The 144,179-nt window shown below is 38.0% G+C and overlaps 5 protein-coding genes across 8 annotated transcripts; 4 read left to right on the top strand and 1 right to left on the bottom strand.

Annotated features, from left to right (window-relative positions):
- Positions 1-946: 946 nt before the first annotated feature.
- LOC308406054 (uncharacterized protein) lies at positions 947-23,984 on the bottom strand. The gene is made up of 17 exons (XM_080896856.1): positions 23,858-23,984; positions 22,187-22,310; positions 19,805-19,927; positions 18,289-18,441; positions 15,424-15,642; positions 14,305-14,470; positions 13,883-13,991; positions 13,597-13,692; positions 13,066-13,114; positions 8,988-9,048; positions 7,267-7,382; positions 7,019-7,141; positions 5,106-5,258; positions 3,446-3,670; positions 2,100-2,265; positions 1,811-1,913; positions 947-1,157 (listed from the first exon to the last, which is right to left on the bottom strand). Exons 2-17 carry the CDS (start codon positions 22,307-22,309, stop codon positions 1,058-1,060), a joined length of 2,085 nt encoding a protein of 694 aa, XP_080752982.1. The 5' UTR covers position 22,310; positions 23,858-23,984; the 3' UTR covers positions 947-1,057.
- Positions 23,985-38,251: 14,267 nt separating this feature from the next.
- Positions 38,252-55,816, top strand: lingo4b (leucine rich repeat and Ig domain containing 4b). 3 transcript variants are annotated; one of them, XM_080896543.1, is made up of 3 exons: positions 38,252-38,398; positions 53,729-53,834; positions 53,988-55,816. In XM_080896543.1, the coding sequence occupies exon 3, from the start codon at positions 54,000-54,002 to the stop codon at positions 55,812-55,814; it is 1,815 nt and encodes a 604-aa protein (XP_080752669.1). In that variant the 5' UTR covers positions 38,252-38,398; positions 53,729-53,834; positions 53,988-53,999; the 3' UTR covers positions 55,815-55,816. The 3 variants fall into 3 exon arrangements, with proteins under 3 accessions (XP_080752669.1, XP_080752668.1, XP_080752667.1); XM_080896542.1 differs by lacking the exon at positions 38,252-38,398 and adding an exon at positions 52,457-52,562; XM_080896541.1 differs by lacking the exon at positions 38,252-38,398 and adding an exon at positions 52,497-52,735.
- An 8,575-nt stretch (positions 55,817-64,391) lies between these two features.
- LOC308406377 (semaphorin-7A) lies at positions 64,392-105,450 on the top strand. Its single transcript, XM_080897358.1, has 14 exons — positions 64,392-64,645; positions 74,711-74,850; positions 77,490-77,552; positions 81,009-81,104; positions 81,449-81,554; positions 85,473-85,580; positions 85,838-85,977; positions 86,717-86,895; positions 91,039-91,147; positions 91,329-91,539; positions 97,375-97,490; positions 99,161-99,333; positions 99,765-99,820; positions 101,187-105,450. The coding sequence occupies exons 1-14, from the start codon at positions 64,567-64,569 to the stop codon at positions 101,531-101,533; spliced, it is 1,923 nt and encodes a 640-aa protein (XP_080753484.1). The 5' UTR covers positions 64,392-64,566; the 3' UTR covers positions 101,534-105,450.
- A 16,072-nt stretch (positions 105,451-121,522) lies between these two features.
- Positions 121,523-139,638, top strand: tlr18 (toll-like receptor 18). 2 transcript variants are annotated; one of them, XM_080896719.1, is made up of 5 exons: positions 121,526-121,621; positions 126,651-126,729; positions 133,772-134,767; positions 135,799-136,981; positions 137,517-139,638. In XM_080896719.1, the coding sequence occupies exons 2-5, from the start codon at positions 126,689-126,691 to the stop codon at positions 137,961-137,963; spliced, it is 2,667 nt and encodes an 888-aa protein (XP_080752845.1). In that variant the 5' UTR covers positions 121,526-121,621; positions 126,651-126,688; the 3' UTR covers positions 137,964-139,638. The 2 variants fall into 2 exon arrangements, with proteins under 2 accessions (XP_080752844.1, XP_080752845.1); XM_080896718.1 differs by lacking the exon at positions 126,651-126,729 and having other exon boundaries at positions 121,523-121,621.
- Positions 139,639-140,591: 953 nt separating this feature from the next.
- s100a1 (S100 calcium binding protein A1) lies at positions 140,592-142,753 on the top strand. Its single transcript, XM_080896336.1, has 3 exons — positions 140,592-140,677; positions 141,947-142,096; positions 142,439-142,753. Exons 2-3 carry the CDS (start codon positions 141,956-141,958, stop codon positions 142,583-142,585), a joined length of 288 nt encoding a protein of 95 aa, XP_080752462.1. The 5' UTR covers positions 140,592-140,677; positions 141,947-141,955; the 3' UTR covers positions 142,586-142,753.
- The last annotated feature ends 1,426 nt before the right edge of the window (positions 142,754-144,179 follow it).

Raw genomic sequence — 144,179 nt, 5'->3', positions numbered from 1 at the left:
TGTGAGCGCGAGGAGGGAGAAAAAGAGGTGAAAAGTACGAGATTCACCGACCAGAAACGGGAGCTGGAAGCATCTAAATATAATAATAACCATTGCAGCCAAAAAGAATGCCTGAGGAGCCCATTTGTAAGTACGCTATTAAGACTCGACTGTACACTGTGTTTGTGTTTTCCTCCGAAACAGTAAGTTCCATTGGAGCAGCCTTTCAACGCCTCTCTCTGTCTCTCGCTAGCAAAGTTGACCCAGACAACAAAGTAAAGCTAGTTTTCAGCTATGAGCCGACACGGAACCCACCGTATTAGCCAGAGGACCCTTTTTTACGGTTCGGAGCCACAGAGCTGTTTTATATACGCGCAGAATTGTTTTCTATACGACATACATGTCCATCCTACTGATACTCATTTTATATTAAAATGTAAAAATCCTGTTGGTTTTGGTATGGTGAATAACCTTCAGTAATAGTAATAAATCACTAGCAATAGTACATTCATGTAGTTGTAAAAAGCATGATAATATATTAAGTAATCCAAAGTATTCAAAATACGTTACTCTCATTGAGTAACGTAAAAGAATACGTTACAAAATACATTTTCATGTATTCTGTAATTCGTAGTGGAATACATTTTAAAAGTAACCTTCCCAACACTGGATAACCACAGTAAACATTGGGGATAAATATTTCTCACTAACTTATAAAAATGAAATCTTTTAATGAAATTGCTGAATCTTGACTTTTAAGGAGACTTTTTCGGAAAGCAGCTTGAGCTTTGAGAAGAGGGTCAGAAGAAAAAAAACATACAAAAAAGACTCTTAAACAAGCACTCACACACAGAGATAGAAACATTAGCATTTCCACAATGTCACAAGCCAAAGAAAATATAATGCTTCCTCCTCAAGATATCATTTCTCAAGAGAAGTACCAAAAGGCATTAGTTTGAAGCTGTAGTTTTTGAAGATAAAAAAAACTACAGCTTCGAGGTGATCATATAAAAAAGGGTCATCATATATGAATTTTTTATTTTTTTTTGCAAGAATTTAATTTCAGTGCACACTGTAGTTACATGACGGGGTAGCAGGGATACAAAGCGATGCCACACTGGTTGCCTGTGTTGCGTGCCATCCGGATGTATCCCTGATCTCCGAAGGTTGTTCCCCAGCTGGAGAGTAAAAAAAAAAAAAAAAAAAAATCATTATGAAATAATAGCTCATCGGTGAAATTGAACTGTTTTTAAAACTCCACATGTCATTCAGCAGCTGGTTGCTTTGTTTTAATCTATGAATAAACATTAACAAAGCTGTCTTTCTTCTTCTTCTTCTTCTTCTTTACATTTAACTAGGTGCAGTGCATGGTTAATTATTAATACGGATAGGAAACTTATATACATGGGTATGTTCAAACTTTTGATTGGCTGTATTCTTTTGAAGTCTTGATGTTTCCATGGAATAACTAATGTTTGATTAAACTTTAATTTAATGATGGAGGCCAACTGGTATATCGCAGCCCAACAGTCTGGAGAGTTATTGCTTAAGTTTAAAAATATATATAATTTAAAGAAATCCACTTTAGTCCTGTCAGCAAAAACTGAAAGTCTGAACAGAATGTAACAATCAGTCTTTGCATGTTAATGATATGTACTTTCCTAAAAAGCGCTGACTTCTCTCTTTCATTTCCTGTTTGTCTTGTAGAGTCCTCCCAGAATGCACCACATAAGTGAACAGATAGTGGAAGACAATAGAAGCCCTGTCTATAAAATCACTTTGTATATATAACCCAGATTCCAAAGAAATCAGTGGAGTGAAAATGTCTCACCTGTTCTTTACGAGCCAGTAGTCTTGTCCATTCAGAGTACCGTAGCCCACTGCCAACACACCGTGATTCACCTCTTGTGTGCATGATGGGTCATTATACACTCCTGAAATGATAAGAAGAATTACCAATCTCATTGTAACATTCCAAAAAGCTAAAAACAATAATTTCCAAGAAAGTTTTATTAATTCAAGCTTTTCTCGAAACATCTTCATTCCTCCAAACTTCTCAAAACTATTTTTCCATATTAATAGACAAGAGTACACTTGACACCTGACGAAGTGTATCTTACCACTTCTATAGAAACTAAATCTGGGCCGCCTAGCATCAATTGCCACTGAAATGGGTCCAATGGTAGCAAGACCCTGCTTCAGAGCGTTCTCGTCCCCTTCAGGCAGAAACTGGTAACTGGAGCAGTTGGCAGCACGGGTTGCTGGGTTGTAGTGGCACTGATCATCCTGAAGTTAAAGGACAAAATGTTAAAGGATCTGATGCAGTCAGGAAAAAAAATTAAAAAATAAAAATCTTAAATTATTCTTGTTTATTAAAAACATACAAGGCAGGCCTTAGACAGAACTGAACAAACTGGGAGATGGGACCTCATACCACTAGAAGTGACACCAACCATCAGAGCAGTCCTTGAGCTTGCTCTACTTGCCCATTCTAATGTGACATTTTACATATGAATGATACTTTGGCAAAGTTGTGGATTATTTTGGATTATGAGCTGCAGTTTTTTTTTTTAAACCACCCCTTTAGTCACCAGACACTGGAAAACAGGCTCTCCCTTGACTGAACTGCACCTCACTCATAAAAGAGAAAGTCAGTGGTTTCATAATTTGTACTTCAGGACAAAACTAAACCTAAAGATTTTTTCAAAATACACACATATTGTCATGTCCATATTGAATATTTTTGGTCACTATGCTTATAGAATATTTAACATCAAAAAGTTGCTTTTTCAAATATCTTTTTCTAAAATTAAAAACATCGCCACCCCCGTGAGGCTGGAACAGTCTGCTGAATCGTCTCAGAACTGGCCTCCTCCACACAAACAACAGCGAACTACATAAAGCCTGGAGGACAAACATGTTGTCCGCTCCGATTAATTTATTGTTGCTCCAAAGAGACGTTAACAGCTGACCACAGTGTGAGTGTTGCTGTCTACAGCCTGAAGGATCAGACTCAACTTCTTGCTGGTTTTTATACACCCACCTAGGTGTCTCATACAGGGTTTTGTAAAGCTTGTGTTAGAGTCCTGTGTTTATTATTTTTTTTGCAAAACTTTGTTCACATTGTATGAACAACAAAAATAAAACAGAATATGATGACTGAAAATCATTTAAACACAATATTTAAATTGAAAATTGAAAATTAGACAAAGACAACATAAACTAACATTATATAAACATATTAAAAAATAGTAACATTTCTTAGATTAAATAAAAAATAAAGTAGCTTTGCTCCTGTCTACTCAATTTTTACTGTAAATAATGGAGTCAGATGTTTTGGTTTTACCTTATGAACATTCACCTATCACTAATATTATAGCTGAAAACATCAGTTAAGTACGTAGGTATGTTCTTTTAGCACAAAAGTGTGCTTATAGGGCCACAAAAAGGTTGTGTGTTTACTTACACGTCCTGTATATGGGTATGAAGCATCAGAGTCGATTCCGTGGTTGTCGATGACATACTGGAAAGCTCGGGTCATGAAGCCTCCGTTGCAGCCGTGGTTGCCATATTTGCCGGAACAATCCACCAGGTTTTGAGGACTGAGATCCACCAGCTTTCCTGTACTCTTGGCTAACTGGCCTTCCAGGGCCCCTGCAGCACTGAAGGCCCAGCAAGACCCACAAGCACCCTAAGATAAAAAAAAACAAACCCATAGGATCTAAAATACAAATATGCTTATATTCTCAGTATTCCTCTAAATGTCCATCTTAATAGCACTGATGCACTTTTTTACAATACCAACTACAAAAAAAAAGTCCTGCAGTGATTTGCAAATCCCATAAATGTTGAAACTGAGACACTTTACAATTTCATGACAAATATGAATTCAATTTTGAATTTCATGGCAGCAAAAGATGTCTCAAAAATGTTGGGATGGAGGCAACGAAAATTTTGAAAATAATTAGACTAACTAGCAAAAGGTATTTTACACAGCATCCCAACACCCTTGGAATTATGGTTGTAAAACTTTGATCCCAAATTACACATCTGACTGCACTTGTAGCTGTGACAAAATAAACAAGCTGAAACACACTGGTCTGGCAACAAAGGTGTTCTTTATATTAGTTCTGTTGCTTGAGTTTTCCTTTCTGGTCTCTTTCCACACTTCTTAGAAATCCATAAAGAAATCCATCTTGATTTTGATTTAATATATACATTCATTGATATAATAATAAATAAAGACAGAGTGAAAAATCCCCCTTCAACAATGTTCCTGTAGCTTGTCACTACATCAGACAGAAATAGAATAAATTCCTTGTGCATCATTTCACACATTTCTGTGTTTGGCAGCTCAACAGGCGTTTGTAGAGGTGTTGGTGAAGCAAGGGTCCAGCAGGGTGTAGGAGGTTAAAGAACTCAAGTGATTAAATGAGAATGTTTTTTGGTCAGTTACATTTACCCTGTTGCACAGAACAGAAGCAATGCCAAAATCAATATGTGTGTGTCTCTGGTTAAATGATATTCATCTGCACAACACAAGTTAATAATAAATTGGGCATCAAAATCTGTTTCTTTCTTTTAAAATTATTATTTTTATCTTTATGATTTTTCCCCTTAGACTCCACGCAAAGCAATTTCAGCACAGAAAGTCATATGGATTTAAAATACCCTAAAGTAATGCATATTTTAGCACTAAACGTTTCTAGAGACAAATAAAGTGAAGCTTTGGAATGGACTATTTACATACAGAAAGAAAAGGCAGAACATTAAGACATATATTTCCTTATTTCACCTTAATTTTTGTATATTAATCATCCAAAAACTAAGATAACGAGACAGTTTTGAAAGTATCTAGGTTAAAAAAAAACCCTGTAAGACCGTGCTACCCACCTTCTTTGCACCAAGACAAATGGATGTGACCAAATAATTGCTAAACTAGCAACTGTGGTAATGACATCCTGTGTAAACATGAACCTTTTCAAAGAATAAGGAACAGGATGAATGGGGGATATGTTGACACTACTGCCTGTGTGGCTATGAGACATCAAATGTTTTTGCTCTTCTCAGCAGCACTAATACATATACATTGATTTAAATGCCCTCTTCTTTTTTTTTTTTTTTACCTGCATCTTGACTTTGGTGACACAACCCTTCTCTCTCCAGTCCATGGTGTCTGGTATGCCAGAACCTGATGCCCCTGCAAAGGGAGACGGCGCCCTCTGGATGTCAGTGGGAGGAGTGAGACTGGCAAAAAACTGCATGATCTCTTCTTCTGTCTATGAGAAAGAAAATGGCAATGATGAAATAAGAAACAAAAGCCAGTCACAGCTGGCAGACAGTTATCAAAGTTTTCAACTTCAATGTGCTTTATAAACTTTCTAAAAGCTTTAATTTTTCATATAAATCTCCCCTATGCAATATTTATATGTTATAATCTCCCTGACTTCATTAGAGCCATTTTAATGTTTAATTTCATAATCAAACTTTGCATCTAATCCAACTACTAACCAAGCTGCAGGCAACTGGAGCTGTAAAAACATTGTGGTGCATCAAGTGCCGCTCCAAGCACTAACAGGATGTGTCAACAGGAAGACCAAACATGTTGCAAGACAACAAAAGGCCATGGTGGCTGTCTTTTTGATTTAAGCTACACTGTAAGAACAAGTCCTAATATAAAAGTATTTTACTTGTATTTTACAGTTTCGTTCTGTTCTTCTAGAATATCATTAAATTTACATAAAAAGACTGTGATTTCACATTTCAAATGTAAATTAACGTAAAATCACTGTAATGTAATAAAACAGAACTTTCTTGTTTTTTGTCTGTACAATCTAAATATGATTGTTAAAATACATTCACAAATGTATCATGATTGCACAGATATTTGTCCGTTATTTGAAGGATTGAACTGTTGAATTCAAATGTAATGCTATGGCAAAATATATAACATGATTCCTATAAACGTTGTTTACATAAAATAATTATTACTATTATTGCTACTTAGGGCCATCGTGGCTCAAGCGTTGGCAGTTCGCCTTGTAATCACAAGGTTGCTGGTTCAAGCCCCGGCTCGGACACTCTTGGTCATTGTGTCCTTGGTCAAGACTCTTCACCTACTGGTGATGGCCAGATGGTGCGATATGGCAGCCTCGCCTCTCTCAGTCTGTCCCAGGGTATGCAATCCATTATTATTTAAACCAACTGTTAACAGTATGTTTCTGTACATTTAAGTATTATTATTCATATTGCCACATTCATTGACCTTGTTTATAGGTAATTTCATTGTTTGATCACATTAAAATGTTCCTAATTTAATGTTTAAAAGCACTTGAGAAAGGCAAAATCCCATGTAAAATTAGGGCAACAAACTGTATTATCATTACTGAAAATAACTGTATTTTTATGAGAAAGTTATTTTCTGTTATTGTATGTTATTACTTTGGCGCCCCAGCTGCAGGAATATTACTGTTTTTCTAGGATTTTTTTTTTTTTTTAACAGTGTAGACTTTTCACCTCAAGAATAATTTTCCAGAGCTCCATCTCACCAGACTTAATTTTTGGGTCATAAAGCTCGAGATATTTCTTGATGTAAACTTCTAGTTTCTCATTCATTAGCTTAAACATGAGAGAAGGCAACAAGGGAAGAAAGGGTGCTTCTACAGAAGCTAAAAATGTGAGCTGCAGAAGTGTAGATGTAAACGCAGGAAGTGAAAAAAAGTATTTTGAGGGGCAGGTGGAAACTGATCATATAACTGTGGCATGAGGTTTTGAGCCAGCATCACTGTGGAGGTTTTATGTGGAAAATGATGGTCAAGTGTTTTGACATAACTCTGTTGGGCCTGAACACAAAGACTTTTGAGCCACTTGTAGCCTCAGTTTTCTGCCAGTAATCTATCATCCATCACACACCCAGCTACTCTTCAATACGGATCAGCTTTGATCCTGTTGACCTTTTCAACATCATTAATACAATCACCATTATTGAATAAAAAATATCATAAGTCAAAAACATTAATGAAGCAAGAGAGTGTCTCACCAGGTCTCCCATGTGATTCATGCCCAGTTCATAGGTGTGAAGTCCCATTGAGGCCTCCAGGTTGTGCACGGTAATCATCTTCAGGTTATTCTCCCACAGCTCCCGGCGGTGAGCATTCTCCACCTCACATAAAGAAAGAGCAGATGAGGTGAAAATGCCATATAAGTTAATTATAAGCCTTGTGCAGAGTTTGTCCATACAAATATAACACTTTAAAAAAATATTTATTACTACTTTTTGTCACATACATCATTTTTGTAGCTCTTCCCATGTGTCTTCTTCCACAGCTCCCAGTGTGCGTCCAGTGTGGATTCAAACATGGCTGCTGCCCCGGCACACAGGGAGATGAGCAGCAACAGCAGGCCTGCAAACACACAAACATAGACGATGACACGAGAAGACAGGATGTCACCTGACCTTTGATGAGACTGATGCTCACTAACACACTGAGAAAACAACCTGCCTGGCAAAGAGCTCAAGTTTCCAGTCAGAAACAGACCTTAGTTTCATAAAAACCACACATAGAGACTCTGGCACGACACAGGCCAAAATATTTTCAGAGTTGTGTTACATGTTGACAAAAAGAAAACAACAAAAAGATGGAAATCAAAACAAAGAATAGGCGTTTAGTGAAATATGAGCACAACTGAACTTGTTTATGAGAGCCCCTGATATTTAATTCTTCTTATTAAAATCCAACATTTACTCTAAAAGGTTAACAGAAGCCACAACTATTTTCCTAGATTCATACATGGTAATTTTTCCCAAATTAAAAGGCCTTTTTTTCACAATTTCACTGTCTTGATCTGCTTCTCAGTCAGAACGCGGAAAAACATGATTGTAAATATTGGTTTACGTCACTTGTTATCAGAAGGGCTGGCAACAAGCTGAAAAAGGCATACAAGAATCAACAAACAGGCCTCAAAATACAAAAAGGGAGAGTGTTTGCTCAGTTTTCTTACAATGACTAAGAGCAAATATACAAAACTAAAGACAGTGAAGTGATTCCACTGAACACTTCTGTTTGAACTGAGTGTTCAAGCATGTTACCAGATTATAATTGGTGCTGATGTTGTCTCCAGGGGTTTTATACTGAGGTGGCTCATTGGCCTTATCTACATAGCAAAAGTCACTTTTTAAAAAACAGCTTTTTGCACTGACCACTGTGTCTTTAGTCTCTGAGTGTTAAGAGAAGTCTCAAGTATAACTTCCACATATTTAAGGCTGTGCAAAATTTTCAAAATGACGCCACAGTCACAAGGCCTGAAGTGAAACTTATGAACAAGCAAGAAGTACATCCATGAATATGAAGCTCCACCTGGTACAGTTCCCAGCTGGGGAAAGGACCCTCTTCAAACAACACACACAATACCCTCAGTGTAGAACCTAAATGTAATATGATATATATAATATTTTTTAACCAGAATTTATAACTCATCAGGCTTCTCATACTAATGTATGCGATTTAAGTAAGCCATCTATTCAATTTTTACTTGGACTTTTACCCCAAAAGCACTTTGACTGGCTCTTTTTTCCGCTTCGCTTTGTTGTCAGTTTCATAAATACAAATACAAAAACGAAGAATTCCGGTTTTATATTACTTTCAAATTGTTTTACTAAACAAATGCTACAGCGTAGTTGTACAGCACAGCCTTCCTGTCAATGGTGTAATTACATAAGGATATACTAAAAATACACCGAGTGTGTTTGGACGATTTCTTTTTCTGCAATTATTTAACATTATAGAAACACTTTACTTCACTGTGATGACATTATAACAAGGTTACAATGTACTTCTATCGTTGAACACACCTGCGGCCTGAACAAAGAAAAGTCTTTGAAAGCTACATAAACGAAAGTAAACTAAATTATGAAGCTTTTTATGGGGCGATGTCCGCCTTTTTGTTTTACCAGCGATTAATATTTCTACTAAAGCTGTTAAAGTATTACTGGAAAGTGTTTCACTTGCCTTGATTAGTCGGACTCATCTTTGCTGCGCGGAAATTCAGTCTGACTGCGTTTCCTTGTTGCTATTATTTAAGAACGAAGTGTCACATGTTCTCTCGCAGTTCTTCCTCTTTCGAAAGTAAAAGCTACACCGTTTTCCTCACAGTGCAGGAAAGGAATAGTTGAACGCAAAAGACATAAAACAGAAGGTAAACAAAAACCACTTATTCAGAGGTTTTCCCAAAAACTTGAACCACACAATTGCACATTTTCGGAAAGTATGACAAGTACACACACTCAGCAAGTGTCTTACTTCCCACATTTAGCATTTTCATTACACTTTATGAGCAATCAAGTTTTTTAGTTTTAATTTATTAAGTTATTTATCTTTAGTTCAGTGTAGTTGGGTTTATTTCCAGATTGGGGTTTCCTCGTTATTATTTTATGTTTTAGTTTAGCTTCTTATTAGACTGAGAGTTGTGTTTCTGTTTTATATTAGTATGGCAGAGGCAAGATTAAAGTTCAGAATAAACACAACAGAAGCACATCGTTTTGTCAAAGAAGGTATCTCACAGTCATGTTTCATATGCCAGAATTCCTTTCTTGAAATTACAAATTCGACCAAGCTGACAAAGTTATTTCCAACAATATTTCCTTTGAGTTTTCATTTGATCTCAGTGACTAATATTCTAATATTCTATTCTATTCTATTGCCTCAGAATGGCATAAAATCATAATTTTAGCTGTAGCTACCCATATTAACCTTACTATAAGACTATCCTGTGTGCAAATGACAGTTTTCTCTGATGGTTAGAAATATGGAAATGGAAACTTGGAGAATGGAAAATGATATTATGGCAATCCACTTATTAGAATTTTATATTTAATTCATTGAAACTAATCAGAAAGGTCAGGAAGGTCATTAAAAATCTTGGAAGTTAATTCTGCAGTTACAGGAATAAGTGGTTCTGGAAAGAAGTGAAGGTCAAAATAAATATTCGACCTGTCAGCTCAGTACGTTGTCTGCTGTTGGATGAACACAGAAAACTGAAAGAGGAACAAACCAAATCATGCATTTCAGTCATGAACATATAAGTTCAAGCAATGGTTTCATGGCACTACATGCTTTTATAGAGTAATTCAGCACCATATAAATAATAATCATTAATGCAAACTCCTTGTGGTGCCAACTATGGCCGAAAAAATACAAACGTCACTCATTTTCCTACATGAAAACAGTCATGGGGGTTAATGTTGGGGTGATGGTGTTCCTTACTTCAAAAAATATAGAAATATTGCACATTTAGTAGAATAATTAAATTATAAATATAAACACAACAGCCACTTTATATACCTGTTAAACCACTCATTAAAACAATGACTGATTATCAACCAGTGCCATGGCAGCCACTCACTGCATTTAGGCACATAGACAGGTCAAGATAACCTGCTGTTCAAAATTTGAAAATATCCATTGATATTATAGGAAGGAAAAGTAACTCAAAAAAATCAGTAATTATAACCAAGGTGTGTGGAAAAGTCTTCCAAATCTTTGGATGCACAACATGTCAAACCTTGACGCAGCTGTTATGGCCTGTCTAGGGGTGGCCAGACCACAACGTAAGGGTGAGCCATCTTCATCAGAGCCAAGCAGCCACATCACGCAATTGGTAAAGTTTGATAATGATTTATTTACAATATATTGATTCGTTAGGTTATTTGACACAAACGAGGAGCTGATTATAGCTTTGGGGTGGACCTAAACAACAACAAAACAAAACAACAAACCAAAGGAGCCTATCTCGAGTATTCACCAAACTTACCTAATCAAACCAAATGACAGCAACTTGCCTCCCTAACTACGAAAAACAGGAGAAAACTATCATCAAACAAAAAATATTGTTCGGTGTGATGGATCTCACACTGTAAGAAAAAAATCCAAAAAAACAGTGATATTCCAGCAGCTGGGGTGCCAAAATAATACCATACAATAACAGAAAATAACTTTCTCATAAAAATACGGTTATTTTCATTAATGACAATGCAGTTTGTTGCCCTAATTTTATATGGGATTTTGCCTTTTTCAAGTGCTTTTAAACATAAATTAGGAACATTTTAACGTGATCAAACAATGAAATTACCTATAAACAAGGTCAATGGATGCGGCAATATGAATAATACTTAAATGTACAGAAATATACTGTTAACAGTTGGTTTAAATAATAATGGATTGCATTTATATAGCGCTTTTCGAGACCCTCAAAGCGCTTTACAATTTCACTATCCATTCACTCTCACACACTGGTGGAGGCAAGATACAGTTGTAGCCACAGCTGCCCTGGGACATACTGACAGAAGGGAGGCTGCCATATCGCACCATCGGCCCCTCTGGCCATCACCAGTAGGTGCAGGTGAAGTGTCTTGCTCAAGGACACAACAACCGAGACTGTCCGAGCTGGGACTCGAACCGGCAACCTTCTGATTACAAGACAAACTGCCAACTCTTGAGCCACGATCGCCCTAAATAACATTATTTGATGCAAAAAAAGTTTATAAGAATCATTTTATATATTTTTCCATAGCATTACATTTGAATTTAAGAGTTCAATCTTTCAAATAACGGACAAATATTTGTGAAATTATGATACATTTGTGAATGTATTTTAACAATCTAAATATGCATATGTACAGACAAATATATTTGAAAAACAAGAAAATTATGTTTTATTACATTTACAGTGATGTCATGTTATTTTACATTTGACATGTAAAATCGCAGTCTATTTATGTAAATTTAATGATATTCTTGGAAAACAGTACAAAACTGTAAAATACACAGTGAAATACTTTTATATTACAATTTTTTTTACAGTGCAGTTTCTGCTGCCGCATTCAGATGGTTGGGTCAGAATTTGATCTAAACAACATGAAATAATGGATTCAATCTGCCTTCTATCAACGCTTCAGCCTAGTGGTGTTGTAATTACAACTCTTTCTCCAATCGATCTTTCTGAGTTAACTTCAATAATTACTTCCTCCAAACCGTCAACGTGTCTTTTAGACCCCATTCCTGCCATTAATTAATGCTTCAATCTTAAATATGATCAACCTATCTCTAATAATCGGCTATGTACCACAAGCCTTCAAGCTGGCTGTAGTTAAACCTTTACTTAAAAAGCCATCCCTAGACCCAGCTGCTGTCTTAGCTAATTATAGGCCAATCTCCAACTTTCCTTTCATATCAAAAATTCTTGAAAGAGTAGTTGTCAAACAGCTAACAGATCATCTGCAGAGGAATGGCTTATTTGAAGAGTTTCAGTCAGGTTTCAGAGATCATCACAGCACAGAAACAGCTTTACTGAAGGTTACAAATGATCTTCTTATTAGAATATTAGCGCCAAATCACAACAACAGTCGCCTTAAGGTGCTTTATATTGTAAGGTAGACCCTACAATAATACATACAGAGAAAAAACCAACAATCACATGACCCCCTATGAGCAAGTATGTTTGCGACAGTGGGAAGGAAAAAACTCCCTTTTAACAGGAAGAAACCTCCAGCAGAACCAGGCTCAGGGAGGGGCGCCCATCTGCTTCAACCGGTTGGGGTGATAGAAGCAAAGGACATGATTTCAGTGTAAGCTGCCAGTATTATCCAACATGATCTGACAGCAACTCATTTACAGTTTTATGGAATGTGAGGCTGTTTAGAAAATCTGTAAATGTAACACACAGAGTTTGCGCATATCATATGATTATAGTTTATGATGTTGTGGTGTATCATTGAATTATTGTACAGTTAAATCCTTTCATCTGACTTACTTAAGTGCCCACATGGAGTAGAACCATTGGAAAGTATTTTTGAGTGCATATCCTGATCCTTACATAACTTATTCCCATATTTGTTTGTGTTTTTGTAAAAATTCCATAAAATGTTTTTTACAAAAACATAAAAAAATTCCAAATGAGGCATTCAAAGTCAAAATGAACCCTTTATTCAATTTCATAGAAAACATCTGTTTACAATGTAATCATTGGAAAAGTGCAGAACAGAACGACAAGTCCTTGTGATCACAAGAGAAAATAGTTATAGGAACTCACACTACCAGCAGGAAAGGAGTAGCTCCCATTGCACAGCAATGTTTCCTGTCTTTTTTCACACAGAAAGCAAGTAAAAGTAGGGACTGAAACTATCACTGACTACCAGTCAAATACCGTAAAAAGAAAAAGTATGTTGTGCCATGTAGATATGTAGATTTAACTTGCGACTTCAGCATAAAACAAGCCTGTGTTCTGGCTTAGGTTTATTCAACAGCATGCTCTGAAGTTACAATAAACTGTATGTGTTTCTTTATTAACCAGAGCACAGCAGAGGTCTGCAGGCATGAGATAACTCATGGTTTAAAAGTGTTTTTTGGAATCCAAGACTCAGAAACATTTAATGCCTGTTTTCAGTGAACCTGTTCGTTATCTCCAAATTCCATTTCCTGTTAGAAAAGACTGTAAACAAACATATTGTACTGTAGTGGTTGCGGATGTGTTGAAATGAACATTTACTCTGAACATTTCCAAGTGTATATTCGTCTTATAGTAGTCTAAGCAAAGCCCGTTCATTTTCCCTAATCTCTTCACAAGATGGGGTAGCTAGCGAGGTTGGTGATGCCGCAGAGGTTGCCACGGTTACGTGCCATCAGGATGTATCCCTTGTTGCCCCATTCCTCACCCCAGCTGTGAAGAAAAGCCAAAAGACAGAGTTAAGATGGAACGATGGAGAAAATGAAATATCGCCAGGAGTCAAACAGCATTTCAGCTTATCATTTTGACAGATGACATGAAAACAAATCAACAACCAACCAACACTTAATTTTAGTGGACATTTGAGCCACCTGATGCCATTCAGACAAGTGACATGTCCCACCTGTTCTTGACAATCCAGTACTTCTTCCCCTTGGTGTTCACTCCATAGCCTACTGCCAGTACGGCATGATTGACGTCATCTTTGTTACAGTTGGGATCGTAGTAAACACCTAGGTTCACAACAGAGAGAGAGAGAAAAAAAGAGTGAGCTGCATTAGTGAACAGTGCATAAACGATGTACCTCGCACACTTTTTAATGTTGAATATAACCAGAAAGCTGTTGATGTGTTATGTTTAATTGTTTTACTAGTTTTACTAGGTGTGAACTCCATGTTTAGTTTATTTAATTCATATTTAATGAAGAAATCCTGACTAAACAGGCCCTTAAATTCTAGGATTTTATTCCACACACTTTCCTTCCCTTATATGAAGTAGGTGCAGATAATAATTTCATCTGACCAGACATATGAGAAGTTCACTGACCATGCTTGTAGAACTGGAAGCTGCTCTGTTGTGCATCGATGCCCACAGACACTGGACCAACTTTGTAGAGTGCAACAGCCAGTGCGCGCTCATTACCCACTGGGATCTCCTTGTAGCCTTTGCACTGGGCTGCCATGCCTGATGCATTGTAGCGGCAGGTCTGATCCTGCAGGCAAGACAAAGGAGGAGAAAATGCTAAAAGCGTTTGTTGCCGATTTTAAAAGTGTCAATTCTTGATATTTAAGATGCTACTTTTCATGTCCTTACCTCACAGTATAATCATATTTAGGTAGAATATCGAATTTTAATCCAATGGTTATTACTGATTAACCGACAATAAAAGAAAGTTAATAATTGCTGTATAAAATCAATAGTCAAAATACTTGCTATGCAAGGTTTTAGTACCTTGTGACTCTTCTGTCACATGTTATATCACATGATGTGTTTGGTGCAATTCCAACTAGCCAAACAATAGAGAGACGGCAGATTTTTATCATTACCGAGCAGATGTACTTCCTTCTCATATTACCAAATGACTAAAGAGGAAACTATGCTCACTCTGTGGGAGAGTTTCCACTTCATCATTTCTGCTGAATTACCTCCCTCTGGTAACATGTTTGCAGCTACTTTACTGTCAAAATGAAATATTTTCTTCCTCGTTGCATGTTGTTGGTGAAGCGTGTGAAGGGGACAAACGTGACACCCTCACAGCCAAGTGAGAACCTCTTCACCATCTATGCATCTGCAGCTAACAGCTGATTACTGGGTATTATTTATAACAACTAGGTTAAAAGACTTTTTGTGCAAAGCTTCTTTGTAAGAGTGCCTTACCAGAACAACTTCGAGCTTATCTTAAGTACTGGAAGAGGTGGGGCAATCACTCATTTAAAAAACAACAAACACCAACTAAATTATACTTGTTTATTACTTTAAAAACCCCCGCTTGACTGCTTTGGACCATCTTGCTTTTATGTGTTCAAGCACCCAGTGATATTAAAATATAAGTGCTTAGTTTATAGAGGATGTGGCACTCACTACATGAAACGAACTGAAGTGAAAGGCTCAGATTAATAAGCTACTTCAAGTTTAGTTGTGTGTTTGGCAGAGTGGGTTGCTCACCTGTCCAACATATGGGTAGGCCGCTTCAGAGTCAATACCTCCATTTTCATTCACATACTGGAAGGCATTGGTCATGTAGCCTCCTCCACAGCCGTCGTTCTCTGTAACACAGTCCACCAGGTTCTGAGGACTGAGGTCAACGAGCTGCCCGGTCTGCTTGGCCAACTGCCCCTCAAGGGCCCCGGCAGAGCTAAAGGCCCAGCAGGAGCCACAGGAGCCCTGTCAGGGGTCAAAGAAAGACTGGTGAGTAAGAGGTTTAGTTTGATATGTACATACCACTGTGACTGGACTGTTGCTGACAACAGTAAGAGGAAACTAAGCCGACATGGAAGCTATAATCAGCAGAAATGTAAGAAACCCAGACCAGACCAGAGTTGGTAGGAAACAGGAATAAATGTGCACATTGTAAGGAAATATAAACCCAGCTGTTCTGATAGGCATTATTTGTTAAGCAAACCATTTGCAGAGAGCCTGTTTTTTTTTCCTATAAAATAATCAGTCATCAAGGAATAACAGCATATTTAAACCATATTTATCATATTAAAGAGAATCATTTAAACAGATTAAATCAACATCACAGCAAATGCTGTGTCTTCTCCTGTCTGTCCACCGGGAGGCAGACTGTGACCACATTGACAATGAAAGAAAGCCATTTCTGTTTGCTGATCGAAATTCTGTAACTGCTGTGAATTTGGGTTGTAAATAGAATCAGCTGCTGGGCAGTTTGTGGTGTTCAGTAATGTTGAAACAGTGTTAATGACACACGGTGAGAAATGGTCTTTTTTACAGGTCTGGACTGACACATCCAGCGCTAATGAATCACTGACACCGCCATCGTGTTTGGCTTTCACCCAGGAAACAGGGACTTGCTGTAATATAGATGAACGTTTATGTTGAATTTAAATGAAAAGGTTATTCTTGTTAACATGTGTTGGGTGTAACTAATGCTTCTGTGCCTGAAAAGGAACAGATCCCTTTCCCTGCATGTTATGAACAACCTCCCTGGAGGAGTGCATGATGTAATAACACTAGGTTAATGCTTACAGCTCTGAAACGCTTACATGTCCACATACATTTGGCTTTAAAGTGCGTCTAGAAGTAGAAGGACCCATTTCAATCTTATTCCCTATTCAGACGAACAAATAATAGCTTATTATTTTCTTTTTTTGGCCTTCATTTTGAAATATCTGAGTCTTCACACCTCTAATGCTCCACCTCACTCTGCTGCTTAGAGATGCCCCAATTAAAAACGTTGTAAATCTGAAATCAGATCGCTGAATGTTGTTTGTGGCTTTGAGCTCAGCGATAACAGAAATTTGCCTGAAATGAAGAAAACATCAGAAACAGAATTCAGTCATCATAAAAGGAGCTCAGGATGAAGCAGCAGAACTGTTAGTATGCAGAGACTGCAACCAGTCTGCTGCATAATTCATGAACCACAAGCACCAAAGCAAGAGCTAAAAAAAAAAAAAAAAATCCTGTTTATGGCTGTGTGTTCAAATACATCCGCCAGGGGGAGACAACGTAACACACAAGCCCTCAAATTTATGTTTTACTAATTTATATTATCTATCACAGTTACCTATTTTTGACACTCATATAACAATGATTTCTATCATAATTTGTTATCACAATAAAGAAACTGTTGAACATTGTAAAACATTTCCTACAAGTATATTCACCAATTCCACCAGATGAATGTTGTTTACATAAATGGTTGTTTAATTTGCTCTTAACGACCAATTACATCTAATAATGAAGGCCTTTGTTACCAAGTCAATTAACCATGAGAACAGCCTGTTACTTTTAGTGTTGATCTGAGCATTAAGTGGGACTGGTTACGTCTTTAAATGTTTAAATAAACGCTGCAAATATTTTTCTGAATCCTTTTTCTTTTTTCGAGGTTACAGTAAAAAAAAAAAAATCTTCACAAATTGTGAATTACATTCAATTTTTTCAAGGCAACAGGCTGCTGAATGTTTTCATTTATACTAGAGATGAATATAAAGGTGTTCACCTACACTTACATAAAACTTTTTAAAACTATTCATTTCTGATTTCAGATGGTTTCATAAACATGTACTTTGACTTTGTGTAAAACAATGTCAGATATTGCCACTGAACACAACATAAAATGTGTAACTGAAATCCCAGTTGATGTCATTATTCTTGCCTCTGCCTTCAACAGTAACAGTTCCCCACAGAAATCACAGAGGTTTTGAGTTTCACTCTTAAAACTTTTCCTGAAAATAGCCCTAGGAACTTTTTCTTAGTTCTCCACAAACTTTTAGACAAACAATCATATGCCAGAGCCCACAGGAATCCTAACTGTAGATTACTCTGCTAAAATCTACAAAAACTTCCTCCAGTAAGAAACCTGCTGTTTCAGATTTGATTTCCAAGAACTGTGACAGAGCAGATTGTCTCTGTCCTCTGTCCTGTTTGGTCTGCCCCGTGTTGCGATATGCTACACTGTACTTGATCACGTTAAATGTTTCCATTACACAAGCTGTGCCCTTGTGCTGCTATCAATTGTGTGTTGACTGACACATTTCATTTGAATGCTATCTCTAAAACACTTGCACTGAATCTATTTATTCACACATTTCTGATTCATGCTTTTTTTTTGTTAAGTGCCTATTTCTTTCTTTATTAAAAGCAGCAGCCACACATGTTTTTTTATGCTCACTTGGTCAGTGAATTGTGGTTGTGAAAAAAAAAAAGAAGTTAAAGCCGCACTTTGACAGTTAAAGAGCTGCTTTCTGAAAACCAACACATGCAGCTAATGATACCAAACAACAACATTTCAGCTGATGATATTAATCCACACTGACAGAAACTAGTCAAATATTATTCAGTTCTCACCTGGTTCTTAACTGAAGTCACCATGCCCTTCTTGCGGTAGTCAACAGATTTGGGAATTTTGGAGGGCATGTCATCCATAGCCAGTGTGAAACTGCGCTCCTGGTTCACTGGGATTTGCAGGCCAGTCATCTTCTCAACCACCTCCTCTGAGGTCTGCATGAACAGAAACACAGTTAAGGTATTTTAAATTGTGTTTCACATCGTAGGGATGTTACTGAATGAACATTTGAACAAAGTTGTAGTCGGGGTCATAGGTCATAACATCCAGGCAATGGGATTTTTGAATAATTGAATGAGAGAAAGTGTTCTTGAAAAAGAACCAGAGTGCCGGGGGGAGCTGGAATACAAAAAGATTTTCAAATGTGCATATGACAAACTGCAGACTTCAAGAAACTGCAGGCAAAGGAGTAAAGGAGAGAGGGATATAAAGAGGTCAAAGGGAATTCAAATTTGTGATACATTTGTACTTTTTACTGGCTGCCACAATGGAACTTTTTGCTAAATAAAATAAAAAAAATCCCCACTTTGTTATTGTCTGGATTCCCTGGGGCTTTTATTACAGCTGAGTCTAAAAGTAGAAAGATCATTAATGGAAGAAATACAGGCCATCTGTTAATTTTGTTTATTTAATTTAAGTGCTTTCAATCAAAATGGAAAAGCATCCTTCATTTCCCACTACCTGTTATTTCATAAACATGAAATTGGCCATTTGTCAAGAATTCAGATGCGCATACTTGTTCTATCACTAATAAATGAGCTTGAGCCCTGCCATGTTGTGCTTCATTTCTGGAGCAGCCTTTTAAAGCCTCTCCGTGTTGATGAAAAAAAGCCACCATCAGTCACAACCCATGCTGGCATGTCACTGACACCGGCTGATTTAAGGACACCAAACCCAGTTTCACATCAAGGGGCTGCAGCATGCATTAGTGAATAAAAAAAGCAGAGATGACAAACCGACTGCAGCTGCAAAAAGCCAAAACTGCTGAAGAAAACATGAATGTGACATGCAGGAGCTATTTTTTACTGTCAAAATTACCCAGATCTTACTCAAACAAGCAAAATATTTGCTGTTCCAGTTTCTCAAAAAGGTGGATTTGATTGTGTCTAGCGTCATACATGAAAGATGTACCAGAAGAAACAAAATATTTTGTACTTTAGTATATTCAAATCTATGTTGGTGTGTTACACACTGCAAGTGACATGTATAAAAAATAGGGACAGATGGTCTTATAGAGATGTAATGTGCTGGGATGTCAAAAACAAGATGTAAAAAAAGTGAACATGGAGTCGTGATTAGGACAGAGATGTGCCAGACTGCATGACGATCCACAACCAATAAGAGCGTCTGGTTTTTCAGAAACAGGCTTCTGGGACGAGCAGTGTGAGCTATGGTATGTCCACTGACTCTTCTTTTTGTCAGGTTTTAGACAAAGTCTAAACCAGTGTCCTTACCGTAATTATGATGCACTTCATGGAATAAAAAGTTTTATCTGGTATTTGACAAGATTGAACTCACCATGTCTCCCAGATGGTTCATCCCCATCTCAAAGGAGTGAATGCCCAGCGCGGCCTCCTCGTTGTGAGCCTCAATCATGCGCATATTCTTCTCCCAAATGGCCCTGCGGATCCCCTCCTCACCCTGAGGGGAACAAAAGTACACGTCACTGTACTTAAGTTAAAAAAGAGCTCCCTGGCTTACACTTACAAAACAATCCACATTTTTAGAAGCTTTAAAAGTATCACAAATAAATATTATAGCAGATGTTATAAAGAAGTCATTATCATTTCGTTGCTTCCATTATTATTAGAAACAACGGTGACCCTCCTAATATGAACAACAAGAGGACTTTTACTTTCTAGGATGATGATGCAGCCTCACTTTTGAACTGGTGTGAATGGTTTTCTTATAAAAAAATCTTTATAAAAAATAAAAGAAACACTTTTTCCAGTCTTAAAGTTTGCTTTCCTTGTTTCTACACTCATGCACGAACACCTGACAGCTGAAAAAAACTAATCTAGGCAAACAGGACAAATTTGCATTATAATTAGCAGATTAAAAAAAAGCTTGTCTGTGTTACAGCCCCATTTCATTAATTAGGTCAATTAAACCAGTGCACATTCACACAACAATCTTCCCTACAGATTATACATATGTGGGTTAAAACATTAGTTTGCCTTTATTCAAATTCCACCACTATGTGTCATCCACGAAAGAGTAATATTATAATATGGAAGTGAGATAGAGCCAAGTGTTTGGTATTGAGAAAATCAAATATGCTCTACTTAGTAGTCTAGGTAATCTCACCAATGATTAGCATAACTATAAGCATTATTTCCATCTTGATATTCATTCCAGTAATGGAAAATGTAAATATGGTAAGGGGACTTTGATTATATTAGATCAGTGATGCCAATTCAAAGAAGGTTGAAAAGCTCTCCTGTGCATAAATACTGATTAAAATCACCATGAGGGGGAGAGAGAGATGTCTTTTCTGCACACTACAGAAACACATGTTATAAAAACTATATACGCACATTCAGTTCATGAATCAAAGCACATGTAACTATACACACTCATGAAAACTAGACATAAACACACACACACATGCCCCAGCTGTGGAGTGCTGACCTCTAGCTTGAGGTGAAGAGCAGAGGGATAACAGATGCTCAGTGAGCATTCATGGAGTAAATCACAGTCCGCTATGGTTTAAGAGCAAACTGCAAACAACCCCTTCTTCACAGCCAGGAAGAGAAACAGAGTATAGGGATTTTTTTGCCGCAGAGAAACCGAGAAAGAGGAGTGGAGGACTTTCCTCTGTTAGAAATTTCTGGCTCTGGTGATATGACACATAAAAAGCTAATGATAAAACTAAATTACAAAATATGCTAGGATTTTTTTCTCCTCTTGTTTCATAATATCATTAAATAATGATTTAAATACCCATAGTTGTTGAATTAGTCTTTTAAACTGAAAAGTGTTGAATTATACTAAACAAAAAAACAAAAATTTAAAGTTTAAAGGAGGATCCAAACATCTACTGGTTATGGATGAGAAAGTTGGACTGACAGAAAATTGCATGTCCTGCTTCAGGTAAGCTTCTGTCTGTTTAATTTTCAGCCAAAACAAAGAAGAAGATCAACCAGTGCTGCCATCAAGTAAGGAGGTAAAATTATCAACAGTTTAAACATAACTGATTCGATCATATAAAACAAAATGTGACTGGGGAAGCATATTTGTTCCCTGTTAATGTTGCTGATGCTTCCTTCTGTGACTCTCTGGCTTTACCTGATCTGCTGTTAGCGTTTCTGCCAAAATAACTGAAACTGGTGGAGCTTCCTTAAAAAGGGCAGCTTAGCCTGCAGACTTACAGAAGCCTGTCTTGGGCTAAGATGTGGAACATGCTGTGTATAAATAAAATATGAGTCTTTGCCACATGTGTATGCAAATGTATTAAACCATGTAAATTATAAATAACTACATGTTGCTGAGACTGGATGAGGTTTTTTTTAAGTCAAACATAGCATTGTGCAGTCATGTCTATTCCTTTTCAAGGAGCAAGTTGCATCAGATAAGGAAAACCAATGATGTTTTGAAACTGTGATATGCACATTTGATGGGAAAGCACATAATGTGCATATTTTTTTATTTCATTATTTCATTTTAGAATTAATGTATTCACCAAAGGCTTCACCAATACTGCTCTCAGTTTTGTTTTCAGGTTTAGTGTTTTATTTGTAGAAGTCCTCTTTCAGGAAAATCAGATTTAAAAAGAAGCATCTGCTTTTTAAAAACAAAATCTTTATATTTCCTACCTTATATTTAAGTTTTCTTTGTGCTATTTATATCTCTTAATTTTATCATTATTTTAACTCTAAAACAATAGTAACACACACTCACCAAGCCATTGTATTCTTTCCTATGTGTGCTCTTCCACTCTTCCCACTGGGCATCCAAAGAGTATTCATCAAAACGGCCCAGCGCAGAGGTAGCCAGCAACAGCACACACACAAGTGGCAACATCCTAAAAGAACAAAAAACACCTTCATGTTTTTATTTATACCAAACCCAAAAGTTTTTTTTATTAACAAAGTTTTATTTTTTACAATAGAGTTTTCATATTTCAAAAGTGTCACAACATTATAATTAGGGTATGTGTACGCATATAAAATATCTCAGTGTTATCTTATGGGTGTCCAGAAACAGAAACAGAAACAGTTTACCATATGAACTTGCTGGAGAAGCTTAGGTTTGAATCAGATCACTTCTTCATTTATAACCTTCCTGTCTGCACTCGACTGTCATAAGGATAAAAGCTAATATATATATCTATCGATATCTATATATGCTTTCCTATAATCCAGTGAGAGCATTGTGTTTCTGCAGGGGTTTACTCTCATGTGGTTGGTTTCATTATCTCAATCATGCCACAGTGACAAAAACAAAATGCTAAGTTGCACTTCTTGGGAAACAAACCTCTATTCCATGTTTTGGTTTGAGACAGGAAACTCTCAGGATAATTCTTATATGATTTTCAACGAATTTCACTTTCGTTTTCAGGGTCAGACCGGACAATGCTGGATATAGTTTGACAGCAAACGTGAATGACAGCTACAGGATGAAGTCTCAAACACAACTGAACTCCACTGAGAAAATGTTTTCACTCTCGCTCTCATCAGTGATTCAAACATTTTAACTGTGGGTTTTTTAAGTCCAGGCAGTGTGAAATTTTTTCTCTGCCTTTGTTTCTTGGGCTTTCTGAGTCCATCTTATATTTTAATACATTGTGCTTCTAATCTGCATTTGTGGGCTTTGTTTCCAGTAAAGGTCGCTGACCTTGGAGTTTCTCTTAACTAAGAGCAGAAAACAATATTTCCTTTTGTTTTGTTTTCTTTTTCTTTTTGATTCCTGCTTCCTACACTCATGGATTATACACAGCATGGCTTCACCTTTGGGTGAAAATCTATGTTTTAAATAGAGCAATCCCATGATACATGCCAGTAATTCAGCATATGTGCACAATGCTGAGTATGAGTCACAAGACTTCTCCCTGTGGTAGCTTATGTTTTGAAAATAAATTTATATTTTGCATAAAACATTAGCATTCATGACTTTTTTCACATTCCCAGATGTGTGGTTTTTTTTTTTTTTTTTTTGCATTGGTATGTCAAACTTTCCAGAACTCAAACTGGCTGCCAGTAAATGTTACGTCTCCCTGCCCCCCTCTTCCAAGAATGACTCTATTAATGTGCAGTTGGGTCAAAATTGTTCTGTAATCTTTTTTAAGGCTGATTACTTTCTTAGCTGCAGAAAAGCTATGCATATATTTGAACCAACATTTATGGAAAAATCTCTTTCAAGGTCTTGAAAATCAGTTCATGTAATTAAGTAAGAGCCATGTCTAAGTTCAGTTCAGCTGAGTTGTTTTTACTTAAATACTAAAATATCAGAAAGCAGCAGTTCTTTCAAACTGATTTAAAGTTTAAAACAATAAAGTTACAACACGCACAAAAGAGCAAAAAAGATTTTGTGTGTTAGGAGTGTTAGGAGATCAGCAGTAAACAAACTTACCTGAAGTCCAAAAGTCAAAAAGCTCAGGGAATTCTTCCGAGTTTGACTTGGTCTTCCTCTGCTGCTGAAGTAGGTCAGTGGGCGAGTTTATATCGGCTGAATTTTGAGGAAGTACAATGGGAGCTCCAGGCCTGGGGAGGAGTTTTCTTCTAACATGGAGGGAAATTACATCTGGTTTCACTGAATAAACCGGATGATGTCAGGTGTCAGGTTACAGAGACATGTCTGAAAACTCCACAGAGGATGTGGCACTGCTGCAGTCTGGGTTAGTGCTTGAAGAACAACAAAGGTGCTTTGGAAAAAAAAAAGACCTGGAACTTGGCCTTTCTTTACAAGTCTAACACTGATTATCTTTCATAGCAGAACATTGATTTATATACATGATCATGCTTTGTATTTTGTTCAAGAATCAAAGTGACCTTTTAGTCTGCTTTCAAGTTTACTCTAAATCATGAAGAAGAAGAATAATGCTAGGTTAACATAGATGAATGGATGGGTCTCTGAGTGATTAATTATTGAGCAAAGATATTTTTATTCCAAAAGGAAGGAAGGAAGGAAGGAAGGAAGGATGCAGCAAAAAAGGCACATGGAAAAAAACAGTATGGTACAAGTGTGTACAATGTAATAGTTGTCAGCCAATAAACTGGGTTACTCAGTTTGCACTAAAAATAATTTGACGGTGGGCACCAGCAGCGGCTGTTACAAGAAAACATGTCATCTCCTGCACTGCAAATTTAGTACTGCTATTATTTATTTAGCATTTAGTGTGGTCATTATGAGTATCACTGGAACCAAACCAACACGATAAGTCAAAATATTTGCAAAGTTTTTTTTCAGGCCTGTCGGCTGAAGATTTCCAGAGACTCTTCCAGCGCAATTTCTTTTGTCTCTTGTTATGCTGAAATTTTTCTCAGCAGAACATTTTCTCAGAACGTTCTGACACTTGGTGTGGAAAGGCTATTAAGGCTACTATATGTATTTTTTTATGTTCATTGTGTGTAACTGGAAAACAATTTCTCTACTTGAAGAATAAAAACCAAACGTGCTTATTTTAGATTTTAGATTAATTATACAAGAACACAGCATGTGAAACTTGATCATGAGTGGCAGTTTGATAAAAAAAACATTCCCACGGCAGAATCCAAATAGGTCTTTGCCATATTTGTATTTGCTCCAATTTCTGTCTGTTTGGTGGTACTTCCTCTTGCTGTTAGTCATGTGTGTATATACATGAATGTGTCTTATGACTCCTATACTCATACTGTTGTCTAGCACATATCTAGACAGTGAATTAAATATAGGAGCATCCCGTGCAGCTGAGATGTCCAGTGATACATGTCCATGTTGCTACAAGTTAATCAGACGTATAATCATGTCTCCATGAACAATAACACATTGTTCAATGGAGAGGCCTTGCTAACACAAGTGCTTGCACTACCATTATCACAACTGCTATTACAAGATTATTCATGCATATCATTACATATCAGTCTATCATGTGTTTGTGATCTGGACAAATATATATTTATGCCACCTTGAACTTGAAACATACCAAGGTTTTGCAGGCAATGAAACTTTAAGATGCTAACATGACATTTTGGTGCACAGCTATGAACAATAAATGACAGGACTATACCTTGTCTTGTATTTATGTAAATTTAAATCTTTATTGGCTCCTTAATTCCCTAATCAGTAGTGGCTATTTTATGCATGTCCTTGCTCAATACAAAACATTGATCCAGCACAACATGAAGTTTCAGCAATTTGAAGTAAATCAGACAAGCATGTATTATGCTTTCCTGCAGCACTGCAAGGAAACAAAGGAAATTAAGATACCAGTTTGAGTTGTTTAAGTCAGACTCCTGTTGTCTCATGTTAGCTTGAGCTTGATGTGTTGCTGAAAAGAGACAATTTGTATGTAGAACCACGAGTGTGGATTTTGCTCCCCATAATTTATCTTGCCATTGCATTACTGAGGGATATCTTCAGGTGCTAAAAAAACTACGAGTGGCCATGAATCCATTTATAAGATGGACAATGACAATGATTTTTCCATCAATATCTAACTAAAACACCTTTTTAAACTCAATAGTATTAAAATCTAATCTAAACTCATTGAATACTGGAAGTAAATGAAGTTCTCTGTAATTCCGATTGCCACTCTGAGATGAAAACATCAAACTTGATGGCGAGTTAGGCCTGTAGAACTAATTTTATTGATAGCGGTAGATGAAGCCACAATTAAGCCACTACAAATACACAAAAATATACTAAATGGCAAAACAAGGTGGGACAATTAAAAAAATAGACATGAATTACCTTGTTATTACTATTGTTATTACTCTTGTTAAAGTTACATGTCATTGTTAGATATCTAGCTAAAAGCTGCTGATAGTGGATTGCAAGTCCACAGTGCACATTTTTTTTTACATTATTTGGCCTGATGGTGATATACTTTTATATTTTAATCTTTCTTGATAGATTTAAAATATGACTTTTGGTTTAAATAAATGAATTCTCCAAGATTTTTGTAAATTTCTGCGATGTTTAGCATATTTTTTTCATGAGTAGGTTCAGAGCTGTATTCTGTTTTGTTTGAATTAATTATCAAGTGATATTATTCTAACCACTTATGAAAATAGGTCATTGCAAAAGCAAGTTTTGAATACATGACACCAGCATGTATTAGACAAAAAGAAAATGATCCAGAATCCTGCCTTGTGGGACTCCTAAGGTTTAAAAAAGATATTACATGACTGATTTTACCCACTGGGACAGTTTAGTTAGAGGAAAACCATGAATATCAAAAGGCAAAAATTTAAATGAGCAGAGTTTGTTCAGCAGAATCCGACGATTTACAATTTCAAAGGTTTTATGAAAAAATCAATATGCAATCGGAGACGGTATCATACAGTGCACAAATGCAGCTGTCGCTCTCTCCTTTGCTGCTTCAGTTCTCCTCAAGGTCAAGAACAATCTTGGGTGCTGTGCTAAGATTCCTGTTGTGTTAAGATCTCTAGTGTGTTAAGTGCAGTGCAGGCAAGCAGCTCAAGGCAATGGCTTTCATCACTGACAGCTCACTATCTAACTGATCGATATTTTAACTGATGAAACATCTGCTCACTGGATTTCACCAGGCTGGAGAGTGCATCTTAAGCCTTTGTAAGACTCTTCCTTCCTCTTTGGCACTTTAGATAATGAGATTCATGAACGGGCGGTATTTTGATTGATCCACCATGCAGCACTCAACCCCAATCTTAGCATCAGGGAGCATACCATCTTGCAGCAGGTCATAACCTGTGTGTAAATGTATGTATTTGAGCAGATTGATTTATACAGGTATTCCTTACTAAAATGGTTACCTAGCAGTCCGTATAGCTCTGTTTTTTCTTCTTGAGTGCTAAAACAATCTATTAATATCTCCACATGGGGCTGATGCTGAGAATGCTTTTCTGCATTTATGACTTTTTCTCATGTGACCACTTGGCAGCCATTTTTTGTTCTTGTCTGACTCTTTGTTTTGAACAGTGAAAAGTACTCTGAGGCCCAGCTCAGCAGTAAATTCCTCTTGTCTTCCGTTTTTTCTCCTCCTATTAGGTCACATCTGTTTCCCATCTCAGCACATACTCACAACCCACCGCAAAACTGGAAACAGCTTACCTCCCAGAATCCTCTGCAAGTCATATGATCCTGACTCACCCCATCACGGGATAGGGTTGGGTTTTATCATTACAAAAACTGAACTGGCTCTGTAATAGCAAGAAATAGCCTTACATCACAGCGTTTAGGTACTGCAGAGTAAGCTGAGTGACATCTCATTTTCTATATGCATGTATATGGCTCTCAGAGGACAGATTATATGCCCCGAATGCTGTAACTTGTTGAAATCCATTGCATTTGAGCACCATAGAAAATCAGGCTTCATTCAGATTCTTTTCCCCTGGCAATCTAGTGAGAAAGCCCAAGAGGCTTTAAATTCTCATCTGAACTGTGTGCACTTTTCATTGACCAGTTCAGAGATTAGTGCCGCAGACACCAAAGAGGTTTTAAAGGCTTGTTTTGATTCCAACAGATTAGACAGTGTTGTCTTTTTTCATTCCAAGCTCAAATTGTTTATAGCAGGGGGAAAAAACCCATTACGTGTATACTGAGTTGTTGTTGTCTGAGCCATGCATGTCCTGCTTTCTCTATGAAAACACGAGTGTCTGTGTTTTACATTAAAAATGAAGAGGAGATGTTTGTCATGCCCTAAAAGCTGCCATTCAGTTTTGCTGTATAATTCTGTCTAGAAATAAGAGTAGTGGCCTGAAGCCAGGTGCATCTTTGTGTTACTGATGCTATTCTTCTAGAATTGTCAAATTTGTCTAAGGTATTTCTGAAAATTTGTTTCTGATGGATTTTCAGTACCTAGAGTGAAGACAAGACTTCAGGAAGTTACTGCTTCTGGTCACACAAAAAAATCTTTTCATACTTACATTTTTAGAATTCCTCAATTAGTAAATTAGCAAATATTAAAGCTGTTTCACTACTTGTGACTGTATGAAAGCTTCCTGCTATAATAATCCCCATTTCTGTTTCTGAATTTGATCCATTTTATTATGTAAATAAGGCTTTTTATGTCACCAAGAACAGAGGTGAGTGTGATTCTTCTGATCAGAAGAGTCACATACTGGCGTCTATAATAATAATAGGAATAATTTTCCAAGAGCGTTAAATCAAATTTCCCATATTACATGTTGCAAATGAAAGTAGCCAATATGTTTCAGTACAATCTGTATAGCTCATGCAACACACTGAAAGATAATAGCAAAGTAATAGTGGGAACAAATTAGTGCCACCTGGTGGCTTCTTGCGCCTCCTGTCAGAATTTACAGTAAATTTAACATCGTAAAGTGGTCATATAATCATATATACCAAAATGATAAATTTCATATTTTTTCAAGCTCCATTTCTTTTATCATGGTTTATGTCCAATTCAGGCAAAGCTGACACACTGGCACAGCTGATGTGTATCTGAGAGCGTGTCATGAGAGACATTTTCCATTGAATGTCAATTCAGTGTTCAAACAAAGTAAATTCATAAGGTACTTCCAAAAGCAGCACTGAGAGGGATGTGTGCAGCAATGAGCGACACATACAGTATGTGCAATAAAGCAGCCAGGAGCCACTGGGGCTTTGTGCTAATACCATATTACTCCTGAGGATATAATATCCACGATGACCTTCAGTTTCATTTGTACATTTCAGTAACTTGTCTTCATGGGAAAGCAATTATTTTTTACTGTTGAGTAGCTTTTACTATTGTTATTTGTCACTATTTCTTCTAGGATAATCCTTTTTGTTAGTATCAACATTCAAGATGGATATTTGGCAAATTTAGAAACAAAATGACCAATAAATCAAAAAACAAAAAATCTCACAGTTTATAAAACAGAGCTCACACTCGGCCAGCAGTGATGCTGGTTCACTGATGACTGAGTTTAGCACATTTATCTGATCATTTCTGATCTGAACTCTGTTACGCCCTCTCGTCAGCTCATTTGACTGAGTTCATTTCAGAGTATAAAATAAATATTCTCTTCCATGAAATAAATCAGATCAAATTTCAACTTTTTGATTTCAGCTCAGATCGTATGCCAGAATCATTATTTAATATCTATTCTGGTAGAAAATGTTGCTCTTGTTTGCTGCAGTGTTCTAAGAAACTCTAAAATGGTTTTTGGACCTGTTTTTGTAGCTTCGTAATTATATCAAGATAAACTCAGCACTGTTGTCAGAAGAATCAACATGCAATCAGCACAGAATTTGAATAAACTACTGCCTCTGCTGTTCAAATACAAATATGTAGTAACAACCTGTATCATCAGCAAGGTTAAAAAGGTCCCCAAAGAACTTGTGTAGAATGCAAAATGAGGTTGAGCTGACCAACATGTATTCAGTAGGTTAATTAGATGAATTGCCCTAGAGGAGCTCTAGGGGTTGTTTTGGCAGCAAAGTCAGTGTGGAAAAGAAAACAGAACAAGCAACAGAAAACAGACAAAAACACACAGTAGAACTACACGATTCACTGAATCACGGATAGATTCCCCGGGGGTGGTTTTTGGCCATGTCTTAAAAAAAATGGTCTTCATAAAACTGTTGTGAAGTTACTGTGGCTGAGGTAGAATTGTATAAACTGATGAAATCCACAACTTTGTTTCATGACAGGTGAATGGATTTAGCCAACTTTGCTCGCCTGATATTGGTTAGAAAGTCACTACCACTGTCCACATGGTGCATTTCACACACACAAAAACAAACAAATTCTGCTAATACAAGAGTTTTAGTCACTACCCACTTACTGGATGCACACAAAATACATATTAATAGTTAACTATTGCAGTAAAGATGCAAGAACAAGAGCACTTTAATTGGGTCAGTGATTCCAATTAATGTGACAAGCAGGTAGCTAGCAGCTGTAGCTACCAGTTACTCAAAGCAACCAGGCAAACAGTTTATTGTGTAAGGCTTAATTTGTGCTCTAGAGTTAGGCACTTTGAGATTAGAGTCTATGGGGAAGGGCTACATTGCACTTCCCCATTGCCTTGAAATAAGAAATTGCAGTTTTGCACTTCTAGACTAATTTTTCATGTTAATGGTTGGCATTTTAAAGCATCATCAATAAGCACAACTCAGTAAAGACTGCAAATCATGGGGCAATGTGGTGATAGGTTTGATAAATAATGGCAGCTTTATACCTGTATGGACCATTAACCCAAAAACAAAGAACAAAAGATCATGGATTTATTTCCTAATGCCATCATTTGAGCTTATAAACAACACTAAGTGGTGAAAGAGCCAATTATAATAAGAAATGTCAAGGATAACAGCTAAATTTAAGGGAAGTTACATTTTGCCAAAAACTTGTAATAAAATATAAACAAAAAGATTTCATCTTATGTCAACTTCTAGAAAACTTTGACTGTCTTAATTTATTCATTCCCCTTTTACAAATTTGAAATCCATATAAAATTCAATAAAAAAAATTAATAAAATAAATTGCAGAACAGTGTTTGCTTTATTTTTAAAGCATCACCTCGCTTTGAAGCTTTCCTTTCTGCATCTTCATCATATACCCATGAGTAAATTATCAACGAATCTCACCATAAGCTGGCAGAAAAACAAAGTCATTCACGATTCCTGGCATCTAATCTCTTTACATGGCCTGGTTGCTGTGCATCTGTGCAGTCCGTTGATGCACACATGTGCTCTGATGTTTAAAGGATTAGTATTTATTCTAAGCAGAGAAACCCCCCCATATCACACACACGGAATTGAAAGCCCATTTCACAAACAACCTGCCAGCACACATTCATAATTTTTCCAATGGTTGATCTGTCACGTGCCAATCCATCTCCAAGTTCGCTCTTCAGGGATTAGCAGCCCACACGAGGCTTTAAAGTGCTGCAGTGGCTTACACTTCTGTCCTTTAATTTATATTTTTAGGGTAGGGTTAGGCAAAAATTGCTAATGTGCAGAAATTAAATGTGCTCAAAGCGTCTAGCTTAAGTGACACCCTCTTTATAGTAGTGCCAATATGTTAACCCTGAAGAATGTTTGAGCACTCAGCATTAGTCGGACTCTCAGCTGATGCCTCAACATGGATTAAAATACTAAAAGATCTATTTGTGCTTGTTTACTTTGGTCTGTGAAACAGCATAAGTGTCACCTTTGAAATCAGTTGCTAGTTCATCACAGCTTTAATTTAAAGACAGATTTAAATGAAAGGTTTAGAGAGGTTAATGAAAAAAAAGCATCAAGACTTCAAAAAGATGCATTTTTGAAAAGGTTTCATTGAATATCAGAAAAAGGGGATTTAAAACTCCATTTAAAACGCCACCCTTTGTCAGAGACCGTCTGGAAAAATAAACAGTTTGCTTGTTGAAGGTTTTGAATGTAGATCGTGAACATGTGTAAGGGTAGTGATAAGAAATACGCTGCATTTGCCTTAGCCTTTTTCAAAAAAAGACCCATTTATTATAAAGATGACCCATTAAGGAATAAATAAATGATCCTCACATAGTATCCATGGTTATAAGATGAGACGCAGTCTGTGGATGGCAGCAGGGAGACCAGATGTCGCTGGCAGCCATTATAAAAAGGATAATCACTTGAGAAGCCTTGCTTCCTCTTCAACAACCTGATAGAGGTTCCTGTTGGCTAACTGTGCTGAGGCATTTAATTAAGCATCATATCAGCCAGTCAGCACTGTGGATGAAGCTTTAATAAGCACATGGGTCACCCTCCTAAGGATTTTTAATGTTATTAGTTACTTCATTGATCTTCCAATCCAGTGTGTACCAACAAATCAAACTGAGATGACTGCTCTCATACACAAACAAGCTCGCAACAGAAAGGAAAACAGAGAAGGGCAATCAGGGGTAACCAGCCCTACAAATTATTCTCCTCACATGCAAATGGACACGATGGACGTCAGCTATTTGTTTTTGTCTGGTAAACCACATGCTGTTGAGAATCTGGCCACGTTTCTGCTTAATCATCCAGAACCTGCTCTTGACAAATTACCCTAATATAGAGGACTAGGGGTGAGAGCAAATTGGGTTTATAGGTACAATTCGGCGCCAAGGAACTGATGTACAATTTTCTGTTGATATTTATAATAACGTGCATTTAGAATTGACTGTCTAAAGAGGAATGTGTGTATCTATTGAACAGTCACATGCCTTTCTTTATCAGTGTTGCTGTTATTTGCAGGATTTCCACAGAAGTTTGCCCCGAGGGGCCAAAGGTCAGGCTTCATGATTCCTCTCTCCTAATTAGCTCTACTTTCCATTGCTCATCTCATCTGATGTTGAGCCTTCTTGGGGGTTTTATTCAAATTAAACCCCGGTGAACAGAATACCACCGCCATTCGAAAACACAGATGGATGTGTCTTCATTTGTAGAATGCGAGTTCACCTTCAGGCAACACTGTCCCTTCAATATACCATTATTGATGAGCTGTCTTCTTGGATTACGGCGTCCAAAACAATCTCTAGAATAATAGTTAGCTGAGTGCTCCGGCAATGATGCTCTCATTGTTTTGTCCACATCCTCTCTAGATTGCTTGCGTCTACAAGCTCCCTTCGATTATTTCAACAGCACATATCAAACATTCCTGTATGCTGAGTGTTGTAAGACTTCTCTTAAACCTACCTGGATATGAACTGCTGACTTGTCCATCAAGAGCAGCCACCTGTCTGGCAGATGGTCTGTCTTCTGCTGCAGGGAACTGAGGAAGGATGCCCTGCTCTAATCACTGAGCCGGAGGCCAATGGATGAGGATTAATTAAAATGGAAAGTGAGGTTAAGCCCCAGTCAGACTCCTTTTGGGAGCTAAAACTGAGATCTTCAAGCTTCCTGAAAATCTGCTTACTGTCTGAAAAAACAATTTTAGTGCTTCGAGGAAACTAAAGCACAGACTTTATTCAAAACTTTGATACAGCTGTTCTATTGCTAACAATCTGCTACATAAATTGGTCAGATTATTTCTTGATATGTCTTAATCAGTATGATAAAGTGTCTACACAATGACACCAAGTATACCTTAAAAGTTAAAGGCATCTGTTTCTGTATTTTTGTTTTTTTATGCTTACATAAAAGCAACGTTTATGGCACTAAATTAAAAGCCCAAAGACTATTAAATCAAACTTCAGCTGTTTGTCTTGTGTTCTTTACTGTCAACAAATGAAAGTCTACTGTTATAAATAAGAAAAAGTGTAAAATGTACAGTTTATAGTGGCCTTTAAATGACTTTATAATGAAAAATCAAATAAAAGTTATATTGAGTTCATAAAGTATATGAGCTAACTGTATTTTTTTATTTAGGTACACACACACACACACACACACACACACACACACACACACACACACACACACACACACACACACACACACACACACACACAAGAGTGATTAGTTGCAGAATTACTACATTTACTACATTTCACACAAAAGTTTAACTGCCCAGATGACCTTATGGTTGCATATCATATCAGTGAAAATTAGCTCCCCACTCCCAGTTTCATTCCTGGTCAGTCTTCTCCTGGCAATGTTTACTTTAGAAAAATCGAGTGTTTCAAAGCGAAACTTTTTAAAAATGAAATCTTTTATAAATTCTGTCCATTTCTGAAGACAGTCTCAGCTCTCTTGGTCTCTCTTGGATTCCATTTGCTTTTAGTGGGTTTCCTCGTCTGTTTCTATTGCTCCCGAAGGGAGCTCTGACAGGCACACATGGTAAAATCCAGAGGGAAGGTCTCTTTGGATGGGTGACTTTCCATTTCAGCCTGGGATGCATTAACTGTGAAAATTTTTCTGCACCTGTTTGCAACAGCTGAATGCTTGAATAGTTTAGCAACGGCCTTTGAGAAATGTTTGCTCCCATTTGATGGGTGCTTTGAGACTGAAAACCACTGCAGCTGCGACAAACACCCAAAGAATCAGTCATGTTTGAAAACACAGTGTACCAAATGAAAATGAAACATTTAAACAGTTTTATTGAAAATTGATTTAAATGTTCAATTATTATCTTCTTCTTTTTTTTCTTTTTTTTGCAAGAGGGCAAACACAAGTGTATCTATTCTGTAGAAACCACTTCAGTCTGTCAAAGTTTATGTCACACTTACAAAATCACTGAAATGTTTCCATATTTGAGCTTGACTTGGAGTTGGTACTTTAGCATTATGAAAGAATAAAGAATAAAAAGAATTTAAAAAAATGCCTTCTGGCTATGGTTGAGCCAAAAAAATTCTCAAACACAGCATTAGATCTTTCATGTCTATCATCTGACAATGCTGTTATTTGAATAGTAAACTACACGGAGACTATGATGGACTGTAGTCATAGACTAAGAAGTTGAAATAGCCACTGCAATATCACCCACTGCTTTTTATCTCCTTTTTGAAGCCTCAGTGTTAACATTTTGTTTTCTTTCCTTTTTTTTGGAACCAGAGGAGACCACATCTGTTGATCTGGTCTCATGGCAGTTTGTGATACAGTCATGATCTGAGTTCATGAACTGCCATGAGTCTGGCTTAGAGTTTAGTGTGCACCTGGCACAATTACACAGTGGAATAAAGCACTATGTGAGGGTGAGGATGTAGCATTAAAGGCCAAAACAGCTTCATGTCACAAACAAAAACTCAGGCGTAAGGCTGTTAAACAGAATCTGCAATCCAGTGATGTTCAAGTGCTGTTCACCTGCTATATGATTTTTTTAGGAACTCTTAAAACTGTGCGAAAGGATGCTACAGCTTGAAACCATCAGCCCCTGACTAGGTGCTCATGGTCAGTCTGCAACACAGCGGAGAGGTTGTTCCATGAAATACACATTTAGAATGAATGAATTTTTCATTAAATCTTAAAGAAGTTTAATTAGCTTTTCACTGTTCATTGGTAACTCGATAGTTAAACCCAGATCTGTCCTTTTATCTTTAGCATTTCATGTGCTATTCTTCCGTTCATCAGTTCTGATCCTGGTAACATCTGGTCACATCTTTATTTAATGCTTTCTTGTTCCTGTTGTATATAGATCCTTGCAAATAAATCCATTTAGAAGAAGCTCTCAGTCCTGCATGTTCCTTTTATGCAAAGTATCACAGATACTGAAGTGACCAAAACCGTACCCCTGAGTACTCACTATAAGGGGGTGGCATATTAAGTTATCATCTAAGATTAGCAAGCTTGATTATAAAGATGTATCCATGAATTGTAGAGATATATGTGCACTGCACTGTTGCAGATACCTGCTTATGAGTACTGAGTAACATCAAAGTAAAAAACTAGAATTTCGCTGCACATTTTATCGTGGCAGTCTTTGGAACTGGTTTGTATTTGAAGGTTGGCCACTTGAGAAAATTCTCATCTTCATTTTTCAGCACCAAATTTCTTAATAATTATTAGGTAATTTATAGACGAAACTTAATTGAAGATGTATTTTGATAAGATTTCCAACCTACCGCGTTATTATTGTGTGTTTCTCTATATCTTACAATTGAAAAAATAATTCTTGGCTTTTAATTTGACGTTTGTTTCCCAGTGGGAAATTTGTTACACATGGGAAATATGTGTGTATGTGTATGCATATGTGTGCATTTGTGGGGAGTGGGGAATCCATTAACTTTATTTTGTACAGTCCTTTTATGTTGTATCTCTTTATGACAGAAGGCTTCAATTAAGAACAGCTATAAATACTTGCTCCTTGAATTGGTTGCATACCACCAGGTCTCACAGTAAGTATAAGTGTGTGTGAGTGCATGATGTGTGTGTATGTGTTTAGAATGTGAGGTCCCTATTAAACAGGTTTTTAGCCTGCGGTATGGAGCATCTCTGTTCTGAACGGAGAGGGAAGGTCAGTCTGCCTCATGCTAATAAACAAGAACTGCACACAGTCAGTCCACTGACTTCTCTGTGTGAGCTTGAAAAATACATCTGTATAATTATGATAATCTAGGTTTTGAAAGATTATGACCTCACAGGAAAACTGAACCGAGGTGAACTGAAGTGAGAAGTTAAAAGGATGTCATTAAGGCCATTAAAACCTTTTTTTTTTCTCAGATTACACTTGAAAACATCATTAATAAGTGTTTATGGTGGCTGTCATGTATACTGGTGTTTGTGGGAGAGACAGTAGGAGCTTTCCTTGTCTTTAATATCCAGCTGTTTCTTTAATCTGAAGATTTAGCTGTCCCATACATATCTGCACATTTCTCCCTACAAGCTTTGATAGTAATGTACTGTCCTGGAAGCGTGCCAGGCCTCACTCAGAGTAGAGGATAAAAAAAAGGAAAAAAAAAATCACAAATCCCCTCAGAGCTGACAGCTTGGGGATTTTTCCACCCATATTATTATTATTTGCACATCTCTATCATGCTGGATGTGTTCTAACAGTTACTTTTGTGACAGAAAGCTAGTTTTATTCACATCAACCTGTTGTGAGTACAGCTGTGGTCTTAGTAAAGCACTGTATTGTTTTTTTCTTTTTTTAATTTCAATGAAAGTAAGAAGTCTTAAATTGTATTTCCATGTATTTTAACTGGTTAAAAGCAGAAACACCAAATAAATGAATAACTAATACTGTTGAGCTGTCAAGGTCCCAGGTTCTGATGCAAAGAGAGTCAGGCAGGTATTTTAATAGGCTCCACTCCCCACTTGAAACCCTACAGAGGATAAAGTAGGTATAACTAATTGTATGGTGCATAAAAACTTAATACACTGCAACACTGTTAGTGAAGAGCCTGACAGGACTGGAGACAAGAACTGTCAGATGATCAAATAGACCATAAAACTTTCCTTGACCACTTTTTCAAATAACTGAACCTAAACAAATCTCCTTGAAATGAAAAGTGTTTACATTAGCCAAAATTCCAAATCCAATTTGTCCTCCAAGCCAACAATAAATACAGATATAGGTTAAACTGTACAGAGAGAGGTGTATGCTTATATAGGTAATGTGCATCAATATCCATGTACCATGGTAGCACTGAAATATAGATATCAGCTTTGCATTGTGTTACACCCAAATTATTTAATTAAGAAAACACTTTGAAGTAGTTCAGTATGCATGCATAGTAACTTCACTCTGCCAGGTCCTCGGGGATATTTTGTTGATTTGTCTGTAATGTTGAGACTAAAAAGGGTCTAAGTATAACCCAGCAGAACACCCTAACTTAATAAAAACATTCTGATAATCAGTTTTAACCCATGACACTCTCAGAAGGCTAAAATTTCTCTATTACAGAAATGTGACTGCATTTTCGGTTTTCCTATCTTGTTTTTTATGTTCTTTTTAGCACTTCAGACTCATGACAAAACTTTGACCATGTAGATACGAGCAGGTACAAGTTTAGGGTAAATGTAGTACTCTTGGTTTCAAGACTTAACTTATTTCGTCATTACATTGAGTTTCAATCTGAATCAGATGACCTCATATACAAAATATATCATTATAGTGATATATTAATTTCTATTTATAGATGTATTTTTGAGTCGTTGTTATAGACAGGGAGCAGTAGCGCACGTAAAGGTTGAGGACTAATAGACTCATTCTTCGTTACGTGCGGATTTGCAGCTCCGACGCATGGCACCGCTCCAGCCTTAAATCTGTGTGACTTTTGCTCCGTGAGCTGAGCAGAGGGATGGAGATGCGGAGAGCGCAGCATCAGTAGCACCGCGGTTTGAGCGCAGGAGCTTCTCCACAGAATCAACCACTCACAACAACACAGACAGAGACACAGCCGACCTAAATTACTTTAGTAGCGCAATTATTGGAAAACTCCCGGAGGTATTCGGCAGTTGGAAAAGGAAATTAATGAAGAAGGAGGGCGAAGTAAATTGCGCGACTCTAGCGTGACAGATGTTGGAAAAGTCTGGCTGAATGTAGACCAACCGAAAAGGGAGAGGAGGGAGAGGGAAACCGTCCTTAACAGAGATGAGTACGCCTTTCTGTGGGAGATGGGCAGTGAGAGTTTAAGCGCTGAAGGCTTTAATGCGATGATTCAGGTGAGTTTCTTTATTTTCCTACAAACTACTTTGTAGGGTTCCATGAACCAGTCATAACAGAAATAGGCCACACTATATTTATTTAAAGCACGAGTTGAGCTTAGGTTTGGTCTTCATCTTAGGGTAGGTGACTCTAAAACGAGCCAGTGTTTACTTTATATTTTATTTTTATGTGGAATCGCTAAAGTTCGCATTCTTACCACTAGTCGCAGTTCTGTGAGAACTTAAACAAAATTGAAAAAAAAAAAAATGAACCAAACATTTATATTATTTATGTATTTGTAGCCTACACCGTGTTTCTATAACATTTAGTCCAAACCAAGTCTGTAGAATTGCAAAACAGATAGTAAAAATATCATAACAGTTATAATGTGAAGAACTTTTGTGCCATTTATTGTGAGTTGTCTGGAGATTGCCAGGGCTGAGTTTAAACACTGACCTATATTCATGCTATTATTCCTTTTTTTCCTGTATGCGTTTATTTATTTTATTACTTGAAACCACAAAGATAAACATACCTTTAATGTCACTTTAATGTTCAGCCAAGTTTTTTCTAGAGGTCTGCTTGTTTCTTGTTGTTGTTGTTTGTGTTGTGGAGTTAGAGTGTCCATGGGAACAGTAATCCTCAGGATAGTTTGTTCCATAAACCTAAAAAAGGGCCACAGCAGACTTTGTTTTAACAGCGTTTAGGCAGGATTACTGACAGCTGTAACTGCAGCCTCATTTCCCCTGGGGCAGTGCAAGTCCCTCCGTTTGTCTTTATACTCTATACTACTTTGTAGTATACGCCACAGTATTTTCAGTACTGTCGCTGAAAGATATGTTTGTCAGTTTGCTATTATTAAAGATATGATCATCACCTCACCTGTAGTCAGGATCCACATTTCAGTGAAGGTACAGATATGAACTCAGACCAGCAGCCAACTCTTTGTCCCCCCCTCCTGTCATAATGAGGACACACATCATATCGGTTGTGGCTCAGGAGGAGCAGATCACCATCAAGGGAGAACCAAGGATTTGACACTTGGGATTCTGCCAAATGGCAATTTAATCAGAGGGCATTTTATGCACAGGAAGTATGTCAGTCTCCTTGTTAGAAACTGATTTATCTGGACTGTTATATTGGGCAGCCACTCCAGACCTCAGTTGATTGGAGCCTTAGGCAAAGAAGTACAAGACAAGTTTTTAATTGTTTTTCACTTTTATTGCACAGCTTCAGTGGCAGATATATGCAGCTGGGTCTTGAGGTATGTTGGTTAGACAGTGACTTTGCATGCTAATGTTGTGGTGAGTTTATACATTTATCTGTATTATTGCTTGCATGATATCATAAAGAATGAAAATTTTCTCCTTTGTTTTAATGTTAAAAAAACTTTGATGATGAATATTAAGGGCTTTTTTGTACTGCGGGAAACTCAGAACCTTTGAATTTAAATTTCAGATCCCACTTTAGGTCAAAGTAGGTAAAATTAAGTGGAGTATAATCAGCTTTGGTCTGCTTTCTATATGCTCCCAGGTAGAATCCAGACATTCATTTTATACCTGCCAAAGAAATGATCTTGAAGAGCTTGGCCAGATAAATAGTGTAGTTGGCTCTTTGGTGGAAAGAAATATCATCACCCCTTCAGTTATATATATATATATATGTGACTCACATGAAGACTGAAATTATTATAAATTTAAATTAAAACATACTTTCTCTTCAACTGTCAACACTGTCAACCATCCCACTTGTTTTCTGAGGTAGAGATTTTAGACAACGTTTTGCTTAATTAGAGTGTGCTGTCTACACGATTAAAAAAACATGTTTAGCTGTTATTTGGCAGCTTGAACCTAAAACATTTGTGGAAATAAATATTCTGTAGAAAGAGAAAAAATCTTTACAAAGAAAAAGCAAGCTGTTGTATAATATTAGGTTTGTATTAATCCTAACACACTGTTTGGGTCAAATTTGACATATTTTGACATAGTCAAAAAATAGTCTAATTGTTTACTGTTGTATTGCTCTTATACATTTTTTCTACATTTTCCTTGTTTTTGAGCAGATTTGACCCATATCTTTTTAGATGGATTTTAGATCTATCAGTGTGGGTCAAATCGAATAAATGATGGTTTTAGGGGATCTTTGAAACTGTAACACTGTATATTGTTATGCGACATTGGTGACAGAGGACAAGAGAGACCTTTACACTGTAACAAGAGCATCACATCACCTATAGCCCTTTATTATTTCCTCACATATCGCACAGAGACAGGCACTGACTGATCATGGGGTAATCTGAAAAACAGTGAAACAGTAAAACAACATATATAGGAACAGAAATCATACAGAGGTCAGAGGGTGATTTGAGACATGGTGCCTTGACATGAGATCTGGAATAGATAGACAGACAGACAGACTATTTACACATTAAAACTAATCTGTAGTTCAAAAACTCTTTTACGCACGTATTATGAGGGAATCCTTGGCTTTACATACTGTAAAGGCACAGATTAAATTGGGCACTTTTGTAAATTTTGATTTGATTTATTATATAGCACAACTTTTGCTCATGTATTTATGGAACTTGTGTTTTCCTAACTTGTATGGTTAATTACAAGCAAACTTTTTTGTTCAGCATCCGTGAAGACAGCTTAAAAAGAATACTTTACAATACTTCAAAATGACACACATTTCCATATAAACCCATCACATGAGGAAAAAAAGAGACATGTAGGTGGGAGATTACTTCACTGCAGCTTTGACTTCTTTCCAACAGCAGCTTCTTAATACCAGGCTCCGCCAAAGAGCTGTCTGGGAGAAGGTATATTTTAGCCTGGAACAATGCATCCTCATTTCCCCAGCCGCAGTTTCAATCTTAACAGCTATGAGATTAACATCACAGTTCCATTTAGTACTTCTGCCCCCCCCCCCCCCCCCCTTTCCTTTTTGTGCAAAAGCTAAATCTCTTAATTTTCACATAAGGCCATGTGCGGTTTGCCTTTTCATCAGTCTTAACTTATCCTGGTTTTGGAAGGATTGCACATGAAAACGACTCGTGTACTGTATCCAGGGCAGAATCTGCACAGCACATTTGAACTCACAGTACACAACACTCACTATTCAGGCCACATAGTCATTTGAAGTCCTTTTGTAGATGAACAGAAACATCAGATGTTTACTGCCACTGGAGGAATGTAGTCAGGGCTTGAGTAAAGACTTGAAAGCCACTGGCCCATTGCTTGTGTTAGCAGCAGTCTTGTGTTGTTTGGCCATGAAAAAGAAAAAAATATGTAATAGAGGATTTCTTTCATGCTACATGTTTTTCTAGGTTGTGTTTCCATTTTCATGATGCATGCGTCCTTTCCGGTTTATTCTATTATTTTATTCATCTGTAAGCCATTAACCCATTTCACATGCGAAGACTAACCCAACGTCCAACAAAGAGTAAAGCATAGGCACTTCCTAAGCTTTTCTATGGTAAGCGTCCCGGATTGTTTCTTTCAGGGTAAGATATTGTGAGGGCAAGGAAAGAGAAAATCAAAAGGGGCATGTTACAGTATGTTACTCTTATTCTGTTTGTGTATTTTTATGACTCTGATGTTTTTTTGATCTACTTAATTCTACTGGTTGTCAGTCAGTGAGTGTGCTTAATTTTATCATCAAGTAGTTGTTGAGTCATACACTGGGGCCATTCAAAGCACCTCACTTCAGAAAAAATAATGTATAGTGTGGTGGTAACACAGTTGCTAGTTTAATTCCAGACAAGGACATAAATCCCCTTTGGGTGTTGCAGCAGGAAGGTCATCCAACCTAAAACTCTGCCAAATCAAACATGCAGAGCTGAAAGTTAGCATGCTTCAAACCATTGTTGTGGTTACTGGAAGCTCGATATGTCATATACAGATTGAAACCACAGTAGGTCTCAAGCTTCTCGATCAAGCTGTTTTGTTGTCATTCACACAACTACTTTCATCAGTTTTTGTATGTATAACTGCGTGCAATTTCATGAATGTCTACAAGGACATGCTGTTCAAAAGCACTTCCTCATTTGTATTATTCATTGAATCAAGTCTACAAAGGCACACAGAAAACAGTCTGTGAAGAGATAAAGAGAATCCAGTTTGATGCAGTTAGTATAAATAAGGCTGTGACCTCAGGGCTTTTGCTCCCCCTTTTAGTGCAGACATTGTGAACACGTATAAAGGGTTTAGGCTTTAGAATTTGGGCTACATTAAACATGAACTAGTTTTTCTGAAGCAAACTCAACTTCTTAGTAACCTACCCTATCTTTATTCGCTTTATCCGCTATTGAAAATATCACTTCCTGTCCGCTAGGAAGATTTAAAAAAGCAAACGTCTTCAGGCCATTAACCGGGTCCTTTTTCTGACCCCATTTAGCCATAGTCATAAAGGCTGGACAATATTTGCTCTAGGTCAAAAAATAAACAAATAGAGAACTAGATGGAGTGGCCAATCAGAAATTTTCAAAGAAATAATTAAAAGTAATTAATACAGTATTGTGAACTGGAGTAGTCAAAAGCTTATGTCCTTCTTGTCACATTCATGGCTACTGCTGGGCCTCACATTGTAGTATTTCTTTCCATCTACATGGTGTAATTGATTGCTTCTCAATGTAAAAATACAAAACTATGTATATTAGACCTAAAATTTCTCTCTTTCAGAAAAAGAAAAAGCCGTATTGTTTAATGCTGTTACTCCATCAAGACGTCTTCACTGTGTTTTGGTGGAAGATCTAATGACAGAGCGTGTTGTACGCTGTTCAAATCACCAAGCTCTTTAAAAGAATACTGTCTCGAATTTAGCAGTGCAGTTCTTATCAGAACTTTATCAGACAATTTGGGTCATTCCATCTCAAATCTATGCGGGTCTTCTACTCGACCATCTCCAATTTGCATAAAAATGTTATGGTCCAAAGTTTTTTCTTCTCAGTCAATTTGTATTTTTTCTTACTTTTGTTCTCTTTGGACAGATTTAGGACAAAAATTATGCAGAAGTTGGATGGCAAAATTCTACCATGTTCATAAATATTCATTATGTCCAATTCGTCATTGACGATGACGAAGAGTCCCACTCAAGGCACTGACAATAAACCCCCATTTTATGAAATTAATAAGAAAGGGGACTTGACCAAGTTTTTTTTTTCTTTCCCTTTTTTCTGGTGAGATGGGACTAAGTCACTTTCTGAATAGCATTGATTTGTTTCCGTTTGCTTTTGTGTTGCTAAGACTGTCTAGGCAGGCTTGTGGTAGTAGCCTTGGCTGCTATCAGATTAGCATTAGCATTAGGTCTTCTAAAAAAGAAAAGCTCAACCTGCATAAAAGGGAAGATTATGGAGTTGGTGGATTTCTGTGAAGTAAAAGTTCATTCTGTCTTTGGTGTTTGTAGTGATTTTATAATTTGGCTTATTTTAGATAAAAAAAAAAAAATTATATCGGGAAATGTGATCAGAAATGTCTTTTTAAGACCTTTTTCAAGGACTTTTAAATTTCATTTGTTTTCTAGTTTTCAGTTCTCAATTTTCTCAATTTAGGCCTTTTAGCTATTTTACCTCTTAATTGTTTTCCTTTCCCAGATTCCTCCAGATCATTCTTTTCTCCTACTGTTACTTATTTCTACTATTTTCTCTTCCCTTTGGTTCTTTTCACCGTACTTTTCAGTATTTCTTTATTTCATACTTTATATTTCTTCTTTTTACCTCACACATTAGTTTTCTCTTTAATGTTTAATGTGTTAAAGTGTATTTTTTTTTATAATTTTCTTTGCACGTTACTTTTGTTGGTAATCTTTAATTCATTGGAATTGTGTAGGATCCAGGTAGTTCTCCTGTCTTTTGTCTTTCATCACTATAGAAACATAATTTATCAATAAGCAGTTTAAGACCCATTCTGCTGTTCTGATTGCAGCTATATTCTGCACTCGGTATGTAAGTTGTCCTGAATTACTGAGTTTTTCATCTATGATCTGTTGCAGGTTAAGAGCCCTCAGCTCCCTATTAATGTGTGACCTCCCATTATCTCTTTGTTGTATAATGATGGATCCAGTGCATCATATCAGTTAGCTGAGATGACCTCATTTGTCACATCACATAGGGTGCTGCGCTGAATCTAATTCCCTTCCCTCATTTATTTGTGCTATTATTAATATTGCAGACGGTGCACTTTGCATGACGTTGCACAGAGTCTTAACTCTCTCCTTGTCGGAATGAGGAATTACAGCAAAGTGCTTTACCCAACACACAGTCTGGAACAAGGCTGATGTGAGTGAATCTGTCACTGTGACCCAGTTCCACCACACATTAAATTGGTAATCACACCAATATTCAATCACACCATACTTAATGTGTCTGTTCTTTGTTCCGTCTTTTTTTCTCTTGGCAAAATCAATGATAGTGACATGCATACACCAAGAGATAATAGAAACAGAAAAAATACACAACTCTTGAAGACAGAGGCACAGAGACACACGCTAATTATTTATAACCAAGAGCTTTTAAAATTTGGACACTGTTATGATGGGCGATAATGGAGTTTGTTCTTGAGAAAAATCTTTACCATGTTAAAATTAGCTTCATAAATCAATCAGTGATCTTTGGCAAACAATTTATACAGTCCTATTTGTCCCAAGCAAAAGCTTATAACCATACTGAGATATTTTCTTCTTTATCTCAGTTGGATGTGTCAATTTCAAACATGCAACCAGGCAAGAACAATCCTCCTTTGCTATACTCATATATTCACAGGTCTTTGCTTTCCTCCCAGCATTTTAGAAGGTGATCAAATTAGAAATGTCTTGCATGTGCTCCACACAGTTTGTAAAATGTTGGCAATGAATGCAGAGATTGCGTAATGTAGACATGAATTATGTGAAGATTAGATTCTACCATCACAAACTGGATTACGTAACAACACCTGGCACCTGATATGTAACTGCCTATTATTGTTTCATTCATTAAAATTTGCATAACATATCTTAAGTCCCGCAAATTATATATATATATATATATATATATATATATATATATATATATATATATATATATATATATATATATATAAAATCTATAGATATAGATATAGATATATAGCTAGATAGTAGCTACATGATTGTAGTATTAATCGTAATTTTAAACCTAAAGAACTATGAGAAAATATGAACCATATTTCATTTTGCATCTGTTATGTATATCTTTAACATTTCCGTTGGAGCTGTTTATAAACCCACGTGTTGCTCTTCGACTCTCCGATAGGCTGCTAACTGCAGCCAATAAATAATCGTGTAAGGTTTCTCCTATTTGGACAGTATTCATAAACCAGTTGTGCGGCCAACAGCAACTTTAGTTTCTTTAGAAGATACACAATGCTGTTGAGTTTATATACAATTTACAAAGCTACTGAGCCAAGCTTGCTAATGTTTAGCTGATGTAAAATACATCCATTGGCATATATTTTATGGCCATTATAAGCTTGTTTACGAGCATCATTATAAATACACAAAGACATTAAACAGAATTTTTTTATGGAGCACCAAATTTAAGTCTTTTAATATCAAACATTTTTTAAGCCTTTTTATAACTTTTTGTTTTTAAGACCAAGGAGAAAAAAGTAATAAAATGAAACATGTATGTACTTGAATAATACCGTACAAATTCATAGTATAGCGTGGCCTAGATGCAAGAACTCAGAGCGTTATGCTGGGTTAACATTATGCAATTTTGTGATGTACTCGATGAATGATGACAATGTAAAAGAATAGTGTCAATATTGTGTTTGTGGCTCTGTTATACTGTAAGAAAGTTCAGTATTGGATGGCATAACTGTGTTGTACAGTACACAGTGCTTTACTTTAAATTCAGAACAGTAAGGCATGCTAATCTGTTTGCCCTATTTTAAAATGCATTGTGTTTTCATGTAACCTTTAGATAAAACACAAAGTTAGTGTACCTCAGGTTGTTTCGCAAAATGTTTCACAACATGAAAAAACATAACTTCACATTATATCAGATCCAATATCAATTTTAAAAAATTAGGGCATTACATGTAAGTCCTTTGCTAAGTATAACTGCTCTTCTTTCTCCCCATCTTGTCTTTCTTACATTTTTCTCAACGACGTTATCCTGTACTCTTTTCTGTCCTTGGAAAATGCATTAGTGTGCCTTCAGATAGCAGACACATTGTGTAACAAACTGCACACTGCACAAACAGTTAGTGACATTTTTTGAGCTTATAAAAATATTGCATTTGAAATTGCTTGCCACTTAAAAAATGTTTCTGCCTTTGTGCTAGCTTCTCTTCTGTAGGTGCTGAAGTATTACAACCACAACTTATAAATATCCAAAAAAAAAAAAAATCCAAAACCACAGTTCCAGATCATCCCTCTGCATTTTAACCCCTGAGTACAGCACTATAAATGATGCATAAATTATGGTTTTGCTTCTTTCATCTCTTTGTATACAAGTGATCAATTCACCTTGTCTTTTGCCTTTTATGTGTTATATATTTATGTGTTAAAAAATTCTCAGAGATTTCATTGGAGAAGAAAACTGAGTTAAATTTATACAGCACATTTAAAAGTAGAGTGTTTTGTATGCTCCAGTCGTGGGACAGTATACAAACAAATAATGGAGGAACTATATTGTGGGCTGCAATTCATTTCTTATCATCCAACAGTTTGTGTGCACTAAGCTTGATGTCTGGGAGTAGTGTATGACGTCTCACAGTGTCCATTTAATTTATAGGATTGCTAAAATCTCAGAGTGTAGGCGTATTTAGAATACTAAAGAATCCTGTCACCCAGCTAAAAACCTTTTTAATTTCCTCCTTCTCACTAAGAAGCATTAAGAAAAGAACATCCATGTTCCAGAATAGCATCCTGAAACTTTACATCACTGTGAGACACTAAACTCAGTACAGCAGGCTAATCAGCAGGTTTAAACAACTGCACAATAAGGCACACAAAGGACTTCAACAAATGTTAATGCTTTTAAACTAGGCCTTTTTACCAAATTGCCTTTCGTTATATTTTGCAGGATAGATTTTGCAAGTTTATTATTTAAAATTAGCTCAGTTCAGAAGTTTAAAAAAAATAAATCTTGAGTTTTTTCACACTTGGGGCCATTTTTTCCATCAAGTGTGCAACGTGTTTCGGCTACAAGATTCTGCATTTTCTACATCTGAACACCAGATCGATAGATCTCTGCAATATTTTTAGTCCATCATACTCTTTGGCAACCTTGGGATCAAGATTTTTTATAAATTCAAATTATTTTGAATCTTTGTTTTTGTTGGTTTCAACAAGATTTCACTTATTAGCATAAGTTAGTGACCAAATGTGTGACCCTGCTCTCAATGGGGTAAAACTATAGTCGGTACTTTTGCAACTGTAGCTCCTTTTGTGATTCAGTTTTTCTCTGAGCTTTTACACTTGTATTTCAGATATTTTCTTTATAGATGTGCCTCCTGACATGAGCTTGTTTACAAAGACTTCCTCAGATACACCCAAAGGGGAAAGACCAGGAGACTTGTGTTTTCTTTCTATGCACTGAACAGCAGTAAACCCTTTAATATTTGCTGCTTGCATGCAGGTCTCAGGGGCCGTCACATTGTAGCAGGTGCCAGAAACCCTTAAAAAAAAATGGAAACGCACAGCTCCACCATCTCCCCCATCAAACGTGCTTTTAACAACTTGAGTGCACACACCCACACAGAGAAGACACAAATTCATGCTCTGTGATCCCTGCACTGTTGTTCTGTTCCAGTCTTTTTAATTGGGGATTTGAGCCAGGCTCTTGTCTTTCTCACTGTGACAAGCTAAAAATAGCCCTTTGACAAGTGTCAGAAAACTCAACCGGGCTCAGACTGTGCATTCTGTGTCAGATGGGGCTGCTTGGCGCAGGGATTCAAGCTTGGGGCATCCAAATTCAGTGGAGTGGATACTGCCAAACTGTCATCCTGTGGCCCATGTGAGCTCATGTTCCTGTTCCATGCACCTGTTGCTAAAAGAACTTTTCTTTTCATCTCAGTAATTGGATTCTGTCTGTCACAATTCTTCACATTTTGCTTGAAGTCCTTTGGTGACAAAGCGATCGAACATTAAAGAACTCAGCTAAGGTGGAACTTTAAAGGGCTGAGTTTCAGAAAGACGTCCCTCAAAGCTAATGAAACCACAGTGCAGGCTACAAGAGAAGTTCAGGTTACCGTAATTGTCGGGCTATAAGCCGCTACTTTTTGCACAAGCTTTGAACCCTGCGGCTTTTAGTCAGGTGCGGCTTTTCTATGGATTGTCCATGAGCGGATTTGTTTTGTTTGTTCCGCTGTTGTATGGCACTACGTTGCCTGGCGGAAGGATCGGAGTTCAAGAGTGGTATGTTAGTCACATGTCCATCCGCCAGGCAACGTAGTGCCGTACGAAGTAGCGCGAAAAACAAACTTCAAAGTAGCACTACGCGTTCAGCTGGAGGCGTGGATGATGAGCGGCGATAAACTTGCAAAAAGCAAGTTATGCCCAACTCCACCACTGGATTCTGACAGCGTGGGAAAGTGTGAAAACATCCACGATCACCAACGGATTTCGAAGGGCTGGACTGCTGCCTGATGGAGAGGAGGCTCTTCAGAAGGTGTTCGACTCTGACACTGACAATGAGGATTTCTTTGGTTTTGAAAGTGACAACGAAAGAAAGGAGCTGAGAGTGGATGATGAAGCCACCCTGAGCCTGTTCGTTTCCGACACTGGAGGAGAGGACTTTGGTGGTTTTAGTGCGCAGGAAGAAGAGAAAGATGGTGGTGAATGACTGACTTTTCTTCTTGTTAAAGCCGTGTCACTGCACCTGAGCCTAAAAGGTAGTCTGAATCTATTTTTCTGGTGTGCTGTAGGTTATTGTTATGTACTACATTTGTTACTCATTTATGAAGCACAGTACATGTTTTGTACTTGTAATTACCACTACTTGTACACATACCCTAAAAGGTTATGCAAATATGTACCCATAACTTGTTTTTCAAAATATTAATAAAAGTGGTGTGTCTCCAAACAGCCATCTCTTTCCTGACAATTCGATTTGTGCATATTCTCTTACATATGATAAGTCAACATTGAAACACCTGCGGCTTTTAGTCAGGTGCGGCTAATGTATGTACAAAACAGGATTTTCCCCTGCTTTTAGCTTGTGCGGCTAATATTCAGGTGCGCTCTGTAGTCCGGGAAATACGGTAATTGAGAGTCATTGCCTCTTTCTTCCTCGTGGCAGTGTTTTAGCAAAGTAATGATGCAAATTGCTTTTCAGTGAGTAAATACATGGATCATGTTAGGTTTGATGAATAAGAGGAACAGCAAAAATGTCTCATTTAAGCTGTGTTTCACATTTCTGGCATCAGCATAAACAAACAACATCCATACTCATGAAGCCATCTCAGTGACTTTAGTAGTCACAGCAATCATTAATGGTATGCTACTTTTAATTTAAATCATTATAATCTTAATTCCTGTGGAAGAACACAGCAACTTCGGACAGTGAAGAAATGACTGAACCTGCAGCAACACTAGGGCAAAGAAGAAAGTCCAAATGTTAACATGGGTTGGAAACTAACCACAGACTGATGTAAGGTGATAAGAGCCCGAGCTGAGAGGCTTGATGAGTTATGTCTGATGAAAGAACAGAGAAAGGGAAAACTGAACAGAGTATGGAAGGTGAATTATGTCGAACAATTATGCGACAGTTGGAGCCCATCCAAAATACTCTGCCAAAGAATTGTCTGATGAGATGTTACATCACTGATATTGTTTGCATTTTGGCAATGTGAGGGGTTATTAGGTAAGAGCTGGCATCTTCTTGGCTTTAGGCGAGTGGATATTTTTGACTCATGCATAAAAATGTTTTTGCAGGGTCATCAAATGGCAGCTTCATATTGGTCAATCAGAGTCTGCAGTATCTTGCCAGACTCTGGCAACATAAGCAAATCCCAGGAACTGGATGGAACAAGTTCTCACAGTGATCAAACAGCATGCTTACTAAACAGAATTAAACTGAAATGAACCTGAAGTGACTTCTTAGAAATGACTGCAGGGTATTTCTAAGAAAAATATATAATAAAGAAATACAAATATACATATATAATTGAATTAACCAGAAATAATAAAACACTTAGAAAGACTGAAAAGAAATACAGGAAACGTTTTATTATTAACAACTCATTGTGATTCAAAAATGAAACAAAATATAATAAAAATAAGTTATTTGCAGAGTGTGATTTTCAATAAATGATTTTTTAAATCTATTAATTTAAATTGGTAGCTTGTTTTGGAAAAAAATGTATCCATGAAAATAACTGCAACTATAGTAGGCAAGACTATTAAACCTGTTTTTGTATTCCCAAAGGTAACCACAGATTTGTATTTATTTATTTTATTAAATGGATTAATTTAACCCATAGTCTCCTCATCTTCAGTCTTCTTTTCTAATTCCCCCTGTAGGAGGTCTTCTGCAGTGTGTTGACCCTCGTTTGCCTGCATAACTGCAAACAGTACTGTAGTAAAATATGATGATCTGCTAAACTCTTTTCATCTTCATCTCATTCAGTTAGCTGTGTAGCTTTTGGACTGTAATGACCTATTGTTTCTTAGTGGCATATTGTAAAGCCACACATGGATCAAGGTAGATTTGGAACACAACCAGAATATCCCCCCATGCATGCAGCAGCAGCTGTACTGTCAAAGAAGCCCAGTCACTGACAGGGAAAGTCATTTGCACAAAAAACAAAATTGAAAGTTGCAGCACTAAGAAATGCTGAGGTAATATTTAAAAAAATAGATACCTCTGTATATATTCAAATTTTTAAAAACAGTAAAGCTTTTAGTATTTTTATTTTTGTGTATTTGTGTTTATCTTGACAGCTTAGCGTCTTAAACCAATAAAAACCATGCTGTAGTCAATTACTGTGCATGTGTGAGCAACTACAGAGTAACACATATTTAAATGCAGGGAGTTCTCCTGGAAATACAGATATAATGTCTGATTTATTTTCATTTGTGAAGGTTACAAAATTTAAGGGGGTACTCAGTTTTCCATTTGTGCCAGTCTTTGACAAATGCACTGACAGTGCACTTTTTGTGTATGTTTTTCATTCTAATGAGAAATTGTATTATTAATAGAAACAACAAGTGTTTCAGTATGATAGAAAATAGTTAAAACAATTAACACTGTAACATGACACTCATGTGACCACAATCCACACAGGGTGAGAAATAACAAATTCATTTATTTCCCACTTTCTAATTTGATGGATGGGTCAGTCCTGGGTATAACTCTGGAGTCGTGACCTTTGGCTGGACTGTATCTTTATGGTGTGCAGATAGACACAGGGGAGGTGTGAAACCAATTGCTGATTGGCTGGAAGGTCTCGGCAACTGACAGGGTACAGGCCTGGGATATCTCCCAGCTGTCAGTCTCTGTCTCTCACAACTTAGCTCGGGGGGGGGGGGGGGGGGGGGGGGGGGATCAGCATATTTAACTTGTGAACCCCATCAATGGACAAAGTAAACCAATGCAGTTTTGTAAAATACTATATTTGCTACTCATGGTCCATTTCTTTAGGTTTTTATTTTTTATTTTTTTATTTTTTTTACAGTTTTTAAAGAATATAAATTTAATACCATGTTATGTATTTTTTGCCATTTTTAATAGTTGAAGAACTTGAGCTTGAGATCACATATACTACATAAAATTAGCATAACAATTAACCTGCAGAAACAAAATAATAATAATAGTAATAATAACAATAATAATAATAATAGTTCACAAACACCAGTAATAAAACGTAGCATTTTACAGCCGATTTGACTTTAGCTGTGGTCAGTAAAAACTGGGAAATCACCAACTATGCCTGGCTGACGTCCAACATTTATTGGTATCTTTCTTGTGTGACTGCACTCTAATATATTGGTCTAAAAGGAGCCCTGTGAGTCTAAGAGCACAAGTGTTGGGTTTGTGAGTCAGCGCTCCCAGCCTGCCAGTATAAGAGCTGTTTGCATGAAGAACAAGGATGAGACAAAGACTGTAGAGCTCTGGGACTGTTGGCAACTCAGGCACTCAGAGGAGAGGCTGCAGCGAGGGTGGGTCCACACTCTGGAAACTGTTTGATGGTGAAGAGTAAGCTGCAGCTGCTGCAGGTCAGACACAGTTTGGCTTTAGTATTTTGAGGATTATTTTTGTATTGTATCTTTTTTTTTATATGAAAGGAAATATCCTGTGTGAGAGCAGTTCAACTTCTGGACTTGGAGGTTTTCATGCAGCTGTGGAAAAGTGTTAAGAATTAAGATTTGTTTCTTTTAACGTCTGTTAGGTAAGATTTGTTCTTCATATTTTAGCAGGTCTTAGTGGTAGTTGTTGGAGAAGGGATGCATAATTTATATTAGATTCTACATTCATCATTTTCTTAAATTCAACTGGCAAGCCAGACAGCAGCATTATGTAATTTACTGATATTTCACTTTGCAGCATTTTACAGACAGCAGGGCTCTTTTTTGACTCTGTTCCCTAAAGTTTGGAGGTTGCTTTTACTTATCACTCAGTTTCTTCACTGATTATTTTAGAATATGTTCATACAAGATTTATGCTGTAATATTTTCCTACTTAATTTGTACCAACAATGGAGGCTGCTTTGTGTTATCATGTCTTCTAAACATCTATATGAAAATATGTTTATCATTATAGTGCTTTACTCTAAAGCAACACCGTAGAGCAAATTAAGGTACAATTTAAACAAAAGATATTTGTGCACAAGTCTTGATGGATTCAATAGCTCTAACACTGACTGCATTAATATTCTGTTCATAGTTGTGAGTAATTAGAACAGATTGGCTATAAAAATAGGCACTTTCTGTTGTTCACTTCCTTATGTAAAAATGCTGTTGCAATGCACCTACTGACAAGCAGAATTAATTATGCAATATACTGATTGCAGGACTCAAAATTCACACAATCTTGAATTCTTGATTTCTTTCACTTTGGCAGTGATTGGTTTAACACACTGGTCAAATGGTTGTCTTCCCCTCATGTGAGGTGCACACTGGTGCCTCAGACACTATTCTGTGTGTTGCCAGATGCTACAAAATGAATCATTTAACTCACAGGACTGGGTTGCCTTCTGAGAAAGCTGTGTTTGTGGTGGTTTTTAATCCATTTGGTTTGTCCTGCTAGGAACACTAAGCTGATTAAATAGATGGGGTTAATAGATCTTACAACTAATAAATGTTGAAACTTACTCAGCCTGTTGTGGAGTTGCCATTTTTTCACTTAGTTAACCTTGGTTTTTCTGATTTTCTTTTATCCTCAGGTGACACAAAAGGGCATGTTGTTGACAGAAAATCATCAGTGGACTTAAGCTTGACTCCAACTTGACTGCCACTGGTTATGAAAATCTGCACTTCAAAACTAAAACGGTATGTTTTGATTAAAATGTAAGCTTGTGAGGGCAGTGAATTCAATACAAATACATTTTGCTTACACTCTGTCTTAGAAACATTAAGCTCCTATAGAGAAAAACATCTTTATAAATGTTTTTAAAAAAGGTAATTATGTGCATCTCTTTTCAGGCCGGGCGTAAGATGTTTGTGGAGTCAGTCGTCCGATGGGGCTTGTGGAGCATCCTGCTCCAGTTTGGACTGGGCGTATCTGCAGGAGGCTGTACTCCAGGCTGTCTGTGTCGACCTGAGCCCAAAGAAGTGATCTGCTCTGGAAAACACTTAAATTCAGTGCCAGGGGCCTTGCCCAGTGATGCCAGACGTTTGGATTTATCCCGCAACAGGATTAAGACTGTGGGACGCCGCCAATTTTCTGGCCTTGTGAAACTTCAAGAGTTGGACCTCAGTGATAATATAATCTCCATGATTGAGGTAGAGGCTTTCCTGGGCCTACAGAATCTCAGGACACTTCGGCTTAAGAATAACCGCCTCAAGATCATCCCAGTTGGGGTGTTTTCTGGCCTGTCCAGTCTAAAATTTCTGGATTTGAGCCAAAATGAGATTTTGGTCTTTCTGGACTATACCTTTAAAGAAATGGTAAATCTGCAGACACTGGAAGCTAGTGAAAATGACTTGGTCTTCATCTCCCAGCGTGCTTTCTTTGGTCTGCAGAATCTACAGGAGCTCAACTTAGACCGTAGCAACCTGACCTCAATTCCCACTGAGGCATTGTCCCAGCTCCAGAGCCTGACACGTCTACGAATGCTACGCCTCACCATTTCTACACTTCCCAACAATGCTTTCCGTAAACTGCAACACCTGCGCAGCCTCCTGATCACAAACTGGCCAGCACTGGACACTATAGCTGGCAACAGCCTAATTGGTCTAAATTTGACCTCGCTTGTTATCAGTAGCTGTAACCTAAGTGCAGTTCCTTATTCTGCACTTCGTCACCTGGTGTATCTGCGCTTCCTGGACCTGTCCTATAACCCCATCACTGTTATCCAAGGTAACCTGCTTGGGGATCTCTTGAGACTTCAGGAGTTACACTTAGCAGGTGGCAGCCTACTACGAATAGAGCCGGGAGCCTTCAGGGGACTAGCCTATTTTCGCATGCTTAATGTGACATCCAATCAGCTCACTACTTTGGAAGAGAGCGCCTTCCATTCTGTTGGGAACCTTCAGGTGCTGCGGTTAGATGGGAATCCCCTAGCATGTGACTGCCGGCTTCTCTGGGTGTTTCGTCGCAGAGTGCGCTTGAACTTCGATGGACATCAGCCCACTTGCTCCTCTCCTGATACAGTAAGACAGCGTGAATTCAAAGACTTCTTAGAGAAGGAACTTCCAAGGGTTTTTACCTGCCGCCCTGCTCGCATCATGCACCGTAGGCTGCAAGAGGAAAGAGTAGAGGAGGGCACTACTGTTCTCTTTTCCTGCAAGGCTGATGGGGATCCATCACCATCTATCACCTGGATCTCATCCCATAAAAATGTGATTTCTCCAACAGGAAGAATCAGAGTTTTACCAAATGGAACTTTAGAAGTGCGTTTTGCCCAAGTTCAGGATAGTGGCACGTATCAGTGCCTGGCAAGTAATGCAGCTGGCAATGACAGTCTGACTGTCAGCTTGTATGTGAAGGGGCTCCCACGCAACCGAAACATGTCTTTCGTCACAGAGGAGGGCTTGGTAGAACCTTCAAATACCCAAGCTGCAAACTCCTCAGCTCAAATGGCTAAGCCATACCCATTCGATGCAAAGACCTTGATCATTGCAACCACCATGGGCTTCCTGTCGTTCCTTAGCTCAGTTGCCATCTGTTTTGTCTTCATGTTTTTCTGGAGCCAGAGCAAAGGTCAAATTAAACACACTGCAACTATTGACTTTGTTCCTCGGTCTTCCATGGGTGGAGGGGGAGGGGATGGAGGTGATGGTGGCAGATTTACCATGAAACTCATTTAAAGCTGAGTTAGAATTAAAAGGAGCGTTTATATAGAATTTGAGTCCTTCTGTATCACTGGTGATTTCCACTGAGACACTCAAAAACCAACACTACTATTTAAACACCCCCTAAGAAGGCAAATCGGAGCCAGTGTGATGCACTTGTGCCAGTCCTCTTCTAATTTTAGAGTTGAAAGTTCCATCTCAGCACCAACATGGCTGTGTTATCTAACTAATGAATATCTTATGATCCAGGGATGGGATAATGTTAGCAGATTGTAGGTGGAGCTGTCTGCTGGTTGCTGTGCATTTATTTTCAAAGACTTGTACATGGAAAAAGCAATTCCTTTTTTTCTTTTTTGAAGCATGTATTTACTAAACAGTTATAAATCTCATAGGTTTATGTAGTGACTGAGACCTGTTAAGGTTCAAAATTGAGGAGACATGTCCATGTTTCCTAAAACTCCCTCTATTAAAAACAAAAACAACAACCCAAACCTAACTGACAAAATCAACCCATCACCACAACAACCTCAACAACCTTAAACGCACAAAAGTTTTGCCACCACATAATTTCACCTCCTCAATACACCGAAAGTCTCATTAAAACCACACAATTTGCACACAAAAATCACCCCCTTATGCTCTTAAATTCAGCATAAGACCCCTTACGACATCATATAATCACTAAACTATAAATTCCCTACCCCAATCTGCACTTCTCTTGTCTGCCATGCTTCCTCTTCTGAAAGTCACTTCCTCAGTCACACACACACAGGAAGCTCCTACGTCACCACTCACTCCAGCTAAAGTGCATACTGAGTCATCTCTCAAAAAGCTGTAACAACAGAAACACATGTTTAAACATTACCACCTTATTAAATTATTTTATTTCTTTCTACAGTGATCACTGGTTTTGATCACTCAGTACGAGAGAGCACTCCTAAGTCACTCTTTTAAAACTACTTTAATCACTTTTTGTTTACATAACTCACTCCCTTTGTCATATGGGAGAGTACAAACCACTCTTGGTCCAGAAGCTCTTTGGTCAAACAATGATTTTAATGAACACACGTGTGGGAAGACACTCTGTACGCAGACAGCCAGTAGTCCTCGACTTAATCAAAGCATGAACAGATATTTTATAGCATCAGGGTTTGATTTACTGACGCCCCTTCATGCGTCACAGATACATTTTATACATAGATCAGATCAACACCAGAATGACTTTTCACCTAGAAGATCATCTTCTATTTTCATGGCTGGTACTTTCCGTTATCTTAAAGTGAATTGTTCCTCTTTCTTGTCGAGACATGACTAATCTCTCCTCTAAATAAGTCTACCTAATATGTGTATGTGTTGACCTCACATGCTCTTTGTGTCACCTCTTAACTGTCTGTGTCTCGTCCTCAAATGCTCTTTCTCCATTCACCTGTTGCACTTCTGACCTTTCACCAGGACAGAGGCTCACTGAGACTATGTGTATGTCTTCTACTAAATAAATGTTTTAACCAAGAACCTCTACTAAAACCTTAATATAAAATGATCTGATATATAAGTGTTTTGTAAGCATGTATTGCAATTCCTTCTATGGCTCCAAGTCACTTGCACAATAGATTGTCCGAACATCGCGCCGAACAAAGCTTCCGACCCCCAATTAATTGACCGAGCTCCAACTCTTTAATAAGCACAGATATGCATTGTGTATAAAATAGTCATAACTGCTTAAGGCCTTCTTAAAGCTATCTGTTACATTGTTAAAGCCTCGTCTTAGCCTGCTGCTCAAAATAACTATCTGCTTTCACTTCTGCATACAACTTCCTGTCAGCCTGCAACTCAGTCTTTCTGAAAGAGACACTGTTTAAACCTCTGAATGCAATATCAACTCCAGATTATATTATTAATGCAATGGTAATGATGACAATTATTTAACAATAGCAGTAAAATAATTTCCCTGCTCCACAGACCACAGTTAGAATTTCACAACTATCATATTTAAAAAGTACCAGGTGCTTGTTTAATCATCTTTATTGTACTAATGTGCTAACTTTTGTTTTCTTTTGCCAACACAATATAAGCCAAGCTAATTCTGGTTAATTCTGCTTAACAATTGAGGTAAAAGACTGTCAATTCAGCATTGGTTGTAAGACTTTAACATGTACATATATAGCCATAAAGCTTTTGATACATGCAATAAATTATTGGAGTAGAGTAGCCAAATAATTTCTTATTCTTAATTCAATTGTTACATTTTGGACATTAGAACTTTTTAGAACGTTTCAAGGTTGCTGCTTTGGAATTGATAGCTAACCCTAATGTACATAGGAATGTATCCTTTCCCTTTTCAAACAACACATTTTTCAGGTCTGTCAGTCTTTTTACAGATGTAGTTAGCATGTGATTGCATTTGATGAATCTTTGTTCAATCAAAAATTGCATTGATTTTGCTTTTTATATAAATATATACAGCAGGAAAAAATTTAGCTTTTTATATATATATACACACATATATATATATATATATATATATATATATATATATATATATATATATATTTCTTTTGTAGCCATCCCACCCCACCCTCACCCCTTAAAGACACACACACACACAAGCTAAAAAAACATGTGCCTCAGTAACATTCTCACCATTGACAGAGAGAATGCTCACCTGATCATTTTCATCTTGTAAATATTTAGGTCAAGGGCGTTTGTGTGTGCACTGTTCATTCTGTCATTTTATCTAGTTCTGCGGATTAGTGTCACTCAAATAATGCACTCTTTTTGTGTGTAAACTGAACCGTGTAGATGCACTACGCACAAAGCTTTATTATGCCATGAGAGAAGGATGTAGGTCTAAGGATGCAGCATCCACATGTTTGTCTATTATTTGATATCTTGTAAAAATGACTTTTCAGTGATATGTCATTAAAAGCCTACATTTAATTCTGGTGTGTATCCATGTACGATGATTTATTTGCAATGTTATTGAATTAGAGTGTTTAAAAAGCATCTTATCTCTGCCAGCAGATCTTTACCTGAAATTATTCTATTGTTGAAAAAATTGGCAGCTTTTAGCTTTTTTTACATAACGAAAGCGGTAAGTCTATTGTGAGAAATGGGTGTTTCAGTTTGATACAAAACGTAGCCTTGTTGCCTCACTGTAAGACCGCAAAGCTACAGCTGGCACTCAGCCACACAGATGTACATTTGTGTTTTTCTTTTCTGTGAAGTTGAATGATTATGTGTACAGAAGAATGCTGGTATGACTGCCTTTTATTTATTTATTTATTTTACTTTTTTTTCCAGAGCCACGTGTACCACATACAAAATTACAAATAATCTATTTAGTTAGACATTTACTGTCTTTTTCCTTCCTCCTTACCTGCATACATAATTTTTAATGCTGACTCTCTGTTCACAACACAATATTGTCCCTGAGTGTGAGATAAATGTTAAATAATGAACCCTCGTTTCACCTTAGCACTCTTCAGAGACTTGCAGTAAATTCACTGGACAGAAAATAATTTTGTTTGTCTAATGCAGTTGCCCAGAATAACCCAGAAAAATGGAGGACAAAAAATGATAATCACGTGTATGCGCAGAGATTTAAACCCTTTTGGATTACCTCTGCATGTCTCAATCTGTTATATAGGTCTGTCTGGCGGGTGCTATCCTCCAGCCCAGCTTGGCCCGTCATATTATCTATTTTAATACAACTATGTGCTCCCATTGGACAGAAAGCCAAAAAGGCAGATTAAAGTGGTGTTTATAAGTCACTCCCCTCATGACTGGCATGCTCACACCACTGAGAACACCGTGGTCTTTGCTCTTAGTTCGTTTCAGACTCCTCTATTTTTAATGTAACTATGGAAACATTTCTTTACAACATAAGGTGCATTTTAAATTTATGACGTTGGTATTTATTTGACACTACCCTTAGTGACACGGGAACAGGCTTAACACCCAGACCATCTAAACTACAACCAACTAACAAAAGTCTCAAAGCAGAGTACTGGTTTTTTATTATTATTGTTCTTTATTTTTATCTTCAAAGAGTGAAAAGTCAAGCTCCATTAATTTAGAAAACACTTTTATCATGATGTTTTGTTGGGGCTGATATTCTTAACTATTTCAGTTTTGATTTAAAATTGGCTTTGTACCCTTAACTGCTGTAATTTTCTCGTTTTATCAGGTGTGACTCAGTTTCAATTGTCCTAGTGTGGACATAAACGGTCTCTGCAGCCCTTTAGATAAAAGACCCTCAGAAAAGAAAAGAAAGAGAAAGAAAGAAAAGACCTCGCTGGCAGTATTACTCTAACTAAATTGAACATGATGCTACATTTTCAAACAGAAAAAGGTGGCTTAAGGCAGATAGCAGGCTTTTTTGATATGAATGAATTTCTAATATGATTACTCCTTATGATGATTGCATACTAGAAAAAATAGTAAAACTACATTGTATAACAAAATGCTGTTACCACAACCAGATATTTTACTGCAAGATTTGCTATTTCATTAGAAAATGAACAACAAAGCTTTATATGTAATACTGACATGCTCAATATGAATATTTTTTCAGGCTTTCTACACACGTTTCTTTAAAGAACTGTTAAAACATTGAGTGAGTAGCAGTCAAAACGCAGGCATCAGCTCTGTTTATTGATGTTTTGTCCATGTAACTCATAGCTTTTTTATGCTGCTGAAGTAAATTACTGTGCTGACTGTTTAGTCACAATTACTAACTCTGTTTGATCACTAAACTCTTAGATGTTCTTTTATTTTATGTTCTATCCTGGTCTTATCCCAGCGCAACACAGTTGAAAAATGTTGGTGGCACTATGAAAATAAAGTCAAGTGAGGGAATCACCAAAGCTTTCAGGCCTAATCCTCTTTAGGGCATCAAGACTTGTACCAAATCTCATCACAATCCATTCAATATTTTAGATTTCTCGCCACACTGGACTGACTGACATTACTGTGCTGTGGTGTGCAGGATTTTTATTTTACCTGCTCAAAGAACTAATGAGCAATGCTATCAGTAATAATACATTACAGAATTTTATGTCACTTTATTACTGTGATATGAAATAACCAAACAAGACTGAAAGTATTCAGTATTGCCTGTTTCCACTGTTATTCTGCAGTTACTCCTACTGCAGAATAGAATAACAAGCATACTGTTATTTACATCACTAATCTTTAAGTGTTTCGTAACACTCTCTAAATAACCATTTTGCATCATTTAGCTTGAGAACCTTTGAACTAAAAGGGAAGAATTAAATTAATTACAAAGAAGACATAGGCACATGCACATACTCACACAAGGTATTTGCTAATTTAATACTAATTTACATGAAACTTTAAGTTTTTCAGATCAAGTGCTTACTTTTAAAGCCCGATCATTATACCTATGTAAACAAGTGCTTAACTAGATTCATTTTAGTTGGTGAGTTTTATTTAATGGTAATAAAATATCTTTCAATAATTTTCATTTTATTTTAATTAAAAAAGATTTTAAATAATTAATAAGTTATTAAAATGTCACAGTCAGAAATCATTGTTTTTTACCACGACTACAAACTGTGTTGTTAACTGGTTGCTTCACACATTAATGGACTGGGACCCTTTGATGCAGATGACAGTGTTTGAAATATCTATGTGACAGTTTTAGGCTTGTTGTCTGTCCAACTATGGAGAAAACAAAATGAGCAAGCAAATTAATCATACTATCTGTTAAAGGTTAATTCATTATCATTAAATATCAGATTTATCTTGCTTCTGTAAATTGTGTTAACTGTAAACTGCAATTTGACAGAAAGACGGTCTTAAAACTGACAGGACAGCCTTGTTGTAATCCTTAGTTTTAAGTAATTCCCAAAAGGTTGATTCTGTTCAGCGTTTTCAATGAGAGAAACGTTTCCTCACTCTTCCAAGTGACTTCTTCAGTATTAGTTTGAATTAATGAAACCAAGACTAAAAACCCTGCTTTTGGCGCCATCTGGAGGTTGAACATTATACACCCAAATAAACGAGTACATGCATTATTTCATTGTTAAGCGAGGAGATTTGTTTAACAAACACATAAGGGTTTATTGTGTTAAATTGCTATTTGATCAGTAAGGAGTGAAAGCATAAAGAGTGGGAAACCAGTTAGCTAACTGTAATCTAGATACAGTGCATTACTGATACCAAAGCGGAACGCATGCCTCAAACAGACATTTTTTTCCCCTCCATGTCATACATGAATTGAGCCTCTGGATTTGCAAATATGTCTAGATTTGAATTGGTTTGTGGCATTTTCATGCAAAGCAAGATGATGTTGCCTAATTTGTATTATCTAGTTAAAGACTTCTTCCATGAATCCAGATCAAGACTGAGATCTGGATCAATTCCATAAAGTAATCACTTTGAGCTTGGGCCAAGCCCTACCTTTAGTAAATATTTCATGCAAATTTAACCTTAACTATTAACCTTAATCTTACAAAAATTGCTGGTGGATCCATTAAGGATAATAATAAGTAAACATACAGACCAAACACAGTACCGTACAATGCAAAATATGTTGCCATTTGATGGTAAGCTGTTGTGGCCTGAGTGTCCTAAGTTACGTATGTTGTGTACAGTCTATCTGAAATCTCCATATGCTTTTAATAACCATAAACATAAAAATAATAAATAAGTAACTAATCCACATATGGATCAGAATATATCCCCCATGTGCCCCTGTGTGAATTCAATTTTAAAAAAAAAGCCAATTATGAATGAGTGTGTAGTTGATCTTCCATTAACAAGTGAGGGTGACTCTCTGACTAAGCTCAAAGGCCTTGATTATAAGGGGTTACACAAGGAGACAGTAAAGGCCTTTGAAAGAAGTTAAAAATGGTAAATTGCCCCCCTAGTGGGCGGGATTTCAGAGGCTTGTTTCTTCCAGGATCCACCTGTGTGCCTCATAACGTGCTTTCTCAGTGAGGGAAACACAGGAATGCCTCTAATTTGTTTCTCAATGTGCTATCCTGCTGATTTCCCTCCAAGGAGCTCACTGCTCATAGAAATTTCTCACAGAAGCCCAGATGAAGGTTTAGATAGTGCCTACAGAGAACGATTTTATGAAAATGGAAGCATCTGTTTAGTTGCCTACACTAAGAGGCATTCACCATTAAGAGTGGTTCAGTTTTTCAAATTTGAGTCAATTAGCTTCCGTAATGCAAGCGCAGCAGAGTAAACCTGCTGATTCATTCTTATTCAGGCACTCAGGCAATTTATGGAGACATATTGATTAGATATTACAGTGAGGAAGTTGCTGAAATATCATCATTGGTTGATGGTAAAACTTGATATTTTTTCTGTTAAACTTCCAATCCCAGACATTTGGGGTCTCTCTGATGGTTGCTATGGGTTTCTGGGTATCTTGGGTAAAATATATCAATAGTGTCAAGGTTCGAGTTTTTGAGGAGGAGACAAACGACTGCATGGTCCTCAGTAGATGTCAAAATAGTGGTTTTTATTATACACATCTACATGTGGGGAAGATGAGCATCATAAACCTTTCAAAGCTGATCTCCCCCGAACAACCATGTCACAAGGCTTTTATTGCAATGATGACGTCAAATCACATGATAAGTATCAGTCAGTTGTCAGAACTCAAGAAGTTCTTCTTATATGGCCTCCAGATGTTTCCACTCAGTCCAGCACTCAGAGAAAACCAGTGTGTGCGGTGTGTATATCTATTCGTTTCGATTGTGAGTGTGTGTATGTCAAACAGGGAGCATGTCCTGAGACGCCCTCACAGTTCTCCATAAGTGTGTGCGTATCCTACATGACTATGTAGGTGCGTGTAGTGTGGACTTAAATGTGTGTACTCTGTGTAAGTGTATTCAATTGTTGTCCAAAACCAAATATGGGGTTGTCTTTAGTCGGCCTCAGTTTTGACAGCATTACATTGGAATGTGTGGGGAGTGTGTAGTGCATGTATCTGCAGACCTCTTATTATTGCTCAGTTTAACATAGATATAAATCAAAGATTATTCTGTCAACTGATTCGACAATGCTAAATGATTGATTAATGATAGTTCTGACTATAAACTGTCACCATAAGAATACAAAATAAAATATCTCTTGTCCACACTAGGCTTTTAAAGAAAACTCATTAAGTGAAAAATGCTGACTCTTTTGCAGAATTATCAACCTCAAGGAAATCCTCTGCAGACATGTAATGATCATGTTACAATGCCTATAGGTGCATAATAGACTGGAATTAAAATTAGGTTGCTTATGATTAAGGACGTTTGAATAATTTAGTTTGCCATATATTTAATTGGCATTAGAACATTTTCAAGGCTGTACGATGACACAAATGTGCATTATACCTTTAAGAGATACCGTGTACGATTCAAAATATCTATGAAAATCATTTTTTATCAGCAACAGGTATAATGTGTAATGCCTACACGCGCCAGCTGTAAAGCAAAAGCGACGTGTTTGCGCTCGTTTTTGCACTCCGAGTTTTCATTCCAGCGCCCCTGCTGAAAGGCTGCGCTCCCCCCTGTGCCTTTTGTTTCTGAGGTGGAGCCTGATACCCCGACTTTACCAAACTGAATTGCCGGCGAAACAGACGGACAAGACAGGACCGGAACCAGCAGTCGTTCTCACGGCTCTGGGACGTGGCATATCTGGGGGGTCAGGCGGCTGCAAGGAAGAAGAAGGGTTTGGGGGAGCGCTTCGCACGGTTTAGTTAATTTCACAATCGACTTCACGCTACAGAGTGACGGGAAAGATGAATTATTTCGTACTGCTGTCGCTTTTCGCCACGGTTATCGTCGGAAAGTCACCTCGGCTGAAATTTGTTCTGCGTGGTAAGTAACTGCTGTAACCTTCATATATCGTGATGTTCTAATACATGCAGCAAATTATTTTTAGGAGTCAAGAATGTTTTGTGTTCTTATTTTGTGTACGGAATGAATGAGTGAATACTTGCACTGCTGGAGAGATGGACGGATGAGTGGATGGAGGGATGAGCAAATGTGAGTTATGTCATGGGGTAATGCACCCGTTTTTCAGTACTTCCTATTATCTTTTGTTTTCCTTTAATTGAAAAAAAAAAAAAAACCCTGCACACATAAAGCCAATAAAAACAGGGCTACCTCTGGATTAATCTCTGAAAACACCCCCTCCCCCCCGATGTCCAAGTAGTAAATTACGCGCTCCGCCGTTCAGGCCCTGCACACATGTCCCCGGGCTATAATAAGACGAGCACCAAGAAGAAAGCGATTTTTTTTCCTGTATAAATCTCAGTTTTAACAACTGTTAATCTAATGTAGGCCTACTGAAATCAGTTTCTTTGTGTTACCATTTTTTCAGGTTTCTCCGTGAGCACGGTCTGTCCAATCTGTATAAATTGGATATAATTTGTGCAACTCGTGCCTTTCTATCCGTCTTTTTGCCAACTTGTGTGTTCCGTTTATCTCAGAGCATTACAAGTTAGCGGTGTGTTCGTGTCTAGTTTGCATAGACTCTTATTGTAGTGGCTGTCCCTCCATATCTTCACATCTTCCGGACGCACAGAGCGGAATAAAACCACAAGTGCTTAAAAGCAATATTTCCTCTGCCAAGAGGGGGAACATGGCGCCTTTCCCCCCCTAACGCACGTCAAGGCTGTACCCTTTAAACACCCGTCTGCCACCGCCGAAAAACATCATTACTGTGAAATATGACTCTTTGGAGGTTGGCACAGTCACTGTGCCTCCCGCGTCCTTGCGGAGCTGCAATGCGGGACACGGCAGCTGCTTCACACTGCAGAGGAAGGGTCCTATTCAGTGAAAAAGAGAACTGCTTTAGTGTAGCAGACAAAATAAATAAATATATCCTATATGTGTACACATGTACAGAAAAGCCAAGATGAGGACAGGGAGTGTGGAGCAACGAATGGAAAATTCCAACCCGCCTCCTTGTTATCTATTCCACTCACGCCTTTTTACACCTCACACAGTCCTCTAATATATTCAACAATCAATAGAGATGGGTGCTGTGCGTCAAGGTATTGGTATCTCTAACCCTCCCCGCGGATGTACAAAACGCACAAGATGACGGCCTGGACGTGCGTGTCATATCAATCAAATTCATTGTTACGCAATTTCAGGGTTAGCAATGAACGCCTATCCTTAGGACACACAAATCCAGAGACACACACAATTACACATGGAACACTGTCAGAGGAAATCCATCAAAGGCGCAGTCTGAAGCTTCAGCACCTCGGACAGCTCCGAGGTGCTCTAATGGTGAAAATATTCTCATTTTGTAGGCGTTTGCCAAATGAGGACATTAAACAGGGTTTCATACCTTCACAGAGTTGTTTGAAGGTTATAATCTTTCTTTTTCTTTTTTCTTTTTATAGATTAAAATAGTATTTCCTTTAGTGGTTAAGATAGGAGCTGGTGCTTTTGATTACGATATTATAGAAGCAAGGGTTGGAATTACTTTGCATTCATTTGGTATAGACTACACCTTTGTCCAAGTCCATTACAATAAGTGCATTCAAGCTAAGCACAGCAAGCTTTCATCCAAACTGTAAATATCTTCCCCCCCCCCCCCCCCCCCCCCCCCAAATGACAAAGAGGATGCAGGTACAATACATTTGAATTTTATGGTGGTCATAATTTTAAGTTGTGGTTTTTAGAGTCTTGACCCTAATTAATTTAATTTGGCTACACATTTTCGATATCCATATCTCAGTATGAATCAAAGCAATGCTACTGCCCAATAAAATACAGCACCCAGAAGGATCTTTAGGCCGAAGAATGGTAAATAAATGGTAAATGGCCTGCATTTGAATAGCGCTTTTCTAGTCCCTAAGGACCCCAAAGCGCTTCACACTACATTCAGTCATTCACCCATTCACACACACATCCACACACTCTTAAGTAAAGTTAAGAAACACCTCTTTAGAACAGTCACTAAAATCAGTCAGTCGATATGTTCTCCATTGTTCTCTTTCTCTTTTTTGTGTGGATGTGTGGACTACCAAGGATGATACAGAGAATTAAACGACTAATAAATCATCATATCCAGTGCAATTATAGTATAACTTACATGTTTTTTTGCAGAGTGCTGTAAGATGTTAATATGCCAACTGTGTGAAAAATAATTGGATTGCTTTTTTACTTAAGAGTGGTCTTTCTGACTAGCTGATGATTCTAAATTGAGGAGTCACTCTATGTTTTCCTCTGTTTTTAACAACAACTACTAACAAGTTAAAATGATCAAATTAAAGGCCAGTTTAACCAAAGCAGCTGGCTGAAATATGCCAAAAAACAAAGCAGAGGGAAATTGCAGAGTAGCATGATAATGCTTTGTGAGCTGTACATAAAAACTACAGTTTATTAGGTAGACCTTGCTCGTACAGGGTTGGACACTGTTTTCTCTAAGCATAGATTCAACAAGGTGTTGGAAACATTCCTGGACATGCAAAGGAACAATAGGAAGGCTGTTGCCTTTAAATGATTCTAAATAGATTGTAAGGGGTCCAAGGTGCACCAAGAACATATGCTCAAGAAAGTGACACCACCATCAGCAGCCTCAAATGTTAATATTAGACAGGATGATGGTGGTTGTGGTGTAATGGTACTTTTAAGGTTTCATGTTGTTTATGCCAAATTCTGACCCTGTCATGGTCCTGCATCATTGCCTATTATTTTGAACTAATTTACTGTGTCATTTCTGTTTATTGATAAATATGTTCTGTTTCATTCTTAGTTTGCTTATTGTTGAAGTTTCCATCTTGTGTATGTCTTTGTTCTTTTGAGCCTCAAACCATTATTTCCAAATTATATTAGAGTTTATTTTTTGTCCTCAGTATTTCTTGTAACATCTTGTCATCTCCCCTAGGTTTGGTTATGGTTCTCACTTTCTGTTTTATTTTGGTTGTTCCTTGTTTCTAGTGTCTTTTGTTGGGTTAATTCCCCTCATGTCTCATTGTCTTTCATTATTAACACCTGCGTCTCATAACCCAGCTGTGTTCACTTTCCTTAACTGCTCTCTTTTTGCTCATTTTTTGTCTGCACTTAACCTGCACTTGTGTGCTCCCTGTAAACTCTGGATTCTATTTTCCCTTGCAGATTTTGTATTTTTTTTTGGAATTTTTCAACTACCTTATCAAATGTCACTATTTGGGTCCCAATTCCACACTTCATGATAGCTGTTAGTTTAACTTCCTGTTACCTTCCTGCATTCTGACCATCCTCCTCTGACATTAAAAAGGAATCTTTGTCCAGAGAACTGCAGCTCACTGGATATTTTCTTCTTTTTTGGACCTTTCTCTATAAACCCTAGAGATGGTTGTGTGGGAAAGTCCCAGTAGATCAGAATTTTCTTAGATATTTAGACCAGCGCATCTGGGATAAACAAAAATGCCATGTTCTTCCCAATTATGATGCTCAGCTTCAGCAGGCATCGTGGCCATGTGCATTGAGTCACTGCCATGTGATTGGCTGATTGGATTATGAGCAGTGAACAGGTGTACCCACTCATTAGTGTGTAATGCATTAGTGAGTGTACAGCACATTACACATAGAGATTTAAGCCAGATATTTATGTAGAATAGTCATAACAGCAGCTTTAATATCATATCAGTAAAGCAGAAACCATCAATATTCACCCACTGTTTTGTTTGCACTTTTTTGTTTAATTGGGGAAAAACTGTTCTGTTCTCCTCACTTCCTTAAGGGACTGAAACATAATAAGGATTTGGAATAAGGTTAACAATAGTTGTTGTTTTTTTTAAAGCAAGCTTAAGCCATGCTTTCCTTTATATTGTGTGTACATACCTAATGAGTGACAGTCACATTTGGCAATTACATAAAATGCATATATTGGCAAAGTAGGACAAACAGAGAAATCAAGAGAGAGGAAGACAGCCAGCAGCAAAAGAGAGTGAACACAGAAAGATAATTTTAAAGAAACACCCTGAGAGAGAGGAACAGCTCCTCCTCTCAAATATAATTTGACATGTACAGCATCTTAAATATCAGACAATTTCCCAGAAGTTCAGCGATCTTTTGTGTTGACCTTTCTCTTGGAGACTTAAACACATCAATACAAAATACTCTTGAACTATGAGTCTTATGGATATTCTCTTGTCATGTTAATAATGTGAGACGTTGAGATCCACCTTTTAAAAAAAACTGAATTAAAAGCTTTTATGCAAGTAAAAACAAACAAACAAACAAACAAAAAGCAGCAAACAGAAAAGCTTCAAAAGATCCCTTACCTTGACTCTGCTGCTATCTGTCTTGCTAATTTTAAGACGCTGTTAAATAAACAACTGTGTTCTACTCTTCTTTAATGTGCACATTTTAGTGCAAATAGAACTTAGCTTCTTTAAAAGTGACTCACTAATATGAAAAAAAAAAGTATTACATGCTCCTCCAAGAAGTTAAGTCTTCAGCCACTGAGTTTAATGAAGCTTTTTTTAAGCAACCAGCTAAAAAGGTTGTTTTTCTTAGTTCCTGGAAAGCTGACCTTTTGAAAATTCACGACTTCCAACCAGTAGTAATGATTAAGTGTCTGAGTAAAGAAAAAGGAAAGATACACACTGACACAGAACAGCAGAGAACATTTAGGAGCTCAGATTACACCCAGATGTGTCTGGCTCTTTGAAAAATTCTGTGGAGACATGGAAAAAGATGCTGTTAATATGAATGCACAATATGTTCCTACGCTCTGCTTTTGCTCTCGAGGCAGGCCACAGACACTCATATTCAAAAATGTTTTCTAATAAAGGATAGGTGGGGGAGGAGACTACCTGTAGTATAATTATGTTAACCCCTTAATGTCTAGTGTATCGTGTTTAATACATTAGTTTTGGTGGGCTTTTGAGACGTCTGCATCATTAGTGTAATTAAAAAAATTGTACAATACAATTTTATTCAATAAACAGAAAAAAAGAAGCTAAGTGTAGTGAATATGGTGCAAATTCATGTTCTCAATTATTATATACTTTGTATATTTGCCTTCCAAAGAACTTTTTGTGTGACAATATCTCCATCAAATGTTATAACACAACCCACGAATAAGGTGCAAGTACCCTGTACTTACATGCATTTTCCAGGCAAAAACTCAGGTTTTTGCAGGAAACAGTGAAACAATTACACTGTAAAACCTACAATAAAGGCGCAAATACCCTACTTGCATGCAATTTGCGAGCAACAAGGTGCAAGTAACCTGTACTTATGTGCGATTTGCAGGCCACAAATCAGGTTTTTGCAAGACACAATGAAACAAGTACACTGTAAGTACCCTGTTCTTTCTGGGGTGTGGGACGTGTTCGAGAGCGACTAAGGTGCATGAAATTTGCAGGCAACAAGGCGCTAGTACAACGTACTTATGTGTAATTTGCAGGCAACAATTGAGGTTTTTGCAGGATACAATTACGCTGTAAGTAACATGCATTTTCTGGGGTTCAGGCCTTACTACGGAGTCACTTAATCTTGTCTAATTTCCAGGTATTTTACAGGGAAAGAGTGTGAGGTTGAGCATTTTTATAAATCTTACTTTATGTGCATTTTTTGTGATTTTGCCTGCAGCTTGGTTGGCAGTGATGAAGCCCAAATTGGGCAGGCCGCTGTTACCGTTGCTCTTAGTTTAATTCTGCAAGTACACAGTTAGATTTCACACCTACATCTCTGAGGGCCATGCATCTTTAGACTGTCTAGATTAGGAGAAAAAAAAAGGTGAAGGTCAGATTGAGTGCAGAGATGTAGACACGTAACCAGGGTAAAAGTCATTATACAGAAATAGGAGAGGGATGTTAGTATCCCAGATGCGACCTCGTCTGACCATGGGAAGTGGAATGACAAGAGGTTGTGACCAGCCCGTCCACCAACAAGGGAAGGCCAAGTCTTAACCACGGCCTCTCCCCAAAGTTTTTACCAATTAGATGAACCCACAATTCAATATATAATCCTGTGTAATGATAAGTTAGGTTTTCACTTTCAGGAAGTCGGCTACAGCTAACTGCTTGTAGACTGTGGTTTTCTGCCAGAGGGGGAATCCATGTACATGTTTAAGTATTTATCTGCTTGAGGCAAATAAATACTTAAAGACTGAATTGAGACTACCTCCCACTTTTATCTCAGAAAAAAAAAGAATCCTCAACAAGAGATGCAAATTGTACTTTAAATTATTTTAAATATCATAGCAGCCTAAGTAACTACTGCTTAAGTAATTTTCTGCATAATTTCACTATTCAACTGACTTCATATATTACCTATAAAACAGTAATAATCACTTTTCTCCATTTACTATTGGAAATTATACTTTGTTACGTACAGTCAAACTTTGGAGAGCATAGGCATCATCTGAGCATATAAACAATACTTACACTCAGAACAACCATGGAATTCACAAGTATTTTTCTTTTCAACTTGGAAAATGTCTTTTACTTTGTGACTAAATGTCCAAATCTTTCCTCTGACTGTCAGCATATTTTTGCAGAATCTCCCCAATTAGTAGAAAAGCAGACCAAAACTTTCTCAAGTGATTCCCAACTGTACGGACAAAAACTTAAGATTAAAAATAAATCTTTTTCATTATCATTTGGAGACCCAAAAAGTACAATGTGCAAGGCTAAATCATATATTTTATTTTGGCTTTTACAAACAAGCCATTACTACTACACTTACTGGCCACTTCATTAGGTTTACCTTGCTAGTACCTTGCTGGGCCCCCTTTTTCCTTCAGAACTGCCTTAATGATTCGTAGTATAGTTTTAACATGGAAACATTCCTCAGATATTTGTTCACCATATTGACATGATGGTATTACACAATTGCTGCAGACTTGTCATCTCCACATCCATGATGCAAATATCCAATTCCACTACATCCAAAAGGTGCTTTATTGGATTGGACTTGGTGGATGTCATTTAAATTCAATTCAATTCAATTTTATTTATACAACACAAATCACAACAACAGTCACCTCAAGGCGCTTTATATTGAAAGATTTAAATATAACACCATAATTCTTAGCGCTTCACATAATATGAACCCAATAAGATAGTGTGGATAGTATGTGGTTTAAACTGGGACTTAAGCCTTGTTATTAGATGGAACATAACATGTAATAATAAATATTGCATATTCTTATGATAATATTTAAAATATATATGTATATTTTTGTACATCAATCCAATACAGCAAAGAGAAGATTAACACATTCAGATCTGTGAGGGTCACTGGATTTGTGACTGGTTAAATCCATAAAACAGATCCAGCCTGTGTAAATATTATTTGTCATATGGTATTAAAAAAAAACACTTCAAAAACCTTAGAAACACTGCTCTGATGTATTGTAATGCATGATTATATATAAGGTCCAATTACTTATTTATTTTTTTAATCAAGCAAAGACGTGCCCACAGTTTTGGCACTGTACTCTCAGGGGAAACATTTTAGACCATTAGCTAAGGAAAACCACACTTAACTGAAAACTGATAAAGCTACTGTTCTGTTTTATGGTATATTCAGATTATGCCACGTAATAATCAGGAGGAAAACAACTCTGAGAGATTAATTATTGTTTTAGATCTTCTACACTCTTTATTCTTGTGGGGTGCAAAGTGACCTTCAACAACAACGGCTACGCTGCTAATAGGAAATGACATCATCTGACTGGTGGCTTTCATAAAAAACAAAATAAAATAATAAAATTGTTGTGCTGAGTAGAGAAAGCTGGGTTTACTGAAACAGTGTCTCAGATGTGGACCAAAGGTTCCTAATTTTACATTTTTGGAAGTCCCCATATTAGAGAAGAGGATTAGGGCCACTGCATGTGGTAAAGCTGTATTTGGGTGAACACCTTTCAATTTTATTCTGATTTTTTTTTTTTAAATGTTTGCTGTTGTCCAATCCAAGAAGCTTAACTGTTTTTTCCTCTTTCGAAAAAAGAGTGAAGTAACATAGCCTTAGGAACCCGTTTTGCTTCTGTTAACTGCTAAAGCAAATATTCATACAAATCTATTGTGTTTATTCAAATCTGCATGCTCTTATGTCTGCCTTAAGACTATCACTGTGAAACTATACTCTAGTTTCTCTATAGCCCACTTCTTTGTATGTTTCTCACTTCCTTGTGAAGTACCAGGCTCATCAAGTAGATTACTACCAATAAAAGCGGCCGCTGTTTCCATAGAAACTTGCCAGCAACCTGTATTGCTACCACTCACCACTACTGCATCCTGGTTCCTGCTATCAAACTCGATGTCTCTTTCACTTCAGGGATAAAAAGAACATCTAGTCTCTCAGAAGCATTTATGGGGGCATGATAGTTTTTGATGTAAAGCTTTCAGAGGTTTTTCTGAAGTATCTTTTAAGCAAATAAAATGTTGAAATATCTCCTGGAGCAAAGACTAATCAAAATGAAAAAGGATGGCTGCATGAGATGTTTTATACTCTAATATTTTGGTTCCATAGCATTCACTATCAGACACAGCTTTTAAGAACTCCGGAAAATCATTTGGTGCCATTCTTTATTTAAATTTGTCTTTTAACTAGTGGGTGCGGTTTTAATCTATTTCTAAACACAGGCACAGTTGCAGTGTAGGTAAGTGTGAGTCTGATTGGATCTGTGATTCAGAGATGCCCAAATGTACTTTTGATTCAACCAACAATCTGTGATAGGATTTGCCCACATGATTATTCTGGAGATTTCTGTGCTCCCACCAGATGCCCTTTTCCTCTGACACATAAGCAGGGTTGACTCACTGTTTAATGTAAAACCACAAAGGGCAGTACTACTGGATCAAGTGCTTTGATAAATCAAAGCATTCTTAGACAGTACTTTCTAAACTACTTTCTTGAGCTTTTGTTGCTGTTTTTGACCTTACAATAATACATTTTTCTATTGATTTCTTATGAATTGGAAACAGCTTTTAAAGTATGATTTGAAAAATCTACATCTCCTTACTTCTCTTTTTTATTCTTAATTATTTTGTAGTAGCTGTGGTATTTTAATAGTTCACAGGTAAAAAGACACACATAAGGAGGAAGGTCCAGAATTAAAAGTTGAATGTTTTCACACAAAAATCCAAGAAAAACATGAAATCAACCTTATAAGAGTTCTGCAAAGAAAACAGAAAGGGGAAGAAACTTTGAATGTGGCGTGGGTGTTTGTGCCAGATGGGTTGGTTTGACTTTTTCAGAAACTGCTGATACAGTTGAACCTTATTTCTCTAGGGGTTTACAGAGAATGGTGTGAGGGAGAAAATACCCAGTGAGCAGCAGTTTTATGGTGTTGTCTTGCTGTTGTCAGAGGAGAATGGTTAGACTGCTCAAAGCTGAAAGGAAGGTAACATTAACTCAAGTAACCACTCGTTACAGCCAAGGTATACAGACGAACATAGTTAAATACACAATAAAGCAGAGTGACACTGGGTTCCCTGTTCTCAGCTAAACCCAAAAACTGAGGCAACAAATTTGACAGGCTCAGTAGAATTAGATGTTATTTCAAATTTGCCTATTACCCGACTATTGTCTATCCCTTTATGACCACAGTGTGCCCATATACGCTATGATGAATTAAGGCCTTCCTTTGAAGGTAAAAGGAAATACAACGGGTAAACAAGAGGTGCACAAAACTGTACTACTGAATAATAACCAAGCATTAACCAAGCAAGAAAGGAGAGGAAATGATGGACAGCAGTAATAAGAATTCAAAAGCTTGACAAATATGTTTATAGCAGTAGGAACGGATTTTATTAAAAACTGAAATGTTTGCTGCTGTCATTGTTTTTTTGTTTTTTTTTTAATCTTTTACCACAGGGAGCATTTTAATTGTACATGTTAAAACATAAATTTTCATAACAAAAACAACAATGTACTCTGACAAAGCTCTCATTTGTTGGCTCATCCCTTTTATTTGTCCCTCAGAGCCCTCCAGGTTCCATTTCAACAGACCAGAGAACTATATCAGCATGTACCACCAGGAAGGGAGTGACACCCTTTACGTAGGCGGCAAGGCAATGCTCTACATGTTGACGTTCACATACAGAGGGGTTCGTGACCTGCAGGTACTGTTTGCTTTTAGCTGATTTTTCTGACTTATACCCAGGTGATTAAATAAAGTGGTTCTTTTAGGATGGTGTATTATTATGTATATTTTATTTATCTATTTTATTTTAGATATGGAACTGTAAAGTAAATATAAATGATAAGACAAACTGCCACATAAATACTTCCAAACCTTGACCCTGTCCACCACCTTCATAAGCCACTTCAGCAACTGAGTTTGGACGTGATGTCATTAAAAGTTGTATGACTCACAGCAGAATATTGATCTAAGTAGAGATTTAATTAGGGAGACTGATTCTAAATACCTCTATCCAGACCTTTAAGCCAAATGAAGAATCATTTTTTTTCCACAGCCAAAAATTAGAGACATTCTGCACCAGTTAGTGGGCAGCCTCCAGGTGTGAACAGGGAAGTCAATGTTAGCACAGACCTGCCAGTCTACTCTGGATAGAATAGGAGTGAGCTATTAAAATTTGTTTAGTCACTTTGGAACATTTTCTTTACACATCTACTCTAGCAGATAGTGAGCTTAACTTTGCATAAAGACTCAAGAAGTGGAAAACAGGGGTGTCTGACCTTTTTTATGATAAATTCTTAATGGACAACTGTGTATTTATTCTTAAAATCCCTGGTTTCAATTTTTTGGAATGAATGAAGGTCTAATTAATGAACTGCTTTACCAAAGTTGTCAGGAGGTGGACATTATTGCATGGTATTATTTTATAAGGTAGCATATGAGATTTGTTGAAGAAATCTGTTTGTGGTACTAGTAAGCATTACATGATGTGTTTATTGTGTTTCTTGGAAAATGAACTGTATTTGGCACTGGGAATTAAATGTAACCAGAATTCCTATACCTGCTGAAAATAGACACCCTGTAAATGCATTTTAATTCACAAAAGTCTCTTGCTTTTGAAAGTATGGCTAACCCTCTTACTGTTTGATATGAGCTGTGGGATGAAAACAAATATAGCTGCTATCCTGCTGTGAGGATGACACAGAGAGCCAAAGAGGGCAGAGAGAGAGAGAGATCACTAGTCTGCTGCTGGCCCATTAAAGCAAATCTAGTCAAGACCAAGGCAGTTAGGTCAGGCATACATTCATTTCTTTCTATGAGGATAGAAAACATAATTCACTGAGCTAATAAGGTGAGGATACTGTAGGCACGAGATTACACTGTGTGCACTACAGCATAAACACTGACTAGCCAAGCAAATTGAAATTGACTGTAAACTCAAATAGTTTGCTAAAAATAAATATGTCCTACTTTTTGGAATGATCGAAGGCTTATTTGGTGGTTGTGACTCAGAGAGAGGTGATGTATTTGGCAATTAGGAGATGCTTTCAAGTGAAATGGTGTGTTTCTACGTTTATTTTCACAGTAAGTGACAGTTTGACAGGATGAGTTACATGCAGTGCAGCTTAGAGGAGTTGTCATGTCAGTGTGTGGAGAGAGAGAAGAGAGGACCCAAATGCAGGCTGGTGAAGGATGCGGACGGTGTTTATTACAAACACGAGAAAAACAGAACATAAGACACTGAGTGAGTGAGTGAGTGGTGAGTGAGTGAGTGAGTGAGATGAGCTGACCTGGAAGCACGCAAGAGATTGACGATGACAAGACAATGAACAGAGGGAAACTGAGGGCTTAAATACACTGATGATAAAAAACAGGTGAGAACACAGCTGAACTAAGTCTGACTAATAACACAGGAAGCAGAAATGAACATAATGCACACAGACAAAAACCTAACACAATAAAACAGGAAACAGGGATGGAAAACTAAATGGTGACAAAGAGTATAGACAGAAGAAAATAAATGCCTAAGAGCATTATACATCAAATCTTAATATCACTGACACAGAATGAAACAGTGAGGGATTGTTTATTGAGATTCAACACTTGTAGAGTCAGACATTTGTGGTAAAAGGTCAAAAAACCCAGTTATTTACTTTGCAATGAAGAACCAAAGCTTGTTTGACAGATACAATGCACAAGCATTTTTTTCAAAAGGATAATTTTGCTATGCAACTTAACACTGCTCATTCGTGGAAGGACTGTCCCAGGTAAGAGTGGAGGAATTACACTACACAGTCGACCTCCGCACTATTCCTGGATTCTTCTGTAGAGCGTAACTCCAAATTAGTCAGGGAATATTCAACAATCACCATGCATACCGGGAGTTGACTGTTGGTCATTTGTCCAATAAGGTTAGTATGACTTACAATGTACAGTAAGTGTAGCGATTGTAAATTGTTTAAATTAATGCATATAAAATATGCACTGGTATCGTTTTAGATGGTCCACAACTTGCCAATTCAAAGCAGAGAATTGAGCTAAAACATTTTCATTGTTGTAAAACAGTGTACTTTACCCTGAGAATGTTCCTTTCAAATTCATGGCCATTTCTGTAGGGCTGTTGAAGGATATTCTGTGAAAATGTGGAAGCAAGGTAAGGAAGACGAGGACTCCAAAGTGAAGCTGTCAAGTAATAAAGTGACTCTTGAAGGCACTGAAAAGCCGTAGTGTCATATAATATTGTGTGTATTGTATTTTAGAAGCTCCAGCCAGCTCAGTGCATGCTGAAACAGAGAATATTGAAGTAAGTTGGCACAAACTAAACAATCACTCCTCCCACAGATCCCAGCGGTATCGGATCAGACTGCAATTGATACCTGCAAGGCAAAGGCTGCACCACTCGAGGTAGAAAGTCCTCTTCACCGTCAGCACCTCCATCACTTCAGCAACACCCCTCATCCATAATTGATATCATCCTCTTTCTTATTACCATCATCATTATTATCATCCGCAGCAAGGTTTGTGTCCAATGTCAGAATGTTCACGTCTGACTTTTCAATTCAATTATTCACATAAAGCTTATGTTAAATCTTAAGAACTTAAGACACCAAATAATTCAAATGAGCATTGTAAAAACATGCACTAACAAACAACAGCATAGAAAATGATAATCCATGCAGATGAGATAAAATTACACAGGAGACACTGTCACCTCGATAAACAAACACTGTGCAGCTGAGTGAGCAGTGGATAATTACATTGAATAATTTGTGACTCCACAGAGAAAATGAGAGAAAAGCAGTATTAAAACAAAAAAGTGGCAAGATAAATCTTCAATTGAGAGTTTAAATACTCTGAGAATAAGACACAATACGTTCCATTAAATACTGAGGGTCAAAATCTGCATTTGTTAAGTAAAGGAAATAAGGGGATTATAAACCTTAAGTTGAATACTTACACCACCTACACCTACCAGCTTTCATTATGCAGGCAATGTAAAGGTCAACGTATAGTTTTGGGACTATGATGCCACAAGAGTCCATGTGCTGTACAAAGAAATAATTCAATTCCTGCTGCATGGAAGCACTATAATACCAGAGCAGACAGAGGAAGTCTCTCAATTCAATATTTTATGGAACAATAATTAAATAAGTTGTGAATTCAGTTCAATGCAGTTGTGTTTATGAAGTATACATTCACAACACCACTTATGAGCAACCACTTGTGAGTGGTGACAAGTAAGCTGCCATGCAGTGGTGGTGTGCAAATGTTAAGATGCTGAAAAGGAGGAATAGAAAAGAAATGCTCAGTATTCACTGGAAGTCACCAGAAGCCTGAGCCTACAGTAGCATAACTAAGGCCCCGGTCAAAGAGGTCTAGAGAGAAAAGGAGGAATAGAAAAGAAATGCTCAGTATTCACTGGAAGTCACCAGAAGCCTGAGCCTACAGTAGCATAACTAAGGCCCCGGTCAAAGAGGTCTAGAGAGAGGCACCCACCAGCTCGGTGAAAACCCATTGCAACTGGTTGCAGGAGGTAACTGGCAGTCTCTGTGAAATCAACTGCTAAAGCCCCATTCACACAGGCCTATAAACCAATCAGTGACCCACTTTAAGCAATCACTAGGGAAAAGCGTGTATTACATAGGTGGTTGGTGATTGGTTGGTAGGGGTTGCTGGCAGTTGCTAGTTTAAAACTTGTCACAACGAGATATAAATTGTTGCACCAAAAATGTCCTTGCACTAGCTTTGTGCAGTAGCAGATTGCTGCAGATGCCCTTACTATAGATGGGAGAAGTTTACATGTCTGCAAACACTGCCAAATTACTCACCAGGTTCCAGTGAAACTGTGAAAAGTGTGACTCAAGCTAGAGATCTACTGGCTTCAAAAAGTTTTTGAAACGTGTTGGTTGCAGTGGCAAGGCACACTGTTAAGTTTGAAGGCAAATGTGCTCCACTTCTGATTTCTGTAGTGAAGCTGTAAGTGAAACTTAAAGAAGCTTCACTATAGCCCAGAAAATAAATGGCCAATATTTACAGACGAGTCAGTGTTTTCCATGCAAACCATTTGTGACCCCAGCAATCTGCTAACAACCAAAGAAATCACAACAAGCGCTTTGGTTCAGCACCTCTTACATTCTTTCCCTAGATGAGATAAATAGAAGGTAAATTACAAATTCTATAGTGATTACTCTGTGCAAAAATGCACTTCTGAATGTATCTGATGGTAACATTTAGTCAGCCTAGAATTCTACTAAAGCAAAAAATTACCCTTCATATCACAAGGCAAAAACCGATAACAAAAAGATGTAGCTGAAGTTATGGCACAGAAGAAAGGGCAACCAGAGCTAAAGCTTACAGAAAGTCTGATAATGACAGATGGTGGAGAATGAAATACCCTGAGTCATGCAGCAAAACCTTGTCCCATGAAGGACAAGAGGCCAAATTTTCAGTAATTCACAACCACTGAGTGTGTGAAAAACAAGTGAGATGAAGGTTGAAAGTTATCCGTAGGTAGCAGACTGAGTGTAATTTCACAGACTGATCGCATATCCGAGAAGGTTTTAAAGAGTCTGTCCAATTCAACATCAGTCATCAGCACAGTCATTTTACAAAAGCTATGCACAATAAATACACACAACAACAGAAACAAACCATATTGAACACAACAAGAAGAAACTAAAACTTTTTTGACACTGTTCTGAATGGGACAGCTACAAAGAAATTTTCTGCATGTTGAAATGTTCTGATTTTAAACTTGAATCTACCAAACCCAAGGACAGCCACTCATTCCATAAAGTAGTTTAATGATGTGGTTTGTGCCTCTGGAGGAGCTTTGTTAGTTCTGAAGAAATGACTCACTTCCCATCAGTTAGTATAGCATGGCTTGGGGACTCTGATATGTGAAGAATGGTTGGTAGTTTACTCAAAAGTACCTCTTGCTTGCTTCTTGAGGAACAAAAACTTGCTTGTTCCTCCGCCAGATAGCTTATAGCATTTCAGGCATGTAACTTGACATTTAAACTCACTTACTTTGACTTCACTCCTGCATTTTAGCCTGAACAACTGAAAATCACTGCCGAAAGTAGAACAGAAGAATAGAAACTTGCATACGCTCAGTGAAAACCAAACATAAATAAATAAATAAATGTCAGCCCACACTATTGCCTACCCAACCACCTACATATCCACCTACTCACACTCACACAAGCTCTGGCCCCAGTCTTTGGATTTTGCGATGCACCTTCACTGTCTCCAGAGACCCATTTGGATTTGTGATAGATTGCTTACGAAAAAAATACACATCTCATTTTTTATTAAACGCACATTCCAACAAACATCTATTAATTGTGAGGATACTAAGAATATATTTTCATCTTCCACCTAGCAGTGGATTTGGGATAGGAGTCTGTTTTTTGTGCTTAGTAAATAAGTCATGCATATGGAATATTGCAATGATGTACTGCAGGTTTAAGCCTCCTGAGTGCTGTCTGCCAAAAATGTTTGGCGCATGAATGGCTTCCAATTTTTCTTAAATCTCTTTTGGTAATCCACTCTTTCTCTCATAATCTGCCGTGTGTTGTGCTCTTGCTTTGTCTCTCAAGCCCTCTATTCCACATTGGGCTCTTTCCCTGTTTGCTTTTTCAGTCCCTTGGTGTGTTTTTTTTGTTGTCTTTCTCCCTTTGTGCTGTACCTTTCTCTCTAATCTCTTTTTCACATACTCTCCTCTGTTTTCCCTTTCTCATTTTAATCTGTAATCCCTCTACCTATCTGCACTTCTTCCCATTTTCATCTTGCTTCTGAATCATTTTCTGCCTTTGTCTATGTCTGTTTATCTCACTCATGTGCCTTTTTCTCTAACAGCTGGAGTGTGATAATTTCATCACAGTCATTCAGAAAGTAAATGACACATTCATAGTATGTGGGACAAATGCTGGAAACCCCAGGTGCTGGATGCTGGTAAGAGATTTCTTTAAGTACGTGTGCTTCCCTTTGTAGTGATGTGAGTGCTTCACTTAGAGTCTAAGTAATCCATGGATCAATTGTAATTAGAATTTATTTATCTTCTTTCTTATTTCCTTAGTTGGTTAGATAAGGGCTGGGAGTTTTTCTTTCCACAGAGGGCATTTTCACTTCGTGATGAATATGTTACCCCATGGCTAAGTTGAAATGTTCTAAACTCTGTGTTGTAGTAGAAAGATAAGTGGGTGCTGGGTGTAATACATTTAGACACAAAATGAAATGAATAGAGTTTAAAAGCTACACCTCCACTGGGCTTGATTGTCTTTGCCTTCTTTCTGCAGGTTAATGACACAGTGCTGACTGATGTACAGGGTGCTGGGCAGATATCTTCAGCCTCTCACATATCACCGCAATTCCCTTCCCATAGGGCCATCAGCTTGCCTGCAGGTAACACAAAAAAGACCTGCAGTAGTGTAAGTTCATGTGTATATGATAGAAAAGAATACTGTTTTGATACTAGCAAATGAAGGCACTGCAATAAAATATGCCTGACAAAGCAGACTCAGTAGACCCAACAGATCTCAGCTATAGGCAACATACAGCATACTGGCGTCCAATGTGGCTTAAGTGTTCAAACCAAAGGAGAGTTTGTGGTAGTTTTTGATGGTTTGATCTGAAGAGAATGACCCTCATCCACACCAGCAACAAAAAGAATATAATTTACAACTATAAGAATATTAGTACAGTGGTGGTAGCTATTAACTACACTAACAACTAAATCCACAATCCAAACTTAGCCCTCAATTAGGATTTGTTGCTTCATTTCGTTCTGTCTTTTATTTAGTTAAATCACAGTAAAGTCTTGGGATTCACTTAACACAGTTTACTATGATGAGCTTGGTTCAACTGCATCAACATAGAGAATATAGGCAAAGGCTACAGGAAGCGCAGGTGTTATATACTCCATGTGTCTTACTATGATACTACAATCCCACCTATATTTTAAAGAGCAAAACTACATGTGACATTTGTGAATTACTGAGCCCATAAGAGCATGTGACTTGAGAATGGTGCAAAGGTAACAAAAATAATTTATATAGCTGTAAAATAAAATACATCTTCAAATTTTGAAGGCAGTCAATCAAATATACTGGCGTTTAGTTTAGTTATGTAAAAAAATCTATCCTGTTCAATTCATTTTACTGTCAGTATTGATGTTAGAACTGGACATCAAACTAGCATCTTATGAAAGCAATCAAAGCTCAAAATTAATTGTGCTACAGCGAAGCCTGTAATCAGAATGAGACTGAATGATGATTACAGGTGTGATGGTTACCAACAGTGAAATACAGAAAAACTCATCTGCAAGCAGCAATAAGAGGGCAGGGGGTTCAACAGGGTTCAGTCACCATGGCAACTCATGTGATCTTGTTAAACGTGTGTCTGCAAGCACGTGATAAGAAAGAAAATGCATTTTTGTGTTCATTGCAGCGCTTCCCAAGAAATCTCGAATGTCAGGGAACAGTGCTGCATCTGTGGACCAAGTTTGGTACCAACAAACAGTTGCTGAAATTTGATCTCACTTTCTGTCTGGTAGTTTTGCTGCCAAATTTCATTGGCAGTAGGAAACAAATGGCTTTGAAAATCTTGAATCCATCTTATAATTTCACTGAGGGTTGGCCTAAAGATAATACAATCCAATTTTAATAAAGATCTGAAGAATAAATGTGACCTGTTAATAATTATTGACATCCGGCAGCTATTCATGAAAATTCGATATAGCTTACATCACAAGTTGACCTTGGGATTAATCATTTGGCCTTTGGGCATCTTGAGGCTTCTGGTTTTGAGAATAGAATAGAATAGAATAGAATAGCCCTTTATTGTCATTGTACATGTACAACGAGATTGTGGGTTGTTTTGGGTTTGGTTTTGTTTTTTAAAAGTAGAATAGCCTGGCTGTGGCTGTGGCTGACAACTGATTTTAGAAATGCCTTTAAAACAACCACGACCACTAAGTGCTGTACAGAAGAATAAATGAAAGATGTATTTAAAAAACAAAAAAACAATGACATACCAGCTCACATGAGGTATAAATTCAACTAACAAAATGAATAAAAGGCATAAAACATGAGCAGAACAGCAAAAACCATAATAAAAGGTTAAAACAACTATGGGTGCGCAACTTCACTGCTTATCCCCAGTGATCATTCTTTTGGGATAATAAAAGAAGAAACTGGTAGTAATGATGAATTAATGTTATTGTTTTTTGTTTTTTTTCTCAAATCTCACTCGGTTCATTTTTGTACGAGGGACTCTTACTTTCTATGGCAAAGTGACAGCTTTGCCAAAGATCTTATTTTAGAACAAAGCCACCTTCAAATCTTTATATTAACTTTGCTCATTTGCGACAGGAGCAGCAGTGTGACACTTGTGTGCCTCTGACTCCCAGGAGCCATCTGTCTCTTATTATCAACCTCTATTCATGTAATGCAAATGAGTGAATGCTTTTATCTGAAGTACCTCACAGTGTTTTAAAGAGTCAGTGCTTTACAGGACTGATGTGTTTGCAGATTTTAAAAGCCAATGTGTTACTTTTCTAGAGCACATGGTGTCTGGATTAAATCTGAGTCTTCTGTTCAGTTTGCGCCATCAAAATGACGTAAATGCAAATAGGTTTGAAACTATTATTGTACTTTAAGAATGAATAATTACCATCTGGGTTGATTCCTTATTGTTCACATTTTAAATAGTTTCTTCAGCATAACACTTTTGAACAAAAATAAATCATGACTCATTTCTAATGACTCCAATCTAACAAGTACAGACCCACTTGTGCAACCACATAATGTATTATATAAAGCTTACTGTGCAATTTATCATTGTCACCATGTGCCAGTCATTAATAAAATGCTATATGTGGACAGGAGCCATAGGCCAGTATATTGGTTTTGAGGTTATAAAAGTAAAACTAATTAGCCAGCCTTAGAATATATGTCATCCATTAATTAAAGAATTAATGATAAATCAATAAAGGAAGTAATGAAAGTAATGATTTATTAATTTAATGCCTCCAGCACTTAAAGCTGTTAAATGTTTTTTGTATGTTTTTATCCATCACAGTTGAGCAACATGTCATTTCAATCAATTTTATATAGTTAAAAGTAACGCTTAGTGGAAGGCAGTTGAATGAACATGGCATTCACCACATCAATCACTTAATGAGTTTACTTACACAATAATACCTATAGCATTTAGGTGCACGTAAAAGAGGACACAAACACTAAAGCATTGATGTAAAGTGCTGCATCTGACACCCTGAAAAGCTCATGTCTTCTTGCTACCACCAACTATGCTCAAAAGGTTTCAAAATTGTTTGAAAATGGAGAGTTTAATGTGTATTCCTGTGCCTTAATAGATCATGCACATAATTAAACATCCACAGACCAGTGAGTGTCTGTTATGTGAGTGAATTTATTTATTTATTGTTTTTCTCCAATTATCTCATCTCTGTTCATAGCAGCGATGATGGATTTCTACATACCCTCTTGAGTGGCAATCCCAGTTCATATTTGGTGAAAATGCAGATCTGCTAATGAACTGTAATGCTCTTAATTTGTATTTCTCCTAAATCAAAGGCAAATTTCGGTGATATAATTCACCCGTTTCATGAGACTGATTTACAAGACCTAAATGCCCCGCTTCATTCCCCAACAAATAGAGCTCCTGGTTGTGCGGTTATTTGGGATCACATTAACATAATAGAGATGTTTCTAATTAAACTAACATTTTATTGGTCATACTGCCTGATGAGAGACACTATTTGTTAAACCGCACTCTTCAGAGGGGTTGTTTGAAGAAACACTCAAATCAGTGAGAGGTCGCACTGCAGGATGCTCTTTCAGATTGGGATCGATTGTGGAAGCAACGAGCCGGCCCTTTGCTTGAGCTGAGCAGCATTCAAATAAAGATCAATCCTAATTAAGATGTTAGTGCCATGATTTCAAATGCTCCCCTCTGCATTGCTATGGAGACGGAGCTCTAACTGGGGTTTGGTGATTGGTAGCTGCTCATCAGTGCAGTGAGCTATTCTTTGCTCTGGCTTTTCTTTCTCTCCCCTGGTTTTTTTTTTAAATTCTGTCTTTGTCCCCTGATCCTCTTTTTTTTCTCGACTCCCCTGCTTTCTGTTTAATGTTCTCTTCTCTGTATCTTTCTCAGTCACTCTTTTTCTTGTGTCACTCCAATCTCTCTTCCTCTCCCCTTGAGCCTTGTACAAATCCATCAAGCTCGCAGTATGCCTTCTATTTTTTTTACCCACTGTTCACCCTCTATTTTCTTGTCCATTTTTCTTCCTCGCCATCTTAGATGGGAGTCTGTATTCTGCTATGTCGTCGGTAGAAGGTCATTCCGGCTCGATACGGCGTACGTTTGGCTCCCAGAAACTCCTGAAGACAGAGAACGTTTGGCTGTTAAGTGAGTAGGAGGAGGGAAGTCACGCAGAAACCGTACAGGTTTAGACTAATGCATATGGAGATGGTGGGTGGTTCTGTCTGTAAATCATCTACTATTATTCCCTTGGGAAAAAACATGTAGGTGTATTCACTCTCAGAAATCTAACTACTGTGATTAACCGTTTACACAGCTACTGATTCTCCCAATTCTTTTTTTTCACTAATAAAATATGTTATTATGTAAAATAATCAAGTGTTGCTTATCTGCCTCATTATCAGATCCACAGTTTGCTGGAGCATCTATAATCCCCTCCTCAGAAAAATACAAGGAGGAAATCTACTTTTTCTTCAGTGAATTCAACAAGACAGCCAGAGTGGACGAGGAGCCATACAGGGCTCGCATAGGCCGAATATGCATGGTAAATTGCAATGGAAATTTTCTGCTCTCCTATGTGATTCCTGACTGACTCACTCAATTGATTGTTAAATGAATTTCAAAATAAATAATCCTTAATGAAATTATTGATGGTTAAAGAAAAACATTGAGGCTTTCATTGATTACCGTTGCAATTAGGAGTTAGGAAAGTGTGTCAAACTAGAACATCATAATAAGTCCTGACCAGTCTCTCTTTACTGAGCAGAAACTTTAACTCAAAGGCTCAAAGACTCCTGCCAAGTGCTTAGTAATTCATAATTAAGTCATATCCTTCCACAGACAGCTTTAGAATATTGTGGAGGTGACTTTTAGGAGAGCTAGTCCACCCTTCTCCATCAGTTGGTGTGCATGTTCAGTTACAATAAACAGCATTAATGTGTTTGCTGACTGCTTGTTCAGTGGCTCTGTCTTGTGTCCCACTTTGCCGAATGCACATAATTCAGTTAAAAGAAATCTGTTAGAGGGCAAGTTTTAAAAAGCTAGATTTGATGTGCCCACCTGTGTACTGTGTACTATAGGTTACAGGACCATCCTGTATATTCAAGCAAAATTACTCTTTCCCAAACTGACAGAGAGAAGAGAAAAGGATTGCTGGTGGCCTGGATTAGAGGACAATATCTTTGCAGAGGACACTTTAATTTTGTTCTGGTTTCAGACCAAAATTCAAAGGAAAAAAATCACCTTCAGGACATTGTTATGACCGTCTTTATTTATATTTCAAGGTTGATGAAGGGGGTGTCAAAAATCTGATGGCAGACTCTTGGACCACCTTCTTGAAGGCACGGGTGATGTGCGGTGCAGGAAACACTCAGCAACAGTACAACAACTTGAAGCAGGCAGTAGTACTGACTGCTCAGGATAAAAGGGCTGGGGTTCTGTATGGCCTCTTTTCCAATGCATGGTAAGTATGAATTACCCGATCCTGCTTTTTTCTGATTCCAGATCTGGCATATCCCTCACTGTGAGGAAGAGATGGGAATTTATCTTTCAAGTGCAAAGAAATATTAAGCTCAATTTTCCCATCTTATAAAATAAAATGTAACAATTGAATCCACTGTAGAATAACATCAAAGGAGATAGCAGAAGTGAAATAGTTACATAACGTGGTGTTGATAAGAACCCTATGTTAGCATATGTAACTTAAAATCTTAACTAACAAGTGTTATATCAAACCAACATCCTTCTAGCTTCTTATATAAGCTCGCTGATTGAACATAGAGTGAAAATGAAAGAGCTCTTGAGAGACAGCACTGGATCTTTTTTATTCTTGCCAGCTCACTTTGACCACAGTTTACAGTTAAGTAATAAATAAATAAATAAATAAACATACAAATAGAAGCTGCTGGTGTAGCAGCATGAAGTAATCCAAACTGCTGTCGCTCTGATGTTAGCTTATGGATCAGCTTATTGTCACCGATATTTGATCCAGCTTTTTTGGTCAGTATCGGACCAGTCATAATCATCATCAGCATCATCATCTCCTTCATCTTTGTGATTGTCTTCATCATCTTCTCCTCCTCCTCTGCCTCCTTCTCCTCACTGCTTTCTTTAGGGTTTGCCACAGCAGATCATCTGCCTCCATCTCACCCATCCCTAGCATCCTCTGTCACACCACTCCTTTGCATGTCCTCCTTTATTACATCCATACATCCATGAAAAGAGGAAGATCGTGTGATCACGTACTGATCAAGCTTTTAGGAAAATAAAAATGAAAATAAAATAAAAATGAAGGGAAAATAAAATGAAGCAGATGTATAACATAACAAAGTAACCTACATTTCTCCACCCACACAGTACACACCACATACCACACATTTGCAAGAAATGTTCTTGCCAGAGAACATTTTCTTTCCTTTTAACTTCAACAGAAAATTTGTGTTGGATTCCAAGTCCGTTAAATAGTTTTCGGTAAATGCATATTCCATTCCAGAGATATCAGTTGCCATACACAAAACAATATCATAAACCGCTGGAGGCATACATTAATTGTTGCTCATATTAAATTTAGTGCAAAGGAAATTCCAAAATAATACACACAAGTTTGCAAACTGTAACGTATATGGATCCATATATCAGCTAAACATGAACAATATATAGTGACTGCCCTTATTTACAGTATTATAGACATTTTACAACCTTAATTATAAAAAGTGTAGTTGTATAGGCTTGCTCAGTGTAAATGTGATAAGCATTTAATCAAATCGTTAATTGACAAATGCCCTGTATTAGATTAACCCTCCTGCCATCCTTTAAAAAACTCCCACCCATCACCCTAGGGACCATTCTCAGCCACGCCATAAAAAGACCATATATCCATATTTTATTCCACTTTAAATTAGCCAACCTTGTAAAACTACTTCTCCCTGAAATATTCATGTAAAGTTTTAATTATATTTTCGTTGTTTTAACCCTTCAAATCCCAGTGTTATTACATGAGCGCCTTGTGTTATAAGCCCCAAAAACCAAAAAACGAAACTAAATATTTCCACAAAAAACCAGTTGAAGTAATATGTGATTGTCATTATAAGTAGGCCTTTAGATGGACCAAAGATTGGCACCAACATACATTTTGACCTGCCATTATTTTTTTTGCATTTTTTTTGCAATTTAAAAATTAAAACTTCAAGGCCCTGAGTCTTCATTGACATCCAAGAAAAGAAGAAAAAATAAAATCATATGATGATAATTTGGGGTTGAAAAATAGCGTTTATAATGGAAGTCAATGGGCAGAAAATGGTCCCCAGGGTGATGGGTGTGGGGATTTCTGCTGCTCAGCCATTTTAGGCTGATTTAAGGAATTCACACTGGAATATTAACATTGACAGGTAAAAACTATCCTGTGGCAAGTTTGGTTATATTCCACTGAACACAGTGGAAATGGCAGCCATTTAACACATAGCAGTGGCACAAAAAGGTCCCAAGAAGGCAGGAAGGTTAAACACTCTAATGAAATACAAAGCTCTTTGTGAGGATTGGGCTATAATACTGAACAACCGATCTATACAGGGAGTGCAGAATTATTAGGCAAATGAGTATTTTGTCCACATCATCCTCTTCATACATGTTGTCTTACTCCAAGCTGTATAGGCTCGAAAGCCTACTACCAATTAAGCATATTAGGTGATGTGTATCTCTGTAATGAGAAGGGGTGTGGTCTAATGACATCAACACCCTATATTAGGTGTGCATAATTATTAGGCAACTTCCTTTCCTTTGGCAAAATGGGTCAAAAGAAGGACTTGACAGGCTCAGAAAAGTCAAAAATAGTGAGATAACTTGCAGAGGGATGCAGCAGTCTCAAAATTGCAAATCTTCTGAAGCGTGATCATCGAACAATCAAGCGTTTCATTCAAAATAGTCAACAGGGTCGCAAGAAGCGTGTGGAAAAACCAAGGCGCAAAATAACTGCCCATGAACTGAGAAAAGTCAAGCGTGCAGCTGCCAAGATGCCACTTGCCACCAGTTTGGCCATATTTCAGAGCTGCAACATCACTGGAGTGCCCAAAAGCACAAGGTGTGCAATACTCAGAGACATGGCCAAGGTAAGAAAGGCTGAAAGACGACCACCACTGAACAAGACACACAAGCTGAAACGTCAAGACTGGGCCAAGAAATATCTCAGGACTGGTTTTTCTAAGGTTTTATGGACTGATGAAATGAGAGTGAGTCTTGATGGGCCAGATGGATGGGCCCGTGGCTGGATTGGTAAAGGGCAGAGAGCTCCAGTCCGACTCAGACGCCAGCAAGGTGGAGGTGGAGTACTGGTTTGGGCTGGTATCATCAAAGATGAGCTTGTGGGGCCTTTTCGGGTTGAGGATGGAGTCAAGCTCAACTCCCAGTCCTACTGCCAGTTTCTGGAAGACACCTTCTTCAAGCAGTGGTACAGGAAGAAGTCTGCATCCTTCAAGAAAAACACGATTTCCATGCAGGACAATGCTCCATCACACGCGTCCAAGTACTCCACAGCGTGGCTGGCAAGAAAGGGTATAAAAGAAGAAAAACTAATGACATGGCCACCTTGTTCACCTGATCTGAACCCCATTGAGAACCTGTGGTCCATCATCAAATGTGAGATTTACAAGGAGGGAAAACAGTACACCTCTCTGAACAGTGTCTGGGAGGCTGTGGTTGCTGCTGCACGCAATGTTGATGGTGAACAGATCAAAACACTGACAGAATCCATGGATGGCAGGCTTTTGAGTGTCCTTGCAAAGAAAGGTGGCTATATTGGTCGCTGATTTGTTTTTGTTTTGTTTTTGAATGTCAGAAATGTATATTTGTGAATGTGGAGATGTTATATTGGTTTCACTGGTAAAAATAAATAATTGAAATGGGTATATATTTGTTTTTTGTTAAGTTGCCTAATAATTATGCACAGTAATAGTCACCTGCACACACAGATATCCCCCTAAAATAGCTAAAACTAAAAACAAACTAAAAACTACTTCCAAAAACATTCAGCTTTGATATTAATGAGTTTTTTGGGTTCATTGTGAACATGGTTGTTGTTCAATAATAAAATTATTCCTCAAAAATACAACTTGCCTAATAATTCTGCACTCCCTGTACAGCCATGAGCTAGGTGCAAACACAAATACCCTCTTTTGTTCCAGGTTTAATTACAACATCAACACAATAATTTGGTAACAAACACAAACTTAAGTTTAAGCTCAACCCAAGTCTGCGCTGAATGTGTGTATATTTGTATAGCCGTGATTAAAGCTCACTTACAGCAATATTTAAAACAAAAGAGTTAGAGTTGGAAGGTATTATAGGGGAGCAGTTACTGACTATGTGGTAGTGACAAATATTATCAAATTCAGTGAATGTGGATTCACTGAAGACAAAGGAGACAAAGGAGAAAAGTCGGAAAACATAAACTGTAGCAATTTTAAGTCTTTGTACAATTAATATAATTACTTGAAATGTTGTATCTATAATACATTGACCTCAGACACAGACTCAAACTTCTTGTCTTCTACTTAAAAGCCATTTTCCATGCCTTTATTGTGGTTGTAATTACTCCTTCCTTGCTTTTGTTCAGGGGCAGAACAGTGATCTGTGCCTACTCCATTGAAGATACTGAACAGGCCTTCTCCACATCTAAGCTGAAGGGCTACAGCGGTCAACTCACTGGCACACGCCCTGGGACTGTAAGTAAAACCTAACAACCATCAATCCTGCTATTTTTTTAATTAAAGCCCAGTGCAAAAAATGTAATGAGTTAATTCATATTTTTAAATATAATTCAGGTGTTATTTATAAAGGAATGACTCAATACAAAATAAATTATTTGGAGTCCATCGGAATAGAGTTCGTCACTTTTTCCCTTAGTGTCTCCGCAAAACCCCCGGAGCAGCGGAGAATCAAAACAATGTGAAAACTCTTGGGGTGATGAGATACCACCCAGAAATTGAGGATGTGATCCGGCCTGTTGGTGTGGCTCCACTTGACCTGCCCTCAGATGACCAAATCACACATACAGTGGCGGACATCGTACGGGCAGTTAACGATGAACACTACAGCGTTCTTTACCTTGGAACAGGTGTGTGTCTGAGTGTGTGTTTATGTACAAGCACATGTGCTTGTGTGTTGTTATGTGTGTTGTTAGCTTACAATGTCTCTTGTCATGCTAAAGGGTTTTGTTAGCTATCTGAAAGCAACTAATGAGTAGCTATTTTCTGTTCTTTAGCTGCACTGTCCCCACATCAGTAGTATTTACATTTACCTCTGCAGTCCTTTCCTTAAGAATTGTTTTTCTTTACAATATAATATTCTGCGCTTCACTTCAAATACTGCTTCTGATGAGCAGCATTTGCATATTAGCCACTCTCTACTGTCCCGGTTCAACATGCAACACTAGATTAGAAACGAAAAACAAACACAGACTAAAACATGATTTTAAAAAAATTACCGCTAAGATATTCTTAAATTCTCAATACAAGCTGTGAATATTAAATGTGAAAAACTGACAAACTGTCAAAATATTTTCTTCTCAAAATCTAGTCAAACAATCCATAGCCTTCACAAGACTATTTCTATTTGATCAAAGCAGCAATTCTGAGCTGCTGCTTCCCATAGCAGTTACTGGAAAAATTGTGTTGTGCCTAAGGGAGATCACTATGGCAACCATCACAAGTCATATGCTCGTGTGTCCATGAGTGTCTCACCACTCAAGTTCACCAAAGATGAGTGAGTGTCATCTTTCAAAGTGCAAATTGTGACTGCTGCAGTGTATATGTGCTTGTCATTCATAAAGCTTTTCTGGTGGTATTAAAAAAGGCAGATTGATTTCCTCTCACTATGAGCTCTACAAACTGTGCCAGTAATAGGAGGGAAAGGATGGTGAGCTATGAGCAGCAATGGGTCTCTATGGTGGCCTAAAAAGAAAGTAGAGCAGTTTGAGTCACACTGGTATCTGAGGCTGTGGGAACACATTGTACTGCTGTTTCCTACTGACAAAATATTTCCTGTTTCTTGTTTTTACTTTCAGGGACAGTAATTGGCATGCAGAACAGAGCTTGTGTTATCCATTACAACACAGGTTATATGTTACAGTTCAGCTTTTACAATTTTCAGATTCCCTTTGTGATCACTTCTGAATTGTCGTTTAAGAGCGTTCATTTTCCCTTCTGTTTAATATTGCATCACCTCCACCTCAGAGTGCTGGATAAATATTCATTCTGTGTATCCTGTCAAGCTCATCAGTCTGCATAAATTATTTCATACATGCTCTTGTATCTGTGTAAATGATGGTGAGAAGCTGCCTTCTTAAAATAATTCAGTCTTTAGTGAGTGAAGAAGACAGGCAGCTCATGCATAGTTGGGTAGTTGCATTGTTACAGTCTTAATTTAATAAAAGGGGTACAAGTGATGAGCGCATGTCCACCTCGAAACCACAGACAATGGAATCATAGAGAGGCATTTTCTTCAGACATTAGTCTTTCTTGGTAAAAACCCTGGTAAGTCTTATTTAACTTATTCTGCCTCATTTACCTTGCTTTAATTTAATTATGTGCAAAGTTCTTCTTAAATGAAAAAATCATTTAAATTAAAAATATCTTACAAAGCTGAGCTTAAAAAAACAAAAAGAAAAGCAAAGCAATAATTAGTAGGCAGGACAAAAAACACCACGAGTGCTGCAATGTTCAATATAATTACTCCCAGTAAGGAGTGAGCGGAAGACCAGCTGAAGCTGGCGTTTACACTTTGTTGTACACTTTGTTAGTTTGCTTTAAATCTGTTATGTTGTATTTGCTATTGTTTGGACAAATTCATTTAGTTTGATAAGAATGCTGCAATTCAAAGTCCAAAGCAGACCAAACAACCACTTTGATTCAATCTAAAATGACATGACTGAGAACACAGACATATGCTAAAGTATTTAGAAAAAGGATCGTCTGATGAAAAGTTTTTGTTTTTTGTTTTTTTTAATTATACAAAGAGAAATTGTACAGAAGCAATCAAAAGAAAACATTGCAACAACAGCAACAAAATAACAACCAGTTAGGTTGTTGGCAATAGGTCAGAAACAAAAATTAGGGTTTAAAAGACCATGGGAATTAAAGTGAAGAGAGGGAGGGATTTAGCACTCCCACTCACACTTAAAGGCTCAAGTAGAACGACAAGACTCTTGTTGCTGTTATGCAAAACACCAATTTGATGGCAGTTTCTATGGAAGTGGAAAACATCACTTACTCAACTTCCTCTCATCTAATTTCTGCACCAACCTCTTGTTTATTCTAGTCACAGCTCTTTGCCAAAGTGATGTATTTGAAGGCTAATTGAACTCCCTTTAACATGTTGACCTAGAACAAGCTGACAGGGTGGTGCCCAACTCCTAATTAGCTAAATAGTGCACTGTATATTTTGCTTTTTAAACCCATGTAACTAGTCTCAGTGGGACTACACTATAAGATATAAACTGACAAAACACAACAGTTTTTGACAGAGTGAGTTTCTTAGTCTTTTGATCTCTAGCCAACAAATATTTCAACAAAATTTATGCATATAATAACTGGCTACTTCAATAACTGTAACAGGATATTTTCTGCAAGCTGCTGCAAATCTGCTTTCATACAGCAGAGTTATTGTAGTGCTAGAGTGGTATAGATAATGTACCCAAATCTCAGCCAGGGGTTGAGTTTGATAATGTACAGTAGGTGCTGGGTTTTCACAAGGACGAAAATTACTTGGAATAGACAAAATGTTGTCTCTAGCTCCTGTGTGTGGATTTGGATGCCGTTTTAGTAGTAACCTAATTGATGGAATTTAAAAAATGTATCCCACAGTCTTAGCTACATGTAGAGAAGAAACCAAGAGCCAGGGCTGCATTTAAGATAAAAGTCAAAGTCTTGGCCAAGGGCAGCTGCAGCCTGATCCCAATCTGAATGAAACAAAGCTAAGGTGGCGGGAAACTGACTCTTTGAAAGTTGCTGAGGCATCAGGCGTAAAAGGAGAGATCAAATAACCCCTTCAGCAGAAAAACTGTCTCAACATAGCTGTGTGGAGAGTAAAACAGTAGACCCAGAATGCAGAATGCGGAGGAGTCAAGCAAAAGCTGTTTACTAAACCAAAAATTGTAACTTAATCTAAGACACAGAAGAACAAAATACTCAGTCAATATGAAAATAGACACGAAGTCAGACAGAGAAATGTAGGAAGCGGAACTAAAACAAAACATGATAGAAAACTAACACTCTGAACCGAAAACAAGGCAAAAGAAACTAATAAAGGCACGAACACTAACACCTTAGAAGGAAACACATTAAGGCCAGAGTTTAAATGTGAAAACTGACACAAAGAAATTCTGTCGAATCCACTGTAAGATTCAATAGCACCGTTTTAAGACACACTGGGACAGTTATCACTGTCACCTCACAGCAGGAAAGTTCACAGTTCAAACTAAGCTGCCAGCTGGGACCTTTCTGTGCAGAGTTCGATGTTCTCCCTGTGCCTTTCTGGGTTCTCTCTAGGTACTCCAGCTTCCTCCCATAATCCACAGACATGCATGTAAGGTTAATTGGTGATAAGATGACTTTATGTTATTTTCTGTTAAGACAGTGGCACACGATGTGTCAGTAACTTAAAGGTAAGACACAGACCAATGAGCTATCTGACTAGAAAAACAATCTGGGGAAGTGAATGTACTGAATGTATTGTAACTTAGAGAGAAGAGAGTTCAATCTTGTTACCAAAAACAGGCCCATTTTAATTATCGTTATCATACCTGGAAAGCTTTTATATAATAGGTGCACATAACTGCAAAGTTTTAAAAGGGTACTGGGATAAGAATTTACAGTAAATGAGTATGATGTGTCAGCAAACCTCATCTGAAAAAGCTAAATATAACAAGAAAAAAACTGATTTACTCAACAGATGCCACTGAGTTCAGCACTGTCACCCTTTTCCCCCTCAGAATATCTTGCGGCTGTCTTTGTGCTGATATACACTGTTTAGATAAAGGAGCTGAAAATAGCATTTGACGGGATTAAAGAACCACATAAGAATAAATTAGATAAAATATGAAATGTTATCTTTGACAACAGGGGATAAAAGATTTGAAGTTTATGAAAAAGAGACGAGGCAGTTTGAGGACAAAGGAAGTCCAAGCGGCAGCAAGAACCTGCCTGTCTAATTATAAATGAGAAAGAGCCTCACAGAAGGAGCATTCAGGAAATGAGGATGTGAGAAAAAAAATAAGGTATCACAGTAATCACATTTTCACAGTAGGGAGAAAAAACATTGAGAGAGGAAAAAAAGATGCAACAAAAGAATAAAACAAGTTTGAACTGTTTTGTTTTCTGGCATCAACAAAGGCCCATCGAAGTGCATGTACTGCACTGAGGGTAGAACATTTACATTTCAATTTTTATGAAACAGTTTGCAGCAAAAAAAGAACTAAAAACAAGGAAAATATGCAGAAGAGATTATGAAAAACTTGGCTGTTTAGTAGTGTAACCTGATTGTACAAATCAAAGTGGCTCAAAGCTAGAATAGTGACTTGTCAGTTTTCAAACTCAAGCTGAATGCAAAGCAACATTATTAACCAACATAAATTAGCAAAGCTAAAGAATGGTGTACTAAATCCTCCAAATAGGGCTTACTTCCTTCGCTCTAAGTGACAGTTGGATCAAGTATTTACATGGACGATGTGCTGTGAACATGACTTTGCTCATTTGTGCAGCAATAAAAATCCCCTTTCCATGTTGGAAACACAAATGCAGACAATCCAAAAGAAGAGAGAGCAGCTAACAGTTAGTAGCAAGGATACAGTTAATGAAATACAAAAAACACATTCAGTGCATTTTCACTCGAGCTCTGTGTTATTGTACGCAGCAGTAATGAGAAAAACAGATGTTTAGTAGAAGTAAGTTGTTTTGCAGCAAATTCGGTGGCTCATAGTAATAGAACAATAATAAATCGAGGCTTGCAGAAGCATTTTCACACTAAAAGCTCAAATTTGAAAGTTGCTTAAAAGTATGACTTCTTGTCTCATTCTTGAACTCATTAAACTTGCAGTAATTATTATTATATATTGGAGGATTAATCTTCCGACAGCCACTGGCTGTTTTTAATCCATGTTCTTTTTGATGTTGGAATACTATCTGGCATGAGGATTGCTGAGTGGTAGTTTCATAGAGGATGAGATATGCATGATGAGATATGTAAGAATAAAGTTGAAATAATGCAAGTCTTCAAACAAAATGTTGACATGTGGCCCTTTTAAGACCTTATTAATGCCAAATGGCATTGTGTTCTACTGATGCATGTTGATGTAATGTGTTTAATTAATAAGGACAGACCATTTGGAACCTGATTTGTGCAAACCCGGGGCAATAAATTGAGATTTACCATAAGTCTGTGTTATGGCCAAAATGTTTCAGCTCAGTTTGCAAGAAATGTACTTTTAATGCGAAACTGCATCCTTTGCTTTTGAACATTTAGTATCCAGAGGGGATACTAAATGTTCTCGGTTACTAAAAGCTGTGACATTTTTATGAAGAACAAAACAAAGTGCCTAAGTTATGAAACCGATCCAAAATTCATTCAGAATCCAAACCTCTGGGTTGATTTCCCCTGCTGCCCATAGAACTCAGACATTTAAGGTTACATCACCATTGGTAACATGACTTCCTGTATTACGTTATTTTTCCAGGTAATCATTTTGCACAGTTCAACTAAAGAAAAGCTATTTTTGAGCTGAAATTCTTATCTGCCATTTTGTATTTGGACCACCTATCTGTCATAAAACCTCAACAGAAGCATAACAGGGGCTGGAACTCAGTTTTAACAAAGAAATTGAAAAAGAAAATACCACAAAGAATGTGTGGCTTTTTCATATGTAATCGTTTCCTCTTTTCTCCTTTGTCTTATACAGAACAAGGCAAAATTCTCAAAGTTCTTCATACCAGTGAGGATGTCTTCATCATATCTCAATACTCTCTGTTTCACAATGAAGGCCCTGTTCTAAACATGGCTATTGATACCCAAAAGGTATGAGTAATTATGTTGATTTGTGTGGTAGAATGTGATTTTAGCTACATTTGTCATTATAAATATGCATTAGGGCTTGGGCTATGCTAGGAACGGCCACAGCCTGTGAAACATTCAAAGAAAATTAATTGTACTAGAGCTGGTTATCCTTGCCACAGCACACAAGCTACTTCATTAGGTACACCTCTCTAGTAGTAATTTAGAAATTACATGATTTACAGTCCCCAGTATGTTAAGATGGATCTAGTTTCTCTTTGAAATTGCATTTAAGGGTTTTTGTTTGTTTGTTTGTTTGTTTGTTTTTTCAGAGAATCATGGTAAATGTGAATACTTTACACATTATGAGTAGTGGGCGGGGCATCCTGTTTGCCTTCAGAACTAACTTGATCAACAAGTAACTGAAAATATTCTTCAAAGATTTTGGTCCATATTGACATGATCACACAGCTGCTGCAGATTTGTCAGCTGCAAATGTCCTGTACTGAATTGAGATCTGGTGACTTTGGAGTCCATTTGAATACAGTGAACTCATGGTCATGTTCAATAAACCACTTTTTTAACTTTTTAAAATTGTGCATTATCCTTCTGGATATGGCCATCGGACGATGGGTACGCTATGATCATACAGGGATGAACATAGTTAGCAACAATAAACATGTAGCCTGTGGCATTCAAACAATGCAGTTAGTACTAAGGTACTCAACGTGTGCAAAGGAAATATCCAACACACCATTAAACCCCAACCAGCAGGGACCATTTTTACAAGCCAGGGTGGAAACATGCTTTCATAAAGTTTATGCCAAATTATGAGCCTGCTTTTTAAATGTTGCAGAAGAAATTGAGACTCGTCAGACTAGGTAATTTTTTTCCAATCTTCTATTGACCAATTCTGGCGAGTCCATGTGAAATGTACCCTCAGTTTTCTATTCTAAGCTGGCAGGAGTGGCACCATTGTGATTGGCTAATTAGATATTTGAATTAAGAATCTGTTGAATAGATGTATCTACTGAAGTGGTCAATGAGTGTATTACACTGAGAGATTTGGGATATTATATTATTATATAAGCTTTGTGCAGCTCACAATCCTTTTTTTTATTATGTATGTAATGTATGTAATGTAGCTTGAACAATATATATAATACAATACATGTTGAACAAATTAATCATCCTTTTCTCCAAGATGATTAAAGACGCACTGGAATACATTTATATATATGTGCCACCTCATCAGCTATGCAGTGCAGAAAACTTCTAGAGATAGCAAGGACATCTTCCCACCATCAGCATTTTTATTTCCATGGGGGATTTTTTTGGGTGGATATTATGCAACAAGAGCTATAATAATAACAATGAGGAATAGTTCATTTAAAATTGTTCCCTGAATAAGTTTCCCACATGTCAATTGCCTTTTTTTTCATTTTCTAAGCATAATTAATCTACAAATACATTCTCTATTTGCTATCTTATTGTAATTTGATATAATTGAGGCTTAAATTGTTAATATTAAATAGTCATTTGTCCTTAGTTTGTCCCATGAAATTATGTTAATTTGGGTATTAGTTTCATTGTCAATCAAGATGACTACTTGCAGTGGTTTAAGTATAAAGATAGCTCTGTCTGCTATTTATGGCTTTAATATTGATGCTACTATATTGCATCATCCTCCAAAGGGACACCTGTATGTTGCTACAGCGATGGAGGTCCAGCGACTGCCTCTGGCTGACTGCAGTCGCTATGGTGACACCTGCAGAGAGTGCATCCTTTCCCGGGATCCATACTGTGGCTGGGACAAGTCCAGGAGGAAGTGCGTCGCCATCCCACCCGCGTACAATTCCTCAACTGGGTATGATTAGATGTGATGTTACTGCTATTGTTGGTTTTTATTTGAGCAGACAACAGGCTTTCATTAGCAATCTTAACAACACAGCATCAATTCCAGCAGAAAAATTACATTTCATATATTTTGATTGATAGTAAAAATGGCTGCAAATACAAAGTAGCTTCAGTTTCGGGGGGGCATGACATGCTACTGCTACTTCCACTGTTTGACATGATTAATAAGTTTTCACTTGGTTTAATACATGTTGTTTATTTTCAGTTAGAAAACAAATTACAAGTTAATTGTATAGAGTTTTAAACCTTTAACTCCTTTGTCCTTCCTCTGCCACATTTTGGAGTCATTTGTCTGCATGTTTTAATTTTTAACAATGCAGTGGCTCATAAATCATTTGTGGCACTAATAAGAAATTTGTCCTCTGTCTTATTTTCCAACAGGGGAATCATTCAGAATTTGGACGGTTCAAACTCCTCAGTTTGTGAGGAAGCTGCTGGTGAGCCTTTATCAACTTTCTCCCACTTTCTCTCCATCTTAATTAAACCAAAATAGGAACCTTTCTGAGCAGCTACAGTAAAAAAGATGATTATCATATAATTGAGCAGATTCCAAAAACCCAAAGGGACAGATTTTTTTTAGCATATTATAGCTTGCCCTGTTTCAGAGTTCAAATCCAGTTATGACCTCATAAAATGATTGCAGTTTGTAGTCTCTCAAGAGAAAGCGATCTACTCAAGTGATCTGACCTTAGCATTGCATTTATTCCAAGTTGTGCCACTGGTGTCAAATGACCTTCCTATAAACACAGTAAGAGGTTGATCTATTTTCTTGAAAAACAGTATACAAAGATTATGAGAAGCAAACGCCTTTAAACTCATATCAGGATTAATCTAAGAAACAGCAGTAATGCAAACCAGTGCCAAATCTCATAGCACGCTACTGCCTGCCAGGCTTTCTCGCCTCAAAGGGCATGCTGTTTACAGTGATAATATTCAAAATGCAGATCTAGTTTCTGGTCTTAAGACAAAGCAGCCTTGCTTCCTTCATCTTTATGAGTAGGTTGAAAAATTCAGATGAGGGGGTTTGTTATCATTTTCAGTGACTTCTTGGACAGTTGGTTACATTATAATTGTTTTAACTGTGAATTGTGTAGTGGAAAACAGTAAGAAATATTGAATATGGAATTATACAAGTCAACAAGAAAAAATTAGAAAATAGTGAATATTGAAATCTGATAACCACCAGAAGCTGGATGATGTTATGTGAGTAATGTGAGTTCTATATTTGGTATTTTCCAGTACTTATTGGTCTTGAATATGATGTGTATTTCAAGATCTTTTGGTTTTTACTTCTGTTGAACCAGTCGCATTTTATTCTGCTTACTGTAACTGAACTTTTGCAAAGTTATTATTAGATGAACTCACCAGAGGCCTCAGCCCAAAAATGATCTGTGGGTCCATTTTGAATACTTGAAGAGACAGGAAATAATATAGAATTAGCCTTGGGCTCCAAAATTATAATAATATTGTGCTGTGTAAAAGTTCCCAATCAAATTTGCACTTGATTTTAAATAATTATAAACAAACAGGAGGCATAATGAATATGCAGACTTCAGATTTTTGGGTGCCTGAACATTTGACAATTGTCAGATTTTTTTTTACTGTTGTTGCTTTTTTATTCTGCCTCAGCAACAATTTATAAAACAATGCTAAAGGTTCAGAGCTGGAAATATGAAAGATGAAAAAGCGTTACGTGGGTTCGGTTACCAGGTGTCCACGGAGAGATCTTCACTCAGCATTTACAGCTGTAATGTTAAATTGTGAATTTCAGGTATAAAATTCCTTATCTCTCTTCCTTGACAGCTCTGAAGCTGCGTCGAACTTCCCCTAGAGAAGTATTCGTGCAGTCTAACACATCAGTCTTTCTCCCTTGCCCTGTGCACTCCTTCCATGCCACTTATCGCTGGGAAAAGGACAACTGCATTAAGAACTACCCCTGCATTTTTTCTGGAGACTTCTGTGTCCTGGGGCCAGTTGTTGACACACCCCTAAAGGAAGGTGTCTTTCGCTGCATGGCTACCGAAGACGGATTCAAGGTGGAGGTCATTTCCTTCAGGCTGGTAAACGATGGGAGGCTTCTGGCTGCCTCCCTTGCCTTCACCTTGGGGCCATCACTCCTGCTCGCCATGGCTACCCTGTGGCTTCATTAACTGCAGCTAAAACTAATGCTAACTCCTCATCCTTACTGGCTCCCAATGACAGGAAAGACAAGGAGCCATTGCTCAGAGATGAGGTTCGCAGAGCATTAAAGTGCACAGTTGCGTTGTACAGCGGCAATTTGCCGTTTTCTATTTCGGTTTTTAGAGAGGGTCCAGAAAATATCAGTGAATACGGGGTTTATTCTATATTTTTTAGAATAAAACAAAATAGCCGCAGCTTTAGCTGTCTTAATCAGATCAAAAATAGAAGACGGATACAATGCCATTTAAAATAAAGTGATTAGGAGTTAGTGTCCATGAACTCACATGTTTTGCAAGTTTAAACGTAATTCAACCATAAAGTGCTTTGCGAACCTTTCCTCTCTGACAAATAAAGATAAACATATCTTATAAGTTTGGCAAAAAACACCAATACCAGGCCACTTCTTTCTACCATTTATCTACTTATTTTGAAATTGATTGATTGTGCTTATTTGTGAATGTGTAAACCTTTAATACTGCTCTTGCATCTAATCATTCATCTTGTTATACTTGTAATGAGCTATACATTGGTATAGCTCATTAGTACTTAGAAAAATGTCTGGTATTGAGATTTCAAAAGCCTTAACACTTCTGGGACATAACTCCTAAGCACAATTTTGCAGTTGAGGCAGAATACTGCAGACTCAGTTGGACTTGGCGCTATAATTAGTGCAGCTGAGTCTAACAGCATTGCTGGGAGGAAGTGTCAGCTTTTTGACAGGAAGTAGGCGGGTGAGCACGAGCTCACCCTCGAACATCACTGTGTCTCTGCACCTCCTCTTCTGACAAAGCAGTTCTTGCATCTTTTAAGAAGATTTTATCAGACATTATTACGCCTTGTTCACAGCTTTGTCCATTTTTTGGTTTGTTTTCTTTTGATGCCCTAAACATCAGAATGTGAGAAGTATCACAACATTGTTTCTAGCATACAAGGGTTACTTTGTGAGAACTGCAAAGCAAACTGCAATTTACAAGCTTTTAACCGAAAAATCTTAAATCTTAAATATAAGTATTCAGTAAAGACATTAATCTCTGCAAAGCTGCATAAATAACTAAAAGCTGTGTGAAAGTTATGTTAACAATCATCATTGAGCTGGTTTTGGGTATGCTGTCTGGAGGTCATTAGTCTCCTGTGTCCATTAGGTTTTTGGAAACAGAGCTATTTCTTCTAAAGTCAAGCTAATGTGCTGCACATTAAATACAACATCTTCCAGCCTGGCAATGTGTAAAGATGTGAACAAGGTGTTACAGTATTGCAACTTTAAGAATGACATACTTACATTATCATAGGGGCAGATGAAGCTAAAAGGAAAGCATAACAGAGTTGCATTCAGTTGTTTTTCAGCAGAAATAAAGGCTTGTACTTAGATGTGAGATATATGTTCTATATTTTATTGTTCTGCAAATGCTGATTTCTACCATTGCTGCCTACATATGTGATAATTTGTCTTGATGGTTTGGGTTTTTATACCATAGTTAGAATGTGAAATGTGACCATTGATTGCTTTACCTCTTTCCAAGGGACATCAGAGCAAACAGACAAGACAACTGTTATTTTTCCACACTTGTATGCTGTGAAACAAAAGGCTTATTGGACATATTCAAAAAGTATTCTTTACTAATGTACAGCAGCAACCACTACCAGGGGTGAGAACAATGGGCTTAGAACAAAACGTCTCACTTGAAATGCACCTAGTGCATCGTCTTTTAATTTTTTCTGATAACATTGGGGTGGAATTATAAGGAAAACAAATTAAAGCCAAATGCAAAATGAATGATTTGTCAATGTAGCTGCAGTTGAGCGGTACTGAAGTGCCCAAAACTATGCCCAACCTTATGAATACTGATCAGCTGACTAAAGAAGTAGACTTGTGTGGTAATGAATTATGCAGTGGATTAGCATGTCCTCCAGAGCTTTGAGAATTATCATTCACTAATGGTACATAAATCTAGCCATGCCGAGCTTTCCACAGTGGCAGAAATGTCATTAATAGCTAATTAGACAATAGAGCTGGCTTGTCATGTCCTGTATTAAAGAACTCATTTTATATCATGAGGGATAGGGCCAGCAGACATGTTCCCAAATGTGAAAATTGTGAGACAGACTTACATTTCTCACTTTTCTTGGTTGTGTGTTGCTGCTCAGGGATCTGCTTATTTTATGCCTTGCACTGATGCAGCCTATTGACTGTGCTAAAAAGGAAAAAAAACAATTGAAAAAAAACAAAGCTGTGTTGAGCCTGCCAGAGAATTTTGGCATCAAACTAACTCGGCATACAAAGATGTGTTAAAATAATTTCCTCGATAACCTTATCTATATTTCGACTAATAAGTACTGTATGGGTCGATGTAATTTCATCCAGATAGTTGTTTTGCAGGACACTTTAAGAAGAATTGCCTATTCTGTCCAGTTCTAACAAGCCAAATGATCCTGATATCTTAAGCTTCATCACTGCGCCCCTTGTCCATACAATCTACTTACTGAAAGCAACAGATAAAGAAAAGCTTTAGTCATTTGTTCTGATGCTTAAGAATCAGTTTATATTCTCAAATTTACCTTACCTGATGGATAATTGCTTTCCTTTACAAGTAGCATAGACTGACGTAGCATTACATTGCTACTAGAGCATGGCATATGGTTCATGTCACTGTGAGAGCGAAGAAGTGGTTAATTTTAAGATGAATGTGAAGATCTAAGGTGGCAGATATCATTTTCAGAGGAAGTTGTGGATGAAAAGTGTCAAATTAAACTTCTGAAAAATCGTTATGAGAATGAAAATTTTTTAATCTTCTTAGTGAAGGCTGGTTTATGTGTAACTGCTAGCTCTTTTACTGTTAAAATCTACTTTGTTAAATGTATTCTTCTTTTATTCGTATTGTTGTAGTCAGGTGCAAACCTTGTATACAAGCTTTTGATCCTGCAGTGATATTTTTCCTCATAGTTTGCTAGGTAAATTGTAACAACAGTTTCTAAACGAGCATAATAACTCAAAAATAAATACAGTACTGCAGTAGATGCATTCACAATAGTTACTTACCTAACCAATGACTTCTTCTGATAGACTGGTGACTACAATTGTGACTACATAGGAATTCAGTATATATAATCATTGCATCTGAGAATAGGATAAAAAGAAAAAAGTCAAGAGATTGTTGACCACACTTTTATGTTCAAGTCTGAGAGGTTGTTAAGTCTCTCATTCTCAGCCTTTAGTTTTTCTAGAGTATACTAGACTGCTCACAACTTTGCTTTTGTATGGATTTGGGACACAGGGTTCACTTACCTAGCAGGAGTGATTACCTTGTTACGCTGTGTTAAATATGGTTAGTGATTTGTTGTTCAATGGAGCTGATTCCCCTCTTCAGGCTTCCTTTATTCAAATATCCACAATGAAGGTAGTACAGCATTTAAACCCAAATAGCATCTTGAGACGACATCTGCAGTTTATTTTAGGTCTTGCTTTAATATGGATGCTCATACAAATGCTGAAATTAGGTTATTTCACACTCATAACTGTCATTGGAGCCAGTTTGATCAAGGCTAATATCCTTCAAATCAAGCACTTGATTTGCGTCAGGAAACCATTTTTGGTTAGATCATGCTGTTTGCTGTAAATGAGCGAGGCGGGTCGCTGTTTTGTCTGCTCTGGGGTTTTGAGTACACTGTACTGTACATGATGTGTGCCCATGATTCTGTGTCTTAATATATCTAATTTTAAAAGTAACATGCCAAACTCTATTATATAAAAAAGAGATTTATATTGGTGCCATGCCAGTCTACATAACGTCATCTCATAACATGTATTTTTAAATAAATGATATCTATAGTACAATAGATATTCATGTAACAAATCCATATTTGACATGTGTTTCCCTGAACATGTGTGGTGAACATTAATAAAATATAAGTATAAATAAATGATGTATTGTTTTTATTCGAAAGCAACAAGTATAAATATAAATAATTGATGTAGGAAGCATAATAATTATTTTTACATATATTTTATACATTTCTTTTACAAAGGTCTTAATTGTTTTATGCTACCATTACTACTTATTTGATAGATGTTTGCATTTTGTTCAAGTTCATTCAAAATCTACTTGTTGTTTACACCACATTTTACAGTTCACAAGAGGTTGCCACTCATTTGGATTTGCCTGTCAAGACAAGCAGGTTTTGTCATCTGTTGCCCAATATTTGGCATATTGACAAGAGTATTACAAAGGCTTTACAGCCCTAAAGGATTCATAAAACCAGTCTATAGTATTTATTTCCTTCTTTGTTTTTTGTTTCCATGCCGTTTAATTTTATTAGGTTGCTTCCATGTACCTTCAAAGCATTCAGCTAAAATCCTTAAATCAACAAAACAATAATCTGCAGGTCAAACCTGACTTCGGCAGTAATCAGCAATGAAACAGGTCATTTCTCCCATAAAAACCTCAAGTGCTTCATTGTTTGTGTGGGCTGGTATTTAGGTGAGTCAGGAAGTAAAGTATTTGACGGAAAAGAGCACAGAGGCTTTGTTTTGATTTCTCATAACTTCATTTCCTCATCACAGTGGGCCATTATGTAAACAAACAATGAACAGTGAGGCGATGTTGCGCTGCATTAACACCTTGGCATGTGCATGATAGGCACACATAAATAATGACGTTTCATTGTTAATTTTCAAGACCTCTGAGTCTGACTTATGAAAAATAAATGTACATGTAATTATATATAACTTTTACATTACTATACAGCTTTAAACTCCATATTTGAACTACTACAAATATTAGAGGGGAAAGGGGATAAAAAAATAAATGTCTAGTGCTGAAAGATGAAAATAAAATGTTCACCGAAGGTTTCTCACTGAAGGCCACCGATGAATTGTCTCAGACACTGCATTCTCTAATAGACTGCAATCATTAAGGAACAGTAAGTCTAACTAAAGCATGTACATAAAGGCAAAAATTAAGGTTTTTATAAGCAGTAAACTCCCTCCCATGGCCAAAACTAACTATAAAACAAAAATTAGGTCAGTAGAGAAGCTGAGCTTTCCATTACAAACAAATCCAGATTACTTTTGGAATGTGCATCATCACAGACTTCAAACCATTAAACTCACAAAAGGCTCAGAAAACCTGTGACTAAGCACAGCCTCAGTGAGCTGAACAGGCAGACAGTACTACAGTTGGTAGTGTATGATGAGAGCAAAAGCAGGGCTGAATCAGTCTCACTGAAACCTCTGGAAAATGTCTGCAATGTCTGAGTCATACCATAAAACAGAAGGTATTACAATGAAAGCAAATGAGTCAGCATACAGCAGTGACCTTGTAAAAGGAGAGTGTGGGGATGAACAGAAAAGTATTTTACCAGCATAATATAATCTGCAGTATGATCATTGCTTTAACAATGTAACAGATAGCTTTAAGATGGCCTTAAGATGTTTATGATGATGTTAATTTTGTATTCCAGGTGCAGTTATAACTATTTTATACATATTGCACATCTGTGCTTATTTGAGTTGATGTTCAGGTTCTTTAAAGGTCTTAAGCTTCACTGACGTGACTGTTCAGGTGATACATGCTGAGGGAAAACTAGAACATAGAAGGAATTGCAGTACATGCTTACACAACAGTTCATTTTAATATCTTTTATATGTTCATATTCTTGTATTAAGGTTTTAGTAGAGGTTCTTGGTTAAAACATTTATTTAGTAGAAGACATACACATAGTCTCAGTGAGCCTCTGGTCTAGTGAAAGGTCAGAAGTGCAACAGGTGAATTGAGAAAGAGCATTTGAGGACGAGACACAGAGTTAGTAGGTGAAGAGGTGACACCAAGAGCATGTGAGGTCAACACATACACACACATTAGTTAGATTTATTTAGAGGAGAGATTAGTTATGTCTCGACAAGAAAGAGGAACAATTCACTTTAAGATAAGAACGGAAAGTACCAGCCATGAAAATAGAAGATGATTTTCTGGGTGAAAAGTCATTTGTGGTGTTGATCTGATCTATGTATAAAATGTATCGGTGACGCATGAAGGGGCGTCAGTAAACAAACCCTGATGTTATAAAATAATTGTTTGTGCTTTAGTAAGTCGAAGATCAATTGCTGTTTCCAGTGATCTTCCCACGTGTGAATTAAAATCTTCGTTTGACTTCACCCGGCCGGACCAGTGTGGTTATTTTTCGATCACCTCTTGTACCCTTTCTCAATTTTTGAACCTTAACATTTTGGGGGCTTCGTCCGGTGGTTGAGTAAGGGAGAAAAGTGGAGGTGTGAGCGGTGGTCCGAGGTGGTCAGACGGGCAGACTTGGCCAGTGGTCAAAAGTGAGTGGACGCACGCCGGCGCATCATATTTAAAAAGGTAAGACACTACCTGTTGAATTATTTCCAAAGTGTGTCAAATTGGGCTGTGAAAATTAAAAGTCTACTCACTGAAATTACTGGTGCATGTCTGTTTTGATTTTGATGAAAATTTCATGAGTTGAAGCAGTTAAGAGTCTGATAAGAAAAGTTTAAATACTGGGTGGAAGTCCCAAAGAAATTGAGTTAGAGTCTCAAGTAGTTTGGTAGGGAATTGGTTATTTTGTTGGTTAGAGTCCAAATTTGGTCATAAGAGTGGACCTGAGCGGTCATTTTGTGAGTTGGAGTCTCCATTGACCACTAGGTTGCACCTGCCTCAGTTATACACTTGTTTCGGGTGTTGATTGTTGTTTCAAAGTATTATAAATTATTTTAGAACGGAACCGTGGGGGTTCTAGGAAGCGCAGTTCTCGGAGGTAACGCTCCCTCCCGGCCAAGGACGCTTGGCCCTGACCTATCGGCGAATAGGGTTAGTACGGTTGGCAACCGGGGAGAACTTGGGAACCTCCAAAATAGCTAGGAGTTAGAGTCTCCTTACCGTTTGGAACGGTATCTGCGCTTTTTTGGACAGGAGAAGTTGGACTTCGGGCGTGTAACTTTAACCTAACACTTTGGGGTAAGCCTTGGCTGTGAAACGCCAAAAATAGAGCTTCAGGCAAAGTTTGGGTTGGTTGACGCTTTTAAATTGAGTTAGGGATTTTAGAGATGAGGCCAGAAACAGTAGAGTCTGATACTGGTTAATTGGTCGCAAAAAACTCAGGGAGTTTATCCGCTGGGCGGTTATTTTAAATTTGTCGAAATTGTGTAGGCGCTAAAGCTGACAGATCTGACAGTGGTTGTAAATATAAGACGTCGTTGTAATATAGAATAAGAAAATTTGGTGTGAGAGATCTCTGTGGGTCGAGTCAGCAATGCACTGACTGCCTGCTGCTATTCTTAGATGAAGAGTGTGTGTGCATGCAAATGAGGCAGCTGATGCAGAGCGCATGAGAGGACTATGCTTTCGGTTTTGTGTGTTATTCAGCTCTATAACTATTGTTTGCAAATGTGGATAAATGTCTGCGATTAAAATGCTGGCTTAGTATATAATAACATTGTAAATATATGAATGGTGACAGCGTTTCAAAGTAGAATATAAGAATTGTTTGTGTTTAAAACCAACGTTTAGGTAAGAAGATTTAAGGTGGATTTGAAGGCATAAACAAAAAGAAAAGGGTGATGTTAATAAAAAGGGTTACAGTCTGCAAGTGTTGTTAATTCATGAGCTGACTGGATGCAGAGTAAGTGGAGTGGTCATCCTGAGAGGATTGAATGATGCTCTAACTCTGTGGTCAAGTCAGACATAGGCTTTAAGCAACCATGAGCCACTAATAAGCGTGACAGATTAATGAGTATGTGTAAATTGAACTTGTTAAATAGCCTTAATAGAAGTAACTCAATGAACACGCAATAAAGTGGACTTTTTAGGGGTAGTTTACCACTGATACCATAAAAAGCAACTTAATTAGTAGTTCAATAACAAATTTTAAGGATAACCTTTGTTATTTGATAAGAGAGAGAAAAAATTCAGGTTACATATAGTAAATAAATAAGGGAATGTTAATCTCTGCATCATTCCACACTGAAATTTCAATTGTAGGGGATCATTTGGAGGTGAATTGTGTAGGACACGGGGAGACAGAAGAATCTCCCCATGAGTTTTCGGTGTGCATAGAAATTGAGGAGGCTGAACTGGAAGCCTGCCTGGGTCGTTGTTTTTGTTTATTTGAGGGTCTGCTGGAAATTTGTGAGAACGACCACCTTGATATGTGGGAGCCTTCTCGGGCAGCGATTTTTTTGTTAAACATGTGGCAGGCTGTGCAAAATGGAGAAAGCTTTGACATAATGACATAAAGGTGATTTCTTGGTTTTAGATTTATTAGTACGGGATAAGTTGAGGGACGCTTGAGGGTGTGTTGCTGTAAAGTATATAAGGGACGCGCAGCGCTGTTAATGGGTTTAAAATAAATGAAAAAACGGAAAAACACTAATCTGAGGAACTATTGGAGAGGTAAGTATACGGAGGTGAGTGCGTTGCGCATAAGGGTTGCTGGTGTCATATATTAACACTTTGAGGGCGAATAATTTTGATTGAGTGTCAACGCTTGAGAACGCGGGGTCAGCGTCTAAAGTGCTGGGTTAAACTTTGTGTGTCACCGAGCAGGGGAAGAGGAGCCAGTGGTTGCGAGAACAGCGAGACGAAGACTGAAACCGAAAGTTAAGCGTGTCTGGGTGACCTAGACCTAGAAGGTGGAGTCGACCAACGCCATTGGAAGAGGTAAGTCTGTGTTTCAGAGAATGGCTGACAGCTCGGGTGCGACACCTAGTGGGAAAAGGGGATGCAAACCTCTGAAGGATCAGCTTGAACAGCTTAAGAAAGCTATTCGTTTGGCTTCCCCTGGAGCATTAAAATCAGCAGAGAAGGAGTGCCAAGCGATGGAGGTTGAGGTAAGCAAACTTATTACATCCCAACAGAAAGGGCTGGGTGATAAAATAGCTCTGAGCCTGGTGTTAAAAACTGAAGGAGAGAGATGTGAACAGAAGTTGAAACAATTAGAAGAGGAGTCCAAGGGACATTCAGTGAACAGGAAAGCCAGAGGAGAAATTAAGGACCTAAAAGAAACTCATGCCAGGTGCTGTAAGTGGCTGCTCCTGTGGAGGGCAGCCTCTTCCTGGATGACTGAGGAGGAGGATGACACAGGAAAATCAGGAGACATGGTGAGTATAATGGAGTCTTTGAAACATCTGAAGGAGGAAAATAAAAAGCTAGAGGACCAAGTGAAGGACTTGACTCCGAAGGTAGAAGAGGCTAACAGGTATTACACACCGAAACTATATCCTTGGGCCGAATTGGCACGTTGTGCACCACCACCACCATATGTCATGCCTGTAATGACCCTTGGAGGGGGACAAGTTCGTGGTCCTGATGGACAGACTGGAGTTGTCCTTGGCGGAATAGCAGATGTTGAATATACTACTACTCCCCTGAATATCCCCGAAGAAGGGATAAGGGCAGTGGAATGTCAGTCCCAAAATATGGGAGGGAGAATGATAGCCTCAGCTGCAGATGAAGGCTCGACCTCGCCTCCCAGTTTGGTGGATAGTGGAAACATCATACGGGCCGAAGTGTCTACAGTGGAACAGCCAAAGCAGGACGGGGAGGCCAAAAGGACCCCTAGAATGAAGGACAAAATACCACAAGGAGTGATAACCAAGGGAGAACATTGGGAAGGAGAAGTGTACGGACAAATGCATGAGGCCCCACGTGCGTTAATAGAGGCATTAACGGCATTGGAGGTTATAAAGCAGAGAGTAATGCAGGGAGGGCCAGAAGAGGAGAATGAAGACCGTGCGAGGTCATCAGAAGAAGAGGACGATGAGGAGGACGAAGATGGAGGAGCTGAGCCCCAACCAAGTACAAGCCTAATTTTGAGGAAAAGAAGTGTGAAGAGAGACCAAGCACAGAGACGGCCCATATTTAGGAGCTCAAAGGGAAAAGGAAAGTTGAGGAAGAGTAGAAAAGTGAGTTTTGAACAAGGAGCTCCTGACCCTGGTTTAAATCTGCCTCTAATAGCAGGTCCAAAGAACGAACCAGTTTATCGCGCCTATAAGGTGAGAGATTTGGAAGCATTGGTTAAACAACTTCCACCAATAACTGAGGGAGGAGCTAGCTGGTTGAGAAGGTTGGGCGCGCTGACCGAAGGAGAAGAATTAGCGCTGGGCGATTTTCGCGCTTTGGCCGGACGTTGTATGCTGGGTGGTGGGTTAGCAGATGTAGAGCAGATAGCTCAAACAACCAGATATGCAAATGACCTGCAATACCATGAGGTGCAGAGTGACTTAGCAGATGCAGTTCGGGAGAAGTACCCAACTCCTAACTCTGGAGCCATTCCAAAAATTATTTGGGATCCCAAAAACACACCCAGAGAGTTTTTAGCTAAAGCAAAGGAACAATGGTTGTTAGAAACAGGAATACATCCGGGGAAGGAGGGTGAAAGTAGAGCGTGGTTTCGTTCGGCAGTGCTGGCAGGGCTGCCCAACCAGGTTGCAGTTGACTTGGAAAAGAACCCAGATTTTGCCGTTGCAGACTCGGTGCAGTGGGAGAGACATGTGACCCACAGACTTCAGCAGGAACAGGATTTGACGAACAAACAAAAGAAAGAGTTAGATGAAGTACAGGCGCAGCTGCTTAGGCTGCAGCTGGGTGAGGCTCGCGAAAAATATAATGCGAAGAAAAAAGAACCGAAAGAACTAAATAAGACTATAATGGTGGCAAGGCCTCAGCCCGATCCTGTGCCTGACTGGCCAGATCAGGATCCGGGTCTCTACCCTGATGACCGTTGGCCCGCCAATGCACCAAGGCAGCGTCAATCAGTGGGGAATTGGGGGACCGGTGGACCGCAGAGAGGGCGTGGTGGATCCATGAGGGGAGGACAAAGGGCTCGGAATCCAGGGAATCCTAATAATGTGTCTTGGACTGGCTGTTACAGCTGTGGAGCAGAAGGACACTGGTCCCGAGAATGCCCTGAATCGTTGCGAAATTATCAGAGGCGAGGCTATCAACCCCAGGCACGAGGAGGCCCAAGACAAAGAGCTGCTTACAGGGGAGCACATCAAGCTCCAAACCCGAATGCAGCACCAGCCGCCCAGTACCCAGTAGCTGACTGGGGCTGGGAGAGGGAGCAATACTGACGGAGCCCGGAGAAACCGAACAGCGTGGGGACGGCAGAACCCATGCTGTCAATGACCGTGGAAGGCACTGAATTGCCCTTCCTGGTGGATACTGGAGCAACATACTCAACACTGAAAGACACACCAGACAGTGCGACACTCTCCTGTCACACAGTTAATGTGGTAGGCTTTTCCGGGATTCCAATGACACTGCCATTGACGGATCCAGCATTGACAAAGCTGGGAGAACAGACTTTGAAACACCAATATGTGGTGTCCTCACAGGTGCCTGCAAATCTCATGGGCAGGGACCTGCTTGTGAAACTGGGAGCCACAATCATGTGCTCACCAGATGGACTGATTGTTACTCTGCCTGGAGGAAAAGAATTCCCGTGCCTGGGATCACCTTCAAAGACTCAATATCTAGTCCAGAACTCTGAACAACCCACTGCCGAAATCTACTGGGGGAGGCTGGTGGAAGAAGGCATTTTGAGACATTATCAGCTATGGAAACCCTGGATAATGAGCCTGGCCGTCTATTCCCCGCCACGGGATCCTTTCCACGTCACACTCTTTTATGATAGGGAAGATAACGATATCTATCGGGAACAGTTCCAGTCTGATCTCGAGGGACAGACGTGGAATGTGCGAACACATAACATTTATGTTGGATCAGAAGGTGTGGCCGCGGCTGTGAAATTCACTGATGAACAACTGCCTTGGTATAATGTGGGAGAGGATTCAGCCCCTCACATTACCTTGGCGGTCCACGAGGGTCATGGGCCAAGAGATCTGGGACCGATGGTCAAGCGGGCGCTGGACAACGCATGCTGGCAAAGCACCCAAATTCCAAATGTCTGGTATGCACCAAAATGTAAAATATATCGCATAACTTGTTTGTCCAACGATGCAGTGATCTTAGAACATAAAGAAATCTCCAGGATACATGGCAGGGAAAGAATGGATCATCCTGATGCAGTAGCTGAGCTCTCAAAATTGCCTGATACTTTGTGGTCCGCAGGGCCCACAGATGTAGGTTTAGCTAACTGTTCGCCTGTCCTGTTCCAGCTGAAGTCTGACACACCAATTAACAGACCACAATATAAGCATAAAACTGAAGCAGAAGAAGGTATAGCTGAAACCATTGAAGGACTGTGGAAGGCAGGAGTGCTTGAGCCCTCATGGTCATTTTGGAACACACCTATTTTGCCAGTGGAAAAACATGGGACAGGGAAGTACCGTATGGCACATGATTTGAGAGCAATAAATGCCATACTGAGGACTGACACTGTGCCTGTACCAAATCCCTACACAGCTCTGACCGAAATTACTGGGGACCAAAAGTGGTTCACATGTATTGACCTAGCGAATGCATTCTTTTGTCTCCCACTGCACGAGTCACTCAGAGACATTTTCTCATTCACATACAGAGGCCGGAAATTTAGGTACACACGCCTACCACAAGGCTTTGCACTCTCACCAGGAATTTTCAATCAGGTGTTGAAAGAGGCATTGTCCCCATGTCAACTGCCAGAGGGCTGTACATTAATACAGTATGTTGATGATCTTCTTATTGCAGCCCCGTCAGCAGCGGCCTGTACGGCAGCATCGCTCGTGGTGTTGAACAGATTGGCGGAGTGTGGCTTCAAAGTGAGTAAAGAAAAACTGCAGTTGGTCCGGCCAGAGGTAACATTCCTGGGCCGGGTGATCGCACACAGATCAGTGGGGTTAATGAACACACACAGAGACCAAATTCTGACACATCCAAAACCAAGAACTGTGAAGGAGTTGCTTTCCTTTCTTGGCTTGACAGGTTACAGCAGGCAGTTCATTCCGAACTATGCGGGTAAAACTGCCCCTTTAAGGGACCTGATCAAGAAAGTTGGTGTTCGAAATCTGAAGGCTGAATTGCCTTGGACGCCGGACACAGAGACAGCGTTCATTTCGCTAAAACAGGATTTGTCAAGAGCCACAGATCTGGCCACACCTAACTATGATGAGGCATTTTATCTTGATGTTTCAGAAACAAAGGGAGTTGTGAATGGTGTGTTGTTTCAGAAAAAAGGGGGAGGTAGGGATGTACTTATGTATGTCAGCATAAGATTAAATTCAACAGAAGCAAGGCATCCCACATGCACACAACACGCAGCAGGAGTAGCAAAGATAATTCAGAAAACAGCACACATAGTGAGGGAACACCCACTGAAAGTGCTTACCACACACAGTGTAGTGGCCTATGTGAACTCACAGGTATTCACAATGACTCCACTGACGCAACAAAGGTTGAGCAAAATTTTAGAGGCGCCAAATTTGATATTCACACATGAAGGAATAAATATGGCAGACCTAATGGGGTCAGGAGAACCACATGACTGTATTAAGAAAGCCCAAGTTGAAGGAAAAATCAGGGAAGACCTAAAGGCAGAGCCCATATATGGAGCTGAGGATTGGTTCACAGATGGATGCTGCCACAGAGATGAAGAAGGATTGAAAGCGGGCTATGCAGTAGTCTGTAGAGTAGGAACTGAGTTTCAGGTGAAAGAAGCAGGAAAAATTGAGGGACAACAGTCGGCCCAGAGAGCTGAAGTGATAGCCCTAACTCGAGCCCTGAGGTTGGCTAAAAACATGAGAGTGAACATCTACACTGACTCAGCATATGCGTTTGGAGCAGCTCATGTGGAACTGGCTCAGTGGAAGAGAGCCGGGTTCAGAACGGCCACTAATGCACCCATCTGTCACAAAAAGGAAATGGAGGAACTGGAAAAGGCCCTGGAGGACCCAGACGAGGTAAGTATTATAAAATGCAAAGGCCACTCACTTGCAGACAGTATGGTGGCAAAAGGAAATCAGAAAGCTGATGAAGCCGCTGGACTGGTCCGTATGAGGTGACCGCCCGGACGGCTACAGCAGTCCAGCTGAAAGGGAAAGGCGACACCTGGTACCACTGGTCGCAGTGTGCACCCGCACACGAGAGCTTGGTGGAGGAAAATTCGTCTTCAAAGAACGCAGGTGTCAAGGAACAGAGGCAGAATAAACCTCTTCACCTGTGCAACGGGCCGACCAGTAGTCCACCTGGAAGGCCGAAGAAAGAAGAGCAGCCTAGGAGGAGATCGCCGCGCCTACAGAAAGGAGTGGTAACAAATTGAGAGTTTGAAAAGGGGTGGTTTAAATAAAAAAGTAAAAAGGGAAAGAGGAAAACAGAAACAAAGTTTTAAAATTTATGCTAAGTACAAATATACATAACACAATGCCATCCCGCGAACCGGAGATTCGTGAGGAGAAAGGACTGATTAAAATGTTGCTTGTGATTGTTAGTTTGATGACTGTGATGATATTGATAATGGCCCTATGTTTGCTTGTTTATATTTTGCAGGGAGGCCCCCGCGAACTGTCTGAACACTGGGGCCAGTTGAATCCAGCACCAAAAGAGAAACCGTTTATTGAAACAGGGCTAAAAAGGAGATCAAAACGCGAGGTTTCGGGTAAAAGGGATGAGTGCCTGAGTACATATGGTGGTTTAGAGTTGAACTATGTTAATGGGTCCACAACTTCATTCACCTTTGATTTATGCGATGTTTTAAAGTGTGAAGGAGTAGATAGTAGTTGGAGAGGATATAATGTGTGGGTTTGTTGGGATTATGCAGTAAGTACACATTGTGAAAGAGGGAGTAGGCCCTTTGCAAACTGGTGTCGGAACTGGAATCAGGTAAAGGGTTACACTGGGGAAAATGGGGAAACGTCAGGACAAGGGTCAGAGAACGTGTTAAAACTCCAAAGAGATTATAGTCCATCTAAGAATCCTTTGACTATGTCACTGGGCAACTGGCGGCGTAAAAACTTTTTGTATTTAGTCTTGGGTGTGGAGACTGTGGGAACTGACCCGAAGGGGTTAATTAAAATTAACTTTCTTGAAAAGGCTAATCCCGTAAATCCCGTAGAGCCAGTTAGAGAAGAAAAGGAAATACACATGATTAACAACCCAATAAACGCTGTTGTAAATTCTATAGGAAAAAGGGGAAATGGGTCGTCATATGTGGTACCAGAGGAACAGGAATTAAAGGATAGACGAGTCCTGGCGGTGGACTACACTAGACTGAAGCCTCAGGATTTAATTGAGCGCGCCACTGGGTTCAGTGACAGTAATCTCTGGCTGGACTGGATGGCTCTAAATGCTAGGGAACAAGAGGTATCCAATTGTGTTGCTTGTGCCTCTGCTAGACCACGGTTGTTCACAGAGCCCGCTCCGCTCCATCCGGAGGACAAGTGGGGTTATGATTGCATGTTGCGAATGACTAGAGGAGCGGTGAGTACTGGAGACTGTACTGTGTTATCCAGTTTGTTTCCTCCAGTTGATAAGCGGACAAAGGTAGGACCATTTTTGCCGAAAAAAGGTAATTATACGTGTTTTAAGTTCTCCACAGATAAAGTAATATATAACGTGGGGGAAATCGACCCAAGTTGGTGCGCTGTTACCCAGACGGGAAGAACCACAAACAATGTAAGTGATCCCAACACTTTAATTGGGACTTGGGCTAGAAGTGGACTTTATTATTATTGTGGGCACAAGACTCTTTTGGCTCGTGTTCCTCTGGGAAGTGTGGGGACGTGCGCGATGGTGAGACTAGGAGCACCTCTTATGCTAATTGGAAATCAGGTAAAAAACATTCCACAGCACAACACACGCACATTGGCAGCTAGGCGGAAGAGACATATCCTGTCCAAAAGCGGGATTGAGGGAACACACGCTTATGACCCTAGGCTGAACTCGCCAACCTGGATTGACTCAATAGGGGTCCCCAGAGGAGTTCCGAATGAATATAAACTCGTAGACCAAATAGCTGCGGGTTTTGAGAATCTTCCAATAATTTCTGCTCTTTTTCCAGTGACCCCGAACAAAAATGTAGACAGAATCAATTATGTTCACTATAATTTGCTGAGGCTCTCTAACCTTACCAGAGACGGGATGGAAGGGTTAGCGGAGCAGATGGGTCCGACCTCATTAATGGGAGTCCAAAATAGAATGGCCCTTGATATGTTATTGGCGGAAAAAGGAGGGGTTTGTGCGATGTTCGGTGATCAGTGTTGTACTTTTATCCCGAATAACACTGCTCCAGATGGCTCGGTGACGCGAGCCTTGGAGGGGCTAAAGAGTCTCTCTAGGACCATGCATGACCACTCGGGAATTGACAACCCGCTGGAGAGCTGGATGACCTCAGTGTTCGGAAAGTGGAAGGGGCTTGCTCTGTCAATTATGTTGTCTCTGTCTGTATTGGTGGGTATTTTGGTGACCTGTGGTTGTTGTCTCATTCCTTGTGCCCGAAGGTTGGTAGAGAAAGTGATTGTAAAGGCAGTGGACCCTGGGGCGGTGGCCCCTATGTCCATGATGCCGATGATGGATCTGGAGGTAGTCGAGTGGACTGAGGAGTGAACAACAACCTATGTATCGACCTCTGGTGTGCCAGAGGTCGAAAGGGGGATTGTGGGGATGAACAGAAAAGTATTTTACCAGCATAATATAATCTGCAGTATGATCATTGCTTTAACAATGTAACAGATAGCTTTAAGATGGCCTTAAGATGTTTATGATGATGTTAATTTTGTATTCCAGGTGCAGTTATAACTATTTTATACATATTGCATATCTGTGCTTATTTGAGTTGATGTTCAGGTTCTTTAAAGGTCTTAAGCTTCACTGACGTGACTGTTCAGGTGATACATGCTGAGGGAAAACTAGAACATAGAAGGAATTGCAGTACATGCTTACACAACAGTTCATTTTAATATCTTTTATATGTTCATATTCTTGTATTAAGGTTTTAGTAGAGGTTCTTGGTTAAAACATTTATTTAGTAGAAGACATACACATAGTCTCAGTGAGCCTCTGGTCTAGTGAAAGGTCAGAAGTGCAACAGGTGAATTGAGAAAGAGCATTTGAGGACGAGACACAGAGTTAGTAGGTGAAGAGGTGACACCAAGAGCATGTGAGGTCAACACATACACACACATTAGTTAGATTTATTTAGAGGAGAGATTAGTTATGTCTCGACAAGAAAGAGGAACAATTCACTTTAAGATAAGAACGGAAAGTACCAGCCATGAAAATAGAAGATGATTTTCTGGGTGAAAAGTCATTTGTGGTGTTGATCTGATCTATGTATAAAATGTATCGGTGACGCATGAAGGGGCGTCAGTAAACAAACCCTGATGTTATAAAATAATTGTTTGTGCTTTAGTAAGTCGAAGATCAATTGCTGTTTCCAGTGATCTTCCCACGTGTGAATTAAAATCTTCGTTTGACTTCACCCGGCCGGACCAGTGTGGTTATTTTTCGATCACCTCTTGTACCCTTTCTCAATTTTTGAACCTTAACAAGAGGAAGCACAGTAAATGAACAAAGCTATTAAAAAAGCATAATAAATGGCATCTACTGGAAATACCTTTAAAGTAGCTTTAATACCAAACACAATACTGTCAAACCAGCTGTGCCACATTAAGTCACACCTGCAGCAGAATGGCTCAAGAAGGACTCATCATCAATCAGCTGATCAATCAGCTCATTATTGTAATCCAGAGAGAAATAATGTTGGATGGACTGCAATAAAATTGTGTACAGACATTTATCTTCCACGGAGGAATTATGGTGTTGACTTTGATTATCTAACTTTCCACTGTGGCATTTCCTTTGTGAATCTCAGCAATTACTGGATGGATTGCCATCAAATTTTGTAGGAATTCCCTGGTGAATTCTTTGTAATAATGTCTATGCCTATGCTGGAGTAAAGCTTTGCAGAACCCCCTTTGACCTGAAGTTATTTTTCTTGCTTAGCTATGTGAAATAATAAAAGATAATGGGCCTAAGTGTGCAGTAAAATGAGCATATGTCTCCTCAACCGAAGACCCTTTAAGGCAGCCTTAAGGGCACACCTTTGATTTTAGCAATAATTTGGCTCATGCTTCGGTCTTCTTTTTAAAATGAATATAAACCACTTGAGATCTTCCACAGCTAAAAGGGGACTTTCTTTTTCCCACAGGTCAATTAGTTTTTAGACTTTCCACTTGAGAACAAAGAGACACTATCATCAAGAATCTTGAATATGAATTGCTGTCTTATTCCAGAAACTCGCTATGCAAATCTTTCTCCATCGACAACCTATTTTCATAAAAAGCTCTAATTTCATAAAACAAGGAAAACCAATAGTCATTAATAGCCACAAATAGCCATTAAATAAAACATAAGTCTGTCATGGTCTGCAGTCCTTCTGAGGTCCACCTTTTTCTCTCTTTTCCTTCTCTATTCTTCCTGTTCTTTCCACTGATTTTAGTAAGCAGGTTCTTACCACCTTCCTAGATCCCTGGAAGGTGTGGCTGCATACCAGTCTCAACAAGGTTTCTAACAGGTGCACCTGCTACCCAGCTCACTAGTTTGCAGCGTATTTAAGGATTTGTCATAGCATCCATTTTTCACCACTGCTGCCATATTTGTGGTAAAAATCTTCCATGCTTAGTGATTGAGTTAGCACTTGTTTTATTATTACTCATTGTGTTAGTCAGTCGGTCTCTGCCCAGCTATCTCTTACCATCTCTGGATCGTTTACCACTGGAAAAGAAAATAACAACCCCACTCTTCCTCCTCTCAGGTGACATTGCCAGCCTGCTCACTTGCTCAATCCTCACTGTTCCTTCTTCACTGCCTGGATTCCTCCTTTAACTGACAGCGTGCTCAGTGAATACCTCAGGCAGCAGAAACCCAAGAAAGTGGAGGAAGGCAAGGAACCATCATGGAAGGACCGAGCTAAGATCCTGTGGGACTTCCAGATACAGACGGACAAAATGGTGGTGGCTAACCAACCGGACATAGTGGTGGTAGACAAACATGAGAAGACAGATGTAGTGATCGATGTAGCGGTTCCGAATGACAGCAACATCAGGAAGAAGGAACACGAGAAGCTCGAGAAATACCAAGGGCTCAGAGGAGAGCTCGAAAAGATGTGGAGGGTGAAGGTGACGGTGGTCCCTATGGTAATCGGAGCACTAGGTGCGGTGACTTCCATTCTGGAACAAGGCTTTAACATGATGTGGAATAAGTGATGTGCTGTGAATACTTTCTGGACACGCTCTAATTTCCTATATTTCTCAGTTTGTTGATGTATTTAGAGACAAAACCTCACTCATAGTTTTATAGGGATGTAAACCCACAGAGGAAATGACATAATAACTAATAAAATATACAAATGAATAAGACAACCAAACTGTGAAAATGGCCCGAGGGCAGAGATGAACTGAAATTCCTCCACCCAACAGATTATCTTCATGGGCCTGTCTAATTACACAGGCAGTTTTTGGCAGAGGTGTTCACTGAAACTTGGAACAGCGTGGACATGCTTCTTCTTTTTTCAGCAGTTGTTATTTTTAACTTTTTTGTTTTTGCTATCAAAATAGTCTTAGCACATACTCAACCTTTATTTTTAAGTGGGTTTTATTGGGTTAGATTAAAAAAAAAAAAAAAAAACAATATCTCAAGGTTTTAACAAAATAAAATCAAATGTATGTGCATGACCAGAGTAATGGCTATGATGAAACTGATATTTCCCAACAGTTCTGGCTCTAATGTTTGTGTTACAGAATAGCAAACATGATTAAAAATATGTGGAGCCTCTGAGGCAAAAAAAACAAAACTACTTTCCACATTCCTGAGCGACACACACACACACACACACACACACACACACACACACACACACACACACACACACACACACACACACACACACACACGTGCTCATGCACAAAGACTGAAGAGTGAGTGAGAGAGAAAATGAATCAGACAGAGAGGGAGGGCCAAAAACACATACAGACTAGCAGAGCTAACAGAGTGCCCATAAGCTTACAGATCCAGTGGTGAGTCACTTCTCACTAAGCACTGACAACAGAACAGGTTAGAATGTGTTATGAAAAGTCCAGCTAAGGAAGACCTGAGCCTGTCCAACATGAGGTGAGTGTAAACATATTGTTTTCATGTCTATTTCAAGCTTGTTTTGTCTCTTAACATTTAAAACAATCTACCTGGATCACTTGTAGTTCCAATCTTTCAGCACATTCTAAATGTTGAATAATAATTCTAATTGCTATATTTGAATTAGAATATATTAGAATGGTAGCATGGCTCAAGATCCTAAAGAGATGTAGTTTATTGTGGAGGCACATAAAATTCACTAGTTGATCTAAGGGGTGGAAAATGTTAACTTGATGGACTTCCTCTACTTGATAGTAATTCTAATTCAATACAGTGTTCCAGACAAAATAGCGTCCCATACTTATCATTTAACAGTACACCAGTTAGACAGGAAGTGGGAAAAGTGGCAGGTTTCAATGCCCAGTAGTAACATTTTGTAGGTCGTTTGACATATTGACTCTATCTTGGCTTAAATATTTGAGCCCAGACACAGCTGTAGTTGTCCACTAGTTCAGGGATAGTTCAGTAGGTAGAGTAGTGGCCCCATGATCGGAAGGTCGGGGGTTCGACTCCACTGAACGGCTACCCTGAGGTACCCCTGAGCAAGGTACCGTCCCTACACACTGCTCCCCGGGCACTGCATTGGTGGCTGCCCACTGCTTCACTGGGTGAATGGGTTAAATGCAGAGGAACTATTTCCCCATGGGGACTAACACGCACACTTTTTACTTTACTACAAAAAATAAATAAATAAATCAAACAAAAATAACTAACTAACAAAAACAATCTCTTCCAGTGGTCATGCAGTAGCTTCCCTGGATAAATGGGGGTTAAAGAGGAAATGAAACTCAAACTGACATAGATGTAACACTGTCTGTGAATTTTTTAAACACGTTTAAACAAGTTTTTAAACATGTTTAGTGCCATCTTCTGTCAGTATGTTTATGTTTGCTAGCTAGTGACAGAATGGATAACTCTGAGGAAAATCAGGACACTAAAACCAAAAACCAGTCTAAAGGGATCACTTTTGGGCTGCCCCTGGCTGCAACAATAAGTTTTATGTCAAGCAATAATTGGCTCTAATGTTTGATGGCTAGCTGCATTCAAACAGGAAAATCCATGTGTTTGCTGTAATGTTCATTGTTTTAAACCACATTATGAATAAGATAAGTGTGGAAGAGCCTGTTTAAGTCATGTGACAGGTTGTTCACCCAGACCGACATGCTGGAGTTGGAAACTGAGTTTTCTTTCCTTTTTAAAGGTTGCATTGCTTAAGGTTTCCTTAGTATAGGAAAGCAGGAAGGTGTGCATTTTTCACTTCCTCTATTGTTTTTATGTACAGCCTCACACAGCTGGTAGCATGGCTAAAGATCCTAAAGAGATGTATTTATCCAGTTATTCACTGAGCATAGAAAAACACTGAAAATCCCTCTTTCCAATACCTCAGCTGTGTTAGAAAGGAATGAAAAGGGTATTTCAGTGCTATGAAAGGTGTATAAGCTCTTGTGTTAGGAAGGAAGTGATATAACACAGAGCATCTTGTTTTGTAACAAATAGGATATTTAAATCACAAAATAGCATTAAAATATGACTTTCTTGGGTGGAACAATTGTTCATCACAATGAAAATTAAGTTTTTGAGACATCTGGAGTATGTTGGCCTGGAGGCATTCACTATTTCAGCTTTCACTACACAGGCTACAGGTAAGATGGCTTGGAGTATCTCTGCTTATATCCGTTTTTCATCTTTTAATGAGTTGTGTTGATAATTATAAAAAGATAAAGATTTCAGGTTTACTGTATGCTTAGAGACACTCCTAAGGCAAGCAGCCTCCTTAATTGCTGGCACCTGTGAAGCCCCTGTGGTAAATAAGCTAACATTGGGGAGATTTGAACAGCTGCTGGTGTCTATGTTGCCTGCCTGATGGTGTATGTAAAGTCTTCTCTAAAGATCTGAGCGGCTTAGTCATTTTGAGATTACAGGTTTTAAGGTATATTTAGAGAAAGTAGAAGGAGTGTCCAGGATGTGGTGATTATTCAGGGATTTGTTTGTATACTGAACTCACTGGATGTCTCCTGCTGCTCTGCCCTCTTAAATGTTTTTCAAACAGTTTTACTTTTCCCTGTGTGATTTATTTTAGTTCTTTAATGCTTCAACTTATGTTGAACCTTCGGTTATTATTTAACTGTAATGCTGAATGCTCAGAAGCCAACCCAGTTAATCTTCTTATCTTTTAACTGAGAAGATGTCCAGAGAAGCTCATCCTGAGCAGATATAATAGTTGATGCAGTAGTGGACCTGTGCCCACTGATACTGCAGCAGCTTAGAGACGATGAATGCAGTACATGTGAGTGCTGCAGCTCTGCCCTACTGCAGCTGCCTCCCTTTTCCCACTGTATCTAATTAGTTTTTCATTGTAATCAGATTTTATCTCTATGGGGGAAAGTAAAATTATCACATAGCTACTATTTTATCTTTATAATTAATGTCAATTTTCATGGCAATATCTAAAATGTTATTGCATATTTTATGACTTATATAAAGATATGATCAAGATGTTTGACAAGAACACAATTATCATGTTTCTCAACAGGGAACATTTACTACAAAGCAGCCTTCTGTGCTTGTGTGTTGTTGTCACACACATACATATACACACATTTATGGCTTTAGAAAGCAACAATGGAGGCTGCTCAATGAACTAAAGTGAACCCCTGAATCCCCAGAGTGCTGGATCACTCTAGGGCTACTTCAGTTAAAAGGAAGCTTCTTTAGTAAATAATAAGATTTTCATCAGTCCTTTGCTAGTTAGTGACATTACTTTGATATTTTTTTCATATGTTTCATGTCATATTCAGTGCCTGGTTTTAGTCAGTCACTGAATATGACCATTCATTGATTACTCATTCTCTGGCAGCATTAATAGGACACAAAACAAGGGCTTATAGGTGGAGTCAAGTGCCACTGAGACAGCACACATTTCTCTTTGCTGAGTAGTTTTTCCTTTTGGGTTTTGCAATAAGACAGAATTCATTTTAAATCCCTCTTGCTCTTTGTTTGTAAACTCCTCCTTAAAATGCCTGAAACCAAAGCACTTAAACAAAACACAAATCTACCCACACTATCCTGTTTAATAGAGCTTTTACGTGGTGGATGCTTTGATTTGTTGGGTGTGACTAATAACATCTGCAATTGTTATGTTCCACTTGAATGTAGTATTTTACCACAACATTGAGCGAGCATGTGCAACTGGAGAGCACTAGCAGTGAAACACGGAAGCAGAATTTAAAGTTCGTATTGTTTTCTTTAATGCTTTCCTGACCAGAGTATTGATTTGAACAGAGCAGACTGTAATGATTTAGTAATTATTCAAGACTCTCCAGAATACTTTTGTTCTGTTTTGCTCTAACGCCCCAATATAGTATCACACTCTTTCTTTTCTTTACTTGTCGTGTGGTAATAGAAAGAATTTGTCTCATCAAGCACAGGTGTTACTTCTATCAAATTGTGACTATCAAATATTTAACATTTACTAGAATGCTTTTTCTGTTCTTCTAAATCTAAATGTCTGTTGTAACAAAGCTGTATTAAGTTTGAATAATTGTTGTTATTACTTTTCTTTTCCTAGTTTGAGGGATGCTGATGGGAATATACAAAGGCTTTGTGATTTAACTTGACATTTCCCTTCAGAAAGAGTCATTCCTGCCATTTTTATACCCAGTCATCTGTTAATGGATTGGATGTTTTTCACTGTTTGTATAATTTGTGATTTAGTTCTTCAGCTCACCCTTCTTTGGCATTTCTCCCTCTAGAAGTGTCTAGTTAGTAAGCTGTTTTTGCTGGTATTTGTTCAAGTTTTCCTATCTGTCTCCCTTATGGTAGAAGGCTTTTATTGGAAATTCTTACAGGAAAGTCGTGATTCTTGAAAACAACTTTCACAGTAAGCGGTTTCTTTAAAAAAGTAACTGTCAGAGTCAAAGCGAGAAGACAATAAGCAAGTGCTTTTGATGATAGTTTAGATAACAGCAACTTAATTTCATTTACTGTATTTATCTTACTGCTCTTTGTCTATACAGCAACAGTGCTGGTAAAGAACATTTGATATATGATAGAAAAACAACCTGTGCGCATAAACATGTGTAGCATCTGTCCCTGCGGAGGATGAACATGATAACTTAAACAGAATCATCAACCAAGTGCAGCTGTGTTTGTGCATAGCATGTAAACAGCCTCATTAAACCAGAGTAAAGAACACTCATTAGTGAAAAAAGTCTGCTGCCAGATACATTTGTCATATCAGGGCAGTGGGCCCAGCACTGACAACACATGTCAATGAAAGAACTGTTTGCCACCAACTATTGACTGCTGGGTAAATATCAGATGCAGTAATAGATCTTTACACTTACTGGATGACGCTTTCCATGCATATCAGAGAGATATCGCGACTTAATGAATGATAGAACTGTTTGCTGTGTCTTTCACAACCTGGTTACTAATTTAGTGCATAGCTACCCTTGTCAAAAACTTACATTGTATTGTAGAAATTATATATTACCAGGAGAAGACTGACTTGTTGATATTCATATATATATACATATATATACATATACATATATATATATATATATATACACATATATATATATATATATATATATATATATATATATATATATATATACACATATATATATATATATATATATATATATATACACATATACATATATATACATATACATATATATTAGGGGTGCAACGATACACAAAATTCACGGTTCGGTTCGGTTCGATACTTTTGTGTCACGGTTCGATATTTTTTCGATACAAAAAAATGTTCATGCATTTTTAATTTGTCATTTATTAAAATTAGAAATATATATTTTAACTCAAAAGTACAGTTTTTAAATTTAACCCTAACCCTTGTGCGTGTTTTTTATTTTGACAGCGAATGCGCACCTCTGGACCACTTATGTGCAGCCCTGGTTATATAGCTCATCATATTGCAGCCACAGAAATTCTTTTGTCCATATAAACCATAAAGCTGCACTTTCTTTTTGCCTTATAGTGGAGTAACCAGTGGAGTGGGTGCTATCTGCCCAGAATATGTCACCATGGTTGATTTGTCATAACTTCTCCGTTTTGTGGTAAGCTTTTCTTTGGCTGTCACTTCTTCACCCTGACCTGTCTTATTTGGCTCAGCAGAACTGAAATGCTTTTACACATGCACTCACATAAGCTCAGCGATTCTCTGCGCGATCAACCTCTCACATGTTTAAGCTTGCTGCGGGAGATTTCACTTGTCATGTTTGCATAGTAAGCTAACGATTAATAAGACGATGTCAGAGGAATTGGTGCGCAAATTATCATCACTCACAGATCAGTGCTGTCGCTCTCTATACACAGTTCGCATGATTGCAAAGTGAAAGCAAAAAAACAAGCGCAAATTCAAACGCGACTTCAATATGTCACATATTGACAGTGGCTCACCGATGCCAATGACATAATTACCCAGCTACATTTCTGAAAGAATGCAAAAGCATTGACATATATTTTTCCTACAATAGCCCGACGGGCAGGGAAGAGAGATTTTGGTAGCCCGACTGAAAAAATCGCTAGCTCCGGGACGTCGGGCTAGCGATATTGCGAGCCCTGTATCTGATTGAGGAATCACTCATCTTTGGAAAAGAGAGTTTATTACAGAGAAATGGCTCTTTCCAAAATAAAAGCTATACTATCCGCTTCTTCTGGGCTATATTCTCAGCAGCATATTAAACATATAAGGAGAATCATGTGCTAACAGCTGTCTAAATGACTCGGCTAAAGTTAGTAGCATGCTTGCTTTTTTTTGTCTGCTTCCACTTGTCTTTGCACTAGGATGATGTCGGCGTAAATGTGCAGTCATATTCGTTGTGTTCCCACTAGTGCTTTCAGGTTAATCTCGTTGAAATGACCTTAACGCCACAACACGGCAAATCTCTGTTAACGAGCTACCGCCGATCGCTCCGTGCATGGGGCTAGACGGCCAACACGTTAACGAGCTAACTGCGCTAACACACTAGTTCACACCAATGTAATTGAGCATTGCATGGCACATCCAACATACTGTTTTACTTTAGTCCATGACTCGCTTACCTTCAGGGTCATACGTCACATGAAAACCAAAATAATTCCAAACGCCAGATCTGAATGAGGTTCAATTTGCCTGTTGCAAGGAGAGCTTAACTTCTGTCTCGCTAGCTTGCCCTGCGCTCTTCCTTCTGACTATGCTGTCTGTGTTGAGCGCTCAGTGGATCTGCGCTGGACAGTGCAGCCTAGGCGGAGTAGTCGAACACAGATTCACTGAGCGCTCAACACAGACAGCATCGTCAGAAGGAAAATTGATAAAATAAATTACAAATGTTGTATTGTTCGATACATATGCGTACCGAACCGAAAGCACTGTATCGAACGGTTCAATATCGATACGAATATCGTTGCACCCCTAATATATATATATATATATATATATATATATATGATCTGCTTCTCAACCTTAATAATCAGAAATTTATTTACCCCACTGAAGCAACCATCTGATGTGAGGCCCTCTATATCATCAATCAAGTCCTAAATAGAGTTGTTTGGCGTGTTGTGAGCACATCTTTGTGTATTTTCTGTTGGTTTTATTCTTCCAGGAGTTTTATACTAACCTCATTTCTCCTTTCAATTACTGTACACAATTGGATCCTAGTCTTTAAAGTATTTCCAAAAGATCTTTTAAAAAGTAGACCATTCAAATTTTGCTCTTCTTGTAACAACAAATGGAAACCTTGTCCTTGTTATGCTCTTATCTGTTGTTACCTGTTTTAGATACCGGATGAGCCAGTGCAGCTACATGGTGTCCTCTATCAGCAATTATGGAGCAAAAGCAAAGAAAAAAAAAGAAAAAAGCATTCACTCATCTTATTTCTTATTTGGTTATCCATGATAATTTGAGCACTTCCACTTGGTCATAGTTAGAATGCAAACAGTGTCATAGTTGTAAAATTTAAACGTGACACAAACGGTGATAACAAATTATCTTTCTTTTTTTTTCTCACATGCTTGGGGAGATTCCAGCTTGTCTTATATGAATTTGGCAGTGAGCCAGCCTGGGGAGAATAATTAACTCTGAAAAGATTTTGTATAGTATACTGTGTACACAAAAGAGATTATGTGTAGGTGTTTTGACTGCACTACGTACAACTCTATTTTGACACACCACATGACTTTGTTAAACAAATGAAAATAATACTAAAAATTTGAACAGAGAAGTCTGCAGCTTTGCCAACATGTTTGTGCAGATTCCTTTAACCGATAAGACTGTACACCGCAGAACAGAAAACATTTCTCTTGTGGGAATTGTACATTCATGAGAACCACAAAAAATTCAGCAAGAGGTCACAGAGAACAAAAGTACGGTTCATAAGAGGAGTTAAACACAGAAGCTCATAACCTGCTGGTTAATATAAAATCTGATAGACATAACTTAAAAGCTCTCAGTGTTTGCAGGAATGTGGCAATTTGGCTTACCTCTGTTGGAAACATTAATGAGGAATTTGCCTGAGGTAAAAGGTTTTAGTTTTCTGTGGTGGCCCTGAGAGATCAAATGCAGTGGAACTTGAGGAAACACTAACAAAAAGAAAAATGCTGCAAAGGCACACAAAATGTAATAGATGTTGAATAAAAAGCAAAGGAAGCTGAATAAAACACAACAGCAGTAGAAAAAAAATAAAACTTTACAAAGCAGAAGTGTTCTGTAGGAGACAGCAGAATAGCTATGGAAGTGACAGAAACCAAAAGAAAATGCTTAAAGAAGCAGTGAATTTATCAGGTTTGTGAGGGAGAAAATGATGCAAAGCAATGTGTGAAGATCACAGTACAACAGGTCACACAGATCAAAAAGTCTTGACCTTTAAGTTTTTCTAATTAAAAAAAAACTTGATCAAACCATCCTATTGACTGCAAAATGACCTGTTGTTGTTTAGATTTATGCCTAACAACCACAAGATAAAGCTATCTGAGACTACACTGTGGGAGTTGCTGACTACTCTAATGTTTTTGCAAACTTATCCCCTTTTACAACTGGTGCACTGATCTGTATCCGGATGAGTAATCTGAGGAAGGGCAATTCTTAACCTAATGCTTGGCACACAGTCACACCAGCCAGATTATATTTGGTAACAATCAGACTTAAATTGCTGCTATGTGTAAATGAAATTTTTGCCACCAACAAAACATCAGTCCCACAACTTGAAAGGTCAACTTACAATAAGCAATAGAAATGATTCATCAGATCTACTCATGACTTCTGCTGCTGTGTTCTATATCTGCATCTAGGCAATCAATATAAAGTATGGCCAGTGTAACTAAACTAAACTAAATTGCATGTACAGTCAAAATTTGTTTTTGCTCCATTATATACAAGAGCAGCTGGTGAATGACATGAGTTTATGTTTTGTCTGGATTAGCATTGTTTTCACATTTTAGCATTACTATTCACCACTTATGTATCACACAGGCAGGCCTACAAACCAAAATATAAATGTAAAGAGAAAAAGCAAGAGGAATGCAGATAGGTGCTTCTGAACCCTGATGGAGTTATCACAAGACAACACATGGGATCAAAGAAAGATCTTGCATGGTCCGTGTGGTGTGGCGTGGTCTGCGGTGCCGTGCAGGGTTAAACAGTTACCTATTAATAGTCCTGCAACAGGCAGGTCTTTCATGTTCACATACCATGAATGGGTATTCATTAACCATGTCCACTTAAAGTAAAAATTGTATTTCACAATTTAACACTATTAAGATCAAAATTGAAATGAAAATGTTAACACTATCAATATTTTTTAGTGATATCTGGCAAATGATCTGAAAGACTTGGTGCCAACTTGGGGTTAAACTTGAACTTGGCACTAAAATGACCAAAATAAATGGAAAATGAAAACATTGTCTCGTGGCTTGAAATATAATTGCATTTCAAATCATTTAAGACAAAATTAGCATTGTTATAATTAGAGATGGCACGATACCACTTTTTTATGTCCGATACCGATACCGATATCATAAATTTGGATATCTGCCGATACCGATATGAATCCGATATAGTGTTTTTTAATCAACAAAACTGTTTTTTTTTAAATATCTTGCTGCATTTTGTATATGTTCATACTCAAGTTTAAAACAACAACTACACTAAAGCTATTCTGTTATACCTATATGCAAAAAAAATTTCATAGTTCAGCAATACTGATCAATCTAATAAACTTAAACCTACACCATCCTCCCTATTCTGGTATTTTAAAGAGTACTTAGCGTAAATATTAAGCAACCTAACTAACAGGGTTCCAACTCCCAGCAACAACAAAAATAAATAAATAAAAAATAGGGAACCACCCCTCACGCGCCACCTCATGATGCTTAATCGACGTAATCAACCTTAATTTGATGCAGTGTGAAAAAATAAATGCACAGAAATCAATTATTTTTCAAGAAATATTAAATAGATTCAACATCTTTCTTCAACAAAATTGCAGACTGCACAGATGGTACCTTCCCAAAGGAAAAAAGTACTATAGCTTACTAGGGTATATATATTAGACTTAATAGTCACTATATACAATAATGGACTTCTATACATTTTACATCAGATTAAAACTTTGGGTGTAAGATTCGGATAAATATTAAATAATTAAAAGCTAGACATTTTAAATGAGAATAAGAAAGAAAAGTATGTCTTTGTGCCCCCTTTTCCCTGTTAATGCCCTATCGGCCCCCCTGGCTAAACTTTGCTAGATGCGCCCCTGCACAGTTACCAGCGTCAGCTACGTAGAAAAAGATCCTCGAGTAGAAAGTAATATTAAATACATTCTAACAACAGCTGATCAAGCTTAAACGTGCTGCTGTTGTTCAGCCGCTGGTTTCCTCTGTCTGGTGCAAAGTGGGCCAAAAGCAAACAAGAGACACGGACTCGCGACAGAAAAGCCGATCAGCTGATCATTAAGCAGTTTCACGATTGAAGTAGCAGCCGGAGAGCGAGAGGCAGTCGCTCGTTAAGCTTAACGCAGGAATGCTTTACAAACATTCAGAGATGGACTTACACACTTGCTTTACTTCTCTCGGGGATAACTTTGTCGGAGATGAAATGCCAGGTTGCTAGCAAAACTCCACATGCTATCTAGACCACCGACAGGTCCCGCATGCCACAGCCGCTCTATCACGTGATGCATACTGCTCCGACGTGCTAACGTTCTGAGGTGAGTTACGGCGTGTTGCAAGTTTTGTGAGGTGCTTTCCTGATATTTAATGGATCGGATTACATTTTTTATTTTTCTCCGATATCCGATCCAGTAATTTAGGTCAGTATCGGACCGATACCGATACGTAATATCGGATCGGTCCATCTCTAGTTATAATATTAGTATAATATTGATAATGCAAAGTACCACAGCTGCTTTACATGGAAAACATTACTTTACAACAGTGCCTTTATGTGACGTGTCTTACTAAGTAAATGTTATTGATGTTTTTCTAATCTACTGTCAATTTCCAGGAACAGCTGTCCACTGAGGCCCAAGTCATATAGCTAAACAGTATTACTGTTGTGTTACTTCCCATACAATGTTTAACTGACAAATAAGGAAGAAGATTGCCAAAGTAACAAACACAGATATTGATTCAAAGAACTCATCTGTCATGTGACACTTTTTCCCCTAGAACAATACGTTAATTCACTCATTCACATGAATAATTAGAAATGATGAGTAACTGACTCAAATGTCAGTGGAATGTTATGAGAAATTACATTTCCCCAATGAATATATTTGTGGATAAATTATATATTTGTATTTTTTATCTATTTATGTATTTTTTATTTATGTTTCTGAATTATAATTCAGAAATTAACACATCAGTTTATCATGTACCATCAATCTGTTAGATGCAGCTGAGTCAATGAATTAAACAAAAATTATGTTTGACAGGATGATGATATATATATTTTTTTCCTATCCAGACTGTCACAAATGAACAGACAGTGCTCTAATACAGTATAATGACCTACAATTATCTAAAATAAACAGGGCAACAATGTTTTTCTACTCTAGCCATATCCATGCAGAATTGTTTATTCGACTCACATCAATTCTGGAATAGATAAAACAACATTGTTTTATGAGCGTTATAAAGCTTTCACGTAAGGGCACAAACAATGTGTAACCTTGAGCTACTACTATAAAAGGGGAGGAGAATTTGAAAGTGTCTGCATTACCAGCCCTTAGCAGAAAGGTAGACTTCACAGGGTAAGTGCTGTGTAATGACAAAGTTGCCGTTGTTGATGTTTACTGAGGGACCAGTGGAAATGTATATTGTAAATGGATGAAACTAATGTCTTTTTAAATGCAGGTTTGCTGCCTGAGTGCATTCAATAAATGCGGTGATGTGTGCGGTTTCTAGGTCAACTTAACCTGAAAAGAAGCTAGAAATCAGTGACTACCAGACACACTTATAACCCAACAGGAAATTATGAAATTAAATATATCAGAAAAAAGCGTTGCATTCATGCATCTTACAGGAATTAAACATTGGTTTTGTTTACTGTTTTGTAGAAGTGGTGTACTGTTACGTGTCACAATTTTGCCCAACATTGATAATGCAATTTCAAAAGTACACATTTTTCTCTGATTTATATACTTGCATGTGTGTGTGTAAATGTTTAGACGTCTTTGTGAGGACAGAAAAATTGGCATGCCACTGTACTTGTCGGGACCAACAGTCACTTATGGGGAGAAACGGTTGTCCCCACGAGTTTGACGGCATTTTTGTTATGCTTACTACTCAATCACATCTAAAATTTTTGGATTCAGTTTACTTGGATTTTTTATGCCCTCAATTCAGTTAAGTGAACACAAGGAAAATTGCAAAGAGATCTGAAGCCATGAAATAGATTTTTTTTTTAAAGTACAGAAGAAGTCTAAGAAATACAGGAAAGGGGATTGAGGGAAAGCAGGGAGCCTAAAAGAGCACTCAAACACAGAATAAAATCTGAATGAGCATTAATGTTAATGTTTAATGAAATGTTAATCAAACTATTACGTGTATCTGGCATTTACTGTCTACGAAAATCAATAAAATGTTTTGATAATCTTGCCTGATCTTGTTCATTTCCAGGTCTAAAACAATGATTTGGAAGTTGATCCATTTCAGTGGTGTCTTTCTTGGAGCTCTCACACTCCCAACTCCATCTTCACTCCCCACTACCAACACTGAGGAAAGACCCTGTCAGATCTACAACTCTGACCGATCTGCAGATTGTCTGGGAAGACAGCTTGACAGTATCCCATGGAGACAATTTCCACCCACACTTGAAGAAATAGACCTCTCCTATAATAAACTTCAAGCTGTTTATGCTGATGACCTTTTCCACCTCCCTAAGCTTCGTATCCTCAAGCTTCAGTACAATAACATTTCATACATTGACAATGATGCCTTCAGAAACAACACACTCTTGGAGTATCTTGACATCTTCAATAACTCCCTGCAGGAAATTCCTGCCAGAGCTCTGACACCTCTCGTTAATCTAAAAGAGCTCTACATGTCTAATAACCTTTATATAAATGCAACTTTGGCTGACTGCTTCTCCAAACTTTCCAGACTCCAGGTTCTCTCCATGGGCGGCCCTTTGGTGATGGGCCTAAAAAAAAAAGATTTCCAACCCCTGAAGAACCTTAAGCTCCAAGGATTTGCTATTAAATGTTCCTCCCACCTCCATTACTATGAGCCTGGAAGTTTAGAAGTCATTCAGACAAGTCAGATGGGCTTTGACATGGCTATAGACCAACACCCAAATGCTCTTGTTCATATGCTACAGGACCTAGCTAACAAAACATTCACAGTCATTCAATTTCGTAACCTCTTTGAATTCACATACTACATGGGACAGGAGGACATTTTTCAGGGTTTAAAACACATTAAAGCCAAGCAACTCATCTTTCACAGAGGAAAATTCAATGAGAACCTTATAAGGATGGCTTTAATCAATTTACAAGCAACCAGCATCAAAAGATTAAGACTTCAGTACATTGACTTCGCCCGTTCGCCAACATTTGTTGATAGTGGTGCAAGTTCCAGCATCACAGATCTTGTACTGGATAAACTGGATCTTTGGTGAGTATTTTGGTGTCCTACAAGATTGCTCTAACAGTAGTTTACACATCTCACTGATCTAAACTGCACTACTGAATAATTCTGTACAATAATAACTATAGTTCTACAACTGTTAACAACTGTTTATAACTTGTATAGTTCATATTTCTGTATAGTTTCATATTTATATCCTGTTCGTAGCCTGTACATAGCTTGTACACTCACTAATCAGAATCAGAAACTTTATTGTCATTGTCATGAGAACAACGAAATTAAGAATGGTCCCCGATCATTGCATCATCCCTAGCAATATCAACATATAAATAAAACAATAAAATTCAATAAATAAAATAGATAGAATACTTAAAATACTAATAAGATATAACAGTAAAACATTCACATACATTCCCACACACATGCTTCAGACCGTGCATAGATTAACACAAGAGTGGCGTGATGGACATTTTTTTGTAGTATTCAGATGTGTTATTGCAGTTGGATAACAGCTGTGTTTGAGTCTACAGCCTGTACATACTTATAGTTATAGCATATTCATAACATACCTTCATACCGTGTACATTGCAACATACCCATAATAGACCCATTTTTGTAATATATGTATTTTATTACTAAGCACTTTCTGGATGAATGCAAACTGCATTTCGTTGCCTTGTACGTGTGACATGTGCAATGACAATAAAGTTGAATTCTATTCTATTCTAATGGACCGTAAAATGTGATTTTGTGATTTTCATCTTGTAAATTATGGTTATACTTAAACAAGCAATTTTAGTCACAAGGTTGTGCAGCGCAACATAGGGCATGACTATAAAGGAACATACCAGGGCTTTAAATTAATGATCCAAAAACAGCAGCTGCACTAAATACGGTAGAGCTGCACAAGAAGATGATGCTATGAAATAGTGGGTTTGACAAGTATTTTGTTATAGTTATAATTCAATACCTTGTTACAAAGTGAAATTACATGAATGTGAAGCTCACTACTAAGGTCATATAAAAATACGCAAACTAAATATCTCTGTTTCTTGTAGGTACATCAGCAATCCTGATGTGCTACGATTTGATTGGCGTTTCACCTGGTTCAAGAAAGTTAAGCAACTGTCTATTCAACATGTGTATTTCAACTCTGCACCCTGTGATTCATGGGTTGAGATGAACGGTGTGGAATTACTAGATGTCTCCAATAATCGACTAAAAAATGAGTTTGTATTCAACCAGCGATGCGATTACAAGAACACCATGCCGAATCTTCATACATTCAACACAAGCAACAATGAGTTGACCAGCTTAAAAGACTTATCATCCCTCACAAAAGAATTCCAGGAGCTAAAGGTTTTGGATTTCAGCTACAACAAATTAGGATCTGCTAAAGATAGCCAAAATTGTGTCTGGAAACAAAATATCACCAAGTTTATTGCTCACCATAATAACTTTGTAGGTGAAGCTCTCAGTTGTCTACCAACCACAGTACAGTACTTGGATCTGTCCTACTGTGATCTGGACCAGCTGGACATGAACTACTTTGAGAAAACCACCAACCTCAAAACCCTTCTACTGAGTGGGAATAAAATTAAATTCATCCCATCTAAATGGGAAAGTGCATCACTGCAATCGCTAGCTTTGGATGGGAATTCATTTGGCCTAATTAGCAAAAAATCCTTTGAAGATATGCCTCAGTTGTCTCAACTTCAGGCAGGGAACAATCCTTATCATTGCACATGTGAGCTTCATGCTTTCATCCAGGACACAATTTCAAAAGGAAAGGTAAACCTCACAAACTGGCCTGAGAACTACAAGTGTTACCACCCAGAGGCTTTGCTCAACACAGTCATAGCCAAATACTTTCCGGGTCATGTAGCATGTGACATCAGACTGGTTATCATTATCTGTGTTGCAACCACCACAGCAGTGATCTTAATACTTATGCTGATTTGCTATATTTTTGACCTCCCATGGTACACTAAAGCAACATACCAGATCATCAGGGCTAAATACAGAGCTCACAAGGAGAAAGCAGCTGGTGATCTGGAAACTTTTACCTACCATGCCTTCATATCCTACAGTCACTCAGATGCTGACTGGGTGAGGCACCAGCTCTTACCCTGTTTGGAGAACAACACGAACCCCTATCGTCTATGCATTCATGAGAGGGACTTCATGCCTGGAAAGTGGATCATTGATAACATCATTGAGAATATTGAAAGCAGTCGTAAGGTACTAAAATGTATTATGTAGTAAAAGCACCCCACTATACACCAGCACATTAAAAGTTACAGTAAATTAAAGTCTTGCAAAATGAGAAACAACACACAGCAAAACCTAATTATTTTGGACATTTTTTTTTAGGAGCTACAGTTTTAGTCAGTTGATCTATAGCAACGTCACTCAGTGGAAGTGTGTGTCATTTTCACATAATGTTGTTCATTCAAAGGCAAAACAAAATAGCTTATAGTCACCTGGTTCAGTAGATGCCACTTCTTCTTGGCACTTCTCATTTTTTAAACTACATTGCAATTATAAATGATGAAAACATCATCTCAAAACTTGCCTGACAATTTGTTGACTGTTGGAATACCGAGTCTTAAAAGTCTAAAAAAGTAAGTAATGGTGATATGAGTTATGCTAAATGGTTGATGAATATAGTTGCCCTGTTATTCAGCATCTCATCATTGTTGTTTGGAAATTGGTAGGAAAGCATAAGGTAGAGACCCTATAATAATTTCCTTTCTGTTGTTTTCTTTATTCCTAGGTAATGTTTATTCTCTCACGGCACTTCGTTAACAGTGAGTGGTGCAACTATGAGCTGTACTTTGCTCAGCAGAGAGCAATGGGAAAAACCTTCAGTGATGTCATCTTAGTGGTTAAGGAGCCTATTGATCCAAACTCCTTACCCAGCAAGTATTGCAAGCTCAAGAAGATGCTGAGTACAAAGACATACCTGGAGTGGCCCCAGCAGGTTAACCAGCAGGCATTTTTCTGGGCACAGCTGAGGAGTGTCCTGGGAAAGCCAACAACCCAAGAGCGGGCAAACAGTGTTAAGAGAAGAACCCTATCTGCGGGAAGAATATCTGTGATTGGTCCCCCTATTGAGGAAAGGGTGCCAGAAGAAGATAAGATGACTGTGGAAAAAGAAGCAGAACCCACAAACGAAGCAAATGAAGAGCCATTAAATCAGATACCACTGGTGGCATTTTAGCCATTAAATTAAAAAGAACTATTAAACAAATGCCTTTCTCAGTATTTTCTCAGTAAAGACCTCCCCTCAAGTAACCTTTTTGTTTAGGCTATGCCAACAAGGGAGCAAAATACAGCATCTCATTGTGATAACAAAGAAAAACAAACAACCCCTGCCCAACAATCTGTCTGCCCAAGGCAGTCTGTCATGTCATCCCTGACAGCTGAGCTGATGGCCTCTGCTTCACTTTCCCTCAGTGTCTCAGGCCAGGTGCCCTGCTGACAGGCGCTGAAAGGCCGGCTCACATGAGATCTCCCATGTTGCACTCTGGATAACAAGCAAGGTCCCAGCAAACCATGGTGACAGGTGCCACACTGTGAAAGGACTGTGCACTGTTACATTCTTGGCCCTCAGAGGTATGAGATCATGAATGTTCAAACTCAGATCAAGCCGAGTCAAATGAAACCATATAGTAACAATACAAGCGATATCAAGTTGTAGAGCAAAAGCTTAGAAACTGGAGAATGGTAATGCTCCATCAATCAGTGTTTGTATCAGCACTAGTTATTTTGAAGTTTTCGGTGCAATATTCAATGTGTTTCAAGCTGAATACTATTCCTATTTTAGTGAATACTGCACACAGGTAGTCACCAATTTAAGTTACTGCCAAATGTCAGTCTGAACTTGTGTGCTTGCTGTTTGTTTATTCCTAAAGCCATCCCTCATGAGTTACTATTAGCTTTGCTGTTGGCATACATTGCAAAAGCACACTCACAGAGATTGCTCACTTGACACATGTCATACTTTCACTGGGTCCTCTATGAATCACTGTTTCATATAATAGTTAATGTTTATCAAATATTTGTTCAGTTTTCAGTGTTATCATTGTCACCAGGTATAATATAACTAAGGGAATTAGAATGAGTTATACAGACAGATAGCAGATACATGTCCAGTGCCTGAATGAAGTTAGATTTAGTTGTCTTTACACATGCTTTAAATAAAATAAAAGCTGTTGTATGATTAAGAAAAATGGTTTTGCCAGTTGATAAATGTGAATGTACGTTTGTTACATATTGTTTGTGATGGAAGGTTTTTGTTCTAAATATTGAGTCATTATGTCTACCTTACTACTATTTTTAATCATTTGGATTCAGTAATGTAATACTTTGATAAAAAAAAAAAAAAAGCAGCGTTATTTCTTTTTGCTGTGCTCTGACTTGATTCATGTTGGGCCATTTTAAATTTAACTTTTTTAAAACTGTTTTTTTTTTAATTAATTTAACTTTTATTTAAAAAATGACTTAACTGATATGGGTTTTGCTATTAATGGTAAGTGTGCAGCCTTGCTTACTTACATATGTGGGCAATAACAAAGTTTGAAAATGGCCAGTAGATGACACCCTTGAACTTAGGCAGAAATGTGACACCACACAGCTAAGGTGTGATGTGCACCCATTTACCAGTTTTTGGTAGTAAGGGGAGTAAGCTCATATATTTTACTTCCCTCTGCATATGTGTATAAGTAATGTTAACATGCAGTCTATAGACTTCAAGTGTTTTTGTATTAAACCGCAAATGAAGGACATGTTTGTTTTTCATGAAGAGTCATATTATACATTCTCTAAAATAATGCAGTGCCTTATTTTATTGTCTTGTATAATGCTGGTCATTCATAATTCATACTGTGCAGATGTTGAAATGAATGAATAAAAACATATTTAGTTTCATTTGGCAAAAGAGTGATCACCATAGGCACATTGTTTAGAACAGCTTTTATGAGTAATCGACAATGGATGGTTTTATTCCCCCACACGAAACACAGAGTGTTTAATCTCCAAGTATGTTCCCCACACCAAAAATAAAAGGCCAGTCTGGTCTCACCTGCTGTCTCAGACCAGAGAGGACATTTTTTTTTAAAAACTGTTGCTGTAGATACCAAATGCAAGTCGGTTTGGTAAATTTTTAACTAGCATGCAAAAAGCATTGGCATTACACAGGCTACCAGGAGATACTGATGCAAATCAACTCTTAACAACCTGACCCGCATTTAATTTGTATTTCTGCAAAAGTCGAGCTGTCATTCAAATACAATCAATATCTGACTTGCAAATGATATTTAAAAAAGCATTAGTCATGCTTGATAAGCTTACACAAGACCTCGGAGAGGAAAAGAGGAGGAATACTTCAGCCAATTTGCTTTATTCTTTATGTTGCTGATTTTAATTTTGGTTGTTTCAGATTAACAAATTTTCAGCTTTTAGGCTGAAATCAGGGATATTTGTAGGCACTTTAAAATGGAAATTGAAAAACCTTTTCTATAGATTTTTCAAGTTGCACTCGAGTAATATTTGTGCTTCTAATGCAACATTAATACATAACTGGTATATATAATGTAGCATACCCTGAATTACATATAAACACATGTACCCTCACTAACCATCTGAGTATCTACTTAATTTGTAACTAATCCCTGTTGCAACATAACTATATAAGGTTAGCAAAAAGAGTGAGTGGTGTTTGTCCTGCAAAGTTCTAAGAGCTGAGGTTGTTGCCTTTAATGGCAATCCAGTTCAATGGTGAAAGCGCTGATGATGCCGTTCAGAGGGAGGTGCCTATCTGATTAAGGTTCATTTGCACACAGGTGAGAGTCGCTATAAGTAATGAGGTGAGAGCTGTGGTGAGAGCTCAATTTGATCTACTTTCAACAGAACCGGTTAGGTGTCACTGTCCAGGTGAGTTACTGATCTTTTGCTTTTCTTTTTCCCTCCATTGTTTTGATGTGCAGTGGTAGTGTGAAGGATTTTTTTTTTTTTTTTTTGTAGAACTACTTGTGCTGTAGTTGGAGTCACAGTTAATTAACACCAGCTTCTCATTTGACATTCAAAGACTTAATTAGCTCCCTGATCACGCTGGGAATAAATGATTAACAGCAATCATTGAGAATAATTAGGGGAATCTGATGCCACATCATTTGGAGAAGTGATTTTGCAAACTGTAGATATTCACACAATCTCTCACATACACTATAGATCATTAGATACATGTTGCTCTTCATATAGGCTAAACTATCATCTAATAGCTTTGATGGAAATAAGACCATACTCTAAAATTAATCTGAGGTTAAAGGCTATTTATATAATGTAATGCAACAAAGAGCAAAATCTATACTTATCTTACTGTATGTGCGACCTGTCCTGGAGGGGGTCTGGCTTTTGTCTTCTACTGGTTTGTGAGGAGGGGTGTGTGAAATGAAACTGCTCTCTTGTATAGGCTTCTCAGGTGTCTGATAGTGAAAGGCTGGTATAAGGTTAGACACTAGACCTGTCTGGTTACCATGCTGCATTCTCCTCTATGTATTCTGTTTGGCACCATTATTAGCAGGCTTCAGCAATTGAAATCTATTTGTTTCATGAGACAACATGCTTCCCCGGCAGTGCCATATTATATAGAATCAACACGCCTAACCAAGAAGTGGTCCCTCATCGCGTGTGTTTTACCTTGTTTTGTTTTTAATTATTATTTAAATGTCTTGAGAAAAGTGAGTACTTGCCCTTTAATCTACAAAATGTAATCTGATTCTGGCTATAGTCCACTGTACAAATAACCGTAAGCCATGCTCTGCCAAAAACTGTCCATACCACCATCAGTGCCAATCTTTCTGTCATTGAGAAATAAAAATGCAGGGAGGGAAGTGAAACACTGTCATGTAACCTGAGTTTTTCTATGATTACATGGTAAGTGTGTGTGAAACAGTTTTGCATCCTCATTCCTTTTCTAATTTGGTTTTGCTAGAATCATCCCAATCTGTGTGCCAGTGTATTAAAACAATTGTAATGAAAGGTTTCTCTTAAGCTTTTATAGAAACTGAATGACTTTTAGTCCCTCTTTGTATCTGTATATCAAATGATGCTGGTCACCCTGCTCTAAATCTAAATGGTATATTCCATGTTTGGAATAAATCTCTTTTGTGGTTAATTTATCCTTCCCTTTCTGATTTTTAGAATTGCAAAATGAGTGCCAATCTGAAAGGAGCAATGGTGGACCTCATTGATGTGTTCCACAAGTATTCTGGAAAAGAAGGTGACAAGTACACGCTCACTAAATTGGAGCTGAAGAATTTGTTGAAGAATGAACTTGGAGAGTTTCTGGAAGTAAGTATCTGTTGCTTAATCAATTTCTTTTTTCTCCTTCTGAAGCTGACCTGAATAATGTATAATTTTAATGTATTTTAAGTTTTAACAAAGGTAAATCACCATGGTAATTTCCAAAAGAACCTGATGGTTTCTCAGTTTCAGCTATATTTTGAGGAAAAAGTATTTTATTTGCTTTTTTTAACTCTATAATGTTGGCCAACAAGTTGATACCTGGGCAAATGAGGAGAACATGCCTCTGTCTAAAGTAGAAGTTATTTCCAGACTATGCAAATTAAAGACGACCAGCTCCATCATTAAGATTTGCACTTGGGGAAACTAAACTTGTTGCTCCCCTTTTAGGGCCCCAATGATGCTTGCGTGGTGGAGAAGATTATGCGTGAACTGGATGACAATAAGGATGGTGTGGTGGATTTCCAGGAGTTTGTTGGTCTGGTCGCTGCGCTGACTGTCGCCTGCAATGAATTCTTTAAAAGTGATTCCTCTTAAAAAGGGGGGAAATAAATGCTTATTACTAAATAACTTTTACGGCAGAGTTGGTCAGGGGTTCGGAGGGTTCAATCATTTTGGACACTAGAATGTTGCAGAAGATCCACTACTGCTAATAAATGTTTTTGTTCTGTCCTTGGAAATGCTTCCATCCAATAAAAGTAATTAAGAGTGTGTGTGTGTGTGTGTGTGTGTGTGTGTTGTCCTTGGGAAGCATTTGTAATGGCTCAATAAGTTTACCCACATAATTTAAGTATAATAAAACCTTTCAACAGGTTTAATTGGCTTCATGAGCTTTCTAGCAACTTCAAGCACCACCTAATGGCTAAATCTTGGCTAGGAAAAGCGTTGGTCCTAGAAAGTAATTTTAAAGTTGGCTTTTGTATCTCTCCCATATTTAAAAATAAAAAAATAGCCTGGAAAGAAATTATGACAGGGTTTAAAAACTTATAATGGCTGTGCCACAATGGGCTTTATCATCTTTTAAATTGGAGTGTTGGGCGGGGTCTATCCTCCACTCTCTGATATCTGGAATCCATCTCAGTAGGGTAAGCATTTCATGTGCGTCTCATCCTAAAATAAATCTGCACTATCGAGGATGCACAGAAGTATTTCTACCTTCAATACAAAGAAACCTACGAACTGTGAGGGAAGGGGGGCTCCTTAACAGCATGTCCTTCTCATTCACATCTTTCATTTAGATTATCAATCTTCTGCCCTTTGATTTGGACTTCATAGATCCCCCAGCGGGGAAATTTGTGCGTAACCTCAGCTCAGGTTTCTGTGAATAAAGAGATGCTGTATCATGTTGTGAATGTAAAGTGGCCTTATAAAACACACCAAGAGCATTGTTACACCTGAGCCAAAAGTGGACTATAAAGACACTACTTGGAATGAAGTGGTGTTACATGTCATACTGAACTGTTATAGCTTCTAAATGACAGGTTATCTTGGTTCGTACTTTAATACTCTCATGTCTCTTCTTCGCTTCATCATCATAGGAGCAACAAACACGCGAGATGGGGAGTTGAGGTTGTGCAGTTTAGTAAATGGGGGGGGGGGGGGGGGGGCAGGTCGTGATAGCTGCCATGACTTACTTGTACTTAAACCAATAGGAATGCGGCTCTAGTTACCAATGATAATTTAGTGTAAAACAACACTGCTGTTTTTAGCCTCAACACTGACTCTAGTTTATTTAATCCGTTTTGTGTTTAGTGCCCTTAACTATGGGCTTACAAGCGCTGGTCTCTTTTTGTTCTGAAAGGATTATCCGGATCAGGGATAGTAAATGGCATTATTCCAGGGGGCTTTTCATTACATGGCTGCATGCCTTTTCAAATGAGGAAGATTGTGAAACTGATAAACATTCATCTAGGCAAAAAGTCAAGGTGTGCTATCCATGAATGCATGTGTGTCCCTGAACAGGTGCAAGGTTAATGGGTGTTTGACTCCTAAAATCTGACTTTGTCCTCACTTCTGCAGCTGAAGCACTAAACATGTAGAAAAAAAATTCACACAGAAAAAAGTGTTTGAATTAGCATAATACCCTTTGATAGAAAAACAATCACTGCTTCACTTTGGCTCAGCACAGCAG

This window comes from Rhamphochromis sp. 'chilingali' (genome assembly GCF_963969265.1).
Source record: "Rhamphochromis sp. 'chilingali' genome assembly, chromosome: 11".
Classification (NCBI taxonomy): domain Eukaryota; kingdom Metazoa; phylum Chordata; class Actinopteri; order Cichliformes; family Cichlidae; genus Rhamphochromis; species Rhamphochromis sp. 'chilingali'.
This window is presented reverse-complemented; position numbering and strand designations above follow the sequence as displayed.

What these genes read in the sequence shown, in the direction of transcription:
- LOC308406054 (XM_080896856.1), bottom strand. Translation starts at nt 22,309, where the DNA reads ATGTTGCCACTTGTGTGTGTGCTGTTGCTGGCTACCTCTGCGCTGGGC. An exon ending in TACTGGATTGTCAAGAACAG is followed by an intron (nt 13,693 to 13,882) that starts GTGGGACATGTC and finishes TTTTCTTCACAG; the next exon opens with CTGGGGTGAGGAATGGGGCA. An exon ending in ATTTAGTTTCTATAGAAGTG is followed by an intron (nt 1,914 to 2,099) that starts GTAAGATACACT and finishes TTATCATTTCAG; the next exon opens with GAGTGTATAATGACCCATCA.
- tlr18 (XM_080896718.1), top strand. Translation starts at nt 121,578, where the DNA reads ATGAAAAGTCCAGCTAAGGAAGACCTGAGCCTGTCCAACATGAG. An exon ending in CTGGATAAACTGGATCTTTG is followed by an intron (nt 134,768 to 135,798) that starts GTGAGTATTTTG and finishes TGTTTCTTGTAG; the next exon opens with GTACATCAGCAATCCTGATG. An exon ending in ATATTGAAAGCAGTCGTAAG is followed by an intron (nt 136,982 to 137,516) that starts GTACTAAAATGT and finishes CTTTATTCCTAG; the next exon opens with GTAATGTTTATTCTCTCACG.
- LOC308406377 (XM_080897358.1), top strand. Translation starts at nt 64,567, where the DNA reads ATGAATTATTTCGTACTGCTGTCGCTTTTCGCCACGGTTATCGTCGGA. An exon ending in AGAGAACGTTTGGCTGTTAA is followed by an intron (nt 85,581 to 85,837) that starts GTGAGTAGGAGG and finishes CCTCATTATCAG; the next exon opens with ATCCACAGTTTGCTGGAGCA. An exon ending in CGTTCTTTACCTTGGAACAG is followed by an intron (nt 91,540 to 97,374) that starts GTGTGTGTCTGA and finishes TGTCTTATACAG; the next exon opens with AACAAGGCAAAATTCTCAAA.
- lingo4b (XM_080896543.1), top strand. Translation starts at nt 54,000, where the DNA reads ATGTTTGTGGAGTCAGTCGTCCGATGGGGCTTGTGGAGCATCCTGCTC.
- s100a1 (XM_080896336.1), top strand. Translation starts at nt 141,956, where the DNA reads ATGAGTGCCAATCTGAAAGGAGCAATGGTGGACCTCATTGATGTGTTC. An exon ending in AACTTGGAGAGTTTCTGGAA is followed by an intron (nt 142,097 to 142,438) that starts GTAAGTATCTGT and finishes CTCCCCTTTTAG; the next exon opens with GGCCCCAATGATGCTTGCGT.